Genomic DNA, 128,268 nt, shown 5'->3' with positions numbered 1-128,268 from the left:
GGGGAGCAGAAGAGGAAGAAGATGAGAGTTAGGTACAGTACTTCCAGCTGCTGACAATAATCTTTTTTATACAACTGATACTTGTTTTGGGTTGCTGAGATATTGTTGAAGCACCGTCTGCTTTGATAGCAGCCTTCAGCTCTTTTTATTTTTGGTTCAGGTGTTTTTCATCAATCCAGAAGATTCTCCGTGGCTCTCAGGTCGGAGGAGATGACTGGCCAATCAAGCAGTGTGAGAAGATGGTCAGCGAACGATTTGGTATTAGTTTTGGCACTCAGAGTGTGTCAACAGATGGAAGCATGAAGTGCTCTGAAGTCTCCATGCAGATGGCAGTGTTGACTTTGGACTTGACAAAGCAGAGCAGACCAACCACCACCAACAGCAACAGATGAAACCTTAAATCATCACAGATACCAAAACGTCACACTGGACTTCAGAAACCTTGGATTGAGCCTCTTCCTACAGAATCCAGGACTTTGATTTACAAATGAAATGAAGAATTTACTTTAATCTGAAAAGAGTATTTTAAACCACTGACTGATGCTCCACTTCTTTTTTTTTTTCTGTAGCCCAGGTAAGACGCATCTGATGTAACTCTACTTGTTTCTGATTCAGAATGGCTTCATATAAGTGACAGTTGTAGCTGTTTTTTGGAAGACTTCTTGATGCACTGGCAGCAGCTTCAGTCCACTCCTTGCAAAACTCTCCCAAGTTCTTGAATTAACTTTTCATGACAATCCTCCCAAGTCATCCCTACTGCTTTAGCACCTTTTTTTTTAATTTACCATGCTTCTTCCTTCCATGTTGATGATCATCTTCTTCATGCTCTTCTTTTCACTTTTCCATCACGCCACCAACCCTTCATACCACATAGCTTCCCCTCTGAGCCTGGCTCTGCAGGAGTTTTCTTCCTCTTAAAAAGGAGTTTTTCCTTCCCACTGTTGCCAACTGCTTGCTGAAAGGGGATCGTGTGATTCTTTTCTGCAAAATACTTTAGGGTCTGTACCTTGCAGTACTGTTATTATCATTTCCTAATCACAATAACAGTCAATGCGCTATATAAATAAACCTAAATTTGAACTGTGATCTGAACTGAATTGAATTTGGACAACTTCCCACTGTCCATGGTTACATATACTGCACTGGACCAAAAAGACTGCATTTACACTCTTTGAATAGTACTACTAGCACTAGTACTCAAACTCAAAAGGAAATATTCTAATAATGTTTCAATTTTTTTCTGATTTTCATGAGCCATTAAAACAAAATGAATTACCCAGAAAAATTGCATTCTCATTATACTGAAATCATTTGAGATGCTCTAGTATAAGACTGGGACTGTGGTTTCATGGTGAGAGTCCTCGGTTGACCTGTGAGAAAGCTTAAAGTTGGCCATTGTAACAGTCCAACGATAACTTGGGACAAAATTCTGAGAGAAAGAATCAAACCCAGAAAGAATAAATTGGGGGGCTTCCAGCCAAGAAAAAAATGTTTGCATGATTAGCACAACTGTCATAGTCGATAAAAAACAGACTTGGGGTCTTTTATACAGTCACTGGTTTTATCATTATACAGTATACATAAAGTTTATTTAATAAACAAAATGATTAGATCCATGTCACAGTATCACATGCAGTAAACACAATCTCAGTCTTTTGGGACCTTCAGCACGAGGGGCCAGATAACCAACCATCTTCCAATCTTCAGAGCAGGTATTTTGGTACATAATCTTAACAAAACAAGTATGTTTGGCAAAGTCGGTCTTTCATTTTCACTTTCTCTTTAATGTTAAAATTAATCTTCTCAGATTTCCATCCATTCATCGCCTTCCAGCTACATTATCTGGTTTACATAATTACTATTAACAGAGGAGTGCTCCATGACTTGGCTGCAGATGTGCCTTTCTATGAAGCCTGTTTAGCTGTTCAGCTTATGACAAACAGTGACCTTGGAGAAAATAGTTATAGTTAGCCTGGAGGTTGGGGTGTCTTGAGGTCTTTTTTAACAGATGTGATGCCATCTATAACCAGACAAGAGTATTAATGAATCCAGATTTTCAAATAGGTGAATATATGTTGGCTGAACATGATTTGTTTCTAAGAGTCTTTTCGAAATATCTAAAAATCTCGATTTTGCAGGGGAGAGATGGTGAGTATCAGTTTCAGAGATCACGTAGTTCTTTCTCTCCCACCGGACCTCCATGGTCAAAAAAAATGATGCCTATAGCTGCAGTTGGTTTAAAATCTCTCATTGTGGGATACATTTTCTAAAGCCTAGAAAACAAAGTCAAAATGAAAAGGAGCGGCTTATTTCTCTCGCAGACTGCAGACAGTACACTGAAAGGTTATTTTGCTCAGTGACGCCAAATAAATTACAGCCAACACCAGTGTAAATCAAAGCTCACACTAATTTGAAAAGGTGAAACACACCCCCACAAACCGCTGCACTCTCCTCCAAGATCGTACTTAGTGTAGCTGTGATCTTTGTGGAGACATTCAGTGTAAGTATTATATTCCACTTCAGGCTGGTGATAAGTGTTTTTCCACTCGACTCCACTTCTCAAAATCATCCACAATCCATTTCCTCTGGTCACCTGCATGAATATAACACTTCCTTTCTTTCTGCTACTTTATTTTTATCCTTTGGTCTGTGTCTGTATCTGTCGATAGCTTTACCAGCGATTTTCTTTCTTGCATCGAGTTATGTTATTTCCCAGCTCTGCATGATTCCTCGGGTCCCATCTGTGGACACTCAGCATGGAAGAAAATTAAACAGATGGTGGGGCAGACAGGGGGACTTAACATTATGTGTGTGTGTGTGTGAGAGTGAGAATGTAATCTGGACTGCAGTTTCTGCAGTCTCTCTATGTGGATGTATCTCTTTATGTTGGTTAGTTGACAGTAATAATTCTAGGAGCTCCATATAACCTAAAGTTCTGAGTAATTAGAGATGACACTCCAGACACTCCAGACACTCTAAACCAAGGCACAATGTACATTTCAATTCCTTTAATTTTAAATATGTTTATATTGTCTATCCTGTAAAATAGTCAGATGTCTATTCATATTAATGTACAGAATTCACCTGCTTGCTGCTACTACTGCACATTCACCCAGTGTATGTATATATATATATATATAATGTTCTTCCTCTACACCCCCCCCCCCCTCCCCCATTTTTGCACATGTCGAGGAGCGTGTCAGGCTACATTTCACTGTGTGTTATACTTGTATAACTATGCATGTGACAAATAAAGAACCTTGAACCTTGAACCTTGACACAATGGTTTCTGTCAAAAAGTAATTCTGTTGTTCCACTAATTTTTATTTATCTCTCCTGTGTTTACCTCCCACATCCAGCATGAGTGTTGGCTGTAAGACTCTTTTAGCAGCAGACGTGTAAAGTAAAATTTGCACGTTCATAATATTTTGACCCACCTATTGTTGATGCAGCCATCCATACTGACAATGAATAATTTCCATTTCGTGTGTGAATAAACAGATCGAACCAATCAGACCACTGCATTTGCCAAGAAGTGTCCTCGTAGTTCACTGAATATACAATCACATGGAAATGGTAAAGTAATATTTTTTTTACCTCAGGCACACAGCTAGACACCACCATGATACATAATACATTAGGTTATGTTCTTTGCTGCAGCAGCCAGCTGTGTGTTCTTGTGCAAAGTTAATAACTGCAACGTTACCCGTGCAATGTGTGTGCACAGCTTTTGGAGATTTATCAGATGTTAAAGTTATGTCACCTTAAAAGTTTTGAAAGTTTGCTCAATTTTGCATCCTGCTCTGTCCCTTTAAAATACTGTTTCACTGCTACAGCTGAGCTCCAGTTAGTGAACTTAGCACCGAGATGATTTATTGCTACAGTTGCAGAGCTGGGCCAAAATTTTTACACTTCACTCTCTCTCTCTCTCTGTGCTTTTCTTTAGTTTCTGTGTCACTCGCAAATTTGATTTCCGTTCCGTTCAGATGCTTCGATGCAGAAAAAATATGAAAAAAAAAAAAAAGATTTGTCAAACCTGCCAAACTTTCATGTGTAATTCTTGGGCGTTGGAAAAAAAATGGATTTGTGTATTCATTGTGGGAAATATGTCAGTATGTTTTAGTGGTTATTTAAGGTTCTATTTAAAATCTATTTAAGATAGGCTTTAAAATGGTTTCTAGTCATCATTTGTAAATCCAAATCAATTAAATCAAACCGCAATCTGCTCGCTGCAGAAATGTCTCGTTTCTGTCAGTCTGGATACGTGTCTATGGGATTACAGTTTCCTCTCTATATGACAGGTTTTTACCTCAAACAATGGAGAACAATGTTTTGTAACTGTCTCCAAAACCTATACTGACACAAAGGTTCGATATACAGTCTATGTTAACTTTGAATATGAATGTGGATCTATATGTTAACATATTTATTCATCATCTAATGATATCTGGGAAGCAAACTTGTCTGTAGCCCATTAAGACACAATTTTTAATGACAATATAAGGGTTGCACATAGTAGTGATGGACAAGCAGAGAAAGGTCCCTGAGTCTGACAAAAGCCACAGACTGAGCAGCTGCTATACCATTGCCTCGTGTTGCATACAAATGACATCACGGGACTTTTGGGTAATAACCCAACGCACATTACTCACCATAACTCAAAAATGAGTCACGCTGAGCCAATCAGAGTAGATATTAATGAAAAAGGACTAAATGTGATTGTGTTGCCTTGAATGAGTTCAATTCAATTCAGTTTTGTTTATATACATTAATCCAACAGTTCAAGGCACTTTACATCGTAAGGTAAAGACCCTACAGTAATACAGGTAACAGAGAAAATCCAAACAATCATATGACCCCCTATCAGCAAATGCTTTGGTGACAGTGGGAAGGAAAAACTCCCTCTACCAGAAACCTGCAGCGGAACCAGGCTCAGGGAGGGACAGCCATCTGACACATCCAGTTGGGGGTGAGGGAAAGAAGATGGCAAAGACCCACTGTGGAACAGAACCAGAGATTAATAATAAGTACTGATTAAATGCAGAGGGGTGTATAAACACATGAGTGAGTGTGTGGCGGGGCGTGGCCTGCGGTGCCGTGCAGAGGAGGCGGACGCACCTGCACGGCATCCGCAATCACGCCCCGCCGAATTAAATATTGTACTGGGTCCTGTGGTTGGGTTGTTGGTGTTATGTTGAGCTGGAAGCGGGAGAGCTGCAGCTCTGAGTGCGAATGTACAGCAACCGTGTAGGGATTAATAAAAGCATCAAAATGCCACTGGGTCTGCCGTGGTCGTTTACAGAGTGAAAAAAGTAAGTGAAGAAGAAACAACCTGCAGCCTAGACCTACTGCAGTGTAACTAGGGAAGAATTCAGGGTCCTATAACTCTATGGTTTATCAAAAAGGAAAGCTTTAAGCCTAATCTTAAAAATTGAGACTTTATCTGTCTCCCAAATCAAAGCTGGAAGCTGTTTCCACAGAAGATGGGTCTGGAAACCAAAAGGCTCTACCTCCCATTCTTTTTAATATGCTACAAACCACAAGTAAGCCTGCAGTCTGAGAACAAAGTGCTCTAATAGGGTGATACGGTACTATGGCATCATTAAGATAAGATGGGGCCTGATTATTCAAGACCGTGTATGTGATGAGAAGGATTTTAAATTCCAAGTCACATGCAGTGGCTTGTTTTTTTCCCATGCTCTACATTGAAGTTCACTTTTGTATTGGAAAACTTTAATATGTCTTGTATCAAACTAATCAGAGATATTGCCAAACTTTTCTGCTTGCAACGCCCCCTCATTCACCTCCTCCTCCATATCTTCTTCTTTCCACCCTAATATCTCCCTCACTCTTTCAATCCAATTTTCTCCTCTTCCTCCATTCTGTCATCCCTTGTCCTCCTCACTGTCCGCCCCCACTCCCTCACATCATTTAGGTCTTTTCATCTCTCGGTCATGCTGTCTATTTGATTGGAGCTTGCCTTTATGGAATTTCATTCTTTAGCTTTGGGGTCATTTTCTATCTGTCTATCCTCCTAATATATTCCTCATTTCCCATCTTTTTTTGAACTTTTTCCTCACTTCTTTATCATCTTTCAATCACATTTCCTTCCTTTTTTATATCTTTCTGTGCCCAGTCTTCCCTCTCCCTTTAGTTGAGCTGTTCCCTCAGCTCATTTATTGAACTTTAGCCTATGTTCCTCTGATAATTCATATTCTTCCTCTCCTTTCCATAGTGCATAGTATTATGTCACCATTACATTAATCATTTCCATAAGTTTACTGAATAATACTAGCTTAGAAAGTTTACTTCTGAAACCATCAATCATTAAGAATCTGGACATGAAAATGTTATTTTTCTTTGCTACCATTAGCTAATATTTCCCTTTCACAAACATTACACCTATATAAACTAAAGTCATCATATTCTATAAATGACCAACACTGATAAAATCTAGATATATTTGGAAATCTTGTGCCTAGGCTTTGCAACACATTTGTATGGAGGCATGTTTCTAGGTGACTCACAACTGCCCACGTTTGACTTTTGAGTTTGAGGCCTTGTTCTGTGGTAAAACGTGCAACCCATCACCTCTCTGTTCCAGTGCTACATATTTCATAAGGTCTCTCTTAAGGTCCCATCACAGCTTTTGATAGAATCCTAGCAATGCTGAAGTCTGGAGTTTGGTCTTAGTCACTAAAACACCTTCATTCGTTTCTTTTTCAGCCATTCTGTTGTAGACTGCCCTGTTTCATGACTCAGTTTCAGCCACACATTTGCTCTAGAATACTGTGGTATACAGAGGAGTTCACAGTTGACTCACTGACTGCAGGGTCCTCAGGTCCTGTGACTATAAAACAAACCTGAATCATCACACCTCCACCACCATGTTTGACAGTTAGTATGAGGTGTTTGTGCTGATATGCTGTGGTTTTCATCAAATGTGAAACTGAGCATTGTGGGCAAACATCACCACCTTGTTCTTAAGCCATGCTGTCACCTAAGCCACGCTGTCATGATCGTTTTCTCCTGTTTTCTCTTGACAATCCTCGTCACTGATGATAAATTGGAAACATTGGCTGATCAACTCAGTTCTAACACAAACCCTCTGATTAGATTCTTTATTTCGAGGCTGGCTCTCCACTCCAGTGATAATCGTGCTTATCATTCCAGCCCTGTTTCTCTGTTTTGTAGCACCATGTCTGAGGCTGATACAGTTGGTTCAGTGTACACCAGACTCAGAGTGGAAACTTTTGAGATTCTGCTGATCACACACGGAGGCACTTGTGAGCGTCATTTACAGAACTTTATTTACAAGCCCAAGATAATAACGAAGGTGATTCGACTGTAAACTGTGAACTATGACAAATAACATGAGACTCTAACAACATTAGCAAACACAAGTGATACTAAACTATGTGAAATACTAGATTTACAAAAAGGCACTTGGGGACTGTGACAAGGGAATAGGAACAGGAAACACGATCAGGACGCTCTGAACACTAGAAAGAGAGAAGACAAGGTTTAGTGGCTGGGTCTGTGAAGTCCTGGTGAGTATGAACCATAAACAGATTTTATCTTACTTTAGCAGGTGGAGCAATGGCAAGAGAGGGATAAGTGGTCTGAGTGAGGCAGTGTGGGGTACAGGAAGAGGGGATCAGTCGAGTACTGTGACAGGAGGACAGGCAGGTGAGTGAATCCAAAAGGTGCTGTGATGCAAAGAGCTGCCGAGTACAAACCAGTGTCCGGATAAAAGAGTGTATTGCCAGAGGGAAGTGACAGGATGGCTGAGGGTAGGAAAACACAAGGTGAATAAATATTACTATAAACAAAACTCTTTCTGTGAAACACTATGACGGTCAGCACTAATTGCTATTAGCTGATGACTTGGCAAAGAGTAGTGTTGCGTGCTGGTCTAAGTACTGGCAGCTCAATTACCAGCAGGTGTGGAGACATGCAGAAATGTAGCGACTCGGCCCAGCGGTGGAAACCGTGACTCTGTGAAAAGCCTCAGCATTCACTCCGAGCATGACTCTTTTGATAGAATCGTAGCAGGGCTGCAGTCTGGAGTTTGGTCTTAGTCACTAAAACTCAGTTCTAACACAAACCCCCTGTTAGATTCTTTGTTTCGAGGCTGGCTCTCCACTCCAATGATAATCGTGCTTGTCATTCCAGCCCTGTTTCTCTGTTTTGTAGCACCATGTCTGAGGCTGATACAGTTGGTTCAGTGTACACCAGACTCAGAGTGGAAACTTTTGAGACTCTGCTGCTCCTCTGTGCCAAGCTGACCTTACTGAATGGAAGGCTTCATATTGTCTTATTTTGTAGCTGCCATACTTGTTCAATCACATTGCTGCAACAAACCTTGTAAAGGTCCAGAACTTAACCCAATTAAAATTTTGTGAAGAATGCTAATGGATGCCCACAATGAACTGAAGCAACGGTGGAAAGAAGATGGGCCAAAATTCATCCATAATGATGTGGAAAAACTGATAAAGTCATACAGGAAATAATTACTTCACATTGTTACTTGTACAGGTGAGTCTACAAGCAGCTGAATCATGGGGTGTAGTTTTTCACAGGACTCCTCTTATAAAACTTTATTTTTCACATGAAAGCTAAAAACACTGAAGCCGTAAAACTGTCAACATTTTTCTGTAAAAAAAAAAAAAGTAAAGAAAAATCCTAAATGAAATTAGTGACGGCCAACAGCACGAAAGACTGTGGGCACCCCAGCTTGAAACTGACACACATGTGAGCTCATTTATGTATACAAACATACTGCATCCCATCACAGCAACTTACTTCAAAGTCATAATGTTAAGGCTAAAACATGTCATAATAGCTTTAGGAGGATTAGGATGATTCATGCCAGGGACCCCACATGGTTCCCAGAAATACCAACGTCTTTTTTCCATTACATAACTGGTTAGACACCAACTTTACAACTGGATGGAATTACAGCATTATGTGCCCTGCTAATTATTATGGTCACATGTTAAAAACCCTACATACTCCAGTGTTCAAATGTTCAACTTATAGCATTCAATGTATATATAATAAAATGTATAATTTCATTGTACATTCTTGGACAATGGCAATAAAGTATTTTATTATTATTATTTATAATTATTATTATTTGAAGCATAAATAATTACAGTGTTGTTTAAAAAGTAAAATTCTAGTATTTTACTTGTTCGTTATTTAGCTCATATGTGTGTGTCTGCACTGCACCTGTGCGGTTTATCAATCCAGCTTGCGTTAGCTGATAAATCACTACTCCACACTTTAATCTACAGACGGTAACTTTTGTCTTAAAAAACAAAACAAAACATGGAGACAGCCAATATGCTAATGTTGGTACTTAGTTGGCTGTAGTTATATCCTAAACACTTTTTGTCGATACTTAATGTTAGCATATTCTATGAACTTGGAAATTTGCTTGGTGTCTAAGGTGTCTAGTTTAGAAATTATTACAGTTTCTCATCAAACGTAATACTGAGTTGGTCATTTTTTTAAAGCTAGGCTTGTCCTGGTCTTGACATCTCCATTGCAGCTTTTGCGTCTCTGTCTCTCTTACCTCCTCTTGCTCACCCTGAATGAGGACCACAGCAGTGAGTCTTCTGCACACCTGTTTCTCATCTTCTCAGTTCACTGCAAAGCTTAAGTATCAGCCTCCGCTTCCTTTGTAAGTACAGTTACTTTCATTGTAAGTAACTATACTGGACTGATTGGACTTTTTGATTATTCATCCTGCCACATTATTTTTCATTTGACTTTAATTCTATTTCTCTTATTGTCCTATACTTTTACAATAACCTAAATATTTCTAACAAATCTACAGAAATCTGTAATTTTATTCAATTTCATTTCATTTGGTCCCTCGTTAATGGCGTCATATATTTTATATTCTTGCTAGCCATCAAGCTAGTGACTTGTAATGTTAGAACCACCTCATAAACTGATTTTTGTATGATTGTTCTGACCATGGGTAGCAGCTCTAGGATATCTTCCAACTGAAATTAATGTCATATAATGTTAGTTAAACAAGATGCATTGGTAGCAGACCAGTTATTATTACATTAGCTACATTACTTTTAGCTTTTTTATTAGCGTGACAACATTATATGAATCTCAACAACAAAAGGTGAAGAGAATAAAACTGGAATATTGTGCATGCAGCCAGAGAGGGCAGGATTTTAACTCTATTAAAAAGATTTTTGCCTTAGCTACCAGTCTTTTATTTTTGTGTTTTTGCTCCCTTTCGTGTTTCCTGATTGATTTCCGCACAAGTGTTCTCCTCCCAGACTACCCTTCTCTTCCTGTCTAAACACACAAAGCCTTAAGATGTTCAAACCATTGAGAAAGAAGCTAAGGGCAACAATGGAGAGATCAACTGAATAACAGCCTTATACCCCATAACAATAATTAAAACCAAGATTTATGACAAGTTTGGTTTAAAATTACAGTAATTATTCAACACTTTATTTCTTTTGCTTTTTCATTGCTCAATATTTTGTATTCATTGAGACACAAGAGTGAAGTAAATGAGTTCCAAGAAAGCTGTATTACCATTTACTTTGTTGTATTCCATTAATTTAACAGAACTGCTCGTGTGCGGGACCGATCTTAAACAATGCTTTGATTATTATTATTATTATCATTTTAATGGATAAGGCAGAAAATTATTTGATGGATAAGGTTTTAGAGCTTTGAGTTTTGGAGACAGTTTTTAAATTTGGCAATACAGAAGAAGTGAAAAATGCAGCTGTCTTTATCCACTAGTTTCCATGGAAATATTGGTCAGTTTGTTTTCAGAGAGAGTGCATGTCATTATTAGTAAATGGATCACAGCTCAGTAATTGTGAATTGTGAAATCTGTTATCCACATAAATCCACAGACACTGGCTTTCTCCTTGCTCTCCACTTTCTAAGTAAAAGACACTTCAGATGCAGTAGATTCTGAATCATTTCTGGCAATAACCCAAACATGAACAGAGGTGGAAGGAACTCATGTGAAGCTATGATTGAATAACAACATGATGCTCAGTGATGAAAACCATATATGACCTGTTGTTTTTCCACTCTTTTTTCTTTCATATTTTCCTGTTACGGTGGTCCATTACAATGGATCATCATGGTCAAACTGCACACTAATCACTAAAGCTGTGTAGATACACACACTGGAAGTGATTTGCAGAGACTAGAGTGACCAGAGACCATAGAAAGATATTTGACAATTTCAAGCACTGTGGGCAAAAAAACTGCTGCTGACCAAAAGTGGGCGGGACCCAAAGTAAACTGTGTGACCAAGAAGGTCTTATTCTGATTGACATAACACCTTCCAATACCACTGTCATTGATAGTGTCTTGTGTGCTTTTGCAGACTTTTTCAATTTCATTTTGTTTACATATATATATATATATATATATATATATATATATATATATGTGTGTGTGTGTGTGTGTGTGTGTGCGTATATGGAACAGAAAAACTCCCTTTCAACAGGAAGAGTGACTGATAGTGGGGTGGCGGGGACATTTGACCTTTCAGGGCCACTGTACAAAAGGTCAAGCGCTAGGCTTCAGGTTTTTAATCTCTGTATGATATAAGTGAGAGCAGACATGGTCATTCTGAGCAGCCCCACCCACTTGTTGTTTAAACCTTCAGTTTGCAAGGGGCAGCCAATCAGAAGAAAGCAGGTTTAAAAGGGAGGAAACTATTGAGCTGCTCAAGTAGTGTCCAAAATAAAAAGATGAAACATTTGGAGTTTGAAATGAGCATAACTAGTCTGCTTTAATCTGCAAATATCTCCTTGGGCGAGACTCATGATCATTTTCATTGCATGTAAAGACTCACTGTAGCCATCTGTCAGTCTATCAAGTTTACGATTTTTCACATTTCTACTTTTAAGACTCTAATTTACCAGAATTTCACAACAAAAGGTTGGCAGCTGTGGCTCTGGGAGCAATGTTGGTTGTTCAATCACAGGTTTGGCGTTTTGGTTCCCAGTCTGTGCACTTGTCCATGGGTAGGAAAGTGAAGCTAAGTCCCCAGCTTCACATTGTGTCACTCAGTTCATGGCAAGTGTGTAAACAATTTGGGTACCATGACAGAAACAGTGATCAAAGTATCTGAAAACTGATTGTTGAGCAGGACATACACAACTTTCTCACCGTCTCGCTGTCTTTGCCGAGCAGTTTCCTTCATGGTTTTCTTTGATGCTCTTTTTTAAATGAAGATAAATACACTGCATCTTAGCCTGCATCCATGGCATCTACTCAGTTCTTTCCTTAACTGTGAAAAATTGGTTTGTAAATAAATCCTATTGTGCATGATGACGCTTCTCACACTGCTGCAAAGCCAGTATTCACGGCTGAGTGAGCGCAGTGAAGATGTTTTAATGTAGCAGCCCCGAGGACAGCAAGTTAACTACTGGATTGAGATTAAGTGGATTTCATGTTGCTATGGACAATGTTATTACTGCACACCCACACCCACACGAGCCTTTAGTTATACCTACGCTATTTAGTATAGATTTATTTTGGGTTTGACCCCATTTTTAAGTGGCATTTGATACTGCAGCCAGCAATAGTGGGTTGTGGTTTGCGTGTTGGCACATATAAAAGCTTCCAAAGAGTGTTTTGTTGGAATGTCCATGTATTCGAGACAACTATGTAAATATCAGGTCTTAGTTTTCTCTGCTCTACTTGTGCTTTTGTGAAAATTGGCCAGCTGGTCAGAGTTTGACATGGTTGTTCAGCTGTGCAATGTAAAATGAGAGCTATTAGCTCATGTTGAAGTCAGGGGGGTTCACTGGAATTGCTGAGTCATTTAATTCTGTCACAGGGCGTTTTCATACTTGGCCTAAATACTCAAAATCTCCATCCAGCAGCATTTCTTTGGGAGACAAAGACAATATTAGAGGTTTTACTACATTTATTGGCCACTTACTTAAATATATGTGTTCAACTTCTCCTTAAAGCAAATCTCTATATGTAGTATCAGCCAGTCACATGGCAGCAACTCAATGCATTTAGAAATGTAGATGTGGCGTGCTGACGTTCAAACTGAGAATCAGAATGGAGAAAAAAGGTGATTTAACTGACATTGAACGTGACATGATTGTTGGTGTCCCTGGTGCTGGTCTGAGTAATTCAGAAACTGCTAATCTGCTGGGATTTTCCCACACAGCCGTCTCTGGGGTTTACAGAAAATGGTCCAAAAAGAAGAACGTATCAAGTGAGTTTCAGTTCTCTGGGTGAAATTACCTTGTTAATCCCAGAGGTCAGAAGAAAGACAGATCACCCTGTTAGCACCTTCTGTCACCACAGGAAACTGAGATTACAATCCACTCAATAGAAGAATGGAAACATAGCCTGGTCTGATAAGTCTTAATTTCTGCTGCAACATTCAGACTGTAGAGTCGAAATGAAAGTATGTATCCACCCTGGGTGCAGTTCCCCCCTCCAGGGGCAAGGGTACCTAGACCCGGTTTGTAGAGTACGCTTGGGGAGTGTGATCGTGTGTACAGCGTCTCTTTATGTCTGTCTCCACGTTGGTTGAGTGTGGAGTAAGTGCATATGAGAGCATGAGGGGGGGAATGGATGTTTGTATCTGTGTGTGCCTGTATGTCTGTGTCTATATGTCAGGTTGGGTGTCAGGCGCCACCTCTCTGGGGACATCTCAGGCCCTCCAAGGTTTGGAGGCCTATCTCCCCCTACCACCACTTCCCCTGCCAGTGGCGGACTCCCTCAGACATCGGTGCGTTGGTGGTTCTTTGTGTCCGGGGATGGGGGTCCAGGTACACACCGGCTCACTCCTTGGCGGCCGCTTATCGGGGCCTGGAGCCTGGGGCTCGCTCGGGCCACTTCGGAGGTGGGGTGCCCCCGGCCTCTCGGCCTGGGGCTCGGTCACTCAGGCACGGCTGGCTGCTGGCGGAGCTCACGGGCGTGTCACTGCAACTCCCCCTGGCTTCTGCTCCGCGGCTGCTGAGTGAGCCCTCATCTGGGACTCTCCTCAGCTCTTTCTGGGACAGTGGCGCAGCTGCCCCTCTGTTGGTCTTCCTTGGTCTCTTGTGTTCTGGGGGCCTCTGGATGTCTGGAGTTTTGATCTCTCCATACCTGCTTCATGCCCTGGAGGACGGGGCTGTGGCCCCCCCACACTCCCTAGCAGATTATTACATGAAGGAACCTTTAAAAAAAAAAACAAAAAAAAAAAACAAGCGCGTCCATGCTCACAGGTGTACACACGGGTGATCGCACCCACAAACTACACCCTTTTTGGCTCCTACCTCAAAGCACACTGTGTTCTGTTGATCTTATGTGCTGCACAATAATGTTTAATATTTAGTATTTACTGTCATATTCCCATATATCATTGTGATGTTGTTTATTCTATTACTCTTGTTCTCCTCTGCTTGTTTTCTTTTTTTCTTTCTCAGCAGGTGATCCAGGTGATTGATATATGCATTTTTTTTCTCTGCCCGTTCTGTTGGTTTTTGTCTTTTGCCCTTCTCCCCCGTCCCTCTTCTCAGCTGTTTCTCTTTCCCTCTTTCTTTCTCCCCTTCTTTCCCCCAGTCAAGTCTGTCCCGTATTCAGTAAGTGAAAATAAAATGAACAATAAAAGGTGAATCAAATGGACCATTACGGCAAGGCTGGGATGGTCAATTTGGTAAAGTAAATCCGTTGGGCATCTTTCTTTGCCTTTAGACAACAATTCTGATGGCAAAAGAGCCAAACGGGACAGGCAAAAAAAAAAAAAAAAAAAAAAAAAGTATGTATCCACCCTACCTTAAATCAACAGTTCGGGATTCTGGTGGTGTAATAATCATTGTTTGAAAATGTTTGAGTCATTTAGTACCAACTGAGCATTGTTTGACTGCCACAGCCTACCTGGGTATTGTTGCTGACCATGTCCATCCCTTTATGACCACAGTGCATCCATCTGGGCTGCTTTCAGCAGTAAAACACACAGTTTTGCATTATCGATGTGCAGTCAACAAGTCTGCAGCTATCATGTCAGTATGGACCAAAGTCTCTCATGAATGACCTTACTGCAGCAACCTTTCTGAATCTCTGTAAAGAATAATTAAAATAGTTCTGAAGGGAAAAGAGGGTTTAATTTGGTACAAGCAAGATGTAACTGGCAAAGAGATTGGCGAATGTAAGTGGTAATTTATAAATCATAAACCAAACAGCTGGAATCTATCACAGTTAAACTCAGCTCTTTGTTGCAGACCCAAGTTACTCTTTTTGTTAGCCAACTGCAAACTTCACATTATGTTATTAAAAAAACATCTTATATTGACATTGGCACAACAGCAAGGAGTTGTTGCATCACACCTATTTTCATACTCAGTATTCATTTTGATCCCAACTACACACCGGTAAAGTTCGGTGACTGCGTCTTGTACCAATGTCTCCAGCATTTGAACATTACAAAAAACACAATTGCATAAATTATCACACCCAGAACACTTTGATTATCATAACTTGCTGAAGCAACGGGTAGAAGTGCTGAGTGTTAATTTTGCAAAGTGTATTCAGAGAGATTGAGCATGACAGAATGAGAAAAATATGTGGACGTGGAGGAGCCTGCTCACAGAAAAGGAAGAGAAGAGTGTGGTGTGATGTAGCAAGAGAGGGCAACAGAATATAGGAAGTGCCAGGAGGATTGCCATGATTTATACATTGGGGAAACCAAATGACCTCTGGCGAAGTGGATGGCACAACACAGAAGAGCTAACTCATCAGGGCAAAGACCTCGGAGTCTATTCAGACCTGCAGGCCAGTGGACAATCTTTCAATAATGAGGAGCAACGCTGGTTTGAGCTCGTCAAGGAGGCCCTTTACCTGGTTTTTGGGGATGTTGCTAACTCCGGGTCTGATAACAGGCACCACACCCGCAGTAGATGCGCTCGGTGTGAGGTCTCGCAGCAAGCTATCAAATACAGCGCATTTCTTGGCTTTAAAAAAAAAAAAAACGCTATGCGTCGCCAGGTGTTTCATCGGATTCGAGGTGTTACCTCCTTTGACAGTATCACAGTATCAGCTTAAAGCACTTGTTGCAGGCTGCTGAGTTTGCATATTTTGCTGTGAAGTACAGCCAGACTTTTGACCGCTTCGCCTTGGGCATTTTTAATCTGTAGCTCTGCTCTAAAAGAACTACGTACCTGGGCCCGCCTACTATCCTCGGAAACATAAAATGATTGGCTAGAAGTGTATCACAGCTCAGGAAAAAAAAGCACCGAAATAAAGCACCAAAATGTGCGCTGCTTTTCGGTCTGGTTACTACCGTTTATGTCAGAACGCACCGGACACCGGTACCCATCCCTACATGTGTGTTTATATTTAATGTAAATATTGTTGCTAATGTCTCAAAAAGGCTCAGTACAGACAGGACACACAGTATGGTGGTATCGTAGTTGGAATGAAACGAACCCCATCTGTCCTCCTCTGACTGTTTTCGCAGGCAAAGCAAAACATAAGAGCAGCGAGATGGCCGATGTCCATAACTTAATCAACATCTCAGGCCAAGCGAGCTGGCCTGTTCTTTCAGGCTCTCTCATCTGATTTATGTCCTTCTACTTTTGAATGAATGTACTGGTTTCTTGTTCCTGTATACGGTATATGCTTAACTGTTTGATAATGATGAGCTAAGCATCAGTTCACACCTGAAAGTTCCTCAGCTTCTTTTTCTACAAATTCAGACTTTTGTTTTATGAGAATAAACATATTTTAAGAACATTAACAGACACAAGGATCTTATTTTGGGACCTCGGGGAGTTTGTGTTGTGTTATGTGGGAAAGTAGGAAAGTCTACAGGCTTTTTATGTTTTATCTGGTGTACACAGCTCACTAGATTTGGTATTTCCAAAGGTAGCAGCTGAGGAAAAAAGTCTTTGTTTTCTCAGTAGTGTGTAAAATTTGCAAACATAAACAGGAGACAGCCTTGAATTTTGATTATCTTGTCTAACTGTCCTTCTGTTAGTCTCTTTCTATGACACATCACTGTGAGTCAGCATCTCAGCGGCCTCAGCGTCTGGAGTTTGTCAGTCATGTTAGTGACATGTGTCATCACAAACATCTGATGAAAATGGGTATCAATTATGAGTCATTTTTTTATTCATCAATTAAATCTCTATTTGCCACTTGTGTGTAATGTCTCCCCCTAATGGTGGCCAGGATGGAATGATTGAAATATCATGATCTAAGAATCACGCAAACTGGTGTCATTTTTAATGCTGTACAAAAGTGAAATTAAACCTGTTTTATACATTCAAGACATCAGACATGATTGGCAGTCACCCTTTAATGCATGGGCTACAAAATAAATAAATAAAAATAAACAAAATCTGTGAAGGTCAATTATAAACATTATACATTATGGGGCAGGCAACACACCACTGATGGATTGTTCTTCGTGGCCCCCAAAGGCCTGTTTGAGCACTGTAGTTATGCTTGATAGAGCAGAACTGCTATTATAGTTTACAACCTGATAAAAGAGAAATTACACTGAAAATGGAAACTTCAAAATATTGAAATATCCCCCGAGGATCAGGGCTCATTTCTCAGATGGGCAAGAGACACAGAGGACAAGGTAGGTAGGTAGGTAGGTAGGTAGGCAGACAGACAGACAGACAGACAGACAGACAGACAGACAGACAGATAGACAGATAGATAGATAGATAGATAGATAGATAGATAGATAGATAGATAGATAGATAGATAGATAGATAGATAGATAGATACCCTGCTGTGCTTACCAACAAAGATCTTTCCACCAAGTACTAAGCTGTGTTTTGCTATGGAGTCAAAATACTTATTTGAAAATCAATTTATAACTTTTATGTAATGTGTGTTTTAGGAGAGATGGTTGGTTTCTTTGGAGTGAGCACAATTACCAATAGACAGATAGATGTTAATATCTGTAATCAAATCTACCTTTTGAGAACATCGCCCTTCATCCGATTAAAAAGAAAAGATCACAGTGACTCATGAGAATCCAAGAACAGGGAGTTATGCCAAACACCTGCTCCCAGTCCCTTTGAGAATGTTGTTGTTATACATGATAAAATCAATTGAAAAGAAAAACCGTCTGTCATGTGAGAGCCCATTAAACCTTGCACCTGGGTCACTCCAAATAAAATCAACCCAATCTGAAACAAGTTGCCACCTGAGCTCCTCTAATCAGCAGAATTTTCCTTTTTTGCATGGAGTAGTTTCAGTACATTTAATGATGCCACACAATTAGGGGTGGTTTGAAATTTGGTGCATTTTAATTTACTTTGTTTTCTGAATATTTTTGAGCCGTCATCTTGTCTTAAGCTGAGGAGTTAGCCACACGACATTGTCATGTCTGCATAATCCCATGTGTTATATCACCATGTGGGACAGTTGTCTGCTCAAAACAAGGTAAACGTAAACGGCGCTTTCCTACTCTGTCTGAGCACTCAAAGCACTTTACACAACTAATTCATTCACTTCTTCAAAGCTCTATCTACCATTCACACATTGACACTACGATGCATGCATCGGAGAGCAACATGGGATTAGCATCTTTCCCAAGGATATTTGGCATACAGACTGGAGCAGACTGGGATCTGGAGGACATCTTTAGAAAATCTGAAAGAAGTCATAGATTTTAACTGTATTGTCACAAGTTTTAATTTTTCCTGACTGTTATGCTCCCAAGGTCACACCAAAGTAATCTATCTACTATAGAAATTTCTGTTTCTTACCAGTGGATCCACAGTAAAAACACTCCTATGTCCTCCCAAAAATAGCAAAAACACTGGACTTCTGTTAATTAACCAAAAAAACTTTCAGTTTTATACTTACAGAGTGGTCTTTGCAATGATCTACCAAAACATTTCTGTAATTTTAAACATTTATCTCTCACAGTTTAAGCTGAAAGAGTTGTGCTGACAGAGTTTTCTGTAGTGTAGAATAATGGCAAACTGTAGGGCACTGAAACCAGCTTAACATCCCTTAATTAGATGATCTTTTCTTTCTTTGGTTTACGTTTTACTATGTTGCAATTAGATATGCAAAGACCATATATGAACAAAAGCCAAAACTTCCAGGTCCAAAAGGTGCAGCCTTAAAACAACATTCTTTCTAATAACCAGCAGGGGGCGCCTTCTCCGCTGCAAAAACAAGTTGGAGTCTGCAGAAGTATAGGAGTCTCAGTCTCCTCCAAAGTACCCAGCTGGAGGCTAAAAGTACTAAAGGTATAAATAGACTCACGCAGCGAGTATCATGACTGTGGACTTGTCTTGTTACACATATTTTACATTCATTTTAAATCAGAGATGCAAACACAGAATATGTGAGGCTATATGTGAAGTTTATTATCTTTCAAATGAGGAAGATTCAGCTTGTAAATGATTTTTGCTGGGTACAATTTCAAAGCGTTTTTTTACTATCAGTTATTAGAGGCGTATCGTTTCAGTATTTCATTACTTTTGTTACTTTGGAAAAAAGCCTTTAACATTTCACAGTTGCATTGTTTGGATAAGAACCAGTCTCAGGTCATCTGTGAACACCTTAAGGCATTTTTTCTCTCTCTTCCGGTTTGGTGTTCTGGTGCAAGTATGACATCAGTAACTCAGGAGCTGCTGATGACCTGCTTTATCCAGTTGGTGAGCCTGGTGATGCGAGTGTAGACACCATAGTAGTCTGGACGCCCGCAGCCTCTACCCCAGCTCACCACCCCGGCCAGGAACCAGCGACCTGAAGGCTCCTGACACACCAAGGGACCGCCCGAGTCTCCCTAACAGACAAAGGTAACGTTAACGAGGCACAAATAAGACTGGGTCTTCACAGCACAGAGGCACCATAATAATTGACAGTACTTATAATTACTACAGTGACTCACTATATCATCATCATCAGGGGTTCTTAGATATGTGGCTTTTAAAACTCATTTTATAACATCGATGTGTTTTAAAAAAAACTGGGCTAAAAAGAGGAAATAACGTTATAGATTTTTTTAATATTTAAAATTTTAATCGGTTTCTCCTTTTTTGTGGCTTTGAGGACATCTTGACAGAGAGCAGGACTACACGATTCTAAGTGATACATAGAATTTTACTTTCATTGCATCATATCAACTTTAAAACACTGCAGGAACTTATTGAATTTAGATTTTTTTGTAATATTAGTTATATTAAAGAGAGAATCCATACAAAATCAGTTTAATTTAAATCTCTGCTTTGATTTTACCTACAGTTTCTTGGCAGTTCTACACACACACTTGTGCGGTATCTCCACCCAGCAAACCAAAGCCTGGTCCTCTTTTGACTTGTTTTGTTCACTCTTCTTTTTTCAAATGTAGGTAAAGATATTTTAGACGGGAATGGTGAGATTGTGACAAAACAGTAAAAGTGCAGGCTGTAAAGGAAACAATGTGTAGAGCTGAGGGGATGAAGTGCTAAGTGTTGTGTTGGACATTCTGAGTTCCACTTGCTTTTTAATTTTTAGTCATTTGATCCATTTTTGCTGCCAAAGTTCAAAGCACATGCAGCTTGTATTTCTTTGTACCTGACAGGCATCTTTCCTTCCATTGCGGTAACCGGCACAAAGCATTCTGGGAGTAACCAGGTGTCCATAGGAACGGATGCAGGATTCCTCGCTAACCAGGCGCACATCAACTTTCTGAAGCACATTACTGGCTGTGCCTGGGAAAAGTAAGAGGACAGAGTGACAGAGGGCAAAAGAATATCCTGTCAGTCATAATGCTGTTGAGTCTTTGTGCACTGCTTAAGGCCCCAGTAACACCAGCTTAGAGACCCATTAGCAATTGTTTGGAAATGGCCAGCGATGAGGGAAAAACAAGTTTTCCCTGACTGCGAGTGCTTTTGGGAGGTTGTTGCAAAAAGGTATACATTTCTGCACTGACAACCTTCTTTTGATTGTTTTGGTTGTCATCACTCATAGTACGCCTGGAAAATGCTTACTAGCGTTCAGAGTCAAATCTGTGTCTTCTGAAACATGTTGGTTTCAACTGTAAGACACAACGTTTACCGTGAAGCCAAACATTCTCCGTTTTCACTTCCCATCACACTTTTCAACTTTCACTGTTGACTTGTCTGCAGACAAATCAGCATACTTTCATGCAAACTGCAGCAATCTGCTAGCGAGCAAAGCAATCACAGAGAAGATTTTGGTGCAGCACCATTTGCAATAGATATCACCCAACAGCACTAATAACACTCTGCAACCTCCAGCGTCCAATAAACATTCCTAATGTGCCCTTTATGGACTGGTGTGAGGGAACCCATTGTGTGCTTGCCCATAGAAAGCTCATACAGGGGTCCTAAAGGGGCAAAGGTGCTGTGGATCCTGTGTGTGCACAGGTATTTGTCTAACATTCCCCGACACACTGTAGACTGAAGTATCCAGAGAAATTGATCCACCAACCTTCCAGCTGCTATATTACCCATGCTATCTAATGAGGCACAGCCACCCGACTTTGGGCCTACATGGGTATGTCTGCCAGCATATTACTTATATTAATGAAACACTATACAGGGTAATGAAACCACGGAACATGTTTTAGTACACTGCGAGAAATAACAGGAGACTGAGAAGCTGAGAGAAGGTGATTGATGCAGAACCTCAGAAACGCTGTTCCACGCTGCATACAGCTGGTGGCTGTAATGTACCACGGGGCACAGTTAGGCAGCCCTCTGTGATCCCTGCTACTGGTGTGAAATGTGGGGTACATCTGGGCAGACCACACTTAGCATGCTTTGTGTGGGCAGCTGCTGTTCCCCATAGTGTAGAACCCAGATGCACCCATGTTTGCTGGAAAGCCTGGTTGACGTGTCTTCACTTACTAATAATGAACAACAAAGGTCTTCCCTTACAGTAACAAGAAAACACTTTATTCCGATTATGATCATGCAAATGCATTTTAATGTATTCAAATTTACCTTCGATTTTTCTCAAAAGTTGTATTGATTCTTATGAAGCATTGCATGCCAGTATATGTTCTCCCACACCTTTTCTCTCTTTCAGCCTTCAGTTTATTAAGTTCATTGTGATAGCAGAAACCACTTCCACCCACACCACTCCATCTCCTCCTGCCTTTTTGATTTAAATTAGGTTTTTTTTTCCATGTGTGTTTGCTCAGATATCAAAATAGCACACCCACTTGCCTCCACATCACCGTCTGCACAAAAACTCCCCATATCTCGCACGCACTGACAAAAGGATGTTTTTAAAAACCACACAGTCGTTTGGTTGTGAAAATGATGCATCACACTGAATAATACATAAGTCGGTAATCATTCTGCAACAGGAGTCAAACTTGCTTAAAAGAAAAACTAAAAAGTGAGTGAGTGCTCTTCTTTTAGAGTAAACCTTCCATTTTTAAAGCAGTAAATGTAACATCACTCTAGGACCAGTAGTGTTTATGAAACTGCTCAGTGGGATTTAAGTGTCTTTTAAGGTCTGTTGTTGTGTCTGTCCATAAAGCAGCCTGTAGCTCAATGTGATTTATGATCGTGGAGAATGAAAAATGACTGTTTTGAGAGGCAGGTAGGATAGAGGTCCCCAATACATTTAAAATGTCAGAAGATGAATTTTAAACCTCCAAGATGTTTGATCATAGAGGAAACCAATTAAACTTTGCTCTAATAAATATGGATGGCCACTTGAGGCTGGCTCTGAAAGCAAGTCAGTTGCCACGGTCTCCTATATCAAACTGCCCAACTTTACAGCAGAAATAAACATGGGGAAAAAACTGGTCTCTGTGGCTAATACTCATTTTTTAAAGGTTTAAAGTTTGGGTTTATTACTGGCACAGCTGCTCTGAACAGCAGATGGCTAGGTCACAGACGGTTAAACCTTCTGTCAGCTCGTTCAAGTTACTGAAATGGACCTGTGTTTTGCAGTTTTATTTCAATATTTTAATGTCATTCCCAGAGAAAAAGTAGTCCAGATGGCACGATACACAAGGACAGGTCTCTAGTCCATCATAACGCCAAAACAGAGACAACCACACACTCTAAAATCTAACCTACAACAAATTCAAAATCACCAGTTAACCTAATACTCATGTTTCTGGACTGTGGGAGGAAACTGGAGTTTCTGAAAGAAGCCCGTGCAGGCAATGAGTGAACATAAAAAGCCCCAGCTCACCAGGGGAGTCTCACCAAGACCTGTCAGAGGTGCTTGCTTATAGAGGTTTGTCTGATTGTTGGGGTTTTTCTATACTATTGTAGAGTCTTTACTTTACAATATAAAGCAAATTGAGGTGATAAAGTGTAGCAGATATGGAGGCATTTTGAGAGGTCAAACCAAAAACTTGGAAATCACTGCCATAGCAGGTTTACTGGTTATTAAAAGATCTGTAATTTGCTATTCCATACTCTAGCTTCTTTGCACATCCTTCAAGCCCTCCCCTTCCCTGCTTTCAAAGCTCACCCCCCTCACGGAGTGCCCCCCAACCAGTGACCCAGCAGAGCAGGCCTGGCTCCAGCTGGTGCGTTGGTGGGGGCAAGCAGGTGGGTCGAGCATGCCCAGCCAGCAGCGCAGCGGCGGGCCGGTCCAGCTTGAGCAGGGCCAGGTCGTAGTCGTGGGACTCATCGTCATAGTAATGATGAAGATGGATGCGTTGGACCCGCGCCACCTCCTCTGTAGGGCTGCTGCGGTTGATCAGAAGTTTGCCAAGGTAGACTGTCCACACTGAGGGGGAGTAGAGACTGCAGCAGGAACACAAAGAGGTCAAATGTGTTGTAGGGCCAATAAGAAAGCGTTTTTTTCCTGAGCTATTTAAAAAGAAAACACCCACACAGTTAGCAGTATTAACTCATGCCAAGAAATATCTGTTTATACTTTTTCAGCTTTTTTATCTTCCTCATCCACAGACTCTGAAGGCTGCTTAAGCTTTTAATCACCATGCAAGAAAATTAAGCAGAGAAAAATAGGTAATGCTCTAGAGGATGCTGCAGCTATAGTTTTGGGGATGGTCCAGATTGTGGGGTTGAAAAACACAAGTGTATACAAATCCATAAATACTCTGCCTCTGACTCAGACAGGCTGTCACAGTTAAACCCCGGTCAGCAAAGATGCAACCGAAGGACAGAAGGAGGAAGCTGCAGCAGAAATAAACTTGATTTATAAAACCACGACTAAAATGCTCCATCAAAGTCATGGCAGAGGATGATAATATTTTAATCTTTACACAACAGAGAGCCTTTGGTTGTCTTCTTATTAACATCACTTTCTAACATTTAAGTCATCACACCACTTCCTTCCTTTTTGTTTCCTGCCCTTACCGGTCGTCATAGAAACAGTGGGCAGCCGACACCACCCACTGACTGGCGATTAAAGTGCCACCACAGATGTGGTTACCCCGCACCTGCAGGCTGGCCTGCCATGGCCACTCCCCCTCTGAGGCGTCCGTTCCCCCAACGATGCGGCTGGAGAACTGCCTCAGGCCGCACTCTGGATACACACACGCAGGTATGTTTAAACACACTGATGTGCGCAGTGTGAGCTAATACTTTTCAAATAAAATGCTCGCGAGTTATTGAAACAAATTCTCTGACATAGAAGCACACAGAAGTCTCGAAATTTTAATGTGATACAATTAAAATAATGAGAATAAAGTTAGAATGTTAGAAGGTGTTAGGTGATCGAGTCTTCTTACCACAATGTTTCTCATCGGAGGCGTCAGGGCAGTCAGTGACAAAGTCACACTCAGGATTTGGTTTCTTCAGACACGTTCCGTCAGCACACACATAGGTCATATCTGTACACTGCACGCCTGGGCATGGACACAAGTATAAATTTATATTTAATGCAATTAAACAATAAAGTTTACATCATGGCCTGTGTCTGCTTCCCTCATCAGTTCAGCTTGAAGCTAAAAGGAACCAATATGCACTGTTACTGTTGAGATGTTCAGGATAAAGTCATGTGGGTCTTCCAAAAGGATGCAGGACAAGATAAAAACAGGCCACTACCTCACTGAAAACAGATATTCCTGATATGTTTTTGGCTGTCCCTGTGGCAGCAGACAGGCAGGGTTTGATTCTGCCGTGGGCGCTTTGCTGCATGCAACCCACACCTTCCTATCCCTCACCTTCATGCATCTTTCTAACTGTCACCTTCTAATTAAAAAGTCAGACACCTCAGACTGAATTGAACGACTGAATGAATCAATGATATAAAATGACGTCTGGGTGGTTACATCTTAAAGCACACTTTTTATAAGCTAAGCATTTTAAAAGGTGAATGGAGGCTTTGGTTATACAGCACACAGGAAATGTAGTGTTAGAGGCATCTGACTACATATATTCCAAAAAGGGGGATCGTAGTGATTTTTCCAACTACCTTTTGCCGACGGCTGTGGAAGTATTTTATGTGTGAAAAGAAGGACACTTGCAGCCTGTTACCTTCAGTGCAGTTCATCTCATCGGTAGCTTCAGGGCAGTCTGGGTGTTGGTCACACACTTTGTAGTAGTCCACACACTGACTGTCCTCTGGACATTTGTATTGTGCCACACATACTGAGAGACACACATGTAAACACTACATTCAGAACCGTTCACTGACAAAATATTGTAGAAAAACTCAGCCGTGTAACATGAGTTAGCCCACTGTGCTTCTTATTTACAGATTAAATGTATTTTGAGTGTGTCGCAGTACATAATTAATAGCTTGATTTAATGTATGCTGGATTATGTTTATTAGGAGAAAAGCAAAAGAGGAGTTTTATTAGAGAGTACATTTGAAAAAGTTATTAAATAAAGTGCTTTTGATGCTTTTGTATAACAGAAATATACAGTAAATATGTCTGAATTTGTGGCTAGCATATTTTACTTTCTGTAAATTAGTATAGTATTAGCATTAGTCTTTGCCATGAAGAAGTATTTGTCGCTTCCATATTTTTGGTATTATGTTTTTGCATGTTTGTCATAGTTAAATGTTAGATAACCTGAGTAAAATGCAGTTTTTAAATGATGATGATTTTATTTATTAATGGAAAACAGCCATCCAAACCTACCTGACCCTATGTGAAAAAGGGTTGGTGTTCCGATAAACCAAGCGGTCGTTCAGCCTGAGTGGTTCAGTGGTTCACCTTCAGGATCTTCGTGCAGAATCTGTGGTTCCTTCAGTTACAGCAAGTCATCGAGCAAAGCAGCCCAGACCATCACTCTACCACCAACCGCCATGTTTGACTGTTAGTATGATGATGTTTTCATGAAATGCAGTGCTAGTTTTACACCAGATGTAAACCTTGGCAAATGTCAGACGAGTCTTTGTGTTCTTTTTTTCTCCTTGATCTCTCCCATGGAGGCCATTTTTGCCCAGTTTCTTTCTCATTGTTGTTGAACTCTGACCTTAACTAAGGCAAATGAGTCCTGCAGTTCTTTAGATGTTGTTCTAGGTTCTCTTGTGGCCTCCTGGATGAGTCTTCAATGCACTTTTGGAGTAAATTTGGTAGGCCAGCCACTCCTCGAAAGGTTCACTGTTCCAAGGTTTCTCCTTTTGTGGATATGACTCTCACTGTAGTTTACTGTGAGTCCCAAAGCCTTAGAAATGGCATTCTAACCCTTTCCAGACAGATAGATGTCACTGACTTTTTATCTCACCTTTTTTAGATGTCTTACTTCATCACACAGGGCCAGGAAGGTTTAGATAGCTTTTTCCCTTATCCCTGGTTATCTTTGTCTAATATTAAAATTCTCTTGATGATGTCTGCAGAACGTCAAGTCGTGGTTGGCGCTAAACTTTCTTTGTTTTAACGATTCTAAAACTGAAGTAATGGTGTTTAGACCTGCTTCCACTGCTGTTCCGTGTGTTGATCTGCAATCCCTGAAATCATTCTGTAAACCATCCATCCATCCATCCATCCATTCGCTTCTGCTTATCCTTTTCAGGGTCGCGGGGGGCGCTGGAGCCTATCCCAGCTGTCATAGGGCGAAAGGCGGGGTACACCCTGGACAGGTTGCCAGTCTGTCGCAGGCAGGTAAACCAGAGTTTGTTAATCTGGGTTTTAAAATGGATCCTGAGCTTAAGCTTGAAAGCCAGATCGGGTTGGTTGTAAGGTCTAGTTTCTTTCATCTGAGGCAACTGGCCAAAATTAAGCACTTTCTTACGAGACAGCAATTTGAAACAGTAATCCACGCTTTTGTAACCGTTCGGCTGGATTACTGTAATTCTCTTTATTTTGGGGTGAGTCGATCTTCTGTTTTTCGACTGCAGCTAGTCCAGAATACTGCTGCACGGCTTTAAACTGGCACTCGTAGATACGAGCATATCACCCCAGTTTCATTGGCTGCCCGTGCATTTTAGGATCCATTTTAAGCTGCTTTTATTTGTTTTTAAATGTTGGTCCAATGCTGCCCCTGTGTACCTCTCTGAGCTTCTTCATCCATACATACCTTCCCGGTCCCTCAGGTCGGCAGACCAGCTCCTCCTGAGTGTGCCCAGGACTAATCGTAAGCTCAGAGGGGATCGGGCATTTGCTGTGGCAGCACCAAAATTGTGGAATGAGTTGCCTTTACATGTTAGACAGGCACCTTCCTTATCTGTTTTTAAATCACGTCTTAAAACATATTTATTTTCCTTGGCTTTTAGCACAGCAGGACTTGTTGATGTCTCTTAATATATTTTCTTATTAATTATATTATTTTTAATTTTAAGATATTTTATATGTAATTTAAACTGTTTCCTCTCTGTTTTATATTTGTAGCACTTTGGTCAACATTGTTGGATGTAAAGTGCGTTATAAATAAAGATGCTATGCTAAAGATGCTATCTGAAATATTTAGGTCTTAAAAAATGTGCAAAAACAAAAAAATCAGGACGGGGATGAACATTTTTTCACAGCACTGAATCAATAGTGAACACTTGACCTTAGTCAAACCACTGAGAGCATTGTAGCTTGACAGGCTGCCAACACTCACAGGTTTTAAAATTAGAGATTCTTTCTGCCTTCCAAGTGCTTTCATGGGGTTTTTAAAGAGTAGGCCCATCAGATCAGATCAACATCACCCCTGGATTTAAAGCCAGGCAGCTTTCATTAGCAGCACTCTGATAAGCCTCACATATCTGATGTTTTTCTGGAACAGTTCTACTCTCATCCATGTCATATAAATCTGGCAGTTTTGGCTCTCCAGTGTCACAAGTGGCCTCACCAAGAGGGTGGTGGCTGATAGACAATAAATTCAACATTATTTTACTTAGAATGGGCACATTTATGTGTCACATTCAGTATTTGAGCACTTACTCTACCCTCTCAATGTGAAGGGAGAGTTATTTATGTTTGGAGTTCTGTATATACCACAGTTTCTCTCATCGAGGCCATTGGGACAGTCCTTGATTCCATCACAGATGGGCACGCAGAGACCATTCACAGTGCACAGGAACTGTCCTGGGCAAGCTATAAAACACAAATACACACAGAGCTCGAAATTATGCTGAGAAAAGGTCACAAAATGACATCCCAATATTTTCATCAACATTTCATGGCTGTCAGTTCCAGCATCCACAACTCACGATCTGACAGGTTGAAGACGCTGTATTGCAGCTGAAGGCCCGGCCCTGTGAGTGACACCTCAGATGTCATGAAGATAGTGGCTGTCGTAGAGAGCAGGAAGAGACGTTCGCTGTAGGGCTGCAGAGCCCTGGTGCCGCACAGCCTGAGAAAGGAGAGGGAGGGTGAAAGTGAAGGGACGTGTCCCTGAAGGCATCACCTCTCCACTTGTACAAGAAACTATTGATCGGTTTCTTCCTGATTAAATAAAGAAAGTAAGGGATTTGTGAGTTTATTGCCTATACTGGAATTAAAATGCTCTCAAACATAAGGGGATTTGGTTGGCTTGTGTGGTACAACACTGCCCCCTGTTGTTCAGTAGGGAACAAAATCCTCTCAGGGTCTAAATACTTTTTACTGAGGCTAAGAAGAAGCAGAACTCAGCACCTGTGCATTACACAGAAAGACAAAATCCTTTACACATGACTATTTGCTAAAAAGGGAACTATTTGAAAGCACGACCCGCTATATCAGTTATGATGAGGATTTGTGTTGTGTTGGGCTATCTCAAATGTTCTTTTTGTGTGTGTAAACATGTCTAATAAGTTCCAGAATAGGCACTAACGTTGCTTTACTGGGCTGAAAAAGGTCTTTGTGGCACAGCTTACCTGCGATTCTGGATGACCCACTGTCCCTGGGTACAGGCCTGGTTGTAGCTGGCTCTGCTTAGCTCATAGCCCTCAAATGTCAAACACAAGCCCATCCCTGCACTGGGCATCTGAAATCACACACAGGACAGTAAATGTATCAATCAAGTCATTTACTTGACAGGTTCTTTATTATAATACGAGTTACCTTTAGTGATTCAAAGTTTGACGTGGATCATTTGATGATAAATAAAATAATCAATCAATGTGTGGATCAATAAAAGATGCACGGCTGAAGGAGAGGCTTACAGTAAAGTTCCAGGTACAGTTGGTGTCAGGAGGGTAGTAGCTGGGAAAGAAGGGTGTCTTTAGTGTCCCTTGGACCCCTGATACTGCCTCCAACTGTATAGTGGAATTACAGTCTAAGAATGATGAAGACACAAAGCAAGAAAGATTGTTCAGTCCACAATATAATCATTTAATGTGAATATATACAGAAAAGAAGAGGGGGACTCATGAATATAGCAGGATCCACACAAGATTGATTTCTACCATGTCTTTCAGAACACAACTTGATTGATTCTTGGTTTTGTGAGACCAAGATAGATTGCCATAAAAATACATGAGGATATTGATATCTGCTGCCCAGAGACTAAATCCCACTCACTCTGGTCATTCCTGTAGCTCTTGCACAACTAACCGGTCAATAATTTCATTTACAGTGTGATATATCTAAATATCTACTGGACAGAATACCAAAACGTTTTCCAGATGATGTAACTTTTTGATGTGCCACCAAAGGTTGACATTGCATGTTAGGATGCTGACTTTTAGTCAAATTATTGTATGATACATTTTTTACCAGAGAGAAGTGCAAAACATTCAGGTAGGCTTACCCTGGTGTTCCCAAGCCTGCACAGACAAAGAAAAGGATTCCTTGTAATTGTATAGACCCTGTTTCCAAACCACTGTCATCCACTCTCCTGATGACAGGACACGGACCACGCGCTCATGTCTGCTGCAGCCATACACACTGGTAGGAAGGAAGGAAAGTTGCACAGAGCCCATAAATGATAGTGATTTTAACGTGTTAGTATGAGTTTCTATTTTGGACATCTATAACAGGAACTATAGAGGCCTAGATATGTGTAGATCATCCTATTTTAAAGGTCAGGCCAAATATTGATTTCATTTTTGTGGTTTTTAAATATTCCTGTCACTTTACATTAATGCCTCACAGTGCTGTGTATCAGTCTAAATATACTTATATTGTTAGGAGAGACTCACGATGTGATGAGATGATTATCAGCAGGGGTGAGCGAGTTGTACACCAGCAGTCTGTCACTGCACTCTGGAAGCAGCCACTCCATATGGAGCTCAAGCTGGGAGCTTGGGGTGGTCTGGAGGTGCCACAGACAGGAGGAACGCTGCGTGTTAGGGCCAAGGAGCAGAATGGGGCTGCTGGACACCACCTTCTGATAGCGGTAGCAGTCTTGGGGCAAAAAAGGCAAGAATTAAAGTCAGAACTGAGTCTGTACTTTTGTGCACAGATGATGGGATTTGTAAATGTTAAACTTCAATGGCTTTTGCTTCTATGGTTTAACTTAAGCTGATAGGGATTGATGACATTACACTAAATATAAAGTTTTACTTTGACTTTAGATATGGAGCTATTACGTTAAAAGGAATTGTCTAAAAAGAAACAATTAAAAGATCAGACTAAACTAGAACAATGTGCCATGTAAAAGTATAACACAAGAGAAAATCAGTTTATAGAGTTTTTGGCGTCTGTGCTAATAAAGCTGTAGGTCAAATATGTTGTTAGCAAATTTAAATAATTCAGTTGTTAGTTAGTATCCAAGTTCCATTGTTTTTATCGTGTTATTATTATGCCCCTTTCAAAACATTTTAAAGTCATTTCAAAACTAAACATATAAACTACCTGTACTATGATGTAGTTAAACTCTAACCATGACCAATGAGTGCCCATCTAAGCAAGTCAAAAAATGGGTATTAAAGGTTGCCAATTAAATAATGATGCGACCTAATAGAGGTGGAGTTCAAATGTCAAAATAAGGCTTTAAAATTTTTGCCTTTCACCCCAAAATCACATTTGTTCAGTGAATTATGTATACAGTATAATAAATTAAATTATACTGAGAAGCATGCTCAACATAAAATCCTGTTTACCTTTGTTCCCATGAGTTACTTTATTTCTTGTCTAATGTACAGTGGACTGTGCTACTTGTAATTAAAGTTCCGGTACATGAATTAATTAATACAAAACAAAAAATTATAAACAAACTGAAATAAAATCTGATACCAAATGAGGCTTTCAAAAGTTTTACAACTTTGGGGTCAGTTTCTGTAGGGAGCAGAACAAAAAGAAACAGAAATTAAATTAAATGTACATTAAATTTAGATTTAAATCTTCCTTTAACTGTTTTTCTGCCCATGTTCTTCCTCTCACCACTGACAGATAGTGTAGGGAGATGGAAAAGGTATCCATCAAAGCTGGCTGTCTCTTCCACCTTTGACCTGCTGTACCCCTTCAGCCCCTCCACCAGGCTCCTTCTGACCTTCTCCAGCGTGACTCCCTCAGCATGGCTGCTGGGTATATTCAGCAGTATCCAGAAGTGAGCCACAACACTTCCTTCCCTGCAGAGACAAAAAGACAACCAAGACTCGATGAAAGACCAGTCAAAAGTTTGGACACACCTTCTCATTTCATGGTTTTTCTTTATTTTCATGTCTATTCACATTGTACATTCTCACTGAAAGCATCAAAATTATGAATGAGCATATGAAATTATGTAGGAAACAAAAACGTGTGAAATAACTCAAACCGCTTTTTATATTTTAGATTGCTTTGTACACTCTTGGCATTCTCTCGATGAACTTCATGAGGTCGTCACCTGAAATAGTTTTCCAATAGTCTTATACAGTCTTATCCCCACACCATTGCGTTTGGGTTTAGTTTATGTGACTGAGGAGAACCGGCCATCTGGTGCAGCACTTCATCACTCTGCTTCTTGGTCAAATAGCCCTTACACAGCCTGGAGGTGTGTTTGGGGTCACTGTCCTGTTGAAAACGAAATTATGGTCAAAATAAAGGTAAACTGGATGGGATGTAATGTCGCTGCAGGCTGCTGTGGTCGCCATGCTGGCTCAGTGTGCCTTCAATTTTGAATAAATCCCCAACAGTGTCAGACGAAGAAGGCAAGAAATTCCACAATTGAACACTGACAAGGCACACCTGTGACATGAAAATGATTGCAGGTGACTACATCATGAAGTGCATTGAGAGAGAGCCAAGGGTTTGCAGTGCTATCAACAAAGCAAAGAGTAGCTACTTTCAGGAATCTAAAATATAAAACCTATTTAGATATATTTACCAACTTTTTTTCTACATGATTCCATATATCTTGCTTCATAAATGATGTCTTCAGCATGTATCTACAAAGGTAGAAAGTAGTAAAAATAAAGAAAAACCATTAAATGAGAAGGTGTGTCCAAACTTTTGACTTCTAGTGTTTTACTGTCTTTACTGGTTCAAAGTATTTGGTGCCTATGGCTTCATGTTGTCATAAGTATGCTTGTTTTTGCAGGTATTTGGTGAAATACCAAAAAGGACAGTTTCTTAAATAGTCACAGTGTTTCACTTGTTTGGGCCCAAAAGCAACTTCCCAGCTAAAATCCGCAAATTTACAGTATAAATAAAAAGAAAAAAGAAATGAAAAATAAAACAGCAACATCTGAACAAGGTGAATTTTGAACTCTACAATCAGTCTATAGTCTGTGGTTTATCATTTTAAGGTTGCCATGTCGAGCTTTTTGTATACAGTCTATAGAAACACGCATGACCTGCAATACAGTTGGTACTTTTACCTCATGATCTTGGGTTGATTATAATCGATCGTGGCTCAAGAGTTGGGAGTTCGCCTTGTAACCGGAAGGTTGCCGGTTCGAGCCCCGGCTCGGACAGTCTCGGTCGTTGTGTCCTTGGGCAAGACACTTCACTTACCGCCTACTGGTGTTGGCCAGAAGGGCCAATGGCGCGATATGGCAGCCTCGCTTCTGTCAGTCTGCCCCAGGGGAGCTGTGGCTACAACTGTAGCTTGCCTCCACCAGTGTGTGAATGGGTGGATGACTGGGTGTGTAAAGCGCTTTGGGGTCCCTAGGACTAGTAAAAGCGCTATACAAATACAGACCATTTACCATAATATACCTAAAACTGTTGGTAAGATAAAGTTGATCATCTTCAGTTTTTGTCAGTTCAGAAAGCGGTAGATTCTGAACTTGTTGAAACACATCAGTATTGTAGCAGTTAGCATAAAACACTAACCACTATAAAGAAACAACTGGTGGCTGCTCCCTTATTGAAAACAGAGTAAAAGCTTACCGTATGTTAAAGCCACAAAGATATTTTTCAGAGGTTAGTTTTAAGAAAAAATGTGCAGAACAGTGTAGATTTTAAATTTTACTCAAAGCTTATCAGTAGAAAATATCCTCCTGTTGACAAAAACTTGAACTGAACTTGGAGTCATGATGGCACAATATTCACTACTTATCAACCTAGTTCAAGGCTCAATTTGTATTTTAGAATCACAGCTGGCACTTAGTCTACCACTAAACTACAGTACTGCCCCATTCCTGTTGTTATGACTCTGACTTATGACTATGTGAAGAAAAAATGTAATGTACATACCCAAAGGCAAACACAGTGGTGCAGTTGAAGTATCGAGAAAGAATCGAACCTTTCATAATATTCTCTACCTGAAAGAAAGCAAAACACTATCAGCTGTTCACATGAAATCATTCAGGTGCAGGATGGTAGTGTTCCTGTCAGTACACATGCACTATATGTACTTTATACTGCCAAACATAGCCTCCTGAATGCTAATTTAATGTATTATTTTTGCTGTGCTATGTGGTTCTTTATAGCGTAGTCAATCTGACTACAGTCTGCTCTTCTTTTGATTTGATGTACCTTTATTAGTCCCACAAGGGGAAATTTCATAAGGCTGCCGACCTATTGCACGTAATGCCGGCGCCATCTTACCCTCCGACCATACATACATGACACAAAACATCACATGGGGAAGACAGGTCAGAGAGGTATAACAATGGAAAATGCACCACATGAGGAAAGATAAGGAGAAAAAAAATAACTCCCCTCAGACTGAGCTCCAACAGGGAGATCAGTTTGAGAACAGAAAAAAAACACCTTTGCACATAAGAGCACATGAAAAAAAACAAAACTTCTGGACTTCTGTTCTGGTCTATGACTTACTAGTGTAATGTACGTTAATGATAACAACTGTTTGTGGTAATATCTCAGAATTATTATAATCTACAGCACCTAAACAAACTTGCTAAGCATTATTTGTTTCAGCCCCCTTTTTTGTTATTGTTTACTTGTTAAGATTACATTGTGAAAATTAGTGGAAAAACAGAAAGCCTTTGAAACTGACAGGATCACCTAAGTGACCTAAATTTTTAGGACATCTGCATCAGAGGAATTCGTGGTCCCTGCTCACCATACTCTCGACGCCCTTGGCTTCCTTCTTGAAAACAGGACTGTTGTGAGAGGACAGATCAGTAGAGAAGTTCCTGTTGAGGATGGATAAGTAGGCAGTGTACTGCTGCTGGACACGAGCCTCTAACACCCAAACCTTGTATTCTGTTACAGAAATGTGGACCAACACAGAAATTAAAGACATCAAAGAGTAACTGTGATGCTACATAATAATAGTATCATAACAGTGATCCAATGTTCTTCATCTGTCGTATGATAATGATCCATGGGACAGCCCATCTGTGCTAAGAATAGGCATGTGTTGGATTGTAGTGTTATTTTATGCCATGTTATACCCCGAATTAAAGATTGTGAATTATTATGTAGATTAGTTTGCATTATTCTCCTGAATTAGAAGAAGCTGATAACTATTGCATTAGTTAAACTGATTTGCATGACATTAAACTGCTGACTTGTTGTGAATGAATGACATTGTTTTATGATGCATTATACTGCTGAGTTATAAGAAATACTGTTCACAGAGAGTTATTGTCTTATTTGTCTGATTAGAAGAGAACAGAATATGCTGGAGTTTTCTGCCCCATCGCAGCAGGAGCAGATAAGCAGGGAGCCAAGGTCGTAGCTTAGGCGCTGTGTGAGAGAAAGCATGTAAATGTGTAGGCTTTTTATGATAAGGTGGAGGCACCAGGGGCTATAAAAGTTTGAGCAATGCTCCACCATTTTGAGATTTTGAGGCTGTCTGCATCAGTGTCCATCTCCCACGCGTGTGTTCATTAAAATCATCGTTTGACTCAACCCGACCGGACCAGTGTTGTTATTGTGGTTTTTTCTCTTGTTTCCATCCCCAATTTTGAACTCGTAACACATGAAAGGCAAGAAAAAAGGAAACTGGAAAATATTTGCTCACTCTGTTTCAGTATACGTGTGCGGTACCATTATAAATATAGCATCTCAGACTGACTCTGATTTGCTTTCCCTAGCTGTCTGTGAGTTTCTGCTTCTTTACCACATCCTTGTCAACCTAATTCAAGCCTTACATTTACATTTTAGAATCACAGCTGGTACCTGCTTGACCACTAAACTACAACACAGAGGACAATATCAACTCTTATTATTTTACACACTAACTCTAAGTTCCATCCATCCATTCATTCGCTTCTGCTTATCCTTTTCAGGGTCACGGGGCTATCATATCCCAGCTCTCATTGGGCGAGAGGTGGGGTACACCCTGGACAGGTCCCCCTTTGTTGCAGGGCTAACACACAGAGACAGACAGCCATCCGCACCCACATTCACACCTATGGGCAATTTAGATCAGTCTATTAACCCAGAGGGAACCCACACAAACATGGGGAGAACATGCAAACTCAACACAGGCCTGATGGTGGAATTGAACTCAGGACCTTCTTGCTGTGTGGCAACCGTGCTAAGCACTGTGCCGCCTAACTCTAAGTTAGTTTGTAAAATTTCATGACTAGATGTCACTGAATTACAGCTTGTGGTCAACTGAATTCTGTTTCCCTACTCCTCCCGATAAAAATGCATGACCCTGGCTTCTGTAGTCATTGTAGGACCAACATGTTTTAGTCAGCCGAGAGAGAACTAAAATATTACATTTAGATAGTACTCCATAACGGCTGCATTGTCAATAGCGTACGTCAGTAAAATATTATTTGGTATTTAATATTCGGCAATTGGAAGAGTTGGCCTTGGTTCAGGATGTGAATCCTGTTGGCGTGTTGCAAATTTGATCTGGCTGCAAAGCATTTAAATGTTTCTCCAGTTCCATCATATCCTGAAGTGCAAATCCTTTGCCAAAACAGCAATTCTACAGGGATCCAAACGTATGGTGTTCTGGTTTGGGTCTTTAAATTATATCCCGATAAGCAGTACAATTACGGAGCCAGCTTCTCATGCACATGATGACTACTATCCTCAAATAATCCTCATGACTTGACAATTATTTGAAACTGAGCATGTTGCAAAAGATCATAGGTAAACATGCAAACCACATTTTGTAGATGCTGTATACACATGGCCACTCACACAGCATTGTCATTGTCAGGAGCACAACTTGAGATTAAAATATTAACAAAATGAGAGACAATGTTTTGCTCACCCAGGAAATACCAAGCCAAAATTGCTGCTGCAACTATAATGATGACAATGAGGATGATGAGGAAGGCAAGGACACACTTGCAGGACCGAGACTTCCTAGTGGGCGGAGCCACAGCTTGTGTAGCAGCTCCCACCTGAAAACAAAAGCTTAACATGATCTACAAAAAATCTGACAGAGACAGACCCAACGCTGTGGCATCCTTTGTTTTAGAGAAAAATGAAAATGTAGTGAATCATTTAGTTAACATCTAACCTGGTTTTTGAGTAAGTTATGTTTGGGAAGTAGGTATCGATTTGTTTAAAATGTTATTATATTTATTTATTGTATTTATTAGATATCTGCAAATCCCAATCAAACACAACTGATTGTTACAAAGCATACTGACACAGTTTATGGAAACATGTATGTAGAAGTGCCTGAACCTGCATCAGTCATGGCATTAAAAGCACAGAAGGAGCCTCCATTTTGAAAGGTCTTGTGCATTCTCTAAAACATGCATTTACTCTAAAAAATGTTAGATATGCAAAAATCCCTACAAAGGACATAGATCAGAGTGCATTGCTGCAGTTTTAATGTTTCAGTATTACTGACCCCATTGCTTAGAGAAGCATGTGTGATCCCCTGGTCACAGGATACGGACTTCTTTGACCCGTGGCCAAGTGCCATTGCATCACACCACATTTCTTAGTCCTTGAGAAATCATCTTGACATCCATGAGGGGTCGCTGAGTTCTGAATTTCCAACCAAAAGTCTTTTACCAGCCATCTTTGGTAATCACAAAGCTGCACATGTTGCTCTGACAGACAAAGAGCAGTCCAATTTCTGTTTGTAAGTCCAAAGGTAAAAAAAAAGACAGTCAATATTTCCCAAACCTCATTTGGCTTAAGCATGTCACTCAGAGTTAGCTGACTTACCTCTATGCATCAGCAAAGCAAGAACTGATGGTTCGATATAACTGGGAGGAGTAAAAGTGAGTCAGGTACACAACCTGATATCACAAATCATCACCAAGCAACAGCAGTGCACCCAGGCAACTGCCTGCACAGGTAGGACTGCAGGGAATAATAAGTTATTTACAGTCTCTATTCTCCAGAGTTAGTTTTCCCTGCAAACAAGAGTCTACTACACACAGAGATATGAGTGTCTTTATCTCAGGGACTAAAGAGTTTCTCACTGATTTAAATTTTGCCTCTGCAAATCAATTCATTATCAGGAGCACATTTTTTTGAAAATGTTCATGTAAAATCTTTTCTTCGGTTTACATTAAACTTTAAAAATAAAAGGCCCACAAGCTATTTACACTTGTCATTTATTTTATTGTGACGTTCATCACAGTAAACAACATGTTTTACGACTGACTTGATGGTCTACAACATACAGGGAAACCAAGATCAAAACAATAATGTGAACTATTAGACTATTTGTCATTGACATACTTCCATTCCATTACAGACGTATACATATATTTATTTTATTAAAAGGTAAAATTATTTTTATAAAACAAATACAAGTTCTTATATAAGTCATTTATGCTATTAATGATCTGTTACATCTAGACATTTCATCTTCAAATATCCTGGTTATGGTTAATATGTGATTATCATGATAACAACATTAGTTCACAAACTCACCTATCTGGAACTTACATTCCTTTACCAACATTTGTTTCAGTACAATAAGCTACATGCCATTTAGATGATCTCACTAAAACCACAATATAAACGCAAACACTTTTATTATTACAACCATATTATTATTAATTTGAGTTTAGTTTCTCATTAGATAATACATTTGGTTTTTAACAGTAACAGTTTAAGTGCAAAGTTCAGATATATGAAAAATTATTTTGTTTAAATATTAAAGATAAAGGAAAATACATTTATAAATATCACCACCAGCGCTGCTGAACAACGTGAAGTGTATAAAGTTTTATGTGATGTTACATTTTCCTGAGAACTTATCCGGTTGTTCAGTCTGACGTCACTAGCCGTGTCTGGGTCTAAACTCCGCTGCAGCTCCATGTATCAAACGATCACTGTGGCATTACTGAGAGTTGAAAAACTGTCTAAAGTCTTTCATCTTTAATAAAATGATCAGCGTTCTGCTCTACCAGGTGTAACAATTGAGTTTAACATCCAGGCATCCATGAAAACGGAATTTATGACATTTAACAGAGTTAGAAGTTAGCAGGAAGTTAGCTCGCTAGCTTCTATCTAAATACAATATAGCATGTCCTGACTGCGGGGTTTTGGAAACAAATTAAAACGTACAGCTCTGTTATCACTTCCAGCATAAATGAAGACAGAAAACTAAACAGCAGGGACGTTTGTAGGGTTACTGAAGTTTGGCTAGCTGGTATATAATGATGTGCTACGTGACCGCTAGTGACACTGCTATGTTAGCATAATATAAACAAGCTAACTTTTTTTCCACTCGATAAAAGTTAACGTGAGTGTTCTCGGTGGTCAGGAACAAATGTAATTGCATGGCAGGATGCTGTAAAAGGACCAAACTTCAGCCAGGAGAACAACTGAGATAATCCATCCACAATACGAGGTTAGTCATTCATATACTGCTGCATGGGCTGGGCTGTAGTTACATCCTAAGGTTTTAAAAACTGAGCTTAAATAAATGATTAACGGTAATAAAAGCCGAGGGAGGTCAACAGTGATCACTGGAGCTTTTTGAGATTAAATAGAAGAAAATACAAAACATTAAACATGTTAACAACACAAAAGCCATATTAAACGCAGACTACTTTAGGCCCGGAAGTAGGATTCATCACGTCATCACTTAACGACCGGATTGGGTGTGATACATGCAGTGTTGCCAACGCCTCAGTAAGGAAAATCGCTATTGGTTGTCCTAAAAGTCGCTAGAAGTCAAATGACATCATCGCCTAATTTGCATAATTGGTCATGCTAATCTAATTGTAACCTATGTTGTTGGAGAGAGAAATAACATTGTGGAAGAAACATAAAGTGAGTAAAAAACATCCTAAATGCATTTAGAGTTTATTTAGAACTACAAATTAACTTTTAGCAATTATTGTTTTTTTTAATGTCACAGTTCCAACCCTGCTCCTTTACCCGGGCTTGGACCGGCAAAAGTGACCCGAAATTGGCACTCTGGTGGAGTTACTTTGTGTGTGTGTGTTTATAAGTAGTTTTAAACCTTGTGATCCACAAAACAGCATAAGAGTAAAAGAGTAAAAGAAGAACTGACTGCGTTACAGCACCCGCTGCTTGTTGAGAATAAAAGCGATACGCGCTTTCACGTCTTTTTTTAGCAACTTTTTTTAGAAAAAAAGTCGCTAAGGGGTCTGAAAACTCGCTAAATATAGCGACAAAGTCGCTAAGTTGGCAACAGTGGATACATGTGCTACATGCTATTTTGTCCTGGTAGTTGAGCCTGCTGTCTGTTCTCAGCCCTCCTCCTGTTTCACTGGCATATATCCATCACCAGAGGGCTCCACCGACCTGCCTGTTGACATCAGAGCAAACCCCTGTGTCTTGTGACCTGGCTGGAGCTGCAAAGCTGGACTCAGTCGTGGCCCAGGCAAGTTCAGAGGCAGTTGTGGAAAAGAGAGCAGGGAGCATGGTAAAGCACTGGAAGGATGAGGTGGAAACAGGAAGCGTGTAGATTCAGTGGACTTATCAACATCCTCCATGCCCTCATCCTGACTCAGCTGCTCCTCTCCCCCACTGCTAACACCCGAATCCAAGCTGGGAAGCTCCGGGCTGTCAGCCTGCTGTTTCTCCACTCGCTCATAATCAGAACAAACCTGGATAGACTTGCCAAACACACCTCCGCTGCTTCCAAACAGCCTCTGAAAATCTGCCTTTTGTTCATTCCCTCCCTCCTTCTCTTCCTCAGCCTCAGGTTCTTCATCATGGCTATCAGTCATATTGATGCTATCTGCCTCCATGCTCTCTTCACTGACCTCTGCACAACTGCACATGCCTGAATCTAGACTCTGGAGCCTAAATCGATCATTGTCGAGCCTCTCAGTTTTCTCGTAGTCTGAAATCACCTGCACTGGCTCACTGTTACTGCTGCCTTTGAGCAGCAACATTAACGTCTCCTTTTCTTTCTCTCTCGCTTCATCACTTTCCTGTTCTGCGCTTTTTCCTTCACCCTGAGTACCAACAGGACCATAAGGCGTGTCAACCGCACAGGGCTTCAGATTCCCAGCAGTGAGTGAGGAAATAGGAGGAGGGCTACAAAGCTCAGAGTAACTTGGGTTAGTGAAGCTGGAGCTGGTGGAGTCATAGCTGCCTTTGTTCAACACCATCTTCTCATCTGGCTTGTAGGCCACAGCAGCATCCACAGGTGAGGTTAATTCTACAGTGATAATTTCCACTGGTTTCAAGAAGGAGTGAAAGTATTCACTGGAGAACCCACTCTGGAGGAGAGAAAGTCACAGAACAGAAGAGATTAGAAAGATTTGAAATATATAAAATTATCAATCTGCACTTTAATGGGATTAAATAGGAAAGCATCAGCTGTTTGGGGTGCTTCACTCAAACTTTAGTGAATTTGAGTTGTTTGGATCATAAAGGTCATAAGTCTGTGGCTGGATTAGTGAGTCACTTTGTCTGTCTGGTTCCACCTCCCACAGAGTTCACAGCTATCTGCAATGCTCTGTCTTTTTATGGTACATGTTGTGTCCGTCTGCTTTTTAAGCTACATTAGCTTATTTTGTTTTGCTTTTAGACTCCTTAAACTCTCTGTAGCTCCCTGCTACTTTGCAGAGGTTTTTTTTTTAATGAATATGTTTAGACATGAAAATTAGACCCTGATGCAGTCCACCTCTGTGGTTATACAGTGAGCCTTGTTCCCAGCAGGCAACAGGTTAACAGAGAAAATACTGTGAGGTGACTGTTGTTGTTAAATGGTGCTGCATGAATAAAACTGTACTGAACGAAAATTAAATCATTGTATAATAGACTTCCCATGAACTTATCCAGCATTTTATTTTAACACTGTGATGACGCACTCTACTCTTAACCCTACACTAAAGAAGAGTCACTATTGCACTAAAACTATTGGCTAAAACACAGCTTTGAATATATGATAATAATTTGATTTCCTGCAAACAAATTCACCACAGTATTTCATAAATACTATGTTTACTGCCCTGAAGTACACTTACCTGGATTTCTCGCAGGAAGGATTTTCCTGGGTCTGGTATGGGTGGACCTTTGATTTTCTTTACTATGTAAACCCTAAAAAAATAAAAAATAAATCAGAGTTGTCAGAAAATAACTTAAGTAAATCAAAATAGAAGAAATTCTAATAATATTATTTGCCATAGAAACTTGTGTCTGTGCTCACGTACCGGGTGGTTTTGTGAGTGCTTAAGAGCAGGCCTGCCAGCAACACCACCACACCGACTATCGTTACAGGAACAACAAACGTATTACCTGAAAAATACGGGACAGATCAGGACACAGTGGCTCAGAAACATGAGAAAACTGGGTCATACAGCCAAGTCCATGAGACACAGACAAGTTTGCTTCTGCAGCCGATACAGTGAATTTAAATAGAAATCAAGATGTGAGTGTGATTTATTATTCAAGAGACTAAGGATGAACACAGCTGTTATCCAACTGCAATAACACATCTGAATACTACAAAAAAATGTCCATCACGCCACTCTTGTGTTAATCTATGCACGGTCTGAAGCATGTGTGTGGGAATGTATGTGAATGTTTTACTGTTATATCTTATTAGTATTTTAAGTATTCTATCTATTTTATTTATTGAATTTTATTGTTTTATTTATATTTTGATATTGCTAGGGATGATGCAATGATCGGGGACCATTCTTAATTTCGTTGTTCTCATGACAATGACAATAAAGTTTCTGATTCTGATTCTGATTCTTTTGCATGAAGTGCATGGATTATAAAAATACAGACATTTTCAGTTATGCCCTTCATCTAATTATTATTACTAATCCTTGAGTGCAAATCTTTTGTATGTGACTGTCTGAAGTCAGAAACCTTCAAAATGCCATTTCTTCCCTTTACTGCAGCCTCCTTCAGTTGCTGTTTGCTTCTGGGTCTTTCTTCTGTCTGTCTTCACTAAGTGAAAGTACGCCATGTTGGGCTGGGGTCATGTGACCGATTTGTCCTTTTATGAACATCTCTGTTCCTTTTGCTGCATGTTTTGGGTCATTACAGGCCCATCCTGTGAGTTTGTAATATTTGACTGAATCAGAAAAGAAAGTATTGTTGTTGCTGTAGCTGCTCTGTAAGCATTCACCAGTAAAGACCAGCTAACTATTTCCATCAGCAGCCATGCATGCCAGTGCCATGAAGCTGCTGAGTTGTTGATGTGACAACCCTCTAAGTGTTGTAGGACCTCTATGATAAGTCTCTTTTGTGTTTTAGCCCATTCAAGGCCTTGCACTGGTGCCCCATATGGACTGCATATTTTATGTTCCCATGAAAAACTACCGAATGGAAACTAAACAATTTCATCAACTCAAGGAAACAGTCCAGATGTGGACATTGATACTTTTGAATCTGAGAATTAATGTAGTTGTAATATTGGTAGTATGTGTTATTGTTGTCTGCCGTTTATCTTCTTCTTTGGTGGCTAACGAGTGTTTGTTGCAGACAGACCACTCCTAGATCAGTCCTATTGACTTTGAATGGAGAGCCAGCCCTCTCTCTCACCTCTCCCTTAGTGGCTGAGTGGCAGTTACCACTCCTTCACTTTTCCCTTGTATGTTGAAGGTTGTGAGTTATATTACAGCATTGGACATTTTTCACAAGGGCTTCTTCCCCTCTATGCTGTGTATTACACACCAACACGCTTCAAACTTTAAACATTTTCCCATATACATAATTATTCCATACTGCAGTAATCATGCTCAGCATGAATGAATTGGAAAGATTTTGACATTGGTATGTTATGTTAAACAAAACATGTTGAGATAAATGTACCTGGTGGTGGTTTTATTTTCCCTACTGGTGACTCCCATGATGCAGTGGGGCTCCAGTCACTCCAGGCTCCCTCGCGGCGCTGAAAAATAGACCGCACACGAACTCGTGCCTTGTACCTCTCACCTTGTATCAGCAAATCTGGCTCCAGCTCTGCCTTGCACTCCTGCTCACACTGAATGCCACTTTTATTGTGCACAGCAGGATCCTGACACACAGAAACCAGTGTGGGGTTGAGAACGAATCTTGTTTCACATGTGAACTTTCATGATCTCAACTTTATACTTAAACGTGTTCACATTGTGTCATAAAATCTAAACTTACACTCCATGACTGATCCTGCTTCTTCCACTGCAATTCACTTCTGTATAACCTGATTACATGTTTGTGGACTTGGGACAACCAGGAAACAGACGTGAAGTTGACTTTTGGCTCTGCAGGAGGATTCACCTTTACTGCAAGATCACACACACAGTTGTTTTAGGTCACCATGAATAGCTCGCACTGTAAATCACAAAGAGCCAGTATGTATACTGTAGATTACACTCACTGTGACAGGATGGCATGAAAGAAGTGATTACACTCTGCTTCATTTGGTTGCAGCTCAGATTAAGGGACAACTCATGGGAAGACAGAAACTGGAAAAAAAATGTTTGAAAAATATTTAATGTTAGAAGGGGGCTTAATAAAAGCTTGATTTTGTTAAATGACAGATAACTAACTATTTGGAAGAATGCAATGACTGCCCCTAAGCTTTCTTTAGAATATTAGCTCTTCTTTCTAATTAAATTAAACTACAAACTGAGATATAGGATATATGATTGTATATCTTGGGCTTGAAAACAATTAGATTTTTTCACACACTCACAGTGTATTCCATTTCAAAGATCAGGGAGCACTTCTTTACTGCTGGTCTGGAGACGTCAACAGACTTTAGGTCACAGGAAGCGCTGTAAGAACTGAGAAAAACATTATTATTCTCTTTTTGGTGCACATGATGACAGGTGTGATTTATATATTGTGAGTTTTATGTGTTGAGCTTTTCTCTTTGTCCTTACAGGCGTCGAGATTTATAGTGAGCATGTATGGTGCATTCAGTGTCATCAGACACGTATCTGCTGTTCCACAAACATGTGATGTTTCTATTGTAGTCAGTGTAGCAAGTGAGATCTGTGAGAATTAAAACAGGAGAGATTAAATGAAAATGAGTAAATATGTTAAACAACAGATCTTAAAATCAGTTAAACATGAATAAAGAGGAATAAAGACTAACTCTCTGGAAGCCTGGGACACTCATCACTTCTGCAGAGCAACAGCAGAGGCAGCAGAATAAACAGGGAAAGGCTTTTCTTATTTCTCTCCATTAAGTCGACAGTTTTCTTTCTTAGAGGCTACTGGGATGGTGACTGTGACTGGAAGACTTGAAGGACTGTAGTTGCTTTAGGTATTGACTGACTGCTTCCTGATTCTTCTCATCCTGCAAAGGATGCAAATAAAATGTTACCATGTTAGCAACATGATTAGAGACGACACAGTTTTATTTCTCCAAACAGTCAATACATATACAACACAAAGTGCTGTTCAGCAACTGTTATTGTGGTTTGGAGACATCTATATAAAATGAAATTGAATTGAAATCATAATTTACATGAAGCGCTTCAAGAATTAATGTTTCCATTGGTGTTGCATTTGTGGTCTTTTCTTTCAGACATGCATCTCTACCACAGCCTCACAAACTGTTGGCTGCTCGGTTTGTGTTCACTTGGTTTGATCTGCTCCACCATGTCAAATCAAATAAAACTGATACATAAATAACAACAACCTGATCTCCTGGATGTTTTCTTACACAAAAGAAATTGGCACTGAATCTTAAACTGAACAACATTTAGTAAAACATTTTTAATATTGTAATTGTAATAATACATTTCTCTTATAAAAATAATAATATCTGTCCATTAAAGGACTTCAGTCAGTGACACTTACCTGCTGGCTGAGCTGCAACTGATCTGCTTCCAACTGCTGACTTAATTTCACCTGATATCCTGTCAAAGAGCATCACATGAGGGTGTTACTTTGTTTACGTATCAAATGTAACCAACTAAACTGACAAGACAAAAAAGGCAGGTGAATTCTGTGAGGTCACTGCCAGAACTACAGCCACAAATCTAGATCATCTCTCGATCACAACCCACAGAGCTCTTCTGACGAACATTTGAGCTTCTGAGTGTTTCACTTGAAGCCTTGTAACCCTTTAGTTTCATCTAATCTGATTCTTCAACTTATAAACGGTTGTATATAACAGTACCTGCAGTGCACCTGTCTGTATAACTCTGAGCTGATAACTTCAAGCATGCAGCATCAGGTGGAAACTGGCTGTTCTGGGTTGTTGCTTCATTTTTTGAATCTTCCTTGACTTTAGTACAGCCTGTCAGTTCCCCCACCCTGTTGTATTTCTGACCACACACACACACACACACACACACACACACACACACACACACACACACACACACACACACCACTATTTATAAGTATTAGCAGTAGCTCCCTTTGCATGTGGACCACACTGACATTTAAACTGTTTGTGTGGATTTGTGCTTTTCGTGGTTTTGCAGCCAAGAGCAAGCTAACCAGCAAACACCCACATCCTCACCTAATGTGTTCACATTATGCATTAACTGACTTTAAGCATTTTATCTTTGCAAGAACACATTTCAGACAAACTTTTCTTTTCATAGTGCTCAATACAAACATATTATGTTTAAACAGCATAGTACTGAAGTTGGTTTAGATTCTCATTCACATAATAAATATCACGTCACATTAGATACTCCAGCTTTGCCCCAAACATAGAGCCAGACTCATAAAGAAGATCTTCAGATCACATCTTCTATAGAACAAAAACTGTGGATCTTTCTGAGAACTCAAATGTTCCATTAATCTGACAGGTTCACTTCCTGCTCAAAGCTTTTCAAGTTGATATAAAAGGTGTGAAAGAGGAAATCATGCTGACTGATCCTCTTAAAATGAGCTTTCAGAGCTTTCAGTTGTGTGCTGCAACTCACAAAAATGTTTCAAAGCAGTTTATGGTTTCTGTAACAGGTGGTCCAAATGCATGAAGGAAATAGCACTTCCTTCCTGATCTACTGTTATAAATATCAAAGAAGAAGCTGAACTTTACTCTGCCAAATCTACCCAATGGTTGAAACATGTCATATAGTGTTTGATGTGAAGCAGCTCTTTGTTTATTCCTGTACTGAAATCCTCTGCATTTAAACCTTTCAGACAGATTCCAGTTGTTTCATAGAACTTAAACACAAAAAGTTCATCATGGGGTTTCACGAGGTTCTGTGCTGACACTCATCTTTATTCATGCTTAACTTCAACAATATCACTAAAGTACTGCATGCATTTTCATTGCTGTGATGTCAGAGCCCAGCTATATTTATCTATGAGGCCAGACAAAATGTTCATTTAGTCCAATTTAAGCATGTCTTAAAGTCATAATTGTCTAAATAATTCAGACAATACTGAGCTAAATATAATATAAATAATATAAATCTAGATTTATATAGCTCTAAATTTAGTATAACCTCTGCCTCAAGTACTCTCATTGTGATTACCCCCAGACAATCGTATTTATTTTTAATTCCAACATATCCTCAGATCAAGTCTTTGGCACTGCCTTCTTTCAGCTAGATCTTCCATGATGCACTTCACCTTCCTTCCACTCTCCTTTCTTTCTCCTCCCATGCATTTCTGTGATCCCATCTGTGATCATTGTGTGCTTTCCTGTAGTCTGGCTTCTTCCTCACTCTGTACCTGTTTGTAAGTGTCTCCAGCTCCAGAAACATGTTTCTGATTACTGTCACACCAACCTTCCCACTGTTTGTGGTTTCTCACTGCGTGTCTTTTCATTCTTTAGTCTACATCAGATGATTGATGCAGATGAGTTGGCCAGGTAAGTGTGTGACCTGTAAAGTGCCTGCAGATTACTAATAACATGGTGCATTAAATATAAATGCAAGAAAACGACAGCTGAAGCAAATTTCATTAGCCCAGCAGCGTCATGATGATTGACCATGACATTTAAAAAAAAGTATCTTTGTGTTCTAACTCATTCTTATCATTTTCACAGAGCTGTGAAGCGTATGTTCTCTTTATTTATATCGTCTTCTGACTTTTGGACTTCCCCTAACGCATTACAAGAAAAAAGTGAGAAAGATGACCCTCTTATCGCTTTCTTTTTGCCTCACTGAGTCAGAAGCACGATAACCACAAATACACACTAAAGGCTCAAACCACATCCTAACCCTCGTCTCTTCACAGAAAACAATTTTCTTTCCACTGATAAAAAAAACAAACACAAAACGTCATTCACTACCCAGAAAGTCTGCTTTCTCTTCCTTCCTTCCTTATTAGGTGTTTTTTCTTTACATGAGTGGTTGAAAGGAAGGTGAACGCACGCAAAGCTACTGGTCCGGACGGGATTCCCGGCCGCGTCCTCAGGTCATGCGCGGCTCAGCTGGCTGGAGTGTTCACGCACATCTTCAACCTTTCCCTCTCTCTGTCTGTAGTCCCAGCCTGCTTCAAAATGGCCACCATCGTCCCTGTACCCAAATCCTCCACCATCTCCTCATTGAACGACTGGCGACCTGTAGCCCTGACCCCCATCGTAAGCAAATGCTTCGAGAAGCTGGTCAGGGACTTCATCTGCTCTGCACTACCCGACTCACTGGACCCTCTACAGTTTGCATACCGCCACAACAGGTCCACTGATGATGCCATAGCCCTGACACTACACACTGCCCTGTCACACCTGGAGAAGAGAGACACGTATGTGAGGATGCTGTTTGTAGATTACAGCTCAGCATTCAATACCATCGTTCCCTCGAAGCTGGACAGGAAACTGCAGGATCTAGGACTGAGCAGCTCCCTCTGCAGCTGGATCCTTAGCTTCCTGTCTGACAGACGCCAGGTGGTCAGACTGGGCAGCATCACCTCATCCCCCATCACACTGAACACTGGTGCTCCACAGGGGTGTGTACTGAGCCCTCTCCTGTACTCACTCTACACCTACGACTGCACAGCCACTAACAGCTCCAACATCATTGTGAAGTTTGCGGACGACACTACAGTGGTGGGTCTTATCACCAACGGTGATGAGACGGCTTACAGGGAGGAGGTCAGCGCCCTGACCCACTGGTGTCAAGACAACCATCTCACCCTCAACGTCGCAAGGACAAAGGAGTTGATAGTGGACTTCCGGAGGTGCAGAGAAGTACACACCCCAATCACCATCAACGGCGCTGCTGTGGAGAGAGTGAGCAGCTTCCGGTTCCTTGGAGTACATCTGGCTGAGGATCTTACGTGGTCAGTACACACAAACAAAACAGTGAAGAAGGCGCAGCAGCGCCTCTTCTTTCTCAGGAGACTGAAAAGATTCGGCATGAGCCCCCGCATCCTCAGGACCTTCTATCGCTGTGCCATTGAGAGCATCCTCACTGGATGCATCACCACCTGGTATGGCAACAGCACCGCCTACAACTGCAAAGCTCTCCAGCGAGTAGTGCGGTGCTCTGAACGGATAATTGGAGGTGAGCTTCCCTCCCTCCAAGACATCTACAGGAAGCGGTGCCTGAGGAAAGCGGGGAGGATCATCAAGGACTCCAGTCACCCCAGCCATAAACTGTTCAGACTGCTTCCATCAGGAAGGAGGTTCTGCAGCATCCGGTCCCGAACCAGCAGACTGAGAGACAGCTTTTTCCATCAGGCCATCAGACTGCTGAACACGTCATAGACACCTCAGCTTCACTACTGGAACTTCAACATTATGCACTCCACACTGTATATAAATGCCACTTGTTTTGCACATATTCAACTCTGTATATTTTATATATTTTATTATTATTATTATTATTATTATTTTATTTTATTTTTTTACTATTTAATTTGTAAAAATGTGTATACACACACACACACACACACACACACACGTAGGAAAATATTTAGTATACACATCCAGAAATGCATACACTATTATATATTGTACATATATTTATTAGTTTCAGGTTGGCCATTCTTGTATTTTGCTCGTTTGTGTTGTTGTGTTTGCACATCTCTGTTGCTTGTGGGGCTCGCACACAAGAATTTCACTCGCATGTGCTGTGCCAGTGTGCCTGCACATGTGATGTGACAATAAAAAGTGATTTGATTTGATTTGATTTGAAAGGCATCTGAGGCCACAGCTTCAAACAGGTGGTAAAGGATCTAGAGAGAGTTAGTGAATCAGTAAGTGCAAATGATTAGTAAGGAGGAAATGGCTGATCACATTGTTAAACACAATCCTGGACAATGAGAGGATGTCTGAGGTAATTTTCAAGTATGACAGTGTTGTCTAAAGCTTAACAACTACAGAATGATAAAGCCGAGGATCCATACCATGAAGTTATAGGAAAGAGCTTATCAGTGAGGAGCAGTGAGTCTCCTGCTGAAAAACAGCTCTACTGGTGTCAGATAGAGGACTGCAAGTCAGTAGAAGCAAAACAGAATAAATGCATGTGAATGAGAGAGAGACATGTGCAAGGAGTAGAGATAGTGAAGGTGGATGAGTTTAAATAATTGGGATCAGGCAGGGTGGAGACAAGTGTCAGAAGGGATTTGTGACAGACATATAGCTAGAGTGAAAGGCAAGGTTTACAAGTTGGTAGTTGGTATGTATGGTTTATGTGTGTATGTGTGTTTGGAGATGGTAGCACTAACAAGTAGCAGAATTGAAGATCTTAAGGTTTCAATGTGAGTGACCAGAAGAATGAGACTAGACATGAGAACATCAGAGGGACAGCTCAGCTTAAGCAGTTTGGAGACAACGTTAGTGAGGTTAGGCTGAGATGGTTTGCATACGTGCAGAGGAGGGATATTTGAGAGTGGATGTTGAAGATGGAGCTGCAAGGCAGAAAAACAAGAAGACAGGAAGAAAAGAGTCCTAACATCCAGACAGTCTGGGTGCTCGGGGCAGGGTGAAATGGAGGCCAATGATCTACTGTAATGATTTCTTAAACAAGCAGCTGAAAGAAGGAGAAGACGACTCTAGGAGAAACCAAGATGGACTTGTACCAGAAGGATGACGAGACAAACGTATGCAGAAGGGAAGATACAGCTCATGAGGTCAGGGCCACTGTGAAGATGCCACTGCTGATAGATATAGCAAGGACAAATTCTGAAGTGTACAGGTTTATACTCTCAGCTCAGAATCAGCCAAATGTTGCAGAATTGGCTGGCCAGCACTTCATAATGCAAATAGATAATGGGTGCAAAAGCATAACAACCCAAGAGTTTCTCAAATAAAGAAAGGATATTCTCCAAGGACTGCATACAGCATGCTTTTAAGTTACTGAAGATAAAACTGAAGACAAAGAGACCCACAAACAGTAAAGACCTAGCAGAGCATCTCAGTGGAGGACACACAGCATTGGGTGATGTATAGAAATGTCTTTAATATCAGATAATAAACAGATACAAAACTTTTGCTTTGAATTTTGAAATAAAGCTGAAAGTCTGCACTCCAAGCACAAATTGATTGTCTGATGTGCAGAGGTGAAATTACAAGCAATACTTTTGATAATAATGAGCTGTAATTCATTATTATCAAGTTGTCTTAACAACTTCCTAAAACACCAACAGTGAAGGAGAGAGCATATTTTTCCCATATTGGTTCTTTTATTGCCTCCCTGTTAAATCTAGAATATAATTTAAAATTATTCTCCTCACATACAAAGTCATTAATAATCAGGCCCCAGCTTATCTTTAAGACCTCTGTTTCATCCCAATAGAGCAGTTTGCTCTTAGACTGCCTGCCTATTAAACTAAAATATAATAAAATAAAAATAAGTGACATCCGGGTGTGTTCAGTGTTCTGTCATTTCCATGTCTGTAAGATAATTCAGGCTTTACCTTTGCCCTATATAACACTTCTTTATATCTATCATCTAGTGTGACTTATGAAAGAGAGTTCAAAGAAAAGAAGAAGCTACGCACATTGGGTTTTTTTTTTGTTTTTTTTTACTGATGACAGTAACTTAGTGATATGGTTGGTCACATGTTTTGACATTTCATATCTGAGAATGAAACAGCCACTATGAGTATGTGAGTTTTTCAATCCCCTTTGTACTCTTTATCAAGTTACTTAACATGTAAGCCACCAACGGCAGGTAGAACAGCACCTTGTAGACTTGTTAAAGTGAAACTCTTTATGTGTTAAAAATGTTTCATGGTTACTATGACTGTGAAATAAGTGAAGTGAAAGTAGTATGATTTCAAAACTAAACAGTTTAAACAGCCACACAAACCTTAATTTTATGTCTTTGTTTTTTCTTGACTTTTTAAACTTAAATAATAAGTTCTGTTTTATTAAGGCGATTTTTAAAGAGTCCGTGGGAAATATGTCTTCTTGCTGGGAGAACCTTGAGATCTCTTTCCTCTGTATAGTACAGGGTTCATTACTAATTTCTACTAAAAATTACTATTGGATTAGATACTTATTTGCAACAGTGTCAGTACCAACACACCTGCTGACACACAACTTTACACAGCAGTGCTACAGGCAGGCAGACATCGCCTCCCCTCACTAATAGCTGAAGTAGAGGATGTTTACACTGAACAACACTTTGGGAGGAGTGATGCAACAACTACTTTTACAAGTGTTAACCTGGCTGGCACATACGTTACTGTCAGTTGCTTTATTATTAGCAATTAGCAGGGGCGATCGTGGCTCAAGAGTCGGCAGTTCGTCTTGTCATCAGAAGGTTGCCGTTCGAGCACCGGCTCCGACAGTCTCGGTCGTTGTGTCCTTGAGCAAGACACTTCACCCGTTGCCTACTGGTGGTGGTCAGAGGGCCCGGTGGCGCCAGTGTCCGGCAGCCTCGCCTCTGTCAGTGTGCCCCAGGGCAGCTGTGGCTACAATGTAGCTTGCCATCACCAGTGTGTGAATGACTGAATGTAGTGTAAAGCGCTTTGGGGTCCTTAGGGACTAAGTAAGGCACTATACAAATACAGGCCATTTACCATTTTACCCAGTGGGTCACCAGGAAAGTTTTAGGTTGCGTAAGGGGGTGCATCTGGGAGTATATCTTTGCCAAATCAAGCACAAGAATCCATCCACTGAGGAAACCCTGTGGAAATAAGGGCAGCACCGTAAAATAACATTATGTGAAGGCACATTGGCCATCTGTTCAGCCATTATTAAGGTAGTGGCTAGTGGCTTTAGCTAATAATAGTAATAAGGATAATGTGGGAACTAAGCACCAAATACAATCTTGCCCATATTTTGCCTTTGATGTCAAGTATCAAAGATTTTCTTGGTTGACTTGGATGATTTTTATTGACTTTGACATTCATGTCATGACGTGACAGTATCATGGTTTCTCACAAGATGTCATGATTACATTGCTGAAGAGCTGTCTACTATAGTGAATTCGATACAGTCACCAGCTGCTAGGGAAGAATGTGTAATCCCCACAGGGCTGGACTGGTAATCTGTCATACCGTCATACCATCATTTTCCTAGTGGGGTGACGGGTCAATTGAAGGGCCCTACAAGTTCTAATTCTTGTTAACAGAACTGAATGTTGCAGTTGCTTTTCACACTGTTGATGGCGACTGTATGCTGTTTTCTTTGTACCAGGAAGGCACTGTTAAGTACAAGTTTTAGTTGATGTTGTATAAAAAAATGATGAAGAATGATTTTGTTTTATAAGAGAAAAGCTCTTTTTATTGTTGTTGTTGGTTAGGAAAAAGGAGATATAATGTCTCTCATCTCTTAGTTACCATAAGGAGAAAAATAAATAAATAATACTGCCACTTTATGATCACAGGTTTGGTTTCAGCTAGAACTTTTAAAGAAAGACTTTATCGATGTTGTGTTGGAAAAATATATATTAGTCTTTTGTTAAGTGTTATGTTTGGAAAAAAAAGGAAAATACTCCCAAGCTGGTGAACTGAATGTTGCAGTTGCTTTTCACACTGTTGATGATGACTGTGTGCTGTTTTCTTTGTACCAGTTGCCAGAATAAAGAGGGAGCCCAGAGTAAGGGCAAGTCCAGCGTCACAGTGCCGTCCTTTCTACATGGACATACTGTATCACACCACATGCACCATAGACTCACAGAACAGCAACAGCTACACTTGCTTCTGCATTTGCTGCTGTGAATGAGGGATAATGAAAGAACCTGGCATCTTGGTGCAAGAAGGGACGAGATGAGATGAGATTAGATTAGATGACACTTCATTAATCCCTCGGGTGGGTTTCTCTAGGAAATTCAGTTTCCAGTAGCATAGCACCGACAGAAGTTGCATGTTACAGAGTTGGAATACCAAATAAAAGGGAATGAGAGTAACAGCAAATGTGTCCTCCTTTTCCCCACACTGAAAAAAAGGGATTGGCCAACTCTTGTATTTACGTAAGCATCTTGCGTGTATTTAACACAAGTGCCTCGTGCTTTAACGTTAAGTGTAACTACATAGTGTAGAAACTACATGATATGCAGAGAGGCTAGATTAAATTGTTCATATCATGTTCAAGTGAAGTAAGTCAATAATATATCAATGTTAAATCCCGTGACACTGCACGGGTTTCAGACTCGCGCTCTTTAGATCGTGGTTTCAGGAAGGCATCCATCTCAGTCAAGTCGAGCAGCCACCTCTACTGTTTTTTAGTATACCAAAAAAAGTAAATTGGGTGGTTGTTACATTAAAAAAGTCTAACTTGTAATTTGAACACAATAATTTCATGTTTCTATGAACGTAATTAAATCATGAAGAATCTGTACGAAATTCAACAACTTAATTTGTTCTTGTTGAGACGACCTGATACAATCTAGTAAGAGTGGTTAGTTGCTGAACTCATGAAATTCACAAGATCGCACAAGATTTCAAACTGCAGGAAAATCACTGGAGTTATAAGAGGCAGACAACTGCACGCACCACGTGCATGCTATTGCTATTTATTGTGTATTATTACAAAAACAAAAAAATTCTGCATCAAATACAGGAAATCATAGCTTTCCTACATTTCCTAGATTGTTGGCATGGTGGTTAGTGCTGTTGCTTCACAGTAAGAAGGTCCTGTGTTCAAATCCACATTCTGGCTAGTTTGCAGGTTTCTCTCTGGGTATTCTGGTTTCCTCCCGCAGTTAAAAGTCATGCAGTTGTTAGAGTTAACTGCTGATTCTAAATTACCTGTGAATGTAAATGGTTGTTTGTTTCTATGTGATAGACTGGTGAGCTGTCCAGGGTGTACCCTGCACCGTAATCTATCACTTCAGGGTTATTTCCCAGCCCTCCTGCAACCAGGATAAAGATAGAAGGATGGTAGTTGTTGAAGACCCATTCAATTTTTATGGTAACCAGACTCTAGACTTTGTTGAACATTATGTAATATGAAGACAGCATGTAGTATTTAAGTGACCAAGTAGTACTGGGGTAAAAGTTATTGAATAGTGTTAAAATAAAATGACAAAATTGTGAAGGATTAAAATATTCCAAGAGCTCAACTTACATCATCTGAACATGTTCCAATCGCGTTTTATGAACACAAAATGCACAGGTTTACTGACTATGAAAAAGTTGTGTTGATTTAACTCAGTTGTTTAAGTTTCTGCCAAAGCAAAACATTTGTGTGCAACCAATGTCCACTATTGAATCAAGTAAATCCAACATGGCCTTTTTTTCAGTGCAGATTTGAAGGATTGGTCGGATGTATCCTGTCAATTGGACAACTTAAAAATGTTCTTGTTTGGCTTTTTTCAGTGTTTTATTTGTTCGTGAGTAAATCAGTTTGGCTGACATTAAAGTGATAGTTTTCACACAGTTGAATCAACATCAAACAGAAAACTGATTAAACAGAAATGTGAGATGGTTTGAGAATTTAGGCCAATGTCCTGTTATGTTTTTCATAGCAAGAAACAAACGGTTGAGTTTATTAAACTCCAGCGAGACAGCTGGTAATGCAAAACTGAAGGCTAGACCATCCAGTTTCACAACAGCTCACTTCCGGTCTACCCGCCCTGCGGAGAATCCGGCCCACGCAGGCCGCGAAGGCCGGGTCCTCAGGAGGATGCAGCCTATGAATTTGGACACGACCGGTTACTCATATTTTGTATCTTAAATACGTAACGTATGTGTATTCCGTTACTCCCCAACACTGTCTGCCTGCATGGTTTTGGCTCCCACATACAACGAGCCATTAATAATTGAGATTATCTCATGGGCCAGATATAATTGTATAAAACACCCCTGGTTTTGACCCTGTTTCTACCCAATAAGCCATTACACAGACCCACTGTATGCTTCACATATGTCTCAGTTTATCTATGTGCAATTACCTAGAGGGTCAGAGAGTATCTCCTCTTCCTTGAAACTTGTTTCACTCTGTCTTCATCGCTGCGCTCTGGACACTTGTTGCTCACCCCATCGTGTGAATGCTCTCAGTTAGGTGCTTTTGACTAGAATTCATAGGATAGACACACAGGATTAATACATTATTGACTGTATAAATAGTAGAGACCATAATAGATATGTTCTCAAAATCTTTAATAAATTGCCTCCCTCACTGCTAAAAGCTCTAACTTTCAGGAATGGAGAATTATATTTTGGTGCAGTTCTGGACCCATGAACAGTGATGGATAGCTTTCCTCACTGTCTCTTGGGCAGTGCTGCACTGATCCCTTCCTCAGAGCTATCACAATGCAAACACAACGAGTTATTCAAAGTCATGAGTTTTTTTGATGTGTTTTCAATATTTCCTTTAACTAAGGGAGAGTCAGGTCACATTTTATCTTGAATGAGTGAATTGGTCACAAGCTCCATGACTTCAAATGCACAGTTTGCTTCACTCAGAGTCCTACTGGCTTGTTTTCCTACTCTGACCACAGATCTTGAAATCTTACCGTCACTTCTTGAATCCTATTTGCTGCTGTAGGAAAGACATTTTGCGGAGCTGTCAGCTGACTTGACGATGTTCTGTCCACTCTTGTACTCCTAATTTCATCCTGTAGAGCTCCACTACTTCTCTGGAGATGTATCTTTCAGCTAAACACTTCACTCTTGACAGTGCTACCTATTGTTGGATCCACAGTTTAACATTTTCCAAAAATAATGCATTGAAGCATCCTGTACTTTATCATCAGTAAAATTTTCCATGGATTCTGTGAATCGTTTGATTAATCATTGGGGTGCAGTGACAATTCCACCTGCAGATTTTGGCTTCAACACACATCTTTGAGTTGGTGTCAGTGGAAAATCCACAATCTTTCAGATTTTTCCATAGTACTAAGTCCCCCCCCCTCCCCCGAGCCGTGCGCTCCCGTGTATCTTCATCAAAGTTAAGACATCTCCGTTATGGTGATGTTGCCCACGACACCTCATGTTGCCCATTTCACCTCAGAAATGCCGCCAACATTTCACTTAGACGCAAAGGCACTTTGAGTTGTATATAACTTTGAAATAAGTTATTTTATTTACTCCTTGGCGCAACAAACACACAAACACGAGCGTAAGAGTTCAGTGCGGCTGCACTCTGCAGGCTGTCCATGCACTAAAGCACTCTGGTTAACGAACTATCCATTCACACTGACAATGACACGTCTGGTAATATAGAAGCCGACAGGTGCTTACGCTTTTTATGTCCTCGTTAACAGTTCGCTAGTTGGAGCATTTTGACACGACAGGTTCATGTACACAATTTAAACCGCAACACTCAGAAGTTATAACGCTGTATTTACCCTCATCCGGTTGCTTGAAAGTAGTGAGGCTTCAAAATGGCACGTCAGAAACCAGCTGATGATGTCACCGTATTTACGTCCTGTTTTGGGAGTGTTGTGGGAGTTGGTGTCTTATTAAACATGGAAGGAATTGTTTAAAACTACTGCTGTGAATAAAATATTTAATCTCAAGTATGTTTGTTGAAAGGGTTCGTATACATTTCACATTTTCTTCTCCAAGAAAAAATGAAATCTTTCATCACTTCTTCTCAAACAGACGTCAGAGCGACGGAACCGCGTACCGACATGACTGCCGCAAAAAACAGCGGCAGCAGTGACGCTGGTCAATCCTCGGATCCCCAAGATTCATCATATGTGCATATGTGCCAGTGTCAGCGTGGAGCCTTGTCCCCTCGCCCCCACAACCCTAAACGACAGGGACAAGGAAGAGGCGGGTCTCCCGACATCGATCAGAGTGGGCATGGCCACCCTTTCTAAACCCAGAGAAAACACAGGAAGAACTTTGTGTTAAAGATGTTGAGTATGTATATTTATTTAAAAAAATAGTAAAATTCTTAAAAACAAAAAACAAATGCAAGCTCTTATATAGATCAGTAATGTTATGAAGTAAACTTTATGTTAGCTGCCGTTCAAATGTAAGTTAGAAATGTTAATATTTATTTGACACGGGACAGATGATGGCGACAGACACAGCTCTGTTATTATTCTGCTGTTGTCCTTGGGGCTGGCACAATATCAAATTTTTCACAAGACATATCTATACCAGTCTATATCTAGGCATTTGATTTTCAAATATCCTGATTATAGTTAATATGTGATTATCATGATACCCTCTAAATGACATCAGTTCACACACTATACAGATAACACAACTATCTCAGCTATCTGGAACTTACATTCCTTCACCAACATTTGTTTCAGTATAATAAGCTACATGCCATTTAGATGATCTCTAAAAACACAATAAAAATGCAAAAACTTTTATTATTATAACCACATTATTATTAATTTCAGTTTAGTTTTTCATTAGATAATGCATTTCTTTTTTAACAGTAGAAATATCTGATGTAACAATTCACTTTTAAAAGCAAGGTTATAGTGCACAGTTCTGATATATGAAACATAATTTTGCATAACTATGAAAATAAAAGAAAATACTTTTAACGTTGCTGAAAAACGTGAAGTGGATAAAGAATTATGTGATGTTACATTTTCCTGAGAACTGACTGACTGTGATGACTCCTCCATGTGCTACATGCTATGTTGTCCTGCTAGTTGAGCCTGCTGTCTGTTCTCAGTCCTCCTCCTGTTTCACTGGCATATATCCATCACCAGAGGGCTCCACCGACCTGCCTGTTGACATCAGAGCAAACCCCTGTGTCATGTGACCTGGCTGGAGCTGCAACGCTGGACTCAGTCGTGGCCCAGGCAAGTTCAGAGGCAGTTGTGGAAAAGAGAGCAGGGAGCATGGTAAAGCACTGGAAGGATGAGGCGGAAACAGGAAGCGTGTAGATTCAGTGGACTTATCAACATCCTCCATGCCCTCACCCTGACTCAGCTGCTCCTCTCCCCCACTGCTAACACCCGAATCCAAGCTGGGAAGCTCTGGGCTGTCAGCCTGCTGTTTCTCCACTCGCTCATAATCAGAACAAACCTGGATAGACTTGCCAAACACACCTCCGCTGCTTCCAAACAGCCTCTGAAAATCTGCCTTTTGTTCATTCCCTCCCTCCTTCTCTTCCTCACCCTCAGGTTCCTCATCATGGCTATCAGTCATATTGATGCTATCTGCCTCCATGCTCTCTTCACTGACCTCTGCACAACTGCACATGCCTGAATCTAGACTCTGGAGCCTAAATCGATCATTGTCGAGCCTCTCAGTTTTCTCGTAGTCTGAAATCACCTGCACTGGCTCACTGTTACTGCTGCCTTTGAGCAGCAACATTAACGTCTCCTTTTCTTTCTCTCTCGCTTCATCACTTTCCTGTTCTGTGCTTTTTCCTTCACCCTGAGTACCAACAGGACCATAAGGCGTGTCAACCGCACAGGGCTTCAGATTCCCAGCAGTGAGTGAGGAAATAGGAGGAGGGCTACAAAGCTCAGAGTAACTTGGGTTAGTGAAGCTGGAGCTGGTGGAGTCATAGCTGCCTTTGTTCAACACCATCTTCTCATCTGGCTTGTAGGCCACAGCAGCATCCACAGGTGAGATTAATTCTACAGTGATAATTTCCACTGGTTTCAAGAAGGAGTGAAAGTATTCACTGGAGAACCCACTCTGGAGGAGAGAAAGTCACAGAACAGAAGAGATTAGAAAGATTTGAAATATATAAAATTATCAATCTGCACTTTAATGGGATTAAATAGGAAAGCATCAGCTGTTTGGGGTGCTTCACTCAAACTTTAGTGAATTTGAGTTGTTTGGATCATAAAGGTCATAAGTCTGTGGCTGGATTAGTGAGTCACTTTGTCTGTCTGGTTCCACCTCCCACAGAGTTCACAGCTATCTGCAATGCTCTGTCTTCTTATGGTACATGTTGTGTCCGTCTGCTTTTTAAGCTACATTAGCTTATTTTGTTTTGCTTTTGGACTCCTTAAACTCTCTGTAGCTCCCTGCTACTTTGCAGAGGTTTTTTTTTTTAATGAATATGTTTAGACATGAAAATTAGACCCTGATGCAGTCCACCTCTGTGGTTATACAGTGAGCCTTGTTCCCAGCAGGCAACAGGTTAACAGAGAAAATACTGTGAGGTGACTGTTGTTGTTAAATGGTGCTGCATGAATAAAACTGTACTGAACGAAAATTAAATCATTGTATAATAGACTTCCCATGAACTTATCCAGCATTTTATTTTAACACTGTGATGACGCACTCTACTCTTAACCCTACACTAAAGAAGAGTCACTATTGCACTAAAACTATTGGCTAAAACACAGCTTTGAATATATGATAATAATTTGATTTCCTGCAAACAAATTCACCACAGTATTTCATAAATGTTATGTTTACTGCCCTGAAGTACACTTACCTGGATTTCTCGCAGGAAGGATTTTCCTGGGTCTGGTATGGGTGGACCTTTGATTTTCTTTACTATGTAAACCCTAAAAAAATAAAAAATAAACCAGAGTTGTCAGAAAATAACTTAAGTAAATCAAAATAGAAGAAATTCTAATAATATTATTTGCCATAGAAACTTGTGTCTGTGCTCACGTACCGGGTGGTTTTGTGAGTGCTTAAGAGCAGGCCTGCCAGCAACACCACCACACCGACTATCGTTACAGGAACAACAAACGTATTACCTGAAAAATACGGGACAGATCAGGACACAGTGGCTCAGAAACATGAGAAAACTGGGTCATACAGCCAAGTCCATGAGACACAGACAAGTTTGCTTCTGCAGCCGATACAGTGAATTTAAATAGAAGTCAAGATGTGAGTGTGATTTATTATTCAAGAGACTAAGGATGAATTTTGCATGAAGTGCATGGAATATAAAAATACAGACATTTTCAGTTATGCCCTTCATCTAATTATTATTACTAATCCTTGAGTGCAAATCTTTTGTATGTGACTGTCTGAAGTCAGAAACCTTCAAAATGCCATTTCTTCCCTTTACTGCAGCCTCCTTCAGTTGCTGTTTGCTTCTGGGTCTTTCTTCTGTCTGTCTTCACTAAGTGAAAGTACGCCATGTTGGGCTGGGGTCATGTGACCGATTTGTTTAGCTGCTGAGGTGTTGATGTGACAACCCTCTAAGTCAGCGGTTTCCAACCCGCGGGCCTTGGACCGGTACCGGTCCGTGAGTCGTTTGGTAGCGGGCTGCGAGAGTTGAGGCTCAGGTGTGAAATGTATGGTTTTCATGGTTTTTATCAGTTTTCAGCGTTATTTTGTTATCGTTTTTATCGTTAACTCAGTTTTCCTGGGTCTTTTCACTTGTGTTATGAATAAATCTTCTTTTTTTTCGGTACTGGTACTAGTTTTATTTTGTTGCATTTATCCGCGACACCTTAAAGGCCGGTCCGTGAAAATATTGTCGGGCATAAACCAGTCCGTGGCGCAAAAAAGGTTGGAGACCGCTGCTCTAATTGTTGTAGGACCTCTATGATAAGTCTCTTTTGTTTTTTAGCCCATTCAAGGCCTTGCACTGGTTCCCCATATGGACTGCATATTTTATGTTCCCATGAAAAACTACCAAATGGAAACTAAACACTTTCATCAACTCAAGGAAACAGTCCAGATGTGGACATTGATGCTTTTGAATCTGAGAATTAATGCAGTTGTAACTGGTTGATATTTTATTGGTAGTATGTGTTATTGTTGTCTGCCATTTTTCTTCTTCTTTGGTGGCTAACAAGTCTCACTCTGATTGTTGTAGACAGATCACTCTTACCTCATAACAACCGGCTACTATTTCTTTGTTTATGAAATATTTCACTTTTTCTGGTGACAAAGTCCTATTGACCTTGAATGGAGAGCCAGCCCTCTCTCTCACCTCTCCCTTGTATGTTGAAGGTTGCAAGTTAAATTACAGTGTAAACGTACACGACACACACAGTAAATGTGCTCACTATTATTGCTTTTTATTGACTATTGTGTGCTCAACGCAAACAGTCTGTTCCAGTTCATTTCTCCTTCCTCCCCACTCAAATCTGCCTTCACTATATAGAGCAGGGGTGGGCAACTACAGGCCTCGACTGCCGGTGTCCTGCAGGTTTTAGATATCACCCTGTGTCAACACACCTGAATCTAATAATTAGTTCATTCCCAGGCCTCTGGAGAAGTTCAAGACATGTTGAGGAGGTAATTTAGCCATTTGAATCAGCTGTGTCTAAAACCTGCAGGACACCGGCACTTGATATAGAGAAACAAAAAGAGACACCGTCATCAGTCAATCGGCACCATCTGTGGCTCACCTGCATCCCAGTACTGCCCCCTGAGCTCACTGCACCATGTCTACCCTGCAGCTGAGCCAGGGACCAAACTCCTGCCACATACAGCATTGGACATTTTTCACAATGGCTTCTTCCCCTCTATGCTGTGTATTATACACCAACACACTTCAAATATTTTCCCATATACATAATTATTCCATACTGCAGTAATCATGCTCAGCATATGGTAAATGGCCTGCATTTGTATAGCGCTTTTCTAGTCCCTAAGGACTCCAAAGCGCTTCACACTACATTCAGTCATTCACACACTGGTGATGGCAGCTACATTGTAGCCACAGCCACCCTGGGGCGCACTGACAGAGGCGAGGCTGCTGGACACTGGCGCCACCGGGCCCTCTGACCACCACCAGTAGGCAAACATGGGGTTAGTATCTTGCCCAAGGATATTTGGCATGCAGCCAGGATGCAGCCTGGGATCAAACCACCGACCTTCTGATTAGTGGCTGACCTGCTCTGACACCTGAGCTACAGCCACCCAGCATAAATGAATTGGAAAGATTTTGACATTGGTATGTTATGTTAAACAAAACATGTTGAGATAAATGTACCTGGTGGTGGTTTTATTTTCCCTACTGGTGACTCCCATGATGCAGTGGGGCTCCAGTCACTCCAGGCTCCCTCGCGGTGCCGAAAAATAGACCGCACACGAACTCGTGCCTTGTACCTCTCACCTTGTATCAGCAAATCTGGCTCCAGCTCTGCCTTGCACTCCTGCTCACACTGAATGCCACTTTTATTGTGCACAGCAGGATCCTGACACACAGAAACCAGTGTGGGGTTGAGAACGAATCTTGTTTCACATGTGAACTTTCACGATCTCAACTTTATACTTAAACGTGTTCACATTGTGTCATAAAATCTAAACTTACACTCCATGACTGATCCTGCTTCTTCCACTGCAATTCACTTCTGTATAACCTGATTACATGTTCGGGGACTTGGGACAACCAGGAAACAGACGTGAAGTTGACTTTTGGCTCTGCAGGAGGATTCACCTTTACTGCAAGATCACACACACAGTTGTTTTAGGTCACCATGAATAGCTCGCACTGTAAATCACAAAGAGCCAGTATGTATACTGTAGATTACACTCACTGTGACAGGATGGCTTGAAGGAAGTGATTACACTCTTCATTTGGTTGCAGCTCAGATTAAGGGACAACTCATGGAAAAACTGAAACTGGAAAAAAAATGTTTGAAAAATATTTACTGTTAGAAAACATTGAGTGAGAACAATATAGAAGTCTTTTGTTTGGCAAACTTCAAATTTGATTTAAAGTAAAACAATTGGAGTCACAAATATCCAATCAGATAATAGACTTGGTAAAAACAAAGAGCAGCATAAAGAGAGAAGAGATGAAGCTTCTTTTAGACAGAGAATGACCTGAGTACATCAAGCAGAAGATCTAGTAAAAATAGTTAATGAGATTACTGGGTACATTTGAAAGGAGTGTTATACATTTTTTGAGCTTTCTTGCTGAGAATGACATTACTGATACTGCTCCATGTCTGTACAGAAGCCATAAAAACTTCACCTTAGTTTCAAATACACAACAGGGAAAAGTAAACCAACCTCTTAGCAGCTGCGCTTATAGTACGAATTTAAACATGCAAGCTGATTTCCCTCTCATCATATGCACAGGATTTTCAGAAAACATAATCTCTGACATTGACCGGATAAAAAAACTATTTGGAAGGAGTCAGTGACTGCCCCGAGGCTTTCCGTAGAATATTAGATCTCACTTCTAATTAAAATACAAACTGAGATATAGGATATATGATTTTATCTCGGGGGCTCAGAAATAATTTGATTTCTTTACACACTCACAGTGCTTTTCTTTTCAAAGATCAGGGAGCACTTCTTTAGCGCTGGTCTGGAGACGTCAACAGACTTTAGGTCACAGGAAGCGCTGTAAGAACTGAGAAGAGGAATATTAATTTGATTTTCCTGCAGATGGCGTTACTGATGACATCTATGATTTCTGTTATGTGAGTTTTATGTGTTGAGCTTTTCTCTTTGTGACTGAGGTCCTTACATGTAGCGAGATTTATAGTGAGCATGTATGGTGCATGCAGTGTCATCAGACACGTATCTGCTGTTCCACAAACATGTGATGTTTCTATTGTAGTCAGTGTAGCAAGTGAGATCTGTGAGAATTAAAACAGGAGAGATTAAATGAAAATGAGTAAATATGTTAAACAACAGATCTTAAAATCAGTTAAACATGAATAAAGAGGAATAAAGACTAACTCTCTGGAAGCCTGGGACACTCATCACTTGTGCAGAGCAGCAGCAGAGGCAGCAGAATAAACAGGGAAAGGCTTTTCTTATTTCTCTCCATTAAGTCGACAGTTTTCTTTCTTAGAGGCTGCTGGGATGGTGACTGTGACTGGAAGACTTGAAGGACTGTAGTTGCTTTAGGTATTGACTGACTGCCTTCTGATTCTTCTCATCCTGCAAAGGATGCAAATAAAATGTTACCATGTTAGCAACATGATTAGAGACGACACAGTTTTATTTCTCCAAACAGTCAGACATCAACCCACATAGAAGAAAAACAGCTGGCTACAGATAAACACAATATAAACAGAGGAAGGAACAACAGACACACAAGTGTTTCAGATCCTGCCTCAGTTTGTAAAACTAAAAGCAGTGATGATGTAATCCAGACTCCTACTGTGTATACTAAGGAGCACTTAAACTTACTGTGTTTTAATTTACTTTCATCCATTTTCTTCTACTTATCCGATCTAGCATCGCAGCGATGAAAGCTAGAGTCTATCTCAGCTGGCACGGGTCGAGGGGTAAGGTGCACCCTGGACAAGTCACTTTACTATATAATACAAAGTGCTGTTCAGCAACTGTTATTGTGGTTTGGAGACATCTACATAAAATGAAATTGAATTGAAATCATAATTTACATGAAGCGCTTCAAAAATTAATGTTTCCATTGCTGTTGCATTTGTGGTCTTTTCTTTCAGACATGCATCTCTACCACAGCCTCACAAACTGTTGGCTGCTCGGTTTGTGTTCACTTGGTTTGATCTGCTCCACCATGTCAAATCAAATAAAACTGATACATAAATAACAACAACCTGATCTCCTGGATGTTTTCTTACACAAAAGAAATTGGCACTGAATCTTAAACTGAACAACATTCAGTAAAACATTTTTAATATTGTAATTGTAATAATACATTTCTCTTATAAAAATAATAATAGCTGTACATTAAAGCACACACGCTGTCCATTAAAGGACTTCAGTCAGTGACACTTACCTGCTGGCTGAGCTGCAACTGATCTGCTTCCAACTGCTGACTTAATTTCACCTGATATCCTGTCAAAGAGCATCACATGAGGGTGTTACTTTGTTTACGTATCAAATGTAACCAACTAAACTGACAAGACAAAAAAAGTGTGAAAAGTCTTTTGATCACAACCCACAGAGCTCTTCTGACGAACATTTGAGCTTCTGAGTGTTTCACTTGAAGCCTTGTAACCCTTTAGTTTCATCTAATCTGATTCTTCAACTTATAAACGATTGTATATAACAGTACCTGCAGTGCACCTGTCTGTATAACTCTGAGCTGATAACTTCAAGCATGCAGCATCAGGTGGAAACTGGCTGTTCTGGGTTGTTGCTTCATTTTTTGAATCTTCCTTGACTTTAGTACAGCCTGTCAGTTCCCCCACCCTGTTGTATTTCTGACCACACACACACACACACACACACACACACACACACACTGCACTTCTTATTAGTAGTAGCTCCCTTTGCATGTGGACCACACTGACATTTAAACTGTGTGTTTGTGTGGATTTGTGTTTTTTGTGGTTTTGCAGCCAAGAGCAAGCTGCCCCACAAACACCCACATCCTCACCTAATGTCTTCACATTATGCATTAACTGACTTTAAGCATTTTATCTTTGCAAGAACACTTTTCAAACAAACTTTTCTTTTCATAGTGCTCAATACAAACATATTAAGTTTAAACAGCATGGTTTAGATTCTCATTCACATAATAAATATCACGTCACATTAGATACTCCAGCTCTGCTGGGGACTCAAAGGAATCTGTGCAGCTATCTGTCTCTTCTGGGGGGTCCGAGGGGCCCGTCCAGCCATCTGTCTCCGCTGGAAGGTCTTAGGGGTCAGGCGCGGCCTGTTGGTCCTGCTCGTTTTTGTCCACATCCAGCACGGCCTGCTCATCCAGGTCCACCACCACACCATTGCCGGCCACTTTCTAGGCCGTCAGTTAAGGGTCTTTGCCATGACGGACGGCCTCCAGACCTACTCAGTCACTGCTGACATCTTCCACGCGGCCAGCCCCGTGAACTGCACTGTTTTGGACCCCTGTACAGTCACCCTCCAGATGGCCCCCCTAAGCTGTTTTGTGAACTGTTTCCTGGGCTTCAGTGCCTTTGGACTTTTTGCTTTGAACTATTTTGTGAGCTCCGGTGTTTCTGGTGGCCTTTTTGTTTTGGATTTGGATTTCATTAGCCCAGCAGTGTCTTAGTAAGTCATGCTAATAGACCATTACTTTTATTTTAATGGATCTTTATGTTCTAACTCATTCTCTTCATTTTGAAAGAGGTGTGAAGCATATGTTCTCTTTATTTATGTTAAGTTTTCTGACTTTTGGACTTCCCCTTACTAAGAGGTGACACTCTCTTATTGCTTTCTTTTTGCCTCAGAAGCAAGAAAACCACAAATACACACTAAAAGCTCAAACCACATCCAAACCCTCTTCTCTTCAGAGAAATCAAAATTTTTTCCACTAATGCAAAAAAAAAAAAGTCATTCACTACCCAGAAAGTCTGTTTTCCTTCCTTCCTTTCTTATTCTGTTTTTTCTTTACATGAGTGGTTGAGGGGCATCTGGGGCCACAGCTTCAAACAGGTGGTAAAGGATCTATTATCAGCCATACTAGCATTCAATACAAAAACTAATTCTGGGATGCATTACAAAAATTACTGATAATATTACATAATAATCACTTTGAGTACTCGCCAGAAACTGCATTAGGTAGCTATTCACTGGAACTCTTCAAATGATGAAAGACGCTGATGCAAGTGAAGGAGGCCATCATTAAGATGTCAAAGCAAAATGAATCAATCAGAGAGAGATAGGAAAAGCTGAAAAGCAGGAGTGCCCAAATCAAGTAGTAGATATATAAGTAGTTATAGTAGTAGTGGTCGATTCTTTAAAAAAAGAAAAAAGGAATGCAGAAAAACTAAACTAAAGTGCAACATTTAAAGAGGTACCACTGTCAAAGACATTCAATAGATGCCTTCATGCATGTAAATGCAGAGTTCATGTGGGTAGTCACCTTCCTTAACTCAAACGTTAGGGAAGGTGGTAGGGAAGCAGACTTAGCAGACATTTCAGGTTTCCAGAGGTGAGCAATTTATTTACAGTGAACCCCATCCTACATGAAACTTAACAAAACCTGTCATGTGTGACATCATCAGCACTTTAAAACGAGGAAATGCTAGGCGGGTCTTTCCCCAAACCTGACTTACATGAAGACTGAAACGAAAGAACAAAGTAAGTATGAACAAACAACTTAATCTGTAACATAATAAAATGTAAAGAAACATGTATCTGACTATTTGCCTTAATTTGCAGAATGCTTGATTTGCCGGCAACAGAATGCTTACACAAACAAACCCGGGATAGTTAGTGCAGCAATGTTACTTTGACAAATAGCAAATCATAGCAAATAAATACACAGACAGACTAATGTGCATAATGTGCAAAAAAAAGGTCAACACATCTGGGACAAATGGAGAGCATTACAACTGCTCATCCACTTTGTCACAGCTTACAACAAGATGCAAACAGCTGGTTACACTCAGGAATAAGAAGGCCAGATCAGAATTTGCCATAAAACAACAAATGCGGCCTTGACTTTGAGCACAGTTTGGATAAAGACCCATCAGGTCACCGCTGTGTTCAAGTTAGAGTAATTTCTGACCAGCACACAAGGTGAAGTAGCTCATTAAGATGAGAGAGAGAGGAGGACGGATGGAGGAGAGTTAGTGAATCAGTAAGTGCAGATGATTAGTACTACAGACTACAGAAGGATAAAGCTGATGATCCATACCATGAAGTTATGGGAAAGCTTATCAGTGAGGAGCAGTGAGTCTCCTGCTGAAAAACAGCTCTACAGATGTCAGACAGAGGACTGCAAGTCAGTAGAAGCAAAACAGAATAAATGCATGTGAATGAGAGAGACATGTGCAAGGAGTGGAGATAGTGAAGGTGGATGAGACAACGTTAGTGAGGTTAGGCTGAGATGGTTTGCATACGTGCAGAGGAGGGATATTTGAGAGTGGATGTTGAAGATGGAGCTGCAAGGCAGAAAAACAAGAAGACAGGAAGAAAAGAGTCCTAACATCCAGACAGTCTGGGTGCTCGGGGCAGGGTGAAATGGAGGCCAATGATCCACTGTAATGATTTCTAAACCAAACAGCTGAAAGAAGGAGAAGACGACTCTAGGAGAAACCAAGATGGACTTGTACCAGAAGGATGACGAGACAAACGTATGCAGAAGGGAAGATACAGCTCATGAGGTCAGGGCCACTGTGAAGATGCCACTGCTGATAGATATAGCAAGGACAAATTCTGAAGTGTACAGGTTTATACTCTCAGCTCAGAATCAGCCAAATGCTGCAGAATTGGCTGGCCAGCACTTCATAATGCAAATAGATAATGGGTGCAAAAGCATAACAACCCAAGAGTTTCTCAAATAAAGAAAGGATATTCTCCAAGGACTGCATACAGCATGCTTTTAAGTTACTGAAGATAAAACTGAAGACAAAGAGACCCACAAACAGTAAAGACCTAGCAGAGCATCTCAGTGGAGGACACACAGCATTGGGTGATGTATAGAAATGTTTTTAATATCAGATAATAAACAGATACAAAACTTTTGCTTTGAATTTTGAAATAAAGCTGAAAGTCTGCACTCCAAGCACATATTGATTGTCTGATTTAAAATCCTCTATGGTGATGTGCAGAGGTGAAATTACAATCAACACTTTTAATAATAATTACTTATAATTCATTATTATCAGGTTGTCTTAACAACTTCCTAAAAAGCCTTCAGTGGATACAAAATCCTGCAACGGGAACACCAACAGTGAAGGAGAGAGCATATTTTTTCCACATTGCTTCTCTTCATTGCCTCCCTGTTAAATCTAGAATATAATTTAAAATTATTCTCCTCATGTATAAGGTCATTAAGAATCAAGCTCCAGCTTATCTTAAAGACCTCTGTTTCATCCCAATAGAGCACTTTGCTCTTAGACTGCCTCTCTATTAAACTAAAATGTAATAAAATAAAAATTAAATATCAGTAAGAACCTACCAGTCCGGGTGTGTTCAGCGTTCTGTCATTTCCATGTCGTAAGGTAATTCAGGCTTTACCATTGCCCTATGTAGCACATCTTTATGTCTATCATATCTAGTGTGACGTATGGAAGAGAGTTCAAAGAAAAGAACACAGAAGCAACACAATGTGGATGCTTTTACTGATGGTAGAAACTGGGTGTAGCAGGAATGAGGCATAATGCGACCATGATTCTGCATACTGGAACATTTTATTTTATTTCACTCGATGGCTACTCACACACTTACACGGCTGCTGCTCCCCAGCTGCCAGCCACACATATCCACAACAACAACGACATGACAGAACCCAGTTCAGTCTTTTAACCCGGCGAGGCATGATTGCAGATGCCCTGCGGGTGCTTTTGCCTACCCTACAGCCACGCTCCGCCACACTTGGCGAAATGATTGGTCACATATTTTGACATGTCATATTAGGAACTGTAAAACACCACAATAGCCACTATGAGTATGTAAGTTTTTCAATTCCCTTTGTACTCTTTATCAAGTTACTTAACATGCCAGCCACCAACGGCAGGTAGAACAGCACCTTGTAGACTTGTAAAAGTGAAACTCTTTATGTGTTAAAAATGTTTCACTACGACTGTGAAAGAAGTGAAGTGAAAGTAGTATGATTTCAAAACTAGCGCTTAAACACTTAAAACAGCCACATAAACCTTAATTTCATGTCTTTGTTTTTTCTTGACTTTTCAAACTTAAATAATAAGTTCTGTTTTATTAAGGCGATTTTTAAAGAGTCCGTGGGAAATATGTCTTCTTGCTGGGAGAACCTTGAGATCTCTTACCTCATTCATTACTAATTTCTACTAAAAATTACTATTGGATTAGATACTTATTTGCAACCTGGCTGGCACATACGTTACTGTCAGTTGCTTAATTATTAGCAATTACCCAGTGGGCCACCAGGAAACTTTAGAGGGTTGCGTAAGGAAGTGCATCTGGGATTATATCTTAGCCAACTCAAGCGCAAGAATCCATCCACCGAGGAAACCCTGTGGAAATAGGGACAGCAGCGTAAAATATCATTATGTGGGCCCTTCAAGCACTGATAGCAATCCACTCGTACATTTTCATTACTTATGTTGTATTGTCCAACCAACTATTGTGCGCTCATGTACCTTGTAGAACAAAGTGTATTGTATAAGAAATGGTGAAAATGTGGAGCAAAAAATCATTAGCTGTCAAGGCTTCTGCTGCTGAACCATCACCAGTAATACCAGCAACAACTAATAACAAGGCTTTGCAGTCACAGGAGGCTGGTGTTGCTAGGACCAGCTGTGAAGAAGTGCACGAAGAGGGACTGAAGTCCTCAGGAGAGAGTGAAGAAGAGAAACAGGAAGGTGACATTAACGTGGTGAGAAAATAGATGGAGGGACATAAGCAAGGATTCAAGTAAAATGAATGGCTACTTTGATCATGAGCCACTCATGGAACACACCCTCCGGTCCCCTTTCTTAAAGATGGGGACCACCACCCCGGTCTGCCAGTCCACAGGTACTGCCCCTGATCTCCACGCAACATTGCAGAGGCGTGTCAACCAGGACAGCCCTACAACGTCCAGAGCCTTCAGGAACTCGGGGCGGACCTCATCAACACCAGGGGCTCTGCCACCAAGGAGTTGTTTAACTGCCTCAGTGACCTCGCCCCCGGAAATTGGCGGGTCATTCCCCTCATCCCCAGACTCTGCTTCCTCCTCGGAAGACGTGTCAGTGGGATTAAGGAGGTCCTCGAAGTATTCCTTCCACCGCCTGACAATTTTCTCAGTCGACGTCAGCAGCGCTCCGCCAGCACTATACACAGTGCAGGTAGAGCACCGCTTTCCCCTCCTGAGACGTCTGACGGTTTGCCAGAATCTCTTCGAGGCAGTCCGAAAGTCTTTTTCCATGGCCTCTCCGAACTCCTCCCACACCCGAGTTTTTGCTTCAGCCACTGCCCGAGCCGCATTCCGCTTGGCCTGTCGATACCTGTCGGCTGCCTCCGGAGTCCCACAGGCTAACCAAGCCCGATAGGACTCCTTCTTCAGCCTGGTGGCTCCCTTCACCTCTGGTGTCCACCATTTGGTTCGGGGATTACCACCACGGCAGGCACCCACCACCTTGTGGCCGCAGCTCAATGCAGCAGCTTCGGCAATGGAGACGCTGAACATGGTCCATTCGGACTCAATGTCCCCAGTCTCCCTCGGAATGCTGTTGAAGCTCTGCCGGAGGTGTGCGTTGAAGATCTCGCGGACTGGGGGCCTCTGCTAGACGTTCCCGCGTTTAGGTGCACCAGAGGTGGGACCAAGTCATTGTTTTGCAAGTCTCAAGTAAGTCTCAAGTCTTTATCCTCAAGTCTCAAGTGAAGTCTCAAGTAATGTCAGGCAAGTCCGAGTCGAGTCTCAAGTCACTGGTGTAAAAGTCCGAGTCAAGTCACAAGTCTTAAACTTTGAATTTCAAGTCCTTTCGAGTCTTTAAAAAACCCCGAAAAAAAGCATGTTGCAGTTATATGCTAAATGTAAATATTAGACCATGTAATTTTAAAATCTGTGTTTTTCTCAACACATGACAAAATAGTGAATTTAGAAAATATACACAAATTGTGAAATTGCACCTCTTTAAAATGCAGCTCAATTAAACCTAGCTCCAAGAATAATTTTCACCGACAGTTCTGAGATAAGCTGCATGTTATTCTTGGATGCGGTTGTAGGACCAGCTTTAAAATCGCATGACAAAAATATTATACATATTAAAAAAAACTGTATCACCAACGTAGCCTGGACAACATTTGCTAGTTAGATGAAGTCAGCTATCTCATCGTAGCATATTTATATGCATATTTATAATCATACGGTTCTTGGAGTGAGTGCATACACTCATGAAGTTTAGTAACTTCAGGTCACTGCAACAAGCCCAGGTACAGTTTACCGACGGATGGGTACAGGACCTTGAAACGCACCGTGTAGAACGAAAGACCATCGTACATATCATAAGTTTACCAGTCTCACAAATCGTCGTCATAAATACACATTCCTTAACCGTTTATTAATAGGACCTTTGAGCTCAATGGTAATTAATTAGCAGTGGAAATAATTTCTGGTAGCATCACAGAAATGTAGCAGTGACAATAATACTGTATGCTGTAATCGTACTGGACAATTAGTGATACAAAAACCTGTTTTATCCTGTGAATAAAAGTATATGTTTTTGTCAGTGTACCATAATAACAGAGGCGAAACGCAATATTGTGTCAGGACAATTCACTATTTATGCACAATAAATAAAGGAGCATAGCGCGACAATTTCTGTTCAGCGCCAGACTTGCTTGTAACCTATATCACTAATTATGTTATGAAAATGAGGTATTAACTACTAAAAAACACTGACCTTCGTGTAAATGCTTGGAGCAGACTAACCTGTGAGCTGGAGTGTTCTGGGACGTTATATTTGATCTTTGAATGGCTGAAATCCAGGCCATCCGTCGCGTCTTTGTTACTTCGGAAACATGGCTCGAACAATTTCTCTTCAACGTCGTAATCCGATAACAACCGATCTCTTTACCCGTCGGCTTCCCGTGGCTGTCATGCGACCGGCTATTGCAGTTAATAATACAACAGCTTCTTGACATTTTTGTGTTTCTTTTTATCGCTGTGTGACTGATTTTAATTGAAAGCCTGCGTGCGCTAGTACCTCTTGCCACGAGTTCCCAGAATCCTTTGCGGTTTTACCCCTGAATGACATCACATTTTCAATCTCTATATAATATGCATGTTAAGTTTTATATTTGGGGTGAAATATCAAGTCTTTTCAAGTAAACCGGTTCAAGTCCAATTCAAGTCCCAGGTCATTGGTGTAAAAGTCCAAGTCAAGTCACAAGTCTTAGAACATTTTTTCAAGTCAAGTCTAAAGTCATAAAATTAATGACTCGAGTCTGACTCGAGTCCAAGTCATGTGACTCGAGTCCACACCTCTGAGGTGCACCAGGTCTGTCCAGCGTCCTCCCCCGCCACCTGATCCAACTCACCACCAGGTGGTGATCAGTTGACAGCTCAGCCCCTCTCTTTACCCGAGTGTCCAGAACATATGGTCGCAGGTCTGCTGATACGATTACAAAATCGATCATCGACCTACGGCCTAGAGCGTCCTGGTGCCACGTGCACTTATGGACACTCTTATGTTCGAACAGGGTGTTCGTTATGGCCAAACTGTGGTTAGCACAGAAGTCCAATAACAGAGCACCGCTCGGGTTCAGATCAGGGAGGCCGTTCCTCCCAATCACGCCCCTCCAGGTCTCGCTGTCGTTACCCACGTGAGCATTGAAGTCTCCCAGCAGGACAACAGAGTCTCCAGGTGGAGCACCCTCCAGCACCCCCCCCCCCCCCCCCCCCCCAGGGACTCTAAGAAGGCTGGGTACTCTGAACTGCCACTCGGCGCATAAGCGCAGATGACAGTCAGGACCCGTTCCCCGACCCTAAGGCGCAGGGAACAAACCCTCTCGTCCACCGGGAAAAACCCCAACGTACCGGCAACAAGCCGAGGGGATATTAGAATACCCACCCCAGCCCGCTGCCTCTCACCAGGGGCAACTCCAGACTGAGACAGAGTCCAGCCCCTCTCCAGGAGACTGGTTCCAGAGCCCAAGCCATGTGTAGAGGTGAGCCCGACTATATCTAGCCGGTACCTCTCAACCTCACGCACTAACTCAGGCTCCTTCCCCACCAGAGAGGTGACATTCCATGTCCCTATTGCCAGTCTTGGCAGCCGGGGGTCAGTCCGCCAGGGCCTCCGCTCCTGGCCGCCACCCGGCACACAATGCACCCGACCCCTATGGCGCCTCCTGCGGGTGGTGGGCCTGCGGGAGGATGGGCCCATGTCTCCTCTTCGGGCTGTGCCCGGCCGGACCCCATGGACTAAGGCCCGGCCACCAGACGCTCGCCCTCGGGCACCCTCCCCGGGCCTGGCTCCAGGGCGGGGCCCCGGTAACCCTATCCCGGGCAGGGTAAACTGTTCCCTCGGTGTCCTTTTCATAAGGGTCTTATGAATTAGTCATTGTCAGTTGTTGATTTGTCCTGTTCTCATTGTATGACGAATTATGATGGGGCTGGCACAATATCAAATTTTTCACAAGACATATATGTGATTATCATGATACCCTCTAAATGACATCAGTTCACACACTATACAGATAACACAACTATCTCAGCTATCTGGAACTTACATTCCTTTACCAACATTTGTTTCAGTACAATAAGCTACATGCCATTTAGATGATCTCTAAAAACACAATAAAAATGCAAACACTTTTATTATTATAACCACATTATTATTAATTTCGGTTTAGTTTTTCATTAGATAATGCATTTCTTTTTTAACAGTAGAAATATCTGATGTAACAATTCACTTTTAAAAGCAAGGTTATAGTGAACAGTTCTGATATATGAAACATAATTTTGCATAACTATGAAAATAAAAGAAAATGCATTTAAAATATAAAATACATTGAATATTACCACCACCATTACTAAACAGCGTGAAGTGGATAAAGAATTATGTGATGTTACATTTTCCTGAGAACTGACAGACTGTGATGTTTCACTGGCATATATCCATCACCAGAGGGCTCCACCGACCTGCCTGTTGACATCAGAGTAAACCCCTGTGTCATGTGACCTGGCTGGAGCTGCAAAGCTGGACTCAGTCGTGGCCCAGGCAAGTTCAGAGGCAGTTGAGGAAAAGAGAGCAGGGAGCATGGTAAAGCACAAAATAAAAAAAGCATAAATAAATAAAATAAAAATAAATAAATAAATAAATAAAAGCATAAAATAAAATTGAATTGAAATCATAATTTACATGAAGCGCTTCAAAAATTAATGTTTCCATTGCTGTTGCATTTGTGAGCTTTTCTTTCAGACATGCATCTCTACCACAGCCTCACAAACTGTTGGCTGCTCGGTTTGTGTTCACTTGGTTTGATCTGCTCCACCATGTCAAATCAAATGAAACTGATACATAAATAACAACAACCTGATCTCCTGGATGTTTTCTTACACAAAAGAAATTGGCACTGAATCTTAAACTGAACAACATTCAGTAAAACATTTTTAATATTGTAATTGTAATAATACATTTCTCTTATAAAAATAATAATATCTGTCCATTAAAGGACTTCAGTCAGTGACACTTACCTGCTGGCTGAGCTGCAACTGATCTGCTTCCAACTGCTGACTTAATTTCACCTGATATCCTGTCAAAGAGCATCACATGAGGGTGTTACTTTGTTTACGTATCAAACGTAACCAACTAAACTGACAAGACAAAAAAAGTGTGAAAAGTCTTTTGATCACAACCCACAGAGCTCTTCTGACGAACATTTGAGCTTCTGAGTGTTTCACTTGAAGCCTTGTAACCCTTTAGTTTCATCTAATCTGATTCTTCAACTTATAAACGGTTGTATATAACAGTACCTGCAGTGCACCTGTCTGTATAACTCTGAGCTGATAACTTCAAGCATGCAGCATCAGGTGGAAACTGGCTGTTCTGGGTTGTTGCTTCATTTTTTGAATCTTCCTTGACTTTAGTACAGCCTGTCAGTTCCCCCACCCTGTTGTATTTCTGACCACACACACACACACACACACACACACACACACACATTGCACTATTTCTAAGTATTAGCAGGAGCTCCCTTTGCGTGGTGATTCTGTGAAAAACAAGATGAAAAAGAAACTGTGTTTGTGTGATTTTGTCCTTTTCGTGGTTTTGCAGCCAAGAGCAAGCTAACCAGCAAACACCCACATCCTCACCTAATGTGTTCACATTATGCATTAACTGACTTTAAGCATTTTATCTTTGCAAGAACACATTTCAAACAAACTTTTCTTTTCATAGTGTTCAATACAAACATATTATGTTTAAACAGCATAGTACTGAAGTTGGTTTAGATTCTCATTCACATAATAAATATCATATCACATTAGATACTCCAGCTTTGCCCCAAACATAGAGCCAGACTCATAAAGAAGATCTTCAGATCACATCTTCTATAGAACAAAAACTGTGGATCTTTCTGAGAACTCAAATGTTCTAAAAGCTTTTCAAGTTGATATAAAAGATGTGATGGGGGACATTATGCTTATTGATCCTCTTAAAATGAGCTTGCAGAGCTTTCAGTTGTGTGCTGCAGCTCACAAAAATGGTTCAAAGCAGGCAGTTGTTTATGGTTTCTGTAACAGGTGCACTTCCTTACTGATCTACTGTTATAAATATCAAAGTTTCATGCAAACTGGGAGGCTCTGTAGTGAGCGCTCATGGGTGGTCAAGGTGACAACGTGGCATTCAGTACTTTAACAAGATAAAAGCTCTGAAACTGTACAGAATAAAAAAAAATACAAGAGATAAACAAATGGAAGAGACCCAATCAAGTCAGCGAGTCTCAACATGAAGGAAGAAACTTATTGTGGTACATTATGTTGTGAGTCTGCTTTGTTATCTGGTTGTTATCTGGTCTATGCACATTGCAATTGTTCTGACCACATAAACCTACCTGACAGCATTAATGCACTGTTGCTCCTCAGTGTTGGTATAGAAGCTGAACTTTTACTCTGCCAAATCTTCCCAATGGTTGAAACATGTCACATAGTGTTTGATGTGAAGCAGCTCTTTGTTTATTCCTGTACTGAAATCCTCTGCATTCAAACCTTTCAGACAGATTCCAGTTGTTTCATAGAACTTAAACACAAAAAGTTCATCATGGGGTTTCACAAGGTTCTGTGCTGACACTCTTATGGCATCGGTTTATGGATCCACAACAGTGAAAGTCAGTGATCACATATCCTCTGGTGTTGGGTCGCAAATTTTGAAGCCAATATGATAACCTCCCACCAACGCTGTGGAGGCCAAACTTTTCACATCCAATTAACCTCTGGGGGGTCCTAGAAAAATGCATACACTATTGGGCTTAGAGCCACAAATCGACCACGCCATGAAAAGTGCCATAAAATATCTATATATTAATATTTTTTTCCACTTTAAATTAGCCAATCTTTTAGACCTACTTCTCCTTGAAATATTCATATCAAGTTTTAATTACATTTCGCGGATTTTAACCCTTTATATCCCGGTTTCGTCACATGGCCGCACTGTTTTTTTAGCCCCAAAAAACAAAGAAATCAAATATTTCCCAAAAGATACAATTCCAAGGCCCGGACTCCCGAGTACCACCAACATTCGGAAGATGGCCCATTATTTGGTTGTAATGACCGTGGAATGGGAAATAGCGTTTATAATGGGTTTCAATGGGGCACAAATCGACCACTAGGACCAATAGTGTAAGTTTATCTGTAGCTCAGCCACTGAAGCTAATTTAAGGGAGTCAGACTGGAATTTTGAAATATATGTAACCAGACTTTTTTTTGGAAAAGTTGGCTATATTCCGTTCAACACAGGGCAAATGGCGTGTATACGAACAATGAAAAATGGCACAAATCGACCCAAGACCACCCAGAGGTTAAAATCAAATCACTCATAATAATTCTCTGGAAAATGCATAGAATTCTTAGAACAGGGTTTATTAAACATTGTCATATGAACAGCAGAACAGTACATTTAAAAGCAGAAATATCACATAGAAAGCAAGCAAACAAAAAGCGAAGCAACCCCGGAGTGCAGAGCCTTAAAGCACAAACAGAAAACGCACACAAAGACAGACAGGAAAGAAGCAGCAGGAAAAAAAGAGAGAGCCCCAGTGCATATCAGAGTCATCTTATACAGGGACAGTGATCCCCCCTCCTGTCGTTGGGTATCCTTTCATCCATTGTGTTTTCTTTTCATCTTCCACTTATGATATACACGACCCTACACCATAACTTGCAAACCAGTCTCTCATCCATCATTGCACTGGGTCCCTTTGACAGTTTCATGGCCAAAGTGAGTCTGAAAGTCTGCAGAAATGCAGTTAATCAGTTAATCCATTCAACAATATTGTTGGGCCTGCATGCCAGACGTAAACCGCTATCCATGCTGAGTGGGGGTTTACTTGTTCGCCTTCTGGTGTTTCAGGCGAGAACTAGAATCCCTGGTACATGCCCTGTAAAGGCCAGGTTTTTTGTCTTACATAGATATTAAAAGGGCTGTACACTTCGGCTTTACAATCATTCATGCTTTTGTGTTACAGCCATTTAAGGGGCTGTATGCTTTTATCTTACAGCCCCAGAAAGGGCTGCAGGCCTTTGCTTTACAGCCATCTTTTGTACAGCCATTGAAAGGCCAAATCCTGTTAAACACCGCTGCATGCTTCTGCTGCACAGTTAAATGCAGCTGCATGCTGAGAAGGGTCCTATGCACATCCTTTAGAAGTGCCAAGCTGAATTAACCCTTTGTTGGACTAGTCACAGTTGGCCATTGATATTAATCAACATGTGCTCATACAACAAGTGCCACAACTTTTTCAATAATATAGTGGGAGATATATATGACCTAAATATATGGGTCATGTGATTTGAACATACAGGAAATGTTTAACAAAGTGCCTCCACTCTATAAACACTTCGCTGTAAATATGCATAGTCTATATGAGTATATATGATTACACACAATTTATGAAAGCAACTATGATTACATGTCTAGTGTATACAGGTATATATGTCATAATAAAATCCACAACACTGAGTCTGAGCACTGGTGTACCCCAGGGCTGTGCTGAGTCCACTTCTCTACTCTTTTTATAGGTATGATTGCAGGCCTGTCCATCCAAGCAACAATTTTGTGAAATATGCTGACCCACACACACGGACCATTACCTCCTCTTTGACTCCCACCACCCTCTGCAACACAAACTTGGAGTAATCAGGACCCGGGCAGAGAATGTTCCCTCTAAGCCTGAAGGGAAAAAGAAGGAACACACACATGTAAAGGAAGCACTTAAAACATGCAGTTATCCTAGATGGGCTTTCATCAAGTCAGCAAAGAGGCACAGAAAAGAAGATCAGACACCCACTAGGGAGGATAAGAAAGACAAACACAACAACATTGTCATCCCCTATGTAGCCGGTGTATCAGAAAAACTCAGGAGAATCTTCTCCAAGCACGACATCCCAGTGTGCTTCAGAGCCAGCAACACACTCAGACAGAAACTGGTTCATCCCAAAGACAAAACTTCTAAACACAAACTTAACTATGTGGTGTATGCTGTACAGTGCAGCGAGGAATGCCCAGACCTCTACATCGGAGAGCCCAAACAGCCACTTCATAAGCGCATGGCACAACATAGAAGAGCCACCTCCACAGGACAAGACTCAGCAGTCCATCTGCATCTAAAGGACAAAGGTCACTCTTTCGAGGATCCCAATGTACATATTTTGGGAGGACAGATGGTTTGAAAAGAGGAGTAAAAGAAGCCATTTATGTCCACTGTGAGCGACCATCTTTGAACAAAAGCGGGGGTTTACGACACCAACTGTCTGCCATCTACAGTGGGGCAAAAAAGTATTTAGTCAGCCACCGATTGTGCAAGTTCCCCCACCTAAAATGATGACAGAGGTCAGTAATTTGCACCAGAGGTACACTTCAACTGTGAGAGACAGAATGTGAAAAAATAATCCATGAATCCACATGGTAGGATTTGTAAAGAATTTATTCGTAAATTAGGGTGGAAAATAAGTATTTGGTCAATAACAAAAATACAACCCAATACTTTGTAACATAACCTTTGTTGGCAATAACAGAGGTCAAACGTTTACTATAGGTCTTTACCAGGTTTGCACACACAGTAGCTGGTATTTTGACCCATTCCTCCATGCAGATCTTCTCGAGAGCAGTGATGTTTTGGGGCTGTCGCCGAGCAACACGGACTTTCAACTCCCGCCACAGATTTTCTATGGGGTTGAGGTCTGGAGACTGGCTAGGCCACTCCAGGACTTTCAAATGCTTCTTACGGAGCCACTCCTTTGTTGCCTGGGCGGTGTGTTTTGGATCATTGTCATGTTGGAAGACCCAGCCTCGTTTCATCTTCAAAGTTCTCACTGATGGAAGGAGGTTTTGGCTCAAAATCTCACGATACATGGCCCCATTCATTCTGTCCTTAACACGGATCAGTCGTCCTGTCCCCTTGGCAGAAAAACAGCCCCATAGCATGATGTTTCCACCCCCATGTTTCACAGTAGGTATGGTGTTCTTGGGATGCAACTCAGTATTCTTCTTCCTCCAAACACGACGAGTTGAGTTTATACCAAAAAGTTCTACTTTGGTTTCATCTGACCACATGACATTCTCCCAATCCTCTGCTGTATCATCCATGTGCTCTCTGGCAAACTTCAGACGGGCCTGGACATGCACTGGCTTCAGCAGCGGAACACGTCTGGCACTGCGGGATTTGATTCCCTGCCGTTGTAGTGTGTTACTGATGGTGACCTTTGTTACTTTGGTCCCAGCTCTCTGCAGGTCATTCACCAGGTCCCCCCGTGTGGTTCTGGGATCTTTGCTCACCGTTCTCATGATCATTTTGACCCCACGGATGAGATCTTGCGTGGAGCCCCAGATCGAGGGAGATTATCAGTGGTCTTGTATGTCTTCCATTTTCTGATGATTGCTCCCACAGTTGATTTTTTCACACCAAGCTGCTTGCCTATTGTAGATTCAATCTTCCCAGTCTGGTGCAGGTCTACAATACTTTTCCTGGTGTCCTTCGAAAGCTCTTTGGTCTTGGCCATGGCGGAGTTTGGAGTCTGACTGTTTGAGGCTGTGGACAGGTGTCTTTTATACAGATGATGAGTTCAAACAGGTGCCATTCATACAGGTAACGAGTGGGGGACAGAAAAGCTTCTTACAGAAGACGTTACAGGTCTGTGAGAGCCAGAGATTTTCCTTGTTTGAGGTGACCAAATACTTATTTTCCACCCTAATTTACAAATAAATTCTTTACAAATCCTACCATGTGGATTCATGGATTTTTTTTTTCACATTCTGTCTCTCACAGTTGAAGTGTACCTCTGGTGCAAAATACTGACCTCTGTCATCATTTTAAGTGGGGGAACTTGCACAATCGGTGGCTGACTAAATACTTTTTTGCCCCACTGTATAATCCAGGTTTGAGATCCCTTCCCAGATGCCATAACGCCCACTCACATCCTGGGCCATCTGACCTCAGGAAATCACACGATAGGGTGGGGCCAGGTTTCACAATGAGCTCACCTGAAACCTTGGCTGATTGTGACCTACACCCATTTTCACACCATGGCTCATGTGATTAGAGGATCTTTAGGGGGTCTTTAGTTCAGGACAAGAAAAATGTAAGAAAGATGACACTCTCTTCTCACTTTCTTTTTGCCTCTCTCCGAGTCAGAAGCAAGAAAACCACAAATACACGCTAAAAGTTCAAACCACATCCTATCCCTATTCTCTTCACAGAAAACAAATTTCTTTCCACTGATAAAAAAATAAACAAAAAAACCATCATTCACAGGTCCGCAGCTCAGACCGTAGTAAGTTTTTGGCTACGGGTTCCGTGTCGGGCTCGTAGCCAAAAACTGGGTCAACTTTGCTAGCGAGAGACAGAGAGAGGCGTTGAAAGGCTGCTCCAAAGCAACTTATTGTTTCGGAGGAAAACACGAACACAGTGTACAGTCAAGTGTTAATAGCTTACTTACAACTGGGCTCGTCAGGCACTCTTTTTGGCTGTAGTGGTTATTATTATATTTACATGCTTCCAGCTCCCGTTTCTGGTTGGTGACAACCAGTGTTGGTCAAGCTACTTGAAAAAAGTAATCGGTAACTAATTATTGATTAATTCCCCAAAAAAGTAATCCTGTTACTTTACTGATTACTTATTTTCAAAAGTAATTAGTTACTTAGTCACTTTTTAAAAACATGATTTAAAACCTGAATAGGTAATAAAGCAATAGGTCTTTCAGCCCAATTCTACTTTTTCTGCATAATCCATCATATAAAATGTAACCAAATGAAAAAGTCTGTTTTAAAAACTTTTTATTAGTTTTAATATTTTAACCGTATGCATCAAGGAAAAATTTAATTATATGCAATATTCTCTGACTGGAAGAAATAAGTTTAACATTTAAACCTATTTCCTGAATATTCCAGCATATAAAATAAAATTGTTTTTTGTGTTTACACTCACACTTTCAAATAGATGCAAGTAGAACACAGCAGAAAACAAATAAAATCAAAGACTATGCAGTCCTGTTGCTTTTAAATCCATTTTCACCTGTTTAGCAGGAGTAGGGCAGGCAGAGGTTTGCCCGGTGCTGCAGCAGTCATGTCAGTGGAAGGATCCGGGAGTTTCTCTGTGAATTTCACATTCCCGTGGCAGCGTACTCGGTGCTTGCTCAAACGTTTAGGGGTTTTTTTCACTGTAAAAAAGAGGTTTCTTCCCACGCAGAGTTTACAGCGGATGCTAATGTTTTTGTCACTTTTTACAGAATCAAAATCAAAGTAATGTCAGTACTTCCACGCTTTAAACGCTGCATGGTCATACTCTCTCCCACGCTCTATATATTATCCACTGTTGAACTGCACACAGCTGTTGCCACGAACGTCGCATTCGGTTACGTCATTGTCATGAGACACTCTTGCAAACAAAATCACGGTTTAGTAACGTAGTAACGCAGCGTGCTTACGGGAATGTAACCATAATCTAATTATCTTTTTTGCAATAGCAATCCCTTACTTTACACATTACTTTTAAAAAAAGTAATTGGATTTACAGTAACGTGTTACCGGTAACGCGTTACTGCCCATCTCTGGTGACAACTCGTACTTTTGGACTCTCCTTTTTCTCCCTCGTGCTCAGAGGGGGAGGGAGGGAGAAATAGGAGAGTCGTGCTGCCAGCAGAATGGCAGTCCATTCTGCTGGCATCACCGACTACACTGCCCGTGAGTCTATATTCTTTAGGGCTATGCCATCATAGTAAATCATTTTTTGAATAATAATTTAGAAAAATATTTCTTCACGTCTTTATGCGGGCCACAAGTAGAGGTGACATGGGCCGCGAGAATGAGACACAGGTATTAGAGCCTCTTAATGCAGCCATGCATGCTCTGAGCAGAGGGGGAATGGGTGCCCCAGGAGGTAGTAGCAAAGGGAGTCGACCGGCCACTGGATCTCCAAACATTTCTTCTCGACAGTGCTATACCGGCACTCCTGATCCGTCAGCTTCCGGCTGATGTACAGAACTGAGCGGTCGGCTCCCCCTACCTGCTGGGACAAAACGGCCCCCAGGCCTCTTTGAGTCATCTGTCTTCAGACAAAAAGGGAGGGAAAAGTTAGGCGTGAACGGCAGCAGCTCCCCACAGAGAGCCTGTTTTAGCTGCACAAGCACCACCTGGCACTGCTCCGTCACTGGTCTAGATCGGGGGCACCTTCCGGGTGAGATCGGTCAAGGGGCTAGCCCCAGGAACCGCCTCACCTCCATTTTGGACTTGGGGCGCAGGCAGGATGCAATCGCTGCTGTTTTCTCCACCTGTGGATGCACCTGCCCACCCTCCAAGTGGTACTCCAGATACTGTACCTCCCTCTGTCCAACCGCACACTTATTTAGGTAGGCTGTGAGCCCCACCCTCCTCAGGGAATCCAGGATCGCGGCCACCCGCTGCACATGCTCCTCCTAGCTGTCACTATGGCAGATCACATTATCTAGGTAGGCAACAGCATATGCAGCGTGCGGCAGCAGCACCTGGTCCATAAGGCGCTGAAAGGTGGCCGGGGCTCTAAACATGCCAAACGGAAATATGACAAATTGGTACAAACCATACAGAGTGGAGAAGGCCATTTTTCCCGGGACTTTGCAGACAAGGGAATCTGCCAGTAGCCCAAAGCGAGCAGTGCCCAACTGGTCTAGGTGCTCATCAACCTGGGTCATTGGGTACCCATCAAACTGTGACACCTCATTCACCTTGTGATAGTCAACACAGAACCGCATAGAACCATCTTTCTTCACCACGAAAACTATGGGACTACACCAGGCGCTGTGCAACTCTTCTATTACTCCCATTTTCAGCATGTCGGCCATGTCCTTCTGAAGAATTTGTCTTTTATGTTCAGGAAGCCTTTAGGGCCATGAACGCAACATCATGCCAGGATGCATTTCAATACGATGCTCAATGAAAGATGTTTGGCTGGGCAGGGGGGAGAACGCGCCTGCAAAGCTCTGTTGTAAAGCAGCAACATCCGCTCTCTGCACTGTGTGGGATGTAAGATGGTTATCACAATGGAGGGAGGTGGGAATGATGGACTCTGGCAACTCCCACCCAAACTCATGTCTCTCCTTGACCAGGCTCAAACCTGAGTTTAGCCCCTCTGTTACACAGGCTCTGTTGACGCTGCTGAGCCTGGAGCAAATTATCCCATGAAAGCCTCCCCAACCCGTGCAGTTTTGCTCTCAGGTCCAGCATGTACTGAATCTCATTTTTTTTGCAGGACTCGACCCTTCCCCCCATTTTTTTTTAATCAGGCTGTCTGCCGTACAAAGTGAGAAAATCCCGTGGAGGCGTGGGGCACCTTCCCATGTCCCCATGCACACATCTTACCTCCACCCACTCAAACAACGCCCCGGGCGGAACAAAGCTTTGGTGGACCAGGCTCGGTGTGCAGCCCATGTCCCCCAAGGCGTGGCGTATACCCCCTTGACACCTTACCGAAATGTGGTACGTCCCTCCCAGACCGGGGGTGGGTGCTGGAGCCCCAGCCACGTCTTCTGGGCCCCTGGCCTGAAGCAGCGGTGCGAAGGGGTTTGTGGGACTCCAATGTCAGTACTCTTTACCCGTTGCCTACTGGTGGTGGTCAGAGGGCCTGGTAGCGCCAGTTTCCGGCAGCCTCGCCTCTGTCAGTGCGCCCCAGGGTGGCTGTGGCTACAATGTAGCTTGCCATCACCAGTGTGTGAATGTGTGTGTGAATGGGTGGATGACTGGATATGTAAAGCGCTTTGGGGTCCTTAGGGACTAGTAAAGCGCTATATAAATACAGACCATTTACCATTTATGGGGCCCCTGCCTCTTTTCTGAGCTGCCGGTGCCTGTAACTGGTCTTCCATGGGCTGGACGCTCCACCGTACAGCCTCTGGTCCGACGGCCAGGTGATCCTCCGCCAACATCATGGCTGCGGTGAGGTTGGCAGGCCAATAGTACACAGCAAAAATGCCAGTGTTGATTTTTCAGTGTTAGTAGATTTCAACAGAGTTCCGAGTTAGTTCAACACTTAATCGAGTTAAAATAACACATCGGGAGTTGATTCCTGAAAAGTGTAAGTGTAGATTTTAGTCGTTACTGCATTTTAACACTGTGGGTGTTAAATTAGACCACACCTTCATTTCCTGTGGAGCTTCGCAATCCAGAATCTTCGGTCGCCATTTTTTCTTGCTGATGCGGTAAGTTTTATTCGGTTAAATATTAAGTTTTAGATTGATGTTAGAACAAGTAACATGATAACTAGTAAAAGAAATAGTATTTATATCAAAATACATCATCTTTAAGTGTCATATTTGAATTTTAACTGTTTTTGTTAAGCTGGGCTACTGCTAGCTAGAACTCTGCAAAGTACCAGTTTCTTTCCTAATATTCATTTAGCATAATCTGGCTATTGGCAGACTGTAATGAATATTACATGTTAATATATTTCACAGTTTTTATTAAATGCCTTTTATTTATTTTCGAATTAAACTGCCAAAGCCTTAGGGTCAGTGGTCTCAAACTCACGGCCCAGAGGCCACTCGTGGCCCAAAGGCCACTTGCGGCCCACGTCAGGTGAGGTGAAGAAGTATAATGCAATTTGGCCCTTAAAGTGACTTTTTTTTTGTCATTAGCCAAAAATGATTTAATATAAAGGCAATGAGGGCAGAGTGTTACCGGCCCTCATGGGTAGTGTAGTCCGTGCTGCGGGGAGAACGTGTGGAACTGCCCCTCCCGTTGTGTGTTTGAGCGCGAGAGAGGGAGAAAGTAAGAGCTGTTACCGATGAGAAATGGAAGAAGAGAGCATGTAAGTATAATAATAACCACTGCCGCCAAAATGAGTGCCTGGTTGTAAGAAAGCTGTTAAGATTCGACTGTACACTGTGTTCGCTGACAGTAAAGCTACAAGCCCGACAACCCAGCGTATTGGCCAGAGGTGTCATTACCACGGTTCAGAGCCGCGGACCTGGCCGAGGTAACAAGAGAGTACAAACATGTGGAGGGATTGGCTTTGTTAGTTCAGTGAGAGTCAAAAACTAATGTGTACACTTATTTCTGCATTTTTATTTTGTTAAATATGAATAAAATTACAGCAGAAGTGCTGCAAAGTGTCTGACCAGAAAGAGAGGACCATTGTGTTAATTTGGTAGTTCAATTAAAGGCATCGGTTAGTTAAGAGGGAGAGGGGGGGATGCGTTCATATTTGCAGTTTTGTCTTGTTATACAATATTTGAAATTTAAAAACGAACAAACCAAACGCTACATTGTCAGGAATATTTGTGGGGAGGGTTTTTATCGCTTAAAATATATAAAAAATAATAAAATAGAAATATGGTTCCTACTAACCCCTGTGATAGTTGAGAGAATACTGTATTGCAGTCATGTTACACAGCTTGTACTACTTAAAAAATGGATCAAGGATGTTTTTCTTAACAAAATTAATTTTAACTCAGTCTAAAGGGACTAGACATGCTAGATATTTTGCAAAGAAATGGTGTTATATGCTGGACCTTATTTTACTCTTGGCAGGTGGTGATATGCTGGTTCCCGAGAAGAGATGAACTAATCAAAGTCAGCTTTTCAAGACAGCCCCAAGACTCTTCGCAACTTGTGTTCAAATGTGAGGCCGTTGTCAGGTGATAAATGCAAGGAAGAGGCACTCAACTGACATGAAGCATGTCAAAGACAACATGAAGGTGACATTTCAACATAGGCAAAAAGTGGTTCAAGAACCTGCCATAGCTTCTACTGTCCTGGACCTTTTCCCAAGATTTCTGGATACACCTGGCTTGGTAAGGCATAAAATAATTTAATGACTGCTTTGTGGTTCCTTTGTTTGTTTTCTTGTTAATGTGTTGTTTCTGTTGTTACACTTTGTGTTTAAGATTGACCAAGACTTCACAATGCTGTTTTTTGGGGAGGAAGTGTCTGGTAAGTTCCTTGCAAAGTGGCCAACATTCTTCAAGCCAAGGATCATCAAAGATTGCAAAAATCTGTCCCAGAGTACAGAATTGGATGAGCTGCTCATTTCTGCACAGCGTTACTCTAACGAGGCTGGTAAGTGTAAGTTGGAAATGGTAGATTTTGCATGCCTTTACAGCATTTGCTTAATTCCCACAACACAATATATCACTCATTTCTGTATGGTATGAAAACAAGCTTACAAACATGTTAAACCTGAAATGACATTTAATGTAGTTTGAACACAAAAAAAGTTACATAATCTTACTATTGTTATGACTCGATATCTACTTCACTTGGTGGCCAGAAGATTTTAAGTCTCTAGAAATGAATTTTTATACCAAGGCGCTGGAAAACTGCCTTATTAGAAAAATTATCAGGTGTCTAAAATGTCATCATGGTATTACATAACGTGGAAAAATGACTGCTGTGGTCCTTTAAATGACAGTAATTGTGATGATCTTAATTTCTATTCTGTAGTTTGGGACTGCGAGGCGGCTGCCCTCTTTTGCTGCTTCACTTCACTCCATCATCTAAGGGAAGGACGTCTTCAAAGATTAGCACATCAGATGCTGCTCACCACCTAATGAAATTCATCAAGGTAGGCTTTTTAGAATTGTATATTTCTCTTTTGATGAGAACAGATGCAAATTATCAACGGCTGATATTTTAAGATGGCAAGGTGATCCAACCTGCAGCAGATGTATCTATCCCAGACAAGCTTGGTGTTGCAGGACTGACATGTCATTGTTTCTATTAAAACTAAATGTACACATTGAAACAAAAATAATTGTGCGCGCAGAGTGAAACATTTTAATATTGTCATAATTTCAAACAGCAATGCCTCAACATCAGATTATCAATTTTGTTTAATGTGAATCACTTGGTTTCTTTCTCTCCCTCAGGTGGGAGGTAGCACAGAGGCTTTTCTTAAGGCTGGCCCCACTCAGCCATTCGTCCTGTGGGTTGGAGAAAGAAAGAACATCATCCAAAGTTTCTACCCAAAGTTTCTACATTGTCCTAGATCAAAAGGTCATTCCCTGTGTGACACAGATGGGAGATGCAGGTTTTGACAAGGCAAAACTTTTCAAGGCACATTTTTTAATTTGCCGTGTCCTTTGATAAGGCATTGGACAACTTCTACACATTCATCCAGACCATCAAGTGTATAGCATTGATGTTGGCAGCGTGAAGGACAGTCCTCGGGTCAATGAAACAAGAGGAAGTCTTCACTGTACGGTTTAAAGATATCCACTATTCAGCACTTTGACTGGAAATGTTCATCTGTTACATTTGCAAGATACACCACACAAGTTGCTCAGTGTTATTTAGACATTTGAAGTTCCAGCATGGTTTGTACCCAGGAAAGTTTTTACGTTTGACCTGTGGAGAGCCTGGATGTTCATTTATCTTTCACACGTACTCTGGTTACAAGCGGCACTTATTCCGAGCACATGGAGACTGCGTTCACTCTGAGGTCATCAACAATTTTGAGCCTGTACCTAACGATGGAACCTCTGTTTCACAGCCTGTAAATGTGGCTCATCCCATGACAATAACTACACCGGTTCCAGTTGAAAAAAGGCAAATACTGAACATGTGCAGCTCTGTTATTGCTCAAGTACAATCATCAGGAGTTCCTGAAAGTACTGTACAGTTAGTTGGTTCATTGGAGGAACTGGTTAATGACATCCATGCACATGCAAAACAATCTGTTGTCGACTGTTTGTCAACTGATACATCAAGAGAAACCTTAGAAAAAGTTGAGGATTGCTTTGATCAGCTTGAAAATCCATTTTCATGCCTTAACACAGAATCTAAAAGGATAAGATATTTTGAGCAAAAATGGAAAATAGTTGAACCCATAGAGCATGTTCTTGGTGTGCGTTTTGATGTACGCAAAGATAGAACAACAGGGACATACAGGCAAGTTCCTGTCAATGATAAATTCATGTACGTTCCTATCATGGGATCCCTTTCATCTATGTTTCGAAACAGTGAACTTTGTAGCAGTTTCCAGAAAAAAAAACTAAACATGGAGGGATTGTACAGAGATTTAAATGACGGCTCCTACTTCAAAAATCACAGTTTATTCTCACAACAAGAACATGCTCTCCAGATCCAGCTCTACTATGACGATTTTGAAACTGCTAATCCTTTAGGCTCAAAAAAGGGGGTGCACAAACTTGGTTGTATTTATTTTGTTTTGAGAAATTTGCCACCAGAGTTAAATTCTGTGGTGATGAACATTCATCTTGTAGCCCTTTTTCATTCAGAAGACTTAAAAAAATATGGGTTTGATCCTATCCTAAAGCCACTTGTTGATGATCTAAAGATTTTAGAGACTGAAGGAATGCAAGTGCCCTTTTCAGCCACACCTGTGAGAGGTTCGCTTTTTCAGATTACAGGTGACAACTTGGCTTTACATAGCATTTTTGGTTTTGTTGAATCATTTAGTGCAAACTATTGTCGTAGATTTTGTTTAACTGATAAGACAGAGTTGCAGTCAGTTTTTAGTGAAGATCATGTAGGCTTAACACTGCGTTCCAAAGAACTTCATTACAAACACTGTGGTGCCATTCAACAAAATCCTGCTTTGGCCTCAACATTTGGTGTAAAAAGAAATTGTTTACTCAATTCACTTCGGCTGTTCCATATTTCAGACAACTATGCTGTAGACATAATGCATGATCTACTAGAGGGAGTGGTGCAGTATGAGTTAAAGCTTGTGTTTCAGTACTTGATTAAGACCTCTTTGATATCCTTGAATTCATTGTCACAGAGAATTATAAGCTTTAACTACGGATATGCACAGAGAAGGAACAGGCCAGGTGGGCTAAAACTGGATGACAACAGCAAAGATCTTGGGCTTAATGCTGTGCAGTCATGGTGTCTTTTGCGGAATAGCCCATTGATTTTTGGAGATATCGTTTGCAGAAATGATGGACATTGGAACTTGCTACTTTTGTTAGTTCAAATTGTGAACATTGTTTTTTCACCCATTATAACTCATGGCATGACTTGCTATTTGAAACATCTGATTGCCGATCATCACAAGGCTTTCAAATCTCTCTTTCCAGAACGGAATTTGATTCCAAAGCACCACCTAATGATCCATTACCCACGCTGCATTAGAAAAATTGGGCCACTCATACATATGTGGTGCATGAGATTTGAAGCAAAGCACAAGTTCTTCAAAAGATCTGTAAAGAACTTTAAAAATATCACAAAAACACTAGTAAAAAAACATCAGAATCAATTAGCCTTTCATTTTGAAAATTTTTATTTTAAAAGATTACAGTTCGGCCCCATTAATGAAGTCTTGGCCAGCAGCTTAAAAGGAGCACTGAATAAAATGTTTGATGTTTCTTCTATTGTTTCTACAACTTCCTGGGTCAAAAGTTATGGTACAGAATATCAAGTTGGGATGTATGTTTGTTCTGGTGTTGAAAATGAGATGCCTTTGTTCAGTAAGATTGTCAGTATAATTGTTAGCGATTTCAATACTTATCTTCTAACTTGTAAGGTCTCAACAGTATATTTCAATGATCACTTAAATGCATTTGTTATTGAGGATGGATTAGATGTCTTTGCACTGATCTCTGTAGATGATCTGGTGTACTATAGACCTTATGATAGGCAATTTTCAAATGGCACTGATGACAAAATGTACATTGTCCCATACTGTAATTTTGTATGACTTGTTTACTTGTGGTGTATCTGAATACAAAGTATTTTGGAACGTTAATGTCTTGTATTTCTTTGTAATGGGTGGATGTTGGGGGTTAATTGTAGCAGTAGAGATATCAGAGATTAATGGGAGTTTATTGTAATCTGGTGGTATTAATGATTTGACTGACACTAGTGTTAGTGTTAGAAAATTAACACTATTCAGAGTTGAATTTTTTAACACCAGGGCTAGTGTAAAGTACCAGCAACACTATTCGGTGTTAATTTTTAACACTTAACACCAGTGTAGAATATTTTTGACACTGGTCAGTGTTACTCAGTGTTAATTTTTAACTCTGTGCAGTGTTAAAATAACACTAGCTCGTTGTTAAAAATATAACACTTTGAAAAGTGTTAATTTAACACTCAAAAGAGTGGACACATATAGACACTTTTCTAGTGTTAAATTTAACACTCACAGTGTCAATTTAACACTGGCGATTTTGCTGTGTATCAGGGCAGGAGATGTTCACGTGCGTCCAAACTGCAAATGAATCGCGCACGAGCAAAGCCGCCGCTCCCGCACTGACTGTAACGCAGTCAATTCTTCTTTTACTGTTATGCTGTTTTGTGGATCACAAGGTTTAAAACTACTTGTAAACACACACACAGTAACTCCACCCTAACCTGCAGCTGCAGCGCAAATAACAACGAAAATTGTTTGTAAACGTGTCCTGGAGTTTACAGGTGCAGACAGTGCAACAGCTTCCAGGTCATTTAGGCTACGTTCACACTGCAGGTCTTAATGCTCAATTCCGATTTTTTGATCAAATCCGATATTTTTGTCTCCTCGTTCACACTACAAATAAAATGCGACAGCAAACGCGCTCTAGTGTGAACGCTCAAAGCGGCCCGCATGCGCAAAAGAAGATGTCACACACAACGCGCTCTGTTTAGACCAAGAACAAACAGTATTGTTTGACTGATGGCCGTTAATATAAAGACTTCGGACTTTACGTTTCCCAATTTTTGCTTTAAGTTATTTTGTTATTTACATAATAATGTAAATAACCTAATAATGATCCTTATTGCTGTTTAAGAGAGGAGCGGTGCTTCAAAGGATAGCTGCAGATTTCTGTCAGAATCTGCAGATTATACAGTACAAATAAAATGTTTACGTTGTCTTCCCAACAGTTTCACTGACATCTACACTGGATGGCTAGGAAGCGTTCGCGATGTCTTCTCGGGCGCTGATAATTGGCTTCAGTCTTGTGTCGGTGACGTAAAAGGCGGATTTAATGCGACTTGACCGTTCAAACAGCAGTCGCTTTCTAAAACATCGGATATGTATCGGATTCAGTACCACATACGAAAGTGACCCAGATCGGATTTGAAAATATCGGATTTGCGCCGTTCACACTGTCATAGCATGATCGGATATGGGTCGCATAGGGTCAAAAAAATCGGATTTGATGCGCTTTCGCCTGCAGTGTGAACGTAGCCTTATTCTGCCAATATGGCAAGAAGGTCATAACTGCTTCAAGCACTGTCTATATCAGGGGTAGGCAACGCCAGGCCTCGAGGGCCGGTGTCCTGCAGGTTTTAGATCTCACCCTGGGTCAACACACCTGAATCAAATGATTAGTTCATTACCAGCCCCCTGGAGAACTTCAAGACATGTTGAGGAGGTAATTTAGCCATTTGAATCAGCTGTGTTGGTTCAAGGATACATCTAAAACCTGCAGGACACCAGGGCCCGTATCCCTAAAGAATCTTTGTGCAAAAAGTGGCTCCTAGCGGCCAAATTCTAAGAAAATTCTCAGAGTCATGACGTTTTCTTAGAATTTCCCCTAAAAGTGACACGACAATCCCAGTTAATATAAAAGCTATTCCTCAAGATTCCTAGCGCTTAAAAGGGCTCCTAAGGCGAGATCTGCTAAGAGCAGGGAAGAGGACTTTTAGTGGCTTAGGAGTTCCCCTAAGCAGCTGCACAAAATGGCCAACAGAAGAGGCAGGAGAGATGTCCTGCAAACACTGGATGACTGGGAATTATTGAGACGCTACAGATTGGATCGTGCAGGAATCATGTTTGTGGTGGATCTCCTTAGAGATGCAATTACTTCACCAACTCGACGCCACAACGCTATTACACCGGAGACGAAAGTAATCACAACCCTGAGGTATTTGGCAACTGGGAAAATGCAACAATGCAGCAGTGATGACTTGGGTCTGTCCCAATCCTCTGTCAGCAGAGTCATCACCCAAACACTGACAGCTTTGTCACAACCTAATATTGTGACACAATTTGTTTCATTCCCGCTGGATGCCCGCACTTTACACACACATAAAAGGGCATTTATGGACATTGCAGGATTCCCTGGCGTTGTGGGTGTAATTGATGGAACACATGTGAGAATAATTGCGCCATCAGAGGACGAGGCTGTCTTTGTTAACAGGAGGAATTTCCACAGCATCAATGTGCAAATAGTCTTCAATGCGGCCTGTAAGATTTTGGACATTGTGGCTAAACGGCCAGGCTCCACACATGATGCGAGAATGCTCTCCGAGAGTGGCATCAGACAGCTTTTTGAGAGACGCTATGTGCCAGCTAATTGCCACTTGTTAGGGGACAGTGGCTACCCATGCAAACCATGGCTCCTTACACCTTACCTCCAGCCATGCCAAGGGCCCCAACTAAACTATAACAGGTAAGCCAAACAATACAAAAATCATGGAAATGAAATGCAAGCAATATGTTAGAGCATCCAAGTAGTGCAATATTTCCATCAAATAATTAAAGGTCTCTGTATTCTATTGTAGGGCCCACAAGACAACAAGAGCGGTGGTGGAGCATGGCATAGGCCAGCTTAAGAGGCGCTTTCATGTTCTCCACGGAGAGGTGCGGCTGAGGCCTGAAAAAGTCAGCAAAGTCATCATAGCCTGTGCAATATTACACAATATTTGCAAGGTTAGACAGATTGCAGAACCTCTGGAGGATGGCGATGAGGATGAGGACAACGATGAGGATGGTGGTGAAGAAGATATTTACATTCCACAGGGGAACCTAGCCCAGAGTGGACTGCCTTACAGGGCAAACTTCACAAATTTACATTTCAGGCAAGCTGTAGCCCCATGTCTTTTGAGAACTTGTGATGGTATTAAGAACTACCACAGTTTTACTGCACATCACCTGCAATTGTTAAATGCAAGACAAAGAACACAATCTGTAAATGGTTTATTTTTTAGGTGTTCAATTTTAAGGTGGTAGTACTCCTCCTGAAGGGAAAGGACTTCTTTTTGTTTTTCAAACACATCAATTGTGAGTTGCAATCTGCTCTCCTGCAGGGGTGCTGACGGAGCAGGTGCTGCAGATGGGAATGGTGTTTGATCCGCTGGGCTATCCTGATATTGTGTCCCAGGCGCGCCTCTTGCCTTGGCTAGTGACAGTTGGGCCAAATTTTCCTCGTAACATACCTTTATGTTCGTTCACCAACTGGGCCAGCAACAAACCTTGCTCCTCAGTCCAGTTCGGCTTGCGAGTCCTTTTTTTTTCTTCTCCATTTTCTGTGTTTGTAGGATATTTGTTAACAAGCCTTTATAAATAGACCAGCCAGCAATCACAGACATTGATAAAAACTGAGCCGTGTTACCCTCGTTAAGACCACACTGGACTTGTAACGTTGTGATTTCCACTTCATTAAGGACAGCCCCTTGAGATAGGCCATCTTGTTTTCAATGGGGTCCATATGGGAGTGAAAGTACAAAATATGCCAGCTAGGATATTAATATGAGCAAATAAGACACGAATCATTATTTGAACAGGGTGTAATGAGTTTAAGTTTTCACATATTTTAGATTCTAATGTTAGGCTATAACCCCTACAGCTTACTATTCATTTTCCAGATATTTTCTTGAATGTGAAATATTATTTACAATTACAGTCAGCATAAGATTAGAGTGTATAATTATGTTTATTGATTTGAGGGTACATCCTCTGCTCATTATCACCAAAAGCTCATTTCCATCAAACTTGTAGGATTAACCAATCACACAGAATTGTAACTCAAAACCTCAGCTTTATTGCTGGAGAAATTAAAACATGAACTGAACAAGGGTAGTGAACACGAAAATATTGACCACAGTATAAAACACACATCCGATGGTACGATGCGGCACTGAGCAAGGGCAAACACAGGGCTAATATACACAGGGAAGTAATCAGGGAATGGAAAACAGGAGGGAGACACAGCTGGGAGAGATTGGGGCTAACGAGTCAGGGGATCGAAGCTGGACACACTGACATAAAACACAATCCTTCAAAATAAAACAGGAAACAATACACACTAAACTAAGACACGGACTGGACAGAGAGAGACAGACTAGACACTGAACTAAACCAGCAAAAAACATGAGAACACAAAACCTAAGAACTAATCCCTAAACAAGAATAACTAAAACATAGATTAATAATCATCATCATCATCATCATCATAACCAACAAAAGCACCACAAGAGAATAAGAAAACAATCCATAATGCAAAAACACACCAAAACATAACAACTCAAAATACTGGCTCAAACTGACCCAGAACCGTGACAGGTAAGGAGATGTCATTTCAGGACTTAAACCAGACTCTAAGAAATTGCTGTGTCTAATTTTGCGATGCTGCGAGTAACAAACTGGGTTCCGTCTGGAGGTTGAAGAGGAACTCTCCCTCGCCAGGCCGACAGCCGTCTGTGCCACAGTTTATCTCATCTCAGTTTATCTCATGCAGCGCAGGGCTAAATTTAAAATTATTAGATATTTAAGACAATGTATATATTCTTCTATGACAAAAAATACAAGTGTTCATTTAAGCAAATAAACAGAGCCGTAAGAGATGTTTTTCAGAAATTGTTGTCTTTATTTTGATTTGCAACTAACACATTTTTTAAAAATTTGTAGTTTTTGTCGTGCTCTCTATTATGTGAACCCCTCACCTAATTTGTTGTGTTTTTTAACAAATTAAACCCCAACAATCAAATGATCCCCTGTGAGCAAGCACTAGGCACAGTGGAAAGGAAAAACTCCCTTTAAACAGGAAGAAACCTTTGACAGAACCAGGCTCAGGAAGGGGCAGCCATCTGTCGCGACTGGTTGGGGGGTGAGAGGCAAAAGAAAAGAAAAATGAGAGCACAAGTTAGCTAAATGTTGCGCACGTTGTCTAACATGAACAACGTATGGTTTTCTGGACTGTGGATGAAAAGCAGTCCATCATTACTAGTCTTTAAAAGGGAACTAATCCATCACCAAGGTGGCAATATGGCTCAAGGAGGCCATAGACAGAGTTAAATAGGCAATCACTGTTAAGCATTGAAAAGCCCCAGTAAGCTGCAGGTATAATAAGGCCTACTGCGGCAACACCTAAACCTATTTTAAGTAGGCGTTTGGCACCATGACGCCATGAACCACTAGTCGGAGCCACGTCAGGAGATGGTTCTGAGACAGGACAATCAAGCTCTTCAGGTTGAAGACCAAGATTCTCCTGTGTCGGCACCACATCCAAGGCAGGAAAAAAAAGCTCCTCGGGTTCAGGAGCAAGATTCTCCAGCTGCAGAGGTTCACCAGTGATGTTGTGAACAGCAGCTAATATTTCTTCTTCCTCCTCCCTTCTCAGCTCATCCTGAAGATTATTAATTATTTCTCTTTTCATTTTAAGATGTTCATAAAGTTCATCTATGAGATCTTCGTTATGAACAATCTTGAAATTTTGCTTTTTGACTTTTTCTTTCAGCCAAAATATTTGCAGTGTCAGACTTTCTGTTGTCTTTTCTTGATACTCAAGATTTTGTAAACGTTTCTTGAGATTTGTGTTTGCTGTTTTTAATTTGTTTATCTCAGCAGCAATGCTGCTGTTCTCCTTAAGGAGATATTCTTCCTTTTCCTGAAAGTCACAGTGCATCATTTGAACGGTTTTAACCTGTTCCTGCAATTTAGCCTCCAGAGATTCCACCTGTGACTGTTTGTCATCCAGAGCCTGTCTCACCCGACGCTGAAGAGTACAGATTTCTTTTTTCAGCTCAACTATCTGTTCAGTCTTGTGATCTATTTCTCTATTCTGTTTTTCTATTATCTCTTCTTTTTTTGATATTTTATGGTGAGCTTCTCCCACTTGGTGCTCAAGTCTCACTAACGCTTCCTTGAGATGTGCGTTCTCTTTCTTCTGTTCATTTCTCTCCCTTTCAATCTGAGACAACTCAGCAACAATGTTGCTGTTCTGCTCAAGCAGAGATGCTTCCTTTTCCTGAAATTCATGGAGCATCATCCGAAAGGTTCTAACCTCTGCTTGCAAATTTTTATTCTCTGCAACAATTAGAGCTTGGATGTTATCTGACTGTTGAGTCACTTCTTCAAGCTCAACCATGCTTTCCCTAAAGTGGACATTCCTGTCATGCACATCTGTACTCATTTGTTCACGCTCATTTTTAAAGCGATAGTAATTCTTTTTGTAATATTTCTTTTCGCGCTTTAGGGTGCTTAACTCCAACTGGAGTTCTTGTATTTTCATTTGAAGGTCCCTAGGCTCCGATATTTCTCTCTCCACTAACCCACATAGTTCGATTGATTCCGCTGGAATCGCTCTGTCAGACTGTGAATTATTGACTATTTCTCGTGACATTTCTTTAAAAGCTTAATGCAACGTGTCGAAAGAAAAATACGTGTGCTTAATTATTTAACTTTAAAATAGTCCCTTTCTGAAAGGTTTCTGGTTTGCTAAACACAACTCGCTGTTTCTGAAAATGTTCCAAGTAAAACTGTTTGCAACGGTGAAGAGGGGGTATTTATAGACTTTCGTGGCTGCGAATTTGACGTCAGCGCTCTTTGAGCCTTTGATCCTTTGTTCGATCACAGGATCACAGGATCACATGACAGCTGTGCGTAATTCTGCGCATGCTCAGAGAATACACATTGAGATGCACGGTTTTGTTTTGTTTTGAATTTTTTTAAATACCCTGAAAACAGTGTTGCCAACTTAGCGATTTTGTCGCTATATTTAGAGAGTTTTCAAACCCCCCTTAGCGTCGTTTTTTTTTTTTCTAAAAAGCGACTAGCGACAAATCTGGCGACTTTTTCTGGTGTTATTGGAGGCTTATTTATGACGACTTTTGACGTGAAAGCGCTTGTTGCTCTTACTATCAACAAGCAGCGGGTGCTGCCGTGGGCACATCGCTCGTGCCAAAGCGCTCACAGGCGGAGGATAGTCCTCCTCCAGCCGCTAGCGGACCCAGCGGGCAGTGGCCTCGGGCAGCCCCTTCACAAACTGCTCGAGGAACACAAGGTTCAGCATACGCGCCTCCTACAGTGCGCCTCCTACTGCCATCTCTCTGACATCCTCCGGGGAGAGGCCCATGCGATCCACAACACCACCCAGCAGATGACCTCGAACACCCCCCGAGACGCTGGTGACAGGCTCAAAACCCCTGTCAGTGGCAAAAGCTGTGTCGCCCTCTCCTCCTCCGGCCAGCGACATGCCAGCACCGTGGCCTGAAAACCTGTGGATCCTCTCCCTCCGCCATCCAGTTGAGCATCACTGACAGCAGGGCAGGACGTGCTGGTGCTGCTTGGTGGTGCTTGTTCCCACAGAACAGCCAGCTGCTCGTCCTGGGCCGTCGCCTGCCATGCGGACATCGCCGCCAGTGCTGCATCATTTGGCCCAGCATCAGAAGCAGCTGGGCTGGCTGCTGGGCCGGCAGCTGAGCCGGCAGCTGACCGGCCGGTTCACTGGGGCCATCACACCCCAGCCCAGCTCGTGGAAACCCTACTCACAAATGTAGGCAGAGGTATACCTCTGCCCTGCTGCCAATCACACGCTTTGTCTCCTACTGTTGCCGTTAGGACTGGGTCGCCACGTCACATTGGCCAATTTGCTGGCTCTGGCACTACCAAAAGGAAGAGAGCATATTTCTCCAATATTGGTTCTTTTCATTGCCTCCCTGTTAAATCCAGAATATAATTTAAAATTCCTCTCCTCACACACACGGTCTTATGTTAAAGACCTTCAACCTAACAGAGCACTTTGCTCTTAGCCTGTCTGTTTTGCCTGCCTATTAAACTAAAATATAATTTAAAAAAACATAAAGTGACATTAAGAACATACCAGTCCGGGTGTGTTCAGTGTTCTGTCATTTCAATGTCTGTAAGATAATTTAAGCTTTACCTTTGTCCTATATAACACTTCTTTACATCTAGTGTGACTTATGAAAGAGAGTTCAAAGAAAAGAACAGAAGAAGCTACGAACTGTGGGTTTTTTTCTGACAACAGTAACTTAGTGATATGATTGGTCACATATTTTGAGACTTCATATGAAGAACTGTGAAACACCACAACAGCCACTATGAGTATGTGCTTTTTTTCAATTCCCTTTGTACTCTTTATCAAGTTACTTAACACGTCAGCCACCAATGGCACCTTGTAGACTTGTTAAACCGAAACTCTTTATTTGTTAAAATTGTTTCATGGTTACTATGACTGTGAAAGCAGTGAAGTGAAAGTATTATGATTTCAAAACTAGTTCTTAAACAGTTTAAACATCTCATCTCTTTGTTTTTGTTTTGTTTTGTTTTTAACTTTTGAAACTTAAATATAAGTTCTGATATGAAGATTGTGATCTCTTACCTCTGTATAGTATAGGGTTTATTGCTCATTGCTACTGAAAGTTTCTGTTACCTAGCAACCGCGCCATAAGCAGCTACAGCTGTGGTGGACAGCTCATGTTTGACATGTTCGATGGAAATAGAGCTTTATTTTATATCATTTGTTTGACTTTAAACAGAGAAAATTGTATTGTTTGATGCATCTGGGAGAACACCACAACCATGCACCGAGTCCCTTTAGCCAACAATTATGCTAAGTTTAGCTAGTAAACTAGTTTGCTAGTGTCGCTCTTGTAACGAGTCTCATTTCATTGTGATGTTACAAATGTAATAGGATTTACATTATTGAGATTTTACTATACAAAAAATTTTGAAACAAAAAATGTAGTTGTCTCAAATATTGTATTTCAGTTAAAATTCAAGGTATACATTTCTGTTTTGTATCATTTATACTTGTGTGACTGTCTGACAGAGAAATATTCATACACACTGTCTGAAAGCTTTAATTATATTTAAGGACAATATCCCATATCCCTAAAATAAACTAAAAAGATTTGATCCTTGTATGTTTCACATAAAACTGAAGACAAACTGATGAAGTAAATATTATTTTATTGGATGAGAAAACTGCAGTACAATTTACGTAAGATGTTGAAGATATCGGAGCACCAAACAGACTGATGTTTGGGTAAGAGGCTCAAACGGGACAGATGTGATACAGAAACATGACATCCTTATAAAATACTGACAAACTTTATTAATTTACAACCTTTCACAGGTCTTTGAACTTTTTATTTAAATAAACTTCATACTTTTCCCACTGAAACCAGCACAATCCCACTTTGATGAAAACAACAGTTTAACTAAATATATTCTGGATAAATCAAAGAATTATCAAACTTGTCCATGGTTCACTTTTTTTTTTTTTCTTTCTTTCTCTGTCAAATCCTGTCGTGCAGCATAAACATCAGTGGTTCCCTGTATGCAGCTGTTATAGTTTGGGTTGGAGATACTTCTGCAAATACAGGAAGCAAATTTTTAGAAACTGTTTTAAATGTTTTCACCAGTTCCTCAACTACAGAGAACAGCTGTCTATTCTCCCCTTGTTCTCCTCTGCATCTCTTAGCAGCTGCTGGCTCCCCTTTCTCCCCCTCTTCCTCACACACTGTTGAATCAGTCCTGGTGTATCCCCAGGGTCCCATCACCTCTCACCTTCTCAGTCTCTCCTCTCCAAATATCGATTAACTTGCAGAATGAAAACACAGTTTTCTAATAGAATCACATGGACACACTTTATGTATTCTAATCAGAGAAAAAAAAACTAAGGGGAAACGGGGTATACGATCCTGCAGAAATGTTGGAGGACTTCTCCATTTACTGTCTGTCTCAATATTAGCGGTTTATACAGGACGAGAGCTCTTTTAACTACAAACTTCAGCACAGCATGGTTGAGTCCGTGTTCTTACCACAGTTCACGGGCCAGACGTTTGGTGAACATCTGCTCGGTTTATGCTAAAACATTTAAGTACGCTTGGCTTCACACTGACAAAGAGACCCAGCTTTGGCAGAAAACTGAACTAACTAACTAAGACTAACTAACTAAGAGCTCATATGACCCAAAATTGCACTTCTTTATCTCATATTCATTGGGGTTAAATGTGTATTTAAACATCTTTACACCAAAAGAAAGGGCACTTTCACTGGTTTAGCCTACTAGATCAAAGTGAACTGTGCATGGCCCTAAATTGAGTTTGACATCGCTGAAGTAGGTTATACCATGGCTGGGAACTACAGCTGCACCTGATACTACATAAATAAAACTAGCAAAGTATTGTGAGAGTTAGTGTCTCACTAAACATGGAAGACGTTGTTAACAACTACTGCTGTGCTGCTGAATGTTTGCTAAGTATTCAAAACAAACTTAATACAACTCGTCCCCAAAAATGCAATTTTACTCAGTACTGCTGTTCCCAGACACGGAAAGCGTGAATGAACAGACGTGTCCAACTGATTGAAAAGTGACAGGATATGATGTATGAAGTTAGAAAGGGTTTAGAACTTGTGATTGATCATTTTTAGTGATTAAATTAACTGAAGGCGTTTTTAGGAAAACCTGATTATAATAAATTACAATAAAAGTAATTTAAACATTAAGTAATAAATGCACAAACAAGCTTTTCAATATAACTCTGAGGCAGGATCTTTCTATTTTTACTATACAAATGTAAGAATAACAGTTTGGGGATGTACAAAGGAAGAAAATGAAACATTATTTAGTGTCAGATCCATGATGCATACACATATTAATGAAGGTACTGTTAATGTCAGTAAACCATATTGTGACATTCGGGCATTAATCTGACAGACTTTTTAGATCTTTCTGAGTTTTATCAATTACATTCATTTTGATGACATTTCAGTATGTTGGTAACAGATCTGTGTCATGGTTCTCGGTCATTTAACCCAGTGTTTTGAGTTTCTTGTGTTTTGGTGTCTATTATGTATCATGGTGTAGTTTAGGTTCATTTAGTAGTCTTGAGTTTATTCTATGTTTCAAGTTCTTGTATTCGCTGTTTTGTTCCTTGGCCATTAGGTTCCCCTTGTGTCTCTGTCATGTGTCGCTCTCTGTGTTTTCATGTTTTTGTGCAGGTGTGTCTTTTCTGTGTCCTCGGCCCCTCTCTTAAGTTAAAAAAAATGTTTTGAGGTCTTTTCAGTGTTTTCAAAACTGTGTTGCAGTGAGTTTTTCAGATACACATCAAACACACACACAGAACAACAAAATATGTAAAATTACATACACTTCTCGCTCATTTTTTGAGAATTTCACCACTTTTAGTTTTTATGGAAACTAGCTTGTGTTATTCATGACATGACATCATTTAAAATAACTTTCTAAAGCCAGTAAATAGCTGCCACTTAAGTATAAATCTAAATCATACAAATCATTTTGTATTATACAAAAAAAAAAAAAAAAAAAAAGCAAAATCAGTTGCGCTGCTTTTTCATAATAAATGGTAGGGGTGCAGTAAAAGTCACCAAGGCTCTGCACAGCATCAAACTTCCTCTGCCAATGACATAAATTTAAAAAAATGTGCGTTGGGGCTTCACGGTATGGATTTCTATAGCCAAGCAACTCAATATGTATGTGGCCAAGAACTTTAGTGCATGTAGGGAATCTTAGCACAGTTAGGTCAGCTAGTGGGATGGCAGAGAGGGCAGCCCTTACATTATAGAAAGTCACGTTATTTTTTTGCCTATGAGTTTCTAATCAAGCATAAACATTGACAGAAAATATATTAAGGGTAATGCATTCATGATTCACATATTGTGAAAATTGAGCGGACGGTTACGCAGTTTCCGTAGTGTAGTGGTTATCACGTTCGCCTAACACGCGAAAGGTCCCCGGTTCGAAACCGGGCGGAAACATGATTTTTTTTTTTTACTTCAAGATGGCGGCGCGAGCAGACGCAGCGGCCCGGCGCTCTCCGCAACTTAGCAGCTTTCTTTTTCTGTGTTATTGTGTAAATACTTACGCTGTTGTGTACTTCACACACATGGAGAAATGCCAAAGTGCCTTTCATTGTTTTTGTAACAATGACAATAAAGAGCTATTCTGTTCTATGTGATGTTACATTTTCCTGAGAACTGAGTGACTGTGATGACTCCTCCAAGTGCTACATGCTATGTTGTCCTGCTAGTTGAGCCTGCTGTCTGTTCTCAGCCCTCCTCCTGTTTCACTGGCATATATCCATCACCAGAGGGCTCCACCGACCTGCCTGTTGACATCAGAGCAAACCCCTGTGTCTTGTGACCTGGCTGGAGCTGCAAAGCTGGACTCAGTCGTGGCCCAGGCAAGTTCAGAGGCAGTTGTGGAAAAGAGAGCAGGGAGCATGGTAAAGCACTGGAAGGATGAGGCGGAAACAGGAAGCGTGTAGATTCAGTGGACTTATCAACATCCTCCATGCCCTCATCCTGACTCAGCTGCTCCTCTCCCCCACTGCTAACACCTGAATCCAAGCTGGGAAGCTCCGGGCTGTCAGCCTGCTGTTTCTCCACTCGCTCATAATCAGAACAAACCTGGATAGACTTGCCAAACACACCTCCGCTGCTTCCAAACAGCCTCTGAAAATCTGCCTTTTGTTCATTCCCTCCCTCCTCCTCAGCCTCAGGTTCTTCATCATGGCTATCAGTCATATTGATGCTATCTGCCTCCATGCTCTCTTCACTGACCTCTGCACAACTGCACATGCCTGAATCTAGACTCTGGAGCCTAAATCAATCATTGTCGAGCCTCTCAGTTTTCTCGTAGTCTGAAATCACCTGCACTGGCTCACTGTTACTGCTGCCTTTGAGCAGCAACATTAACGTCTCCTTTTCTTTCTCTCTCGCTTCAGTGCTGTCTTTACTTTATTTAGTTTACATATTCACCCTTCATTTAATTACTATTATTATTAATGTCTGCATTCAAATCTTTTGCATAAGACTGCCCCATTCCTTTACTGCAGCATCATTCAGTTACTGTTTGTTTGGAGGTCTTTCTTCTGTTTTGTCTTCACTTAATAAGAAGCATGCGTTGTGTGACTATAAAAATGTATTCTTTTATTCTTTTGATTCTTTTATTATGAACGTACTGTGGTGGAGAACAAACCCTCCTCGCAAAAAAAAAATAAAAAATCATGTCACAGTTAAAAATCTTGGTAGAACTTTATAATAATATTACACTTTTAAGCATTATTGAGGTAATAAGTGTTGATGGGATTTATTATCTTTAAGGCTAACACTTGATGATTAGCAACACACATTTGTTTATCCTTTACTGCACACAATGTATTGAAGAATAGTCTGGATTCACTCTGATGCTGGCAGACAAACAGGGGGAAGATCCTTCACAGGAATGTGGATGGAGGTCGTGATAGCTACAAGACAACCCCCCTTCTTGAACTCTATAGGCCAGGCTGGAGAACGACAGGTGGTTGCCATGGTAATGGGAGTGTTGCCTGCGAAAGGGTCATCTCCATATAAGGCTGATATCCAGAGAGGTGCAGAAGAAGAAACGTGCACCAGTATCAGACCGAAGGCCATCCTCAACTGATTCCACCAATCATGTTAACATTCTGTTTCTGTGACCCACCATAAAAGTCTATACTATTTGGGTGTGCTGCTCTTTGTTCGTTTGGCTCTCCTGAGCGAGCAAAGAGACTCGGCAGCTGTTTTTTAACTTGAGCCTTCAAATGCTTAATACATTTAAGACAACGCGCTTTGAGCATGTTTGTCTTCTCTCTCTCAAAAATGAACCTAACAGTGTGTACTCCATGTTTTATATATAATTACTCCTCCTCAGTATGTCATTTTTAAATACACATATATTTATACATCTGTTACTACTACACCATGTACAGCTATCACTGATAGTAACTCACTGTTAGTATGAATTAAACACTTGCTAATACCTTACTAAAACATTAATAATTCTTAACATTGTGACATTATTATTAAGTGCTACCAAAAACCTAAGTTTTAAATACATCCCGTACATCTGTGATTTTAAATATCTGGGTACAGGTTGCAATGTGTGCTGTGAAAGTTTATAGCAATTACACATGGTAAGTTTTTTTCTTTCTTCTTGCTGGTGACTCCCATGATGCAGTGGGGCTCCAGTCACTCCAGGCTCCCTTGCGGTGCTGAAAAATAGACCGCACACGAACGCGTGCCTCATACCTCTCGCCTTGGATCAGCAAATGTGGCTTCAGCTCTGCCTTGCACTCCTGCCCACATTGAATGCCACGTGTTTTGCGCACAGCGGGATCCTGACAGACAGAAAGCAGTGCGGGGTTGAGAATAAATCTTGCTTGGATTCACACAGCCACAGGGTTGTCATTTAAACGTGCACTTTTAAGATCACTTTACACTTAAACTTGTTCACATTGTGTCACAAAATCTAAACTTACACTCCATGACTGATCCTGCTTCTTCCACTGCACTTTACTTTTGTATGAACTGATCCTTTCATGTTCGGGGACTTGGGACAACCAGGAAACAGACGTGAAGTTGACTTTTGGCTCTGCAGGAGGATTCACCTTTACTGCAAGATCACACACACAGTTGTTTTAGGTCACCATGAATAGCTCGCACTGTAAATCACAAAGAGCCAGTATTTATACTGTAGATTACACTCACTGTGACAGGATGGCTTGAAGGAAGTGATTAAACTCTGCTTCATTTGGTTGCAGCTCAGATTAAGGGACAACTCATGGAAAGACAGAAACTGGAAAAAAAAATGTTTAAATCAAATTTGAAGTTTGCCAAAGTCAAAGATTGGAGTCACAAATAGCCAATCAGACAACAGAGTTGGTATAAACAGAGAGCAGCTATAAAGAGAGAAGAGATGAAGCTTCTTTTAGACAGATAACGAGTACATGTATCATCACTCAGTACAAGACTAAAGCGGTGCAGTTTGAACTGTTCAACAGGCAAAAGTCTAGTAAAATAGAAATTAAAATATCCGAAGCGGAAAATGAGAAATAATAGATTCACTTAAAAGGATTTTTCTGTACTTTCAGATTTCATTGCAATTTCACTTTCATGCCATTAAAAAGAAGCTGGACAAAAGCTATAATTACCTTAAACTTCACTTCAAATACAGAACATGGAAAAGTCAAAGAGAATGATTCTGGCAAAAAACAATTTTTAAAGATCCCTGCTCACTGACCCCTCTCTCTTTCGTTAACTGTGGTATGTGCTTGATAAATTTGGCTAACCAGTTTTTAAAATTAATCCAACATCGATCACTACTTAGACTACAAACTGACATATAGGACATATGATTGTATATCTGGGGCTTGAAAACAATTTGATTTTTCCACACACTCACAGTGTATTCAATTTCAAAGATCAGGGAGCACTTCTTTAGAGCTGGTCTGGAGACATCAAAAGGCTTTAGGTGACAGGAAGCGCTGTAAGAACTGAAAAAAAAAAACAGTATTAATCTCTTTTTGGTGCACATGATAACAGGTGTGATTTATGTATTGTGAGTATTTATGTGTTGAGGATTTCTCTTTTTGACCGAGGTCCTTACAGGCGTCGAGATTTATAGTGAGCATGTATGGTGCATGCAGTGTCATCAGACACGTATCTGCTGTTCCACAAACATGTGATGTTTCTATTGTAGTCAGTGTAGCAAGTGAGATCTGTGAGAATTAAAACAGGAGAGATTAAATGAAAATGAGTAAATATGTCAAACAACAGATCTTAAAGTTTGTTATATGATATAAATCAAGAGGGGGGGGAGAAGACGACTAACTCTTTGGAAGGCTGGGACACTCCTCACTTTTGCAGACCAGTAGCAGTAGCAGGAGAATAAACAGTGAATAAACGGTTTTCTTGTTTCTCTCCATTCTTCAGGTAGTCAGTTTTCTTAGAGACCGCTGGGATGGTTTGTTTCCAAAGTTTAGTCACTCAAAGAGTTGAAGGATTGTACTCACTTCAGTACTGAGTGCTTCTTGGTTCTCCTGCACAGATTCATGTGTACATGAATAAAGTAAAAAATCATGGGGCTGATAAGATACAGATGATTCTGATTCCTCACTCTTTTTTGTTCATGCAGTCACACACAAACACATATAGAAATACATTAATACGAATACAACAAGAATAAGTTCTATAAACAGGTGATAAAACAGAAAATCCTGCCTCATTTTGTCCTCTGTTACACAGACTAAGAAAACAGTCAACGACTTCAGTCAGTGACTTACCTGCTGGTTGACCTGCGACTGATCTGTTCTCAACTGCTGATTTGATTCCACCTGATATACTGTCAAAGAGCATCATGTGACGTCTTTGCGTATCACCTGAACCACCCGAAAACCTCCCAAAAACAAACAACAACAAAAAAGGCAAAGTCATTTCCTCCAGGATGTACCATTTTTGAGCGTGCACAGCAACACACACAAAGACACAGCGTGTTATCTATATTAATGCATTAGCAGTAGCTGCATTTGCATGTGAACCACACTGACATTTAAACTGTATTAAAAACAGGATGAAAAATTAAATGTTTGTTCAGATTTAGTGTTTTGCATCCATGTGCAAGCTAACCTAGAAAAGTTCAAGCAAGCTTTTCTTTTTATCGTGATCAGTACAAACATGTTAAGTTTAAATGGACCATGCTGAAGTTTTAGGTTCTCTATGTGTTTAGATTCTCATTCGCATTATATAATCACATGTGGTATTCGGACTTTATCTCAAACATATGGCCAGAGTCTGAAAATGATCTTTGGCTAAAATTTATTTCACAATTTAAAACAGTTGATTTTAACAATAACTTGTTCTACCAGATCTATAAATGCCGAACTGCAGTAACAATAATCTGTAGCAGATGGCTAAAACATGTCAAAGAAGTTATAATTTGGGTGTTGTGATTTATATATAGCCAGTCATATTCAGATTCACGTTAAGTGGCTTAAATTAAACTTTCTCTTAGACTTTTTCAGGTAACACTGGTAATACTTTTCTACATCAGCTATTACGACTGCTGGACTTCCACGGGGTTCTACCTTGTCTTTTTTTCTTTGTACATGCCCCCTCTAGGTCAAATTATTTGCCAACATATCATCCTTTTTAATTGCAATGCATTAGGTTTACACTTTGAATTTTGGAAATCACCATTTCATATGGATTCATGTCGAAAAATGGATGGCCTGCATTTTACTATAGTTAAAGGAGGCTAAAACAGAGCTCTATTAATTATTAACTGAGAAGCTGAAGAATTACCTGGGAGTTTTATAACTCCTTAAAACACAGGCTAGGAACCTTGGGATAATCTCTGACACAGATCTGAAATTTTACAGACTAATAAGTGCAGCAGTCAACAGCACTTTGTTTTTGCTTAAACAAAGTGCTGTTTAAGAATTATTAAAAACACTGCATTACTACGATGTCAGAGCCCAGCCATATTTATCTAGATATAGGACAGATGAAACTGTTCACTTAGTCAAATATAAGTATATCTTAAAGACATAAAGGTCTGGATGAGTCAGGCAAACTGACAAACTTGACAATTTGTACAAAATACAGACTTTCTAAGTGGAGTATAATTACTTTGAATAATGACTTTTCTTCTTTTTTTGCCCCTCTGATATCGATGTTTTAGCCCCTCTCATCATTTTCACAGAGGCGTGAGGCACCTTCTATCTTCTGACTTTTGGACTTCCCCTAACTCAGTACACGGGCAAAAAAAACAAAAAAAACCCACCTCTTCTCTTTCTTTCTTTGCAAAAAAATGACTACAATCTGCAAAAATACACACAAAATGTCAAACCACATCCGAACTCAAAAATGAGTGTGTTTCTATTAAGAAAAACAGCCATTTGGTATTCAGAATAATCGGTCCTTTTCACCTTTCATCTTTTTTTCTTCACATTAGTATTTGAGGAGGATCTGAGGCTACATCTTCTAACAGGTGGTAAAGAAGCTAGTCTCAGCCCTGTTAACATTTTATACTAAACACACCGAACTGAACATTAATGCTAATAATTCTTAATAACCACATGGATTGCTGACTGAAACCCATATTTGATAACTGTTTACTGGAATTCTTCATATGAAAGATCCTAATGCAAATGGAGGAGCCCAACATTAAGATGACCAAGCAAAATTAAACTACCACATAGATATATTTACTGATTTTGTCATGCTAATTACTTGGCATGAAAGACCACTGACAACTAAATTACTGGAGGAGGAGTGGCCTTGTATGTGGACAAATCCTTGAAATTTAATGTGGTGGATAAGATGACGATGGTGATTGATAATGTACTGGAAACCATTACAGTTGAAATTTGTAAAGAAAAGTAAAAATGTAATAATTAGCTGTATATACAGAGCTCCAGGTAGTAGTATTGAGACATTTAAAGACTGGATAGAAGAAACATTTATTGAAATAGGTCACAAAAAAAGTTCTCATTTGTGGAGATCTCAATATTGCTTTGCTAAACCCAAATAAACATAAAACCACTGACAAATTTATAAACGCAATGTACTTTATAAACCTATTCTCTAAAATTACTAGACCCACCAGGATCACATCACATTGTGCAACTCTCATAGACAACATTTTTACAAATGAAGTTGAAAATAAGTGTACTCCTGATTAACGACATAAGTGACCATCTTCCAATTTTTTTTACAATCTATGATAGGAATTACAAGATCAATAAAATGAACAATTTAAAAAAAATGTACATGCGAGTAAGAACAGAAGAAAGAATGAATGCATTTAAAAAAGATTTATTGAAACAGAACTGGGGTGAAGTATACAGTGGGGCAAAAAAGTATTTAGTCAGCCACCGATTGTGCAAGTTCCCCCACTTAAAATGATGACAGAGGTCAGTAATTTGCACCAGAGGTACACTTCAACTGTGAGAGACAGAATGTGAAAAAAAAAATCCATGAATCCACATGGTAGGATTTGTAAAGAATTTATTCGTAAATCAGGGTGGAAAATAAGTATTTGGTCACCTCAAACAAGGAAAATCTCTGGCTCTCACAGACCTGTAACGTCTTCTGTAAGACGCTTTTCTGTCCCCCACTCGTTACCTGTATGAATGGCACCTGTTTGAACTCATCATCTGTATAAAAGACACCTGTCCACAGCCTCAAACAGTCAGACTCCAAACTCCGCCATGGCCAAGACCAAAGAGCTTTCGAAGGACACCAGGAAAAGTATTGTAGACCTGCACCAGACTGGGAAGAGTGAATCTACAATAGGCAAGCAGCTTGGTGTGAAAAAATCAACTGTGGGAGCAATCATCAGAAAATGGAAGACATACAAGACCACTGATAATCTCCCTCGATCTGGGGCTCCACGCAAGATCTCATCCCGTGGGGTCAAAATGATCATGAGAACGGTGAGCAAAGATCCCAGAACCACACGGGGGGACCTGGTGAATGACCTGCAGAGAGCTGGGACCAAAGTAACAAAGGTCACCATCAGTAACACACTACAACGGCAGGGAATCAAATCCCGCAGTGCCAGACGTGTTCCGCTGCTGAAGCCAGTGCATGTCCAGGCCCGTCTGAAGTTTGCCAGAGAGCACATGGATGATACAGCAGAGGATTGGGAGAATGTCATGTGGTCAGATGAAACCAAAGTAGAACTTTTTGGTATAAACTCAACTCGCCGTGTTTGGAGGAAGAAGAATACTGAGTTGCATCCCAAGAACACCATACCTACTGTGAAGCAAGGGGGTGGAAACATCATGCTATGGGGCTGTTTTTCTGCCAGGGGGACAGGACGACTGATCCGTGTTAAGGACAGAATGAATGGGGCCATGTATGGTGAGATTTTGAGCCAAAACCTCCTTCCATCAGTGAGAACTTTGAAGATGAAACGAGGCTGGGTCTTCCAACATGACAATGATCCAAAACACACCACCCGGGCAACAAAGGAGTGGCTCCGTAAGAAGCATTTGAAAGTCCTGGAGTGGCCTAGCCAGTCTCCAGACCTCAACCCCATAGAAAATCTGTGGCGGGAGTTGAAAGTCCGTGTTGCTCGGCGACAGCCCCAAAACATCACTGCTCTCGAGAAGATCTGCATGGAGGAATGGGCCAAAATACCAGCTACTGTGTGTGCAAACCTGGTAAAGACCTATAGTAAACGTTTGACCTCTGTTATTGCCAACAAAGGTTATGTTACAAAGTATTGAGTTGTATTTTTGTTATTGACCAAATACTTATTTTCCACCCTGATTTACGAATAAATTCTTTACAAATCCTACCATGTGGATTCATGGATTTTTTTTTTCACATTCTGTCTCTCACAGTTGAAGTGTACCTCTGGTGCAAATTACTGACCTCTGTCATCATTTTAGGTGGGGGAACTTGCACAATCGGTGGCTGACTAAATACTTTTTTGCCCCACTGTATCAGGAACATGACGTTAATAGTGCGTATAATGAATTCCTTTGAATATTTACATTAGTGTACAATACCAGCTGTCCAATAAAGCAATATAGTAGGAAACATAAATATATGAACTGTCCATGGATAACAAAAGGTCTGCAAAATGCATGTATAAAGAAAAATGCTCTATACAGACATTTCTTAAGAAAGAGAACTAAAAATGCAGAAATCAGATACAAAAGATATAAAAATAGGTTAACTAATATACTTAGATATAGATAAAGGATATGAAGGATATGAAGCAATTAGATATAACTAGAAATAATATTAAAAGATTATGGGAAATACTGAACAGTGTTATAAAATAATTGTCAGGCGGTGGAAGGAATACTTCGAGGACCTCCTTAATCCCACTGACACGTCTTCCGAGGAGGAAGCAGAGTCTGGGGATGAGGGGAATGACCCGCCAATTTCCGGGGGCGAGGTCACTGAGGCAGTTAAACAACTCCTTGGTGGCAGAGCCCCTGGTGTTGATGAGGTCCGCCCCGAGTTCCTGAAGGCTCTGGACGTTGTAGGGCTGTCCTGGTTGACACGCCTCTGCAATGTTGCGTGGAGATCAGGGGCAGTACCTGTGGACTGGCAGACCGGGGTGGTGGTCCCCATCTTTAAGAAGGGGGACCGGAGGGTGTGTTCCAACTACAGGGGGATCACACTCCTCAGCCTCCCTGGGAAAGTCTATGCCAGGGTGCTGGAAAGGAGAGTTCGTCCGTTAGTTGAACCTCGGATACAGGAGGAACAATGCGGTTTTCGTCCTGGTCGCGGAACACTGGACCAGCTCTTTATCCTCTCCAGGATACTTGAGGGTGCATGGGAGTTTGCCCAACCAGTCTACATGTGTTTTGTGGACTTGGAGAAGGCCTTCGACCGTGTCCCTCGGGGTGTCCTGTGGGAGGTGTTGCGGGAATATGGGGTGTCTGGCCCATTGCTACGGGCCATTCGATCCCTATACAACCGTTGCAAGAGCTTGGTTCGCATTGCCGGCAATAAGTCGGACTCGTTCCCGGTGGGTGATGGGCTCCGCCAGGGCTGCCCTTTGTCTCCGGTTCTGTTCATAATTTTTATGGACAGAATTTCTAGGCGCAGCCAAGTGGCGGAGGGCTTTCTCTTTGTTGGCCTCAGAATCTCATCTCTGATTTTTGCAGATGATGTGGTTCTGTTGGCTTCATCGGGTGAGGGCCTCCAGCTCGCACTGGAACGGTTCGCAGCCGAGTGTGAAGCAGCGGGAATGAGGATCAGCACCTCCAAATCTGAGGCCATGGTTCTCAGCCGGAAAAGGGTGGAGTGCCCACTCCGGGTCGGGGATGAGTTCCTGCCCCAAGTGGAGGAGTTCAAGTATCTCGGGGTCTTGTTTGTGAGTGATGGGAGAAGGGAGCCGGAGATCGACAGACGGATTGGGGCTGCAGCTGCAGTAATGCGGACGCTGCACCGGTCCGTCGTGGTGAAGAGGGAGCTGAGTGTAAAAGCGAAGCTCTCAATTTACCGGTCGATCTACGTCCCTACCCTCACCTATGGCCATGAGCTGTGGGTAGTGACCGAAAGAACGAGATCGCGGATACAAGCGGCGGAAATGAGCTTCCTCCGAAGGGTGGCTGGCCTCTCCCTTAGAGATAGGGTGAGAAGTTCGGCCATCCGGGAGGGGCTCAGAGTAGAGCAGCTGCTGCTCCACATCGAAAGGAGCCAGCTGAGGTGGTTCGGGCATCTGACAAGGATGCCCCCTGGGCGCCTCCTGGGTGAGGTGTTCCAGGCATGTCCCACCGGGAAGAGGCCCCGGGGCAGACCCAGGACACGCTGGAGAGATTATATCTCTCGGCTGGCCTGGGAACGCCTTGGTATTCCCCCGGATAAGCTGGAGGAGGTGGCTGGGGAGAGGGAGGTCTGGGCCTCTTTGCTTAGGCTGCTGCCCCCGCGACCCGGCCCCGGATAAAGCGGATGAAGATGGATGGATGGATGGATGGATGGATGGGAAATACTGAACAGTGTTATAAAACGTGGGGCTGGGTGGCTGGGTTATTCATAGACTTGACAAAGGCATTTGACACTATAGGTCATGATATATTTTAATAAGAAAACTGGAACGTTATGGTGTCAGAGGGGTAGTTTTAGATTGGGTCCGGAGTTTTTAATAGACAGGAAGCAGTTTGTGAAATTAAATGGTGGTTGCTCTTTATGTATGGACATTGCTTGTGGTGTACCCCAAGGATCAGTTTTGGGTCCAAAATTCTTCAACTTATACATTAACGACATCTGTCCAATGTGTCCAAAGTATTAAAAATGGTTCTTTTTGCTGATGATACAAACTTTTTTTGCTCTGGTGATGATCTGCAGAATTAATTGGGGGATATGACTAATGAAATAAGTAAAGTGAAGTTCTGGCTTGATAAAAATAAATTATCATTAAATTTGAATAAATCTAAACTTATGTTATTTGGAAATAGTAGTTTAAATACAAATGCAAAGATTCAAATAAATGGTGTTGATATTGAAAGAGTCAGTGAAAATAAATTTGTGGGGGTAATGACAGATGAAAAACTTAACTGGAGAGCTCACGTAAGATATATTCACTCTAAAGTATAACGAAGCATTGCAGTACTAAACAAGGCAAAGCAGGTATTCGACAGAACATCATTTCACGTTCTATACTGTTCACTGGTTTCACCATACTTAAGCTATTGGGCAGAGGTCTGGGGCAACAACTTTAAAATGACATTACATTCACTTTTTACTCTTAAAAAAAAGAAGAAGAAAAAAGCAGTTCGAATCATCCACAATGCAGGTTATAGGGAACCCACAAACTCACTATTTTTGCAGTCTGAACCAGGTAATATTCAGAAAATGTTTTTTGTTTTTCTGTAAAGAAGGAAGTTATAATTTAAGGGTTTTTTTGTAACTTTAAAACAGGGAAGGTACGTACCACAAGAAAAAGCTCTTGTGTTTCTGTGCATGGAGTGAAACTGTGGAACAGTTTGAATATGGAATTAAATCAACGTCCAAACATAAAACAGTTCAGAAAGAGTTATAAAAATATGATCTTCTCAAACTATAAAGAAAGGTTAAATACTGAAATTAAGTGAATGTTTCTATTTAAATAATGATGTGATATTATAGTATATAGTATATATCAGAAATCTGTTCACTATTTTTATTACAGATTATATCAGTAAGGAAGCTGACTAAATATTAACTGATAACTTTTGGCAAAGGGGTGGGATTAAATAAGTGTGTACTTCTTCCCTTTCAACATGTAAATGAATCTGAACAGTAGCAATATTGAAATGTATTGACTTTTGTATAGTATTTTCCCCCTCTTATTTTCTTTACTAAATGTACCTGTATATTGTTTACATGTTTGAAATAAATTAACAATAACAATACTTTATGATAGAATTACATGGTGAAAAACAGAAGAAAAAAAACAATTCACGTAATGGTAAATGGACTGATTCTTATATAGCGCTATTCTACTCTCCCAGAGTACTCAAAGCGCTGTATACAACATGCCTCATTCACACTCACTCATGCAAGTACTTCTAAACACAAGTGCAAACTTAATCTACATTCACACTCCAGTGAACGCATCGGAATTTGCTCTCCAAAATGCCTTCTGATGCATTCATCGGAGGGCAATTTCAATTCAATTCAATTCAATTCAATTCAATAAAACTTTATTGATCCTGAAGGTTGACCCCGAAGGAAATTGGGTTAAGGCTGCCGACCTTTGCCAGCGCCGACTTACCCTTCTGACCATACATACATTACACAAACATCACATGGGGAAGAGAGGTATAACAATGGAAGATGCACCACATGAGGAAAGATAAGGCGAAAAAAAAAATAACTCCCCCCCAGACTGAGCTCCAACAGGGAGATCAGTTTGAGAACAGAAAAAAACACCTCTGCACATAGCACATGAAAAAAACTCTAAATACACCAAAGAAACACATGACAAGCAACAGGGGTGGGTAAAGGGTGAGAGACAACCGATTTAGACAGTACATCCGGGCCTGCAGCCTGTGCGCTGGTCTCCTTGATCCACCGTCAGCATTGGAAGGGAATAAGCGTCGAAGGCGTTTGGAAAGGGAGGGGGGATGAGTGTGTGCATATCAGTGTATATGTATGTGTGTGCGTGTCCAGAGTTCAGCTGAGACAGTGTCCTTCGCCCTGCTAGGCTAAGTAAACAGTCTTTCAGCCAACCCAGGTGGCCTTGCATGGAATGGGAATGAACAGACTAAACACAGTGGTTATCAGGGAGTTTTTTGTTCGGCTCCAGCCTTGCAACCGCAGCTGGCGCCGAGAGGGTATCCGCATGAAGTGATGGTGCTTTTTACTTTAGTGCGAACAACTCATATGAATTTCAAAGCTGTTCTAACAGTCCAACACTGGTCTCTCACTCTCCCGTTGGAGAGCCGCTAGCTTTCTACACAGCAAAATCGCCAGTGTAAAATTGACACTGTGAGTGTTAAATATAACACTAGAAAAGTGTCTATATGTGTCCACTCTTTTGAGTGTTAAATTAACACTTTTCAAAGTGTCATATTTTTAACAATGACCTAGTGTTATTTTAACACTGTACAGAGTTAAAGATTAATACTGACTAACACTGACCAGTGTCAACAATATTCTACACTGGTGTTAAGTGTTAAAAATTAACACCAAATAGTGTTGGTAGTACTTTACACTAGCCCTGGTGTTTAAAATTTTAACACTGAATAGTGTTGATTGTCTAACACTAACACTAGTGTCAGTCAAATCATCAATACTAGCCAGATTACAATAAACTCCCATTAATCTCTGATATCTCTACTGCTACAATTTAGTAAAATGTATTAATTAATTTATTAGAATGTATTCACAGCTACAGGCACTCTACCCATTAAAAGAAACAACAGGACAGTGTTCAAAATACTCTGTATTCAAACAGCAGATACACCACAAATAAACAGCGCATAAAGATATACAAAACTACAATATTGGACAATCTACATTTTGTCATTAGTGTCATTTGAAAATTGCCCATTGTAAGGTCTATAATACACCACATTATCTACACAGATCAGTGCAACAGCATCCAGTTTATCCTCAATAACAAATGCATTTAAGTGACCATTGATCATTTCTTCAGTCTCCAAATTACTTAGAGCATGCACAAGCAGCTTTAAATACATCAAAACACACACAGGAAAACATGCTCTACAGGTTCAACTATTTTCCATTTTTGCTCAAAATGTCTCATCCTTTTAGATTCTGTTAAGATATGAGAATGGATTTTCAAGCTGATCAAAACATTCAACTTTTCCGAGGTTTCTCTTGATGACAAACATTTTGTCAACAGATTGTTTTGCATGTACTTGTATGTCATTAACACTTTCCTCCAATGAACCAACTAAACACTGCACAGTACTTTCAGAACTCCTGAGGATTGTAGTTGAGAAATAACAGTCCTAAACATGTCTAGTATTTGCCTGTCACAAGATGAGCCACATTTACAGGCTGTGAAACAAAGGTTCTATCATAAGGTACAGGCTCAAAATAAAAATTACTGATGACCTCTGAGTCATTCATTCATTCATTCATTCATTTATTTATTCATTTTCAGGCACAACAAATACCTATATTGAACATAAAATACACAAAACAAAAAACAAAACTTGCCTGAAAAAGGAGTGGGACGAAGAAAACTTATTAAATCCCACCCCTATACTCACTCATCAACAAAAAAAAAACAAACTTCCCGCAGCTACGCCCATCATTGCATACAGACCCATCAACAGCCCCGGGCAGATACAAGCATCTAAGCGGCAGCTCGCAACCAACAATTAGAGCCTTCATAACTGAATACAGAATATATAAATTATAAATTGCATTACCACAGGTAACAGGCAGTAATAACTACAAGTAACAAACACACATACATATACATACATATATATCTACACATACATGTACATATGTGTACATACATACGCACACTTTATTTTATTTTTTTTATTTTGGAATCCATACCAGCAATGGTAAGAGAACAGACATTACAGAGCACACTAAAAGCATCATTGAGTATACTGTGACCAGACCAACTGTTTGTAGAGAAATTTAAATCTATGAATATTTTTGCATTGTTTCAATTGTAAACTCAGACTGTTCCAGATTTTCACACCACATACAGACACACAAAAGCCTTTACGGGTTGTTCGAGTTCTGGGTAATTTGAATTCTCCAAAGCCTCTCACATTATAAACCTTTTCTCGAATTTCAAATCTAGTTTGTAAATTTGCCGGTAAAAGTTTAGTAAAAGCTTTTTACAAAATTATGGATGTATTGTAATTAACCAGATCCTGGAATTTAAGTAACTTTGCCTGAAGAAAGAATTTGTGAGTATGATCTAGATAACCAGCCTTGTGAATAATACGCAGTGCTCGTTTCTGTACTGTGACTAATGGATTAGTTGTATTTTTATATGTATTTCCCCACACTTCCACACAATATGTAAGCTATGGAAGAACCAGGGTACAGTACAGAGTACGAAGTGCATCTTTATCAAGGAATTGTTTCACTTTGTTCAAAACTGCGAGGCTTCTGGAAATTTTGGTTTTTATGTGTCTGACGTGGGGTTTCCATGAAATTTTGTTATCAATTATAACTCCCAAAAATTTGTTTTCACTCACATTATCAATTGGTACACCTTCAATGATAATTGGTAATTCTATATTATATTTTAAATTACCAAAAAACCTTGCTTTAGTTTTATTTATATTTAATGATAATTTATTTATGTCCATCCATTTTTTTATTAATTTTAGCTCCCTGTTTACAGTCATTACAAGATCAGTATAATCATCGCTACTGAAAAATATGTTGGTGTCATCTGCGAACAGTATGAGTTTAAGTACTTGAGAAACATCAAAAATATCATTTATGTATACATTGAAAAGTTTTGGTCCCAACACTGACCCTTGGGGAACACCACATGTAATACCAAGTTTCTCTGAATGGTAATGCCCTATGCTAACATATTGTTCCCGACCTGTTAGGTAACTTTTTAACCAGTTACCAGCTTTCCCTCGAATACCATATCTTTCCAATTTATCCAGTAAAATTGAGTGATTGATTGTGTCGAAGGCCTTTTTGAGGTCAACAAAAATACCAACTGCATATTTATTTTTATCCAGTGTATCAGTAATTTCTTCTACTGCCTCAATTATCGCCATTGAAGTGGTTCTTTGCGTTCTGAAACCATACTGACCAACATTTATTATTTGATGTTTTTCAAGGAATTTTTCTAATCTTGAATTAAAAAGTTTTTCTAGAATTTTTGAGAATTGAGGCAGTAGAGAAATAGGCCTATAATTGGTAAAACTGTGTTTGTCATTACTTTTATATAGTGGTATTATTTTCATTTTTTTTTGGAAAACAACCGGACTGAAATGATAAATTACAGATATATGTTAAGGGACTAGCAATATTCAGAATAACCTGTTTAACTACAGACATATTTATGTCATGATAATCCATTGAAGACTTACTTTTACATTTTAATGTGATATTTATTACTTCTTGCTCATTTGTAGCTGAGAGGAACAGTGAAAAGGGATTTGATTTTATATTACTGATATTTTCATTTTTATGACACGGGATGTCCGCTGCTAGTTCAGGGCCAACATTTATGAAGAATTTATTGAACCCATCGACAATATTACTCATGTTGTGATTTTCACCATTTGCATCAGTAAAATATTCAGGATATGATGTTCCAGAAGATCCTTGTTTAATTAAGTTGTTTAACACATCCCAAGTTCCTTTTATATTGTTTTTATTTTCATATAATCTTCTTCTATAATAAAGTTGTTTGCTCGTTCTTATAATATCAGTCAATTTATTTCTATATGCTTTATATCTTTGTTCCACTTCTTTTGTTTTTACTTTGATAAACTGTTTATACAGATTGTTTTTCTTTTTGCAAGCATTAATAATTCCTTTTGTGAGCCAAGGACTTTTTATCTTTTTTTTTCTTTGTCATGTGTTCGTTTACAGGACAATGTTTGTTGTACCACATAGTAAAAATATCTAGAAAATTATCATAAGCCTTGTCCACATCTGACTCTTCATACACCGAACTCCAATCTTGTTGTGCTAAATCGAAATTGAAGGCATGAATTGCTTCTTCATTTATTGTTCGCTTTGCTATCATGATCTTGGTATCTATTTTTTTTAAATCACAGTCACACAAAGTAAAAACTGGTAAGTGGTCAGTTATATCACAGACAAGCAGACCACTATTAATTTGGAAATCCATGACATTAGTAAAAATGTTGTCAATAATAGTGGCGCTATGTGAAGTTATTCTGCTTGGCTTTGTTATTGTTGGATATAGTGATAAGCTGTACATTGTGTCAGTAAAGTCATCAATGGCTTTTAACCTTGTTGGATTTAGCAAATCAATGTTAAAATCACCACAGATAAATAGTAATTTTTGGTTCACCGAAGCAAACGTTTTTTCTATCCATTCATTAAAAGTGTCAATACTTGAACTGGGTGTCCGATATATACAACTTATTATAACATTTCTCTTTTTTTCATTCATGATCTCAATAGTCAAACATTCCAAAATTCCATCAATAGCCATAGACATAGTTGTTACAACATTATATTTTATAGAGTTATGAACATATATAGCAACCCCGCCGCCCGCCTTATTTAATCTATTCATGTATTTTAAATCATATCCATTCAAACAAAAATCTATTCCTTTATCGACATTGAACCAAGTTTCAGTGATGGCTATAACACTAAAGGGGCGAGAAAATTGTTGCAAATAGTCCTTAATGAAATCAAAATTAGAGTACATACTTCTGCTGTTAAAGTGAATTAATGAGAGCTTCCCGTCTAGGTTAATTTCTTTTTCATATTGTTCCTGAGTGAAATAATTACAATTTTTAACAAAAGAAGAGAGAAAGTTACTTTCAGAATCGATTTCTGGATCTATTATATTATGCTCCTTATATTCACAATCTAGATCAATTACTTTCTGTTGAAGAACTAATTTCAACGTGTCCATGTCATTTCCTGGTGTAATTGATACATTGGTGTCAGTTATACTTGTCCAGATCCTCCATGTTCCTCACTATCAGTACTTTTGCCTCTTCTGGTGTCCCGTTTAGCTTAATGAAAATCTTACAGTTTGTTACCCATGTATGTTGTATTTTACCGTTCTTCTTCAGTTGCCTTGCCTTCCTCGCGATGTCTGCGTTTTTTCGTGTCAGATGCTCATTAATGAAAACGTCCGTGCCTTTCAGTTTGCGTCCTTGTTTCAGCAGTGCGACCTTGTTCTTCCGATTGACAAATCTCATAATGATGGCCGGCAGTCTGTCACTCCTCCTGGGCAGTGAGTGACATGCTTCTATGTGCTCCAGGTCCATCTCTATCCCCTTGCTTTGGAGGAAGGACGCCACCTGTTGCTCTACCGAGCGGGTCTCCTCGTCGCTGGGCTCCCCGACGTTCCCGGCCACCGCGCGCGCGTACGAGCGCGGCTTGATTTTAATACCGCTGATGACCACGTCGTTCGTACGGGTGTACTGCTCCAGCTCATCCACCCGCCGCTCGAGATCCATGATCCGTCTGTCCTTCTCGGCATTTTGGAGGCGTAGCTGTTTTACCTCCTCCAGAAGCCCCAGAAGCAGCTCCTGCTGTGCCCTGACTGCGGCCACGTCTCCGCACAGCGCTCCGAGGGAGGTTTTAATGTCCTCAACCTCCTCTGGTGTTGGGCCTTTCTTGGGTGGCATACGGAAGCGGAATTTCTGATGATGGCGCCTGGCTAGGCCTGCTGGCTGATGGTGGAGCCTGGCTGTGGCCTGCTGGCTGATGGTGGGATAAACAACCTCCCTGCCCGTGCACACTCTCTGATGCACAACAGCAGTCACCGGCTGACCTGGGACGAAAGACAGATTTCATGGAGACCCCTCTCAGTACTCATGAAAGCTGTACCCCAACCTGAAGCCGAGTCAACAAAGTCTCCATGTGCTTTGAAGAGGTGTTGCTTGTAAAAGATAAATTAATATCTAGGCTGTCCAAAGGTCAAACGTAAAAACGTTGCTGGAACTTTACATGTCTAAATAACACTGAGCAACTTGTGTGGTGTATCTTGCAAAAGTAACACAAGAACATTTCCAGTCAAAGTGCTGTATAGTCGATGTCTTTAGACTGTACTGTGAAGGATTCTTGCTCTGATTTCCCTGACCCGAGGACTCTCTTTCACGCTGCCAACATCAATGCCATACACGGTGGTCTGGATGAATGTGCAGAAGTTGTGCAATGCTTCGTCATAGGACACAGCAAATACAAAATGTGCCTTGAAAAGCTCTTCAAAAGCTGCAACTCCCGTCTGCGTCACACAGGGGATGACCTTTTGATCTAGGACAATGTAGAAAGTCTGGATGATGTTCTTTCTTTCTCCAACACACAGGAGGAATGGCTGAGTGGGGCCAGCCTTAAGAAAAGTCTCCATGCTACCTCCCACCTGAGGGAGTGAAAGAAACCAAATGATTCACATTAAACAAAATTGGTAATTGGATGTTGAGTGGCAGTGCTGCCTAAAATTAAGACAATATTAGAATGTTTTACTTCGGGCCCACAGTTTTTTGTTCCAATGTGTAATTTTAGTTTTAATGGAAATAATAATGTGCCGGCGCTGCAACACCAAGCCTATCTGGCATAGATATATCTGCTGCACAGTGGAACCCCTTGCCCTCTTAAAACATCTGATAATCTGGATCTTTTCTCATCAAAAGAGAAAGCTACTTTAACACATTTCTAAAAATCATACCTTCATGAATTTCATTAGGTGGTGAGCAGCATCTGATGTGCTAATCTTTGAAGACTTCCTTCCTTTAGATGTTGGAGGTAACAAGTGAAGCAGCAAAAGAATGGCAGCCAACTCGCAGTCCCAAACAACAGAATAGGAATTAGGATAATCGCAATTACTGTCATTTTACCCTTCTCACCCTGCACACAGTCTGTTTGACCTGCTCCCCTCAGGCAGGAGGCTCCGGTCCATTCGCACCAGAACCTCTCGCCATAAGAACAGTTTCTTCCCCTCTGCTGTTGAATACATGAACAATAACCGTATAACTGTTCCCACCACTAACACATGACCCTACGCTGTGTTCACTGCATCATTCCATGTTTGGCACTGATCACCACCTGCACTCATGTATATATCATGTATATATCTATCTATCTACTTAGCACTTTTAATTCTTGTTCTCATTTTTATTTTCATGTCTATTTAAGCTTAATTTATAACAGTATGTTTGCACTGAAGCACCGCAGCAATTTCCTAATGTTGTAAACCTGCTCAACATTTGGCAATAAAACCCTTTCTGATTTCTGATTAAGGTCCACAGCAGTCATTTTTTCAATGTTATTCAGTTTTAGATAACTGATAATTTTTCAAATAAAGCAGTTTTCCACTGTCATCAGTATGGTATGAAAATTCATTTCAAGACACTTAAAATCTTCTGGCCACCAAGTGACGTAAATATTGAGTCATAACAATACTACATTATGTAACTTTTTTTGTCAAACTTTAAATGCCATTAAAGTTTGTAAATTCCTTTTCATACCATACTGAAATGAACAGAAACCCAACGTAATTTATAAAATCAAAAGCTGTATTCCAATTTGTTGTAAAGGTGCCAAAACATGTTTTGATTTAATAGTATGGTCCACTAATATATTGTGCTGTGGGAATTGTGAAAATGCTGTAAAGACATGTGAAGTCTACCATCTCCAACTTACCACCCTCGTCAGAGTCCCCCTGTGCAGAGACGAGCAGGTCATCCAATTCTGTACTCTGAGACAGATTTTTGCAATCTTTGATGATTCTTGGCTTAAAGAATGTTGGCCACTTTGCAAGGAATTTACCAGACACTTCCTCCCCAAACAGCATTGCGAAGTCTTGGTCTTGTTTTAACACCCACAGTGTTAAAATGCAGTAACGACTAAAATCCACACTTACACTTTTCAGGAATCAACTCCCGATGTGTTATTTTAACTCAATTAAGTGTTGAACTAACTCGGAACTCTGTTGAAATCTACTAACACTGAAAAATCAACACTGGCATTTTTGCTGTGATGATGTTATCCAAACTTACGTTCCGTGATGTTGTCGTTCTTTTTGCTCAAAGAGCAGGTTCTGAGAACTCACGACCGCAGTGCACTTCCCCAAGATGTGATCGAATTTGCGCTCAAAGGTGTTATTCGAGCTAGCCCCTCCAGATGTAATCCAGTTTTTCACTCAGAGGTCTTGTTCTGAGTATTCACGGCAGCTGTGCGTTCTCCAAGATCTTCTCCGTGCTGCACTCGACAAGCCCATTTTGAGAAACTCACGCCTCGTCCCACCATTTCAATCCCAGCGGGCAGCCTTGTGGGGGTTTGAACAGCTGGTTCCGCTTCCTTAATTCTGCGATAAGCCAGGGCCAAGCCAGCTCCGATCAACCAGAACCCTGTTATCATGGTTCCGAATAGGTAGATATCTTCAGCAGTCAGGCTCACCCGAGCCCAGACTTCTCGTTGAGAAGGGGTGTCAATTGCATTCAGAGACCAGTTGATCAAATCCATAATTCTCTTTTAGGTTTTAGAGAACAGACTGTAAGAGAGTGTTCCAGGGAAAAGTAATACAAAAAACACGAGACTAGACAAGGACTAAGCAGGGAAGCTAAGGGAGAGGAGGAGGAGAGGAGAAAAGTGCGACCGCCTTCGTCAAGAGCAAGTCAATTTGGGGTTAGTATCTTGCCCAAGTACACTTGACATGCAGACTGGGGAAGCCTAGGATCGAACCACCAACCTTCCAATCAGTAGCTGATCTGCTCTACCACCTGAGCCACAGCCAACCTAAAAATAACAAAAATAAATAAATAAAAACCAAGCAACCTTTGTTACTTAACCTTAATTAGTTAACTAATTAGCTTTACAGCATCCACACTATTATGTAGCAAAGAAAAAAAAAAACCTATAATATAGATTCCTGAAAGTAGCCACCCATTGCTTTGTTGAAAGTGCTGCAAACCCCTGGCCTTCTCTTAATAAGCTTCATGATTTAGTCACCTCACACCTGTTTCACTTTACAGGTGTGCCTTGTCAGGCCAGGTTGGTACCCTGCTGACAGCCTGATTTCACAACTGTTAGAATTCATATTATGGCAAGAACCAATCAGCTAAGTAAAAAAACAAAATCCATCATTACATTAAAAAGGTCCTGTCTTTATTCATTCATCCATTTTGTGCCACTTATCCAGGTTTGTGTTGTGGTCTGTCAGTTGGTTTGTGTACTAACTCTTAAAATTTTGTATTAGAATTTACTGAATTCCTTTCCTCCCAGTCTTCATCAGATTATCTGCCAGTTTTGTATGGTAAACAGACTAAACCAAGTTAATTTTGTGAAACTTACCTTTTGTGTTCTAGCAGTCCTTTCCCTCCTCTTCCAGTATCTCCTCATTGACTGCAGGAGTACTCCTCCTTTTCCATCTCATCACATGGACCCTTCAATGATTACCTACCGCTTCACCTGCCTACCTATGCTCAAACAACTCCTCAGCAAGTCACCACCCTGCAGACCCAAACCCCTTCTGGACGTCGCCTTCTAATAAATCAAGTAGGCAATCTGGATCAGTCTTTTTTTGTCTTTATGGATTTTTTGGGAAGCTTTGGGATTAACTCATCCTGTGTCCTTCTCCCTAGACAACTCCCCTCTGCGACCTGTACATTTTCCCAGAGCTTTGTGAAAGCCCTATTTGTCGAAAAAAAGTCCTTGGTCTTCCATGGTCTCTTGTGTTCTGGGGGCCTCTGGATGTCTGGAGTTTTGATCTCCTCCATACCCGCTTCACACCCCGGAGGACGGGGCTGTGGCCCCCCCACACACTCCCTAGCAGATCATTACATGGAGAAACCTTTGGAATGCAAGCGCGCGGATCCACACAGGTATGCACACGGGTGTTCACTGCTCGTAGACCCAAATTACACCTTTCTTGGCTGCTACTTCGAAGCACATCTGTCCTGCGTGCTGCACAACAACATTGAATATTTAGTATTTACTGCTGTTTACACTTAGCTAGATTAATGCGATGGTGTTGTGTTTAGTATGTTGCTTTGTTTTTTTTTTCTGCTTGTTTTCTATTCTTCTCTCAACAGGTGATCCAGGAGATTTTTATTTTTTTTCTCCCCCCCTTTCTCACTGTCCCTCTCCCCTTCTGTTTTTCCTTTCCTTCCTCTTTCTTTCTCCCTTTCCTATCCCTCACTCATGTCTGTCCCGTCTGTAACATCTGAAAATAAAATATAATAAATAATAAAAACAAAGATCGACCAAATGGACCAATACGGCAATGCCACGATGATCCATTTGGCAAAGTAAATCCATTGGGTATCCTTGTTGGTCTTCAGACAACAATTCTGATGGCTAAAGAACCAAATGGGACAGGCAGAAAAAAAAAAGAAAAAAAAGAAAAAAGAAGAAAAAAAAAAAAGAAAAAAAGTCCTGGGTCTGCCTGGGTACCTCTTCCTGTTCAGACTTCTGGTGTTTATGGTAGGATATTAGAAAAGAAGTAAACTATTCATTCAAATATAGAAAGCTGCTGGTTGCAGTTTTCTATATTACTTAACAACTGATTTATTGTAAGCTTCAATGGCAAATCCTCAGTTTTAGCAAGTGCTACATGCTGGTATATACAGATATATATGATATGACTTCTAATTGTGATATTAACTAAATAGTCTGACTAAAGTCTCAGGCGAAATCCTTACAAAGAAAATATGACTAATAAACATGTTTAAGACATTTACAGGCTCATCATTTGGAGAACTAGTTTCATGACTTTAGTCAGAGAAATAACTGCTGACTGCATGTATCTGCATAATTTCTGGTAGGTTTCGAAACAGATACTGATTAAATGTGAACGTCAATCTGCGGTTTGTTCTGAATGGACAGATTTTAGTCATAATAATACACGTAACAGAAAAAAGAAAATATGAGGAGGGTTGGAAAATGGCTTCAGTGGCTTGCGTCACTATTTCATACTGTATGAGGTGGTAACTGTACTTAAATCTATACTCGGCTATTTGTTTTTCTCTTTACTTTTACTACCTACATTTTTTAACAAAGATCAGTAGGTTCTACTCATCATATTTTTAAACCAGATTCGTTACTCCAGGTTTATTTATAGCGTTTATATTCAGGGGTTAAAGTGGGCTGGAAGGAGTGCAGGTGTCTGCATTTTGTGGTCGCAATACTTCAAAATCTAGCTAGCTCTACAGAAGAAGAGGAAGCAGGAAGAGAGACGTGTTTTCAAGTGGCAGGTTATTTCAAATTCAACATTGTGTTGCTAAAGGCCCAGCTGCTTTACTTCACAGGGTGGGGGGGTCAGATTTGAAGGTAAAGACTGCTCAGTGACACTTGATAAACTTTTGGATTGAATCTGTATAGGAAGTGTTTTGATTATGTACAGTGGGGCAAAAAAGTATTTAGTCAGCCACCGATTGTGCAAGTTCCCCCACCTAAAATGATGACAGAGGTCAGTAATTTGCACCAGAGGTACACTTCAACTGTGAGAGACAGAATGTGAAAAAATAATCCATGAATCCACATGGTAGGATTTGTAAAGAATTTATTCGTAAATCAGGGTGGAAAATAAGTATTTGGTCAATAACAAAAATACAACTCAATACTTTGTAACATAACCTTTGTTGGCAATAACAGAGGTCAAACGTTTACTATAGGTCTTTACCAGGTTTGCACACACAGTAGCTGGTATTTTGGCCCATTCCTCCATGCAGATCTTCTCGAGAGCAGTGATGTTTTGGGGCTGTCGCCGAGCAACACGGACTTTCAACTCCCGCCACAGATTTTCTATGGGGTTGAGGTCTGGAGACTGGCTAGGCCACTCCAGGACTTTCAAATGCTTCTTACGGAGCCACTCCTTTGTTGCCCGGGCGGTGTGTTTTGGATCATTGTCATGTTGG

At 40.7% G+C, this 128,268-nt stretch overlaps 3 protein-coding genes and 2 long non-coding RNA genes across 10 annotated transcripts; 2 read left to right on the top strand and 3 right to left on the bottom strand.

Moving 5' to 3' along the window:
* Positions 1-19,351: 19,351 nt before the first annotated feature.
* Positions 19,352-37,828, bottom strand: tmprss6 (transmembrane serine protease 6). 2 transcript variants are annotated; one of them, XM_082535259.1, is made up of 19 exons: positions 37,718-37,828; positions 37,395-37,625; positions 36,804-36,936; positions 34,686-34,828; positions 33,854-33,921; positions 31,616-31,803; positions 31,469-31,510; positions 30,433-30,637; positions 30,042-30,178; positions 29,455-29,567; positions 29,167-29,276; positions 28,522-28,664; positions 28,307-28,405; positions 25,413-25,526; positions 24,665-24,781; positions 24,291-24,459; positions 23,437-23,714; positions 20,548-20,684; positions 19,352-19,777 (listed from the first exon to the last, which is right to left on the bottom strand). In XM_082535259.1, exons 2-19 carry the CDS (start codon positions 37,482-37,484, stop codon positions 19,613-19,615), a joined length of 2,451 nt encoding a protein of 816 aa, XP_082391385.1. In that variant the 5' UTR covers positions 37,485-37,625; positions 37,718-37,828; the 3' UTR covers positions 19,352-19,612. The 2 variants fall into 2 exon arrangements, with proteins under 2 accessions (XP_082391385.1, XP_082391386.1); XM_082535260.1 differs by lacking the exon at positions 37,718-37,828 and having other exon boundaries at positions 37,395-37,698.
* A 270-nt stretch (positions 37,829-38,098) lies between these two features.
* On the bottom strand, positions 38,099-57,720 carry LOC309708974 (uncharacterized protein). 3 transcript variants are annotated; one of them, XM_082537374.1, is made up of 12 exons: positions 57,428-57,720; positions 56,137-56,256; positions 45,740-45,798; positions 45,030-45,233; positions 44,815-44,926; positions 44,625-44,715; positions 44,307-44,394; positions 44,081-44,211; positions 43,760-43,964; positions 42,145-42,229; positions 41,959-42,031; positions 38,099-41,208 (listed from the first exon to the last, which is right to left on the bottom strand). In XM_082537374.1, exons 4-12 carry the CDS (start codon positions 45,118-45,120, stop codon positions 40,228-40,230), a joined length of 1,857 nt encoding a protein of 618 aa, XP_082393500.1. In that variant the 5' UTR covers positions 45,121-45,233; positions 45,740-45,798; positions 56,137-56,256; positions 57,428-57,720; the 3' UTR covers positions 38,099-40,227. The 3 variants fall into 3 exon arrangements, with proteins under 3 accessions (XP_082393500.1, XP_082393501.1, XP_082393499.1); XM_082537375.1 differs by having other exon boundaries at positions 57,535-57,720; XM_082537373.1 differs by lacking the exons at positions 56,137-56,256; positions 57,428-57,720 and adding an exon at positions 46,062-46,162.
* A 378-nt stretch (positions 57,721-58,098) lies between these two features.
* LOC309708973 (uncharacterized protein) lies at positions 58,099-121,554 on the bottom strand. 2 transcript variants are annotated; one of them, XM_082537371.1, is made up of 11 exons: positions 121,467-121,554; positions 108,061-108,173; positions 107,610-107,817; positions 107,385-107,496; positions 107,181-107,271; positions 106,487-106,574; positions 106,258-106,391; positions 63,030-63,234; positions 60,747-60,831; positions 60,561-60,633; positions 58,099-59,809 (listed from the first exon to the last, which is right to left on the bottom strand). In XM_082537371.1, exons 3-11 carry the CDS (start codon positions 107,701-107,703, stop codon positions 58,829-58,831), a joined length of 1,863 nt encoding a protein of 620 aa, XP_082393497.1. In that variant the 5' UTR covers positions 107,704-107,817; positions 108,061-108,173; positions 121,467-121,554; the 3' UTR covers positions 58,099-58,828. The 2 variants fall into 2 exon arrangements, with proteins under 2 accessions (XP_082393497.1, XP_082393498.1); XM_082537372.1 differs by lacking the exons at positions 106,258-106,391; positions 106,487-106,574; positions 107,181-107,271; ... (2 more) ...; positions 108,061-108,173; positions 121,467-121,554 and adding exons at positions 63,351-63,481; positions 63,577-63,661; positions 64,310-64,400; ... (2 more) ...; positions 65,760-65,818; positions 66,039-66,159.
* On the top strand, positions 86,066-89,656 carry LOC309709093. Of its 2 annotated transcripts, XR_014277419.1 has the most exons (6): positions 86,066-86,243; positions 87,574-87,836; positions 87,930-88,101; positions 88,486-88,606; positions 88,911-89,037; positions 89,132-89,183. It is a non-coding gene; the product is annotated as an uncharacterized lncRNA (long non-coding RNA). The 2 variants fall into 2 exon arrangements; XR_014277418.1 differs by having other exon boundaries at positions 86,073-86,243; positions 88,911-89,656.
* A 4,523-nt stretch (positions 121,555-126,077) lies between the features above and the next one.
* On the top strand, positions 126,078-126,609 carry LOC309708546. Its single transcript, XR_014277292.1, has 2 exons — positions 126,078-126,234; positions 126,445-126,609. It is a non-coding gene; the product is annotated as an uncharacterized lncRNA (long non-coding RNA).
* The last annotated feature ends 1,659 nt before the right edge of the window (positions 126,610-128,268 follow it).

Source organism: Aulonocara stuartgranti (assembly GCF_965226115.1).
Source record: "Aulonocara stuartgranti genome assembly, chromosome: 6".
Taxonomy (NCBI): Eukaryota; Metazoa; Chordata; class Actinopteri; order Cichliformes; family Cichlidae; genus Aulonocara; species Aulonocara stuartgranti.
This window is presented reverse-complemented; position numbering and strand designations above follow the sequence as displayed.

Coding starts and splice junctions, on each gene's coding strand:
- LOC309708973 (XM_082537371.1), bottom strand. CDS start 107,703: ATGGAGAGAAACAAGAAAACCGTTTATTCACTGTTTATTCTCCTGCTA. Junction 106,392..106,486: donor CTTCAAGCCATCCTGTCACA/GTGAGTGTAATC, acceptor GTGATCTTGCAG/TAAAGGTGAATCCTCCTGCA. Junction 60,832..63,029: donor GAAAATAAAACCACCACCAG/GTACATTTATCT, acceptor CGTATTTTTCAG/GTAATACGTTTGTTGTTCCT.
- LOC309708974 (XM_082537374.1), bottom strand. CDS start 45,120: ATGGAGAGAAATAAGAAAAGCCTTTCCCTGTTTATTCTGCTGCCTCTG. Junction 44,927..45,029: donor GTGTCCCAGGCTTCCAGAGA/GTTAGTCTTTAT, acceptor TAATTCTCACAG/ATCTCACTTGCTACACTGAC. Junction 44,716..44,814: donor CACTATAAATCTCGACGCCT/GTAAGGACAAAG, acceptor TGTTTTTCTCAG/TTCTTACAGCGCTTCCTGTG.
- tmprss6 (XM_082535259.1), bottom strand. CDS start 37,484: ATGTGGTGTGATGCAATGGCACTTGGCCACGGGTCAAAGAAGTCCGTA. Junction 31,804..33,853: donor ACCACTGTGTTTGCCTTTGG/GTATGTACATTA, acceptor TTGTCTCTGCAG/GGAAGGAAGTGTTGTGGCTC. Junction 28,406..28,521: donor CGTCTTCAACCTGTCAGATC/GTGAGTTGTGGA, acceptor TGTGTTTTATAG/CTTGCCCAGGACAGTTCCTG.